The sequence below is a fragment of the Drosophila arizonae genome, chromosome 2, assembly GCF_054131065.1.
Source record: "Drosophila arizonae isolate 15081-1271.41 chromosome 2, UAZ_ARI_1.0, whole genome shotgun sequence".
Taxonomy (NCBI): domain Eukaryota; kingdom Metazoa; phylum Arthropoda; class Insecta; order Diptera; family Drosophilidae; genus Drosophila; species Drosophila arizonae.
The window spans coordinates 30,774,189-30,885,175 of record NC_142922.1 but is presented as its reverse complement, the minus strand read 5'-3'; the positions used below and the strand labels follow the sequence as shown (position 1 = coordinate 30,885,175).

General features: G+C 40.1%; 11 protein-coding genes, 1 long non-coding RNA gene and 2 other non-coding genes across 32 annotated transcripts in view; 5 read left to right on the top strand and 9 right to left on the bottom strand.

Annotated features, from left to right (window-relative positions):
• Nucleotides 1–28,443: 28,443 nt before the first annotated feature.
• On the bottom strand, nt 28,444–28,517 carry TRNAT-AGU (transfer RNA threonine (anticodon AGU)). Its single transcript has one exon. It is a non-coding gene; the product is annotated as a tRNA-Thr (tRNA).
• A 9,562-nt stretch (nt 28,518–38,079) lies between these two features.
• Nucleotides 38,080–40,072, top strand: LOC108621830 (uncharacterized). 2 transcript variants are annotated; one of them, XM_018019416.2, is made up of 5 exons: nt 38,080–38,249; nt 38,308–38,495; nt 38,555–38,968; nt 39,293–39,751; nt 39,815–40,072. In XM_018019416.2, the coding sequence occupies exons 1-5, from the start codon at nt 38,129–38,131 to the stop codon at nt 40,022–40,024; spliced, it is 1,392 nt and encodes a 463-aa protein (XP_017874905.1). In that variant the 5' UTR covers nt 38,080–38,128; the 3' UTR covers nt 40,025–40,072. The 2 variants fall into 2 exon arrangements, with proteins under 2 accessions (XP_017874905.1, XP_089322098.1); XM_089465972.1 differs by having other exon boundaries at nt 39,293–39,774; nt 39,839–39,962.
• TRNAT-AGU (transfer RNA threonine (anticodon AGU)) lies at nt 39,151–39,224 on the top strand. Its single transcript has one exon. It is a non-coding gene; the product is annotated as a tRNA-Thr (tRNA).
• A 397-nt stretch (nt 40,073–40,469) lies between the features above and the next one.
• LOC108608992 (ubiquitin domain-containing protein 1) lies at nt 40,470–43,336 on the top strand. Its single transcript, XM_018000656.2, has 4 exons — nt 40,470–40,785; nt 40,865–41,117; nt 41,819–42,059; nt 42,136–43,336. Exons 1-4 carry the CDS (start codon nt 40,701–40,703, stop codon nt 42,316–42,318), a joined length of 762 nt encoding a protein of 253 aa, XP_017856145.1. The 5' UTR covers nt 40,470–40,700; the 3' UTR covers nt 42,319–43,336.
• A 13-nt stretch (nt 43,337–43,349) lies between these two features.
• Or83a (Odorant receptor 83a) lies at nt 43,350–45,908 on the bottom strand. 2 transcript variants are annotated; one of them, XM_018000046.2, is made up of 4 exons: nt 44,686–45,908; nt 44,416–44,615; nt 43,812–44,361; nt 43,350–43,750 (listed from the first exon to the last, which is right to left on the bottom strand). In XM_018000046.2, exons 1-4 carry the CDS (start codon nt 45,235–45,237, stop codon nt 43,691–43,693), a joined length of 1,362 nt encoding a protein of 453 aa, XP_017855535.1. In that variant the 5' UTR covers nt 45,238–45,908; the 3' UTR covers nt 43,350–43,690. The 2 variants fall into 2 exon arrangements, with proteins under 2 accessions (XP_017855535.1, XP_089322076.1); XM_089465950.1 differs by having other exon boundaries at nt 43,350–44,361.
• Nucleotides 45,909–46,110: 202 nt separating this feature from the next.
• Nucleotides 46,111–50,026, bottom strand: LOC108608991 (alpha-tocopherol transfer protein-like). The gene is made up of 3 exons (XM_018000654.2): nt 49,865–50,026; nt 47,002–47,306; nt 46,111–46,938 (listed from the first exon to the last, which is right to left on the bottom strand). The coding sequence occupies exons 2-3, from the start codon at nt 47,304–47,306 to the stop codon at nt 46,317–46,319; spliced, it is 927 nt and encodes a 308-aa protein (XP_017856143.1). The 5' UTR covers nt 49,865–50,026; the 3' UTR covers nt 46,111–46,316.
• Nucleotides 50,027–55,467: 5,441 nt separating this feature from the next.
• On the bottom strand, nt 55,468–58,655 carry Orco (odorant receptor co-receptor). Of its 2 annotated transcripts, none has more exons than XM_018001004.2 (7): nt 58,499–58,655; nt 57,916–58,275; nt 57,345–57,859; nt 57,062–57,284; nt 56,152–56,356; nt 55,935–56,090; nt 55,468–55,874 (listed from the first exon to the last, which is right to left on the bottom strand). In XM_018001004.2, the coding sequence occupies exons 2-7, from the start codon at nt 58,221–58,223 to the stop codon at nt 55,824–55,826; spliced, it is 1,458 nt and encodes a 485-aa protein (XP_017856493.1). In that variant the 5' UTR covers nt 58,224–58,275; nt 58,499–58,655; the 3' UTR covers nt 55,468–55,823. The 2 variants fall into 2 exon arrangements, with proteins under 2 accessions (XP_017856493.1, XP_089332019.1); XM_089475893.1 differs by lacking the exon at nt 58,499–58,655 and adding an exon at nt 58,346–58,492.
• Nucleotides 58,656–63,032: 4,377 nt separating this feature from the next.
• On the top strand, nt 63,033–84,667 carry LOC108609121 (ras-like protein family member 10B). 12 transcript variants are annotated; one of them, XM_018000820.2, is made up of 8 exons: nt 63,033–63,172; nt 64,153–64,721; nt 75,832–76,419; nt 78,585–78,707; nt 80,894–81,007; nt 81,072–81,185; nt 81,331–81,398; nt 81,508–84,667. In XM_018000820.2, the coding sequence occupies exons 4-8, from the start codon at nt 78,684–78,686 to the stop codon at nt 81,647–81,649; spliced, it is 462 nt and encodes a 153-aa protein (XP_017856309.2). In that variant the 5' UTR covers nt 63,033–63,172; nt 64,153–64,721; nt 75,832–76,419; nt 78,585–78,683; the 3' UTR covers nt 81,650–84,667. The 12 variants fall into 12 exon arrangements, with proteins under 12 accessions (XP_017856309.2, XP_089325211.1, XP_089325198.1 ...); XM_089469085.1 differs by having other exon boundaries at nt 63,060–63,178; XM_089469072.1 differs by having other exon boundaries at nt 63,072–63,227.
• LOC108609120 (casein kinase I) lies at nt 69,200–71,871 on the bottom strand. 3 transcript variants are annotated; one of them, XM_089469046.1, is made up of 4 exons: nt 71,712–71,871; nt 70,240–71,655; nt 69,895–70,154; nt 69,200–69,384 (listed from the first exon to the last, which is right to left on the bottom strand). In XM_089469046.1, the coding sequence occupies exons 1-2, from the start codon at nt 71,718–71,720 to the stop codon at nt 70,498–70,500; spliced, it is 1,167 nt and encodes a 388-aa protein (XP_089325172.1). In that variant the 5' UTR covers nt 71,721–71,871; the 3' UTR covers nt 69,200–69,384; nt 69,895–70,154; nt 70,240–70,497. The 3 variants fall into 3 exon arrangements, with proteins under 3 accessions (XP_089325172.1, XP_089325178.1, XP_089325166.1); XM_089469052.1 differs by having other exon boundaries at nt 69,959–70,154; XM_089469040.1 differs by having other exon boundaries at nt 69,200–70,154.
• On the bottom strand, nt 78,602–80,067 carry LOC149270878 (uncharacterized). The gene is made up of 2 exons (XR_016270104.1): nt 79,555–80,067; nt 78,602–79,414 (listed from the first exon to the last, which is right to left on the bottom strand). It is a non-coding gene; the product is annotated as an uncharacterized LOC149270878 (long non-coding RNA).
• Nucleotides 84,668–85,875: 1,208 nt separating the features above from the next.
• PEK (pancreatic eIF-2alpha kinase) lies at nt 85,876–91,079 on the bottom strand. Of its 3 annotated transcripts, none has more exons than XM_018018010.2 (4): nt 90,551–91,079; nt 88,777–89,518; nt 87,549–88,718; nt 85,876–87,488 (listed from the first exon to the last, which is right to left on the bottom strand). In XM_018018010.2, exons 1-4 carry the CDS (start codon nt 90,781–90,783, stop codon nt 86,103–86,105), a joined length of 3,531 nt encoding a protein of 1,176 aa, XP_017873499.2. In that variant the 5' UTR covers nt 90,784–91,079; the 3' UTR covers nt 85,876–86,102. The 3 variants fall into 3 exon arrangements, with proteins under 3 accessions (XP_017873499.2, XP_017873500.2, XP_089325003.1); XM_018018011.2 differs by lacking the exon at nt 90,551–91,079 and adding an exon at nt 90,277–90,413; XM_089468877.1 differs by lacking the exon at nt 90,551–91,079 and adding an exon at nt 90,165–90,257.
• Nucleotides 91,080–91,215: 136 nt separating this feature from the next.
• On the bottom strand, nt 91,216–93,048 carry LOC108620958 (protein RER1). The gene is made up of 2 exons (XM_018018014.2): nt 92,474–93,048; nt 91,216–92,417 (listed from the first exon to the last, which is right to left on the bottom strand). Exons 1-2 carry the CDS (start codon nt 92,555–92,557, stop codon nt 91,875–91,877), a joined length of 627 nt encoding a protein of 208 aa, XP_017873503.1. The 5' UTR covers nt 92,558–93,048; the 3' UTR covers nt 91,216–91,874.
• Nucleotides 93,049–93,181: 133 nt separating this feature from the next.
• On the bottom strand, nt 93,182–102,661 carry Nup358 (nucleoporin 358). Its single transcript, XM_018018005.2, has 6 exons — nt 102,166–102,661; nt 98,947–101,800; nt 95,442–98,689; nt 94,502–95,363; nt 93,640–94,419; nt 93,182–93,580 (listed from the first exon to the last, which is right to left on the bottom strand). Exons 1-6 carry the CDS (start codon nt 102,235–102,237, stop codon nt 93,267–93,269), a joined length of 8,130 nt encoding a protein of 2,709 aa, XP_017873494.1. The 5' UTR covers nt 102,238–102,661; the 3' UTR covers nt 93,182–93,266.
• A 124-nt stretch (nt 102,662–102,785) lies between these two features.
• The window catches only part of LOC108620955 (uncharacterized), a 10,393-nt gene continuing 2,191 nt past the window's right edge, over nt 102,786–110,987 (top strand). The window contains exons 1-3 of the mRNA XM_018018009.2: nt 102,786–103,725; nt 103,976–106,309; nt 107,879–110,987. The exon at nt 107,879–110,987 is cut by the window's right edge and continues 921 nt beyond it. Of these exons, the coding sequence (XP_017873498.2) occupies nt 103,333–103,725; nt 103,976–106,309; nt 107,879–110,987 (5,836 nt within the window). The 5' untranslated portion in view covers nt 102,786–103,332. The remainder of the gene's footprint in view (nt 103,726–103,975; nt 106,310–107,878) is intronic.

Below are 110,987 nucleotides of genomic sequence, written 5' to 3'. Positions count from 1 at the left end.
ACAAATGTTTACCTTTGTCAGATATGCGCTACACTCACACACACACACACGCACACACGCGCGCCGTTGGGCTGGCTGCTAAGTAGCTGCAATTATTAATTGCCATTTGCGACAACTCACTGCAGCTCAAAATGGCGGCCTTTGTGGCAACGCAAACAAACAAACAACTAACAGCAGCAGGAGTAGCAGCAGCAGCAGCAGCAGTAGCAGCAGCACTATGTCATTTTAGACACAACAACCATACAAAGAATGCAAACAATGGCCGCGAGCAACAACGACAAAAACAACCACAACACAGCCCAGTCAAAGCGATCAATTGCGCGAGATAAGCGAAATGCGGACGTCAACGTGGACACCACCAAAACCAAATCAAAAGCAAAAAGCTACAAAAAAAAAAAAAAAAAAAAAAAAAGCAAAAAAGAACTATAAAGCAGTAATGGAGTTCTTTAGTTTATTGTATGGGACTAGATTATACTCTATAAAAGTTGAACAAGTTCTATATATTTTATTATATATAGCTATCGCATATATTTTCATACTTCCTCTCACACTTTCTCTTTGTGTTTTTCTCTCTTGCCTTTCTTTGAAACACCTGAAACATATTTCATATATTGAATATCTTCAGAAGACTATAGTAGAGCGAATTTGCAACAGCAAAGATGCTTGAAAAGAGAGGACCTCAAAGTAAGAATATCGATTACAGTGCATAAAAGAGACACAGCTAGAAGGTTAATGCGGAATGTCACTCTGTATGTCAGCTAACTATGTGTCATATTATATTGTATGTATATGTGTATATATCATAAATATTGGCTATCCTATAAAGTATTGAGTATGCAGTGCGTTCAGCACTTAAGAATAGAGTCTAAGGCATCAATAACCCACAGCTGCACATAATAAGTTAAAGTATCTATTATATATAACCCATGTCAAAGAATCATATACATTACCTCTATTATAGCTATGTATATTTGTTTAAGAAATCACCAAAATGGAAAACTAATGCAATTATAGAGTATTTCAAATTGCGACCAACAGCGACTAAATGCATCCATTGTTCCTTTTTTATTGTCTCAGTTGTCATATTCAGCGTTAACAGACAAATGTATCTACAATAGCGACGAACATATCCATAATACATACATGGATGTAGTTGAAACTAGTAGCTGCATGTCACGTCGCGACGTGTGTCGTGTGTTTGACGCTGTCATTATACTTAATACGCTTCATACACCAACCAATCGATGCATGCAGCCACGCCCCCAGCACCCAGCCTTAACCTTTTGCTTAGACTGTGAGAGCTAGAACTATTGCAAAACTGCAAAAGATACAGATACAAATACAGTGTAGTATGTTGTATGTCATATAAGCATATGCTCACAGTATTGTAGTGTATACAATATATGAAGTTGACATATGCCTAAAATATAAGTAAGAGTATCATGCTCACAACATAGCAACACTTTGTTGCTTTACTTATATTATAACAGCTATACATAAGCGCCGTAATATGATCGGTCACTTATGTATAGACTGGCCTGCAGCGTGGGATCTGCAACGTAAGCATTGTTACGCTCTTGTCCACGCCGCAGCTTATACGCTAAATGTATATGCCTTCTGCATATGCATACAAACATATATACACACACATACAGCATGTTATATACTCCCATTCTGCCGCTGCTATAAGCGACAGAATTCTTTATGTAAACTTTATGTACTTTAGGCTAAGACTTTATTTGAATAAAATACGGAGAGCATTCGCTGCCTGACACTGCAATTAAACAGTTCTTTTTTGTTCTATAATAAATATTGTTTACATGGCGACCGTGACAAGTGTCACTCAAGTGCCTGTTGTATATTTTTATTTAAAAACTATAAGTGTTATGTGGCTGCATACCTTTGGGCTGTTCTCGGTGGACAATGATGGCCGTAAATTCAACCAGGGCAAGATTTTCAAATAAGTTGCAAACACAATATATCTAATCGATGTAACAACAACAACAGCAGCAACAGCAGCGCAATAGCGCAACAAGAGCAACAGTAACAATAACAACAACAACAGCAGCAGCAGCAACAACAACTACAGCAGCAGCAACAACTACAGCAGCAACTGCTAAAGCAACAACAGAAACTGAATAACAATAACAACAACAACAGCAGCAGCAACAACTACAGCAGCAGCAGCAACAACAACAGCAGCAACAACAACAGCAGCAACTGCTAAAGCAACAACAGAAACTGAATAACAACAACAACAACAACAACAGCAGCAGCAGCAACATCAGCAACAATCATCTATAAATATAGAAGCCTGTGCGAAGACCAGCACCGGCCACGCCCAGCGCGCCAAGCTCGGCCCTCGAACCAAATGACAACAACAACAATGAGCCGCAGCAACAACGGACATAATCAACTATAAATATAAAAAAAAAAAGCCTGTGCGAAGACCAGCACCGGCCACGCCCAGCGCGCCAAGCTGGGCCAATTTAATGCAGAAAAAAGCCTGTGCAAGGACCTGCACCGGCCACGCCCAGCCCTACAACAGGATCATGTGAACCGACAGCGCTACTCAGAGCGCGCAACGTTATAGACTATAATAAATATTGTTTACATTAAGATATAAAATTTAATTTTAGTTATACATTGTAAAATTGTACTACTGAGCGACGATTGCGTTGCTCGGTATAGCGCATGGCCCGTAAAGCCATGCAAAATTTAGACAGGAAGACCACTGCGTTGGTCGAGTAGGAAAAATAATAAAAAAAAAAAAAAAATAAAAAGAAAATAATAATAATTGATAAAAAAAAGGGGAAATGATAGAAATCTGAAACAGAAATTAAAAAAAAAAAAAAAACAATATAGACTTCTATATATATATATATATGTATATATGAATAAATTATATTCTTGAAACGATATAAAAAAAATGAAAAGAAAAACTAGGCGCAGTGGAGTCTTACATAGAATAAAGAAACGTAAGGCCGAACTGCATAGGCTACTGTATGGACCCCAACAACTAAGTTGGGATACATCAGTAAAATTACAGGCGGAGATCGAATTTCTCGACTCCGAAGAAAAAAAATTAAAAAAAAACAAATCTGCCAGTTCAGATAAGGTTAACGGTAGTAAAAATATTGAAAAACTGGCAGATAGAGTAGAGGTTGTGGAACCACAACCAAAGAAACAATTGCCCGTACTAAAAAAGAGGTGTCCAGCAGACTGCGAGGGCCCTCTTTTTAGTCCTTATTGCGTCTATTCATGCACGGAGGTGCGTAAATGACACACAAAATTTTTTGGTTTGCCTAAGAGAAATTTGAAAATAAATTTATTTCATAATATACTTATAAAATTAAATGATTAGAATATAAGAATAAAAAAAAAAAGAAAACCTTTTAAATAAAAAAAAAAAAAAACATAATAATAAACAAAATTTAAAATTTACTTTAAAAGATTGACTTAAGAGAAATTTGAAAATAAATTTATTTTAATTTATTTCATAATATACTTATAAAATTAAATGATTAGAATATAAGAAAAAAAAAGAGAAAACCTTTTAAATAAAAAAAAAAAAAAAAAAAAAAACATAATAATAAACAAAATAGAAAATTTACTTTAAAAGATCAAAATGGGAGGCAAAACCTCAAAGGCTGCTGATAATACAGCAAATGTGGTCAATGTTGTAGAAGTCATGGATACCACACCACATCTAGAAACGCATACACTGCTACTAGCTCTGTTGGTGGCCTTAACGGCTTTAAATCTGTTAATGAAAGCGTATCTATTGTACAAGCGTACACTAAAAAAACGGTATCTAAGTCGTGCAAACGATTTAGATAAAGTTTAAAATCCGAATATTATCTGACATATTGCAGAATTCGCCAACTAAAATAGTTCGTACTTCGAAATGTTCTAAAATGATCGGAAAAATACAAGAAATTTATAACAAAGAACCGAATTTTAGAGTAAACTCGTTGACAATATTACAACGGCATTTCGAATTCATTCCAGTATCTGATTTCGAAAATAAATATATAGATACATTTGGAAGTATCGCAAGCCCGCTATTTGGCCTAACTCAAATAGAAAAAGGCAAAGCACTTAGCACATTACCTTATGTAATGGTTAGAACCATAGTTGAGGAACATCCAATACTTGGTTCGGCTACGATACTACTTGTACGATTGCATCGATAAGATGCAGTCATAAACAGAAAAAAATACGAACTATAATTGATGGAATGGTCAGAAATTGTGACCAACATCAAACAACAACGTGTAGAGTTTGACAAATCGTTTAAGTGCCTCAATAAGAGCGCCTCGATAACAATTCAAACAAAAATAAAACATGTGCAAAATGCATACAGATACAGATACAGATACAGATACAGATACAGATACAGATACAGATACAGATACAGATACAGATACAGATACAGATACAGATACAGATACAGATACAGATACAGATACAGATACAGATACAGATACAGATACAGATACAGATACAGATACAGATACAGATACAGATACAGATTCAGTTTTTTAACTATGTAGGAATCTTATTCTAACCGGAAAAAGGCTAAATGGTCGGCACTGGTCAAAGCGCAGAAAGTGTCAATCTTCGTCAGGCAAGGGAGAGAGAAACAGAGATCGGGTTACAGTAAAGAGATTTTTTGTGGCAGAAATATGATTTATTGGGAGATGCGAATAGCGGATACCAGAAACGGGCAATGGCCAAGGCACTATCGGAAACAGTTAATCAGCAGCGAAATTAATAAATTCGCCGAGTTTAATAGAGTTCAAAAGGAACAGCTAAAACAGCAAGAGGAAAAGCTCAAAATGTATGAATGGCTCGGTCAAGAGTGAACGACTAAATGATACCCTGGCTCCGCTCAACAGCAGAAAATGACAAAAATATAGGGAAACATTCAAAATATTGCATTTGCGATTTACATTCTTTTAAAGAAGACTCCAAAATATATATATCACTAAAATATCACCTTAGTTTCATAATCTGTTTCACTTTTACGCATTTGCGCAAATCATTCGCCCCTTTGCTTCATTGGATGCAGGATATCAGAGTCTACGAAACTGGAAACTGGTCAGTGAGACAGGCAATTCGCAGTCGATGCCCGATGTCGGAATTGTGGCTAAGGCAGCGTGTGCGTTGTGTCTGTCTGCCTTTGGGGTCAACGCCGCAAAGATGTTCCCAGAAAGATCAGCAAATGAAGATCTCAATGGGCTGCTCCTCGTCTAGGCAAGCAGCAGGCGGCGGGCGGCTGGCGGCGGGCGGCTGGCGGCGCACAAATAAATTCAATCTAAATTGTAAGTTTGTTTAGCCTACACGAAAGATGCGAGTAATAACAATAACAACAGCCAAAAAAGCAGCAGAAATCGTAAGTAGTACACAACAGATACCCTGTGCATTGGGTATGTATGAAATTGATTGGCAACTACATTCCATGGGTTCTTGAGGATGTTTCTAATAAGTGTGGAGATTAGATATTACATTCAAATTAAAACTCCCCTTTTTATATAGAGCCACTTTAGATAAACACGAGCTTATATATTTTACTAAAAATCTTTTATTTTAATAGATCCATGATTCTATTTTATCAAGGCTTACAAATACTTAACTTATAAGTATATATATTTTTTACTTTATACTGCCACGCCTCCTTCTGCCTATCACATACATTTTCACAAAAATTGTTAATGGGTTCAGGTTATAAAACTACCTTAATATATTATCAAAAATATATAAAGAATATATTTATATATATTTATCTATCCTGAGTCCATTGAGAGATATAAAGGGCATACATTAATGATAATAACTTATCGTTACATACATGCATAGTAAAGTTTCATGCTACCCTATATCAAAAGACCTACAGGGTAAAAACGTAATAATAATAATAATAATGCACAAAACTTAGAGTTCGAGTTGCAGTTTAAGTCTGGCACTGCGTTGGTCTCCGTAAATCGCCCAAATTAATCGGCTCTTTCACTCTATTGCTATCTCTTTTCCGCACTCTATCCCTCAGCCCCTCTCTTCCAGGTTGGCCCGCTCATGATTGCCAGTGGCCAAGCGCCTCTTTGGCTATTTTGATCAAATTTTGTTTCCTTCTTATTTTTGGGCGCAAATAAGATTGATCTTTTGTAACTTCCAACTCTTTTGTTGAGACTCAAGCCACAGCAACAGCTACAGCGCTGTAGCTCCAACTGCAGCACTGGAGCTCTTCAGGCTGGCTGGCAAAAAGCTTAACAGACGGCAGCGGTAATTTGTTATCGCGATGATTTATGAACCAAACGCTTTTTGGTGGGTGTTTACACAACCAACCATCAGCAACAGCAACAGCAACAACAACAACAACAACAGCAGAATGAAACATTCTAATGCAGTTGTTGGCAACTGGAGGGGGTGGGAGAGGGCTTACGTATTCCCATTGCAAAGTCAGCTTAGATGGCGCTGGGCAACGGCAGCTCGCCCAACTCTTGATGGATTTGTGCGCGGCCGTTTTCAATTCCAGACACCATTCGAAGCTCCAGCTCCAGCTCCAGCTCCAGCTCCAGCCACAACAACAGCCCCGATGCGATGAGAATCGCGGGCAGGAATTAAAACAACCTCCAGACTGCACGGCACGTTTCCGCATTTTGTTGGGCTACTCCTGCCCGACTGCCGCCTGCTGCCTGCCGTCGATGCTCTCCCCACGAGCTACTCCCTCCGAACTGATCAATTGCGCAGCACCGCAGGCCCCAAAAAGTAAATAGTAATGATATTGCAGCCACGTCCAGCGCAGCACAGAACGCGCTCCACATTGGGGCAGCAGTTAGCACAAGCTTTTGACTCTAAACGATTCAATCTGCTAACTGAGCCAGAGCTAGTAGAGCAGCCCGCCTCCCAGATGCCCTGTAAATGCAGCACTTCAAGTCTCCTTAGAGACTGGGCCAGGCAGGAATAAATTAAACTTAGGAACTTGTCTAAATTTTGGAAGAAAGCAGAAGACGAAGAGTTAAAGTTATTATATCAGTTTATAAAATAGGATTAGAAATATAAAATAATCGAAATTAAGAAAAAACACAATTAAAATCAATTAAGAAAAAAGCAAATAAACAAAAAATAAATTAATTAATTTATATAAATAAATAAAATATTAAATTAAATATGTTAAATATATTAAAAAGTACAAATTTAAAAACAAAAGACAAATAAATCATAGTAAATTTTAAATACACATAAATACTTAAAGATAAAAATCCATTTTAAAGCTATATTTTGGTCGATAGGGTATGTGGAATTCGTGGCACATTTATCTATTTGATGTGGTGTTTGCTGGCCTTGTTGCAGTGATGTCTAAATAGGCACAGAGAGAGCAAAACATTTTTATTTATGCGCCTCCAAACTGTGGCAAATTGCAGACTCCTTGAGGGACTGCTCGGTTTGGGGGCGTGGGCGATAATTGAGAATTTATATGCAACGTTTTGGGGCGACGTTTATTGGACAAACGTTGCGCTTCCTGTTCGCATGGGCTGAGACGGGCACAGAGCGCAGAGCGCAGAGCGACGACTTATCTCACGATCTGAGGTATTCGAACCTTGGCATTAGCCTAATTGCCAGCGTTTAAGATGCCAGAGCAGAGAGGAGCAGCACCTGTCGGCCTCTGCGGACCCATTAATCAGCCCAAAATGTTGATATTTCTTTTTCAATAAACTGCGCCTAATGATAAGCGCCCAGAGGCAGGCCCCAGCCACGATCCCAGCCATAATCTCTGCCCCAGAGTCGGCCTCAGTTGCGGCCCCAGCTGCCGAATTGTCAACATAATTGCAATGCGAAACACCAGCAGCAAAAACCGCGCTGCGCGACTAATGGCTCCAAATAACAATGATTAAGAGGCCAAAGGGAGCCACTGAAGATGAACAAGAAGCAGAGCGCGCGAGTGTGAGAGCCCCACGGGCTATCTGCACTGCAACCAAACAAATCCGACTTGCTTTTCGAGCGAAAGCGAAACAAAGCCCAATCGCATTGAAAGGCTATAGCAAAAAGTAAGGCTAAAAGTCCTCAAGTACCAGGCAAATACTCTCAACATATTTTGATTTCATACGAATTGAAACATGAATCGACTTCCTCTCTGAACTGCATACTTTCTGATTCTAGTCTATTGATTGTTTTTTAAATTTTTATTTTTTTATTTTTTTATTTTTCATTTGCAATCTGTCTTAGAAATGAAAACGAAAACACTGGATAAATATGATACATAAATATGGAATAAATATATTTCTGTTCTTAACATCTGAAAGACTTATAAATATAGCTGATTGTAGAGAGAGGAAAAGGACAAGACAGAGAAAGAGAAGTAAACATAATATTAGAGGGAGAGTGGGAAGGGGAAGAGATAGAGATATAAATTCCGATAATTAGACAGAGAGAGAGAGAGAGAGAGAGAGAGAGAGATAATAAATAAAGAGAAAGAGCGATAAGTATTAAGAGATACGGATAAGTAGTGAGTGAAAGCAAGAAATAAAGCTAGAGAGAGAGAGAGAGGAGAGACAAAAATAGAGATATGTTGTGAGTAAGAGAGGAACAGAAAAGTGAGAGGGAGAGAATGTTAGAGGGAGGTAGGGAATAAAAGAGTGGGAGAAATAGAAAGAAAAAGATAGAGAGAGAGAGGGAGAAAGATGAAGAGAAATAAGTAGCTAAATATACTCGATTATAGTATTAAATAGATTAATAGATAACTCAATTGTTATTACGACGGCTTCAATGAACTGTAATAATCGAATTATAATATAAATGTACTAAAGAAACATGAAAATAATGCGATTTGAATAAAAACAGCAATAATTTCGCATTGCAAGCGAACATTTTTTTCTGTGTGGCCCAACACGAGCAGAGATCAAGCTGGCAGCTTGGTAGCTACGTAGCTTGGTGGCTCAGGGGCTCAGCAGCTCGGGGCTCGGGGCTCGGTGGATCGGTGGATCGCAAAGAAGAGTAACAAGACAAAACCTGTTGACATTGATATTGATACGGCTTTGGCTTACGGCTTACGGCTGACGGCTGCGGACAGTGTGGCAGCCACACAGTCGAGTGGCACACGTCTATCATAAATCAGACAGTCGAGCCCGAGCCTCGACTCGATCGGCCGAGTCGTCGAGTTGGCTTACCCAGTTCTCACGTTGCGAGGGTGTAGCTCACAGTTGACCACGTAACCCGATGACTTGTGCATTCTTTCACGGCTAATTTAACCGATTAGCAACCTGTCACTGCCACAGGCAGTTGCCTCTTCTCTCCTCTCTCTAGGCGCGGGCCCTCTCGCAGAGAGCTTCTGTCTCGGCATATTGAAATTGACTCTCGATTTGCGGTTGCAGTTTTCGATATGTTTTGGACTGCGTGGGTGCATGTGTTACTGCATGGTTTCGCAACCGATATATGTGACGCCCACACACGTTGCCCGGCTCCGTTCCCCACTACCCACTCCCCCGCAGTCTCGCACCCTTATGTGCCACCCAAAGCTCTGCAAACCGCTAATGATAGCGAATGGTTCACGCTTAAACCTAAATGCATGTTCAACCACAAACGACTCGCTAGAGGAGTCATTTGGCGACCGAGGAGGTGATGGCTGGGTGCATGTGGCGCATTTGATGGGGTTGCTTTGCAATTGTTAAGGGTTCAACTGGGCTGATCTGAACGTTTGTCACGCCCTTTTGGCGCCATGCAAAACTATCGAAAGCAAACCAAATAAGGGAAACTCAAAATGTTCTGCGAAAATGAACGACAGCCATGATATGCCCTATGTGAAGTTATATTGAATAGGCTGATGTATTTTATATGTTTTAAGAGAATGGCAGATAAATAATATAATAATGGTTAAAGCATATAAGCCAACATATAAAATTGGAATTAAAATATGTTTGCTAAATAATATATTAATAATATGAAGCGATATTCAAAAGTGAATAAACTGAAGTAAATGAAATATAATGCAATCGAAGATTCGTTTGTATTGCAATATATTGAGAACATCTGATGTGCCTAAATACAAATAGAAGACGTGGAATAACTGACGTTAATAAGTTAAAGAGATTAACCGAAGCAGAGATGGTAATGATTATTGTTATTAGGCTCCAAAAAAATGAAACTTCAGAATTTTTTATGTATTGCCTATACTATATAAATATATCTAGCTCCAATTAATAGGGTATATAAAAAACTTAACACACAGAAAAATCTAAATGAATGCATTCAAATCGCATTAATCAACGTCCATGTTTTTCACTAACTGCGAAAAAAGAAAGAAATGCAACGGAACGAATAAAAAGAAAAACGTTGCATTCAAAATTGTGAATGCGCTTATTCTCACTCCAATTATCAATAAAGTTAAGCATACGCCTTGTTGCACTCGCAGCAATAAATAATAAATGGCGAGGGAGAGCAGCAGAAATATATATTGTATACATATATATGTATATATGCATATATATATTAGAGCATACAATTTAAAATGCAAATTTAAACATGACCAACTGCCCAGCCGCCGCACCGCTCTGCAGCTGCCCCTTTGCCAACATTCGTTGCTGTTGAAAGCCAATGAAAAATGCAACTTTTTTCTCGCCTAATTGCCACTCAAGCAGTGAGAGAGGAAGAGAGAGCCGGAGGGAGGGGCGCAAAGACTGAGGAATTGCAAAGATGCTTTTGCATTCATAATGCTGACGATTTAATGGCATGATTATCAAGCGTCCAACTTCCTCTTCAGCTGATATTATATGCACACATACACACATACAATACATATAAAGCATATTTATATGTAGTATGGGCGATCTAGTTGTTCTAGTCGGATCTTATCACAATGCAAATGCATTAAGCATAATTCAGCTAATCATAAGAGGCCATGTCAAATTTAACAAGTTCCGAGCCCAAACTGAACTTTTCCAGAGTTTCTCACCTTATCTCTCTCTCACTCTTATTCTCGCTCTCTCACTACCCCTACCGGTGTATAAGCTTGAGTTCCTCATGCGTGTTGGCTTATGTTAATGCCTTGGATAGCCAGCAAAAAATATGTGAAATGCACCTACATACATATGTATGCATATATACAATATAAACATCAGGCAAATGCAGCACTGGAAATTAATTTTAAAAGGCGCTGCATTAAGCAAAGAAATTAAATAAAATAATATAATCTTAAATGTGTTACAATAAAACAAGTCTAAGGCCTGAATATATATGAAGCTTGAAAGATTTTAACAACGAACCACGAGATACTCAATTTAACAACTGAAAATGCTTATCTCAGGCAAATCAGCTTGAGATAATAAAATAAAATAAATGAAAGATTATTGTCACATATACATATATCAAATAGAAATAATAAATATAATAAAGAAAGCTTCTTCTTATTTAGCGAGATATAAATATATTTAAATTGTATATATAAATTGTATTTATAAATTCACTAATTTAAAGTGTGTTATTAGTTCCATATTTCATTTTTATGTAATTAAGTAATCAATGGAAATAATAAAATAAGGTAGCTTTATATATGAGGGCAGAAACATTAAATTCTATAAATATAAATAAATTGATAATATAATGTTCAATGTGCATTTTTTATAATTTATTATTATATTTTAAATCTAATGACTCTGAGATTTAATATTTATTTAGACTGGTATTTCAGTCATGTTTCTTTGACTTAATTAGTTGAAAATATTTTTTAACTTAAATAACTGGAAAGTAGATGTTTACTATGCTATATGTATGTATAAATCACATTTTATTTCAAATATTATTATTATTATTTATTATTATTATATACATATATTGAAATACATATAAATATATGATATTATACAGAATTCATATTTTATATGCTCAACAAAAAGTTCCACAGCTAATATACCCCAAAGGAGAAGAGGCAAGAGCAACGTAGAGAAAGAGACTTTCTGAGTGTATTTCATAAATCATTTCGAAATTATGACTTTATTTTATGTGCCTCCTTGGCGTGCATTTTTATATACAAATTATTTGATTATTTATGTATCTGTCAAGTGGCTTGCCACAGAAAGAGAAATAGAGAGAGGGAGAGAGTGAGAGAGGAAGAGAGAGAGGTGAGGAGAAGACAAGAAGGTGCGCCAAGTGCGCATCGCTCAGGTTGGTCAGCGAATGCAATTTTTGCACCTTTTATTTTTGTTACAATTATTTTTATTATGCATATTTTTATGACTTTTTAATTGTGCTGTGGTCAGGTGAGGGGGCAGGGGCAGGGGCAGGGGCAACGGAATAGCTCTCATTACAAATGCAAATGTAAAACTCATGTTTGCGCAAAATGAAATTATGCTAAATGTGTTATTAACGCTTTGCTCACCGCAAAACCGAGACGATGAAAAAATATGGACACAAAATAAAGAAAGAGAATGAGAAGGTGAAGAAGAAGGAGAAGGAGAAGGAGAAGAAGAATTGGCTGGGAACATGCCCCGAACTCATTTACATGTGAAAACGTATCCATCAAGATAATCGTTCAGCTCGAATTGTCCTCCGCCTCCTCCTCCTGCCGTCCGCCCTTAGCCTTTCGCCTCCTGCCGCCTGAACATAATAGATCAATAATGTCATTAAAAGAACGAGCTTGCACATCACGCGAATTTCCACTCGACCCAAAAAATAACTAAATAAAACTTTGTTTACCAATAATCGTAAACAAATTATATGAATTAAAATGAAAAATTAATTGCGCCGCCTGCCAGCCCCACCTCAGACGTCGTAAATTGCTCGTGAATGGGGAAGGTTCCGAATAGCTAATTGACATCGAAACTTTAGTTTAGATCAAGGAAAGTTGATTGCAAGAGACACGGTCATCTAGTTTATTTAAGAAATACTTTATGAATTAGAGAGCCCATTCGGTCTGCTGAAGCCCCTTATTGATTTATCTTATCAAAATTCCCATCCGAAATTGGATACATTGGCTCGCATCGCTATTTCAAGAACTTTCTGGTTTTATTATCAGCGCCACTTTTTATAGAACTCTATTCGTCATCGCTTTACTAGAACTAGTATATTTTATTATCCATTTAAACTGAAAGGTTTTCGCTAAAGAGGTTTATAACAGTTTTTGCATTATGCGAAAATATGTATTCAAAATATGGTTAAATATAATATATGATAATAATATAATGTATGAATATTTTGATGAATATGAATATATTGATACTTATATATATTTATATAAAATAATATAACTATAACAATTTCATTCTTATTTACAGCATATCAAAATTTATGATCATATAACATATTCACAACTATATTACAATATAATTCCAAATTTATCAATTTTTTATATTTCAAATCAGGCTTTGACAAATTTTTATAAGCGGTTAAGTTCTTTTAATTATCATATTATTTAAACACTATTTATTTAAAGCAAATTCAAAAATTAAGGCAATATAAAAAAAAAAAATAAAATAAAAAAATAAATAAATAAAAAAATAAAAACATTTCAAAAAACAGATAAACATTCTTCAGGAAAGAGAAGACTAGCCAGTGAATGGAGGTGTTCAGTGAAGCCTGATTTTGGCGCATAATACTTCATTTATGTAAATTTAATAGCTTGCACCTAGCACGTTGCACGTTGCACGTTGCAAGGTGTAAGTTGCAACTTGTCTTTGTCGGAGCAACACGAGCAATTTGCGGCGCATTAAGCAGGCTTAGACAGGGAGAGGGAGACAAACAGTAACAACAACACAGCTAAGTCCATGGAGCGGCTTTATCGGCAATTGGCCATCTTAAGTGCGTCTAAGCTGGCGCACACAAGCTCTAGTTGTTGTTGTTATTGTTTCTTTTAATGCTCAAATTATTAATATGCAAACGCGGCTTTGTTGTTCTTTGTTTGTTAATTTATTGCTTTGGGTTGCTTTGTGCTGCATTGCCTGCATTTTCAGACGAGGTGTTTGCGTCTGTACTTCGAAGGCGTTGAAAATTTCATGGCATTTCACTCAAAATTCCAGTGTGAGTTTTGCACGGAACGTTATGGAAGTGGAACCACGCCATGTTGTTAACAGCGCTCTCTGGTGGTTGTTTCACACGCAAGCCACAGACTCACAAACACACATGCTCATACAAACTGCCAGAGCGCGCACTTACACACACTCACACACAGTGAGCCAACGTCTTGTGGGGCGGAGCTTGCAGTACTGGCATATTTTAGCTCTTTTTGGCGTCTTTTCTTGCTTTGTTTTTGGAGCTGCAATTGAGTTTCTTTTCTTTTTTCATTTTATAGCTTACTCAGAAAAAACAAAAAACATTTGTGTTGGCTATATAATTAAGCGGCAAAGTTCTTCATAATTCAAACACAATTAGTAAATAATTAAGTCTCCACAATTGTCACAATGAGCGTTTAAGCTTTTAGGTTTGCTCGTCACAACATATGCTAATCGCTTTCGTTCCCGCACTTTCTCTCCCTATCTCTCTTACTCAACCTGTCCAACACACAATGTCTTAGTTCAAGCTTTCCCAAAAGTTTTCAACAATTTGTTTAGCTCTAATTGAAATATCTTTAATAGTTGAAAACACGCAACTGTTTAACAGAGTTTTTCCTTTTTGATTCCTATTGGGCGTCGTGGGAACTTTGTAATACCTAAGAAATACCTAGACCAAATATTATATAAGACTCTTCCCCAAATATGTATATGATTGCCATGTAGGCACTCTATTTGGGCCATATCTGAGCGACGTCTTGATGATGTAAGCCCAATTTAATATGACTTGTATTTGCCTTTTTATTTTCTTGTTTTCCACTACTTTTTTTTTCATTTTTTATTGTGTAGATTAATTTGCATTTTGCATTATTGTTAGCGGCAGAAAAAAAAACATATTACTTATACGACATTCGCGTGTGCGGCACAACAAAGTTTTTTTCTTTTTTTTCTCTCTCTCTCTTTTGCCAAAAAGCCGACATCGACTTCGCAGACGTTGTCGCCCCGTACGCCCCTCCCCCTTCTAGGCATAGCCCGATTACATTCCCGACTGCAAAGCAAACTTCAACTGCAGCGTTTCCAGTATGATGGATTAGTTAAATAATTAATTGCAATTAGCCGGCTACCGACATTGCCCACTTTGGCCCAGCCAGACTTATAAGACTCTACTCATTCCTATTCAATACTACCCTACTTTTTAGATAGTAAATCCCTACAGAATGCAACAGACTCACTAATAGTTGATTATAATATAATAAATAATATACATACATACATAATACAAATGGATTGAGTTCTTGACAATAATTAAGAAGACACATATGTACATATATAAGTTAATAAATAGTAAAATCAAAGTATAAGCAACACTATATCTTGATAATACATATCAGAAGATAAAAAGAGAAGACCTGCTGGCAATGGTCCTCCGAAATTATAATGATAATCATTTTAATTACCTTATTTTGATATTCTGAGAATCGCATACAACGGCTGTACTCATATTACAATAATACATATGTTATAGATATAAAAAGTTCTGATCGAAAAATTGAGAATTGCATAGAACGGCTTTTCCAGTGCAGAGTATACAAAGTCTACTCCATTTGCAAACAGTATTTTTTCTTTTGGCATTTACTTTGCGAGTTTCCGAGTTTCTGGTTTGGTGTCTATCGCCGCTTAGTCAAATCGCTAATAAAAATTTGTCTGCGGCGCTTGGCCAGACTCCATTATAATTTCCTAGACAGCGTTTTATGGCGATTTAAAGGCGCGCCACGCCCCTTCTGTCAGTTTAATGGAAACTGGGCATGAACACGTTACAGCCAATCGTTTTAATTAGTTATGTAAATAGTTATTAATTAAACAGCAGCCAGACGCGCCGGCCAGAACTGTTAATGTTAATTAATTAACTAGAGACCAAGAAATATTCAAGTTGAATAAAAGTAAAGATGATGGATTGCTGAATTGCTGGATTGATGGACTGCTCTAGTGCTGGAGATGGATGCAGCGACAGATGATGCGACGTGGGTTGCACAAACGGAAACCGCAACATTTTCAATGTTTCTTAGTTTCTTAGATTCCTTTTCTCGTATTTCTCGGACCCCAATTTCCTCCAGCTAAGAAGCAATAATTACGCTCGAACCGAAAAGAATTATTATAACCATCATAATTTTTTGTTTGACGCTTAATTGGCTGGCCGAGTGGCTGTCCGGCTCTCGGTGGCTCTCGGTGGTTCTCTGTGGCTCTCTGTGGTTTGCCGCCGGTCTAATCCCTTGACCCTCTCATAGGAATTGTCAATGCTGGTTACGCCCCTATTTCGGTGTCTAACGCCCATCTGTGTCGCTCTGTCGCTGTGCCTGTAATTTTCTTGTTGAGAGATTTTCTATGTGAAGGTTGTCCGATGCGGCAATGGTGGAAGCACGTCATAACGCTAAGCTGCACCAACTTTTCATTACAATGGCAAATAATTTGCAGTTATGCGTTTTGAGTGCGACTAACTGACATTGAGCGGGGAGCTCAGCTAGAGATGGGCGATAGTCGTGCCCAGCAAGTGCATATACTGAATTCATATCAAAGACATTATATTTGCAAGGGATTTATTAAATTGAAAAACAAATATTAGGTCTAGTCGGGAAAGAAAATAAATTAAAGATAAACGAGTCTTGCACACATTGCAAGAGTTGAGCCGCCTATTTCTAAATACTGTGAAAAGTAATTTGAATGTATCTATCGGTGAGCAAATTATGCTGATGGTTATTAATTTATAATACATTTGATGATTATGAATTTGTAATACATTTGTATCCCCAATTATTTTGATTAACTTTTAGCTTTAAACTTATTTTATTAAATTATTTTTTGTGGAATACTTTGTTTATTTAAATTTAAAATTGAAAATATTAAATAAATGAAATTGTGAATTTATAATCCACTAATATATAACTTATTAAAATATGAAATATATTAGATTATGAATTTATACATACAAATATTTTCATATGACTGAACTGCCTGAAATTATGAATTGAAATCGTCATAAGAAATGAATTCAATTTAATATACAACAGCATGTCCGAAAAGAAAGAGATGGAAAATCATCGAATATTCAATTAAATATTTCTTGCAAATGAAATTAATTAATTTTTGCATGGCCATCTGAGGTCCTTGCGATTACTTGTGCACTTGTGGCTATTGAGCCCAAGCCCATCCCTAACTGCAGTGCAGACTATAAACTATATATTATATGAGGTAGAAGGAGACGGAGATAGAGAGACACACTGAGCTGCATGCGCTCTGGGATCGGCTCCAATGTGGACAAGCAAGGCCCTGGGCCAGGCCCACGCGACAGCTAGTTTGTCTGTGATTCAAGCAATGCACTTAAGTTTTGAGCAACGCCTGACAGGGCAATTGACGGGCCAGACAGTGAGAGAGGAAGAGAGGGAGAGCGGGAGAGCGGGAGAGTGGGAGAGAGTGAGACAGGTTCTAGAAGTTGTGGGCCGCTCGCTCGCCTGTGCTGTGGATTGGGCGCGCTATTTTGCACACTAAAAGGTGCTAATTGAACTGAAATCGATTGATTATTCATTGCAAGTGCTGCTCAACGGACTCAACGGGCTCAGCCCCAACAACAGCAGCAGCAACAACAACAACAACAGCAACAGCAATGGCAACGGCAACGGCAACTATATTAATTTGTAACTTTTGCCCTGGCCCTGGTGCCATTAAATCGCGACTGTCACTTTAGGCCGACTTGATGACACGCACATGGTACACCCAGGTATGCCGCGTACGCCAATGTCCATCCGTCCGTCTGTATCTCCCTCTCTCCTTCTCTCTCTCTCTCTCTCTCTCTCTCTCTGTTTGCAGTCAACGTATCGATAACAACAACAGTCGGGACAGCCGGTTGACGGGGGGCCTATTGGTCCTGGGCGCATAAATTGTCTGCTGCCATGTGACGTCAGTCAGTGCCAGAGCCAGTGCCAGTGCCAGTCCACGGGTCGCGGCTGGACAGGATTTGTGCAGGAGCCTTGGCGTAAGGATCGCGTGCAAAAATGCGACTTTGGACGTCTCACGGTGGCACGCAGAACTTTTCGTCGCATTCGCATCAGAATGCAAATAAAACATTTCAAATGCACAACGCAAACAGATAGCGCTGCAGAGAGTGGGAGAGTGGAAGAGGGGGGAGGAGATAGCCTGGATGAGTGTAGGCAGCCTGGCACTGATAGGGACTATTTAGCCCATTTAATAAAAGAAGCAATTGCATCTGCTCGAGATGCTAAGTTCCTGTTCTATATTAGAAAACTCTCCCAACTTCGATTGGCAGCTCGGGATGCTGCTGTGATTATGAGCAGCTCTTTTTGTAACGGTAACTTTCCTTGAGTTAAGGCTTCGATTCGGGCATCAATTTGGACTCATTTTTTGGGAAACAATTTGGTTTTACTTTTTACAAAAGGAAAAAGTCGATACAAAACGTTGTCGGCTGGCAAATTATAGCGAGCCGACAAAAAGTCAAACAGAGCTGGGAGGAGATGGGCCGGAGGATGGTGCCGGACGGACAGATATGAGCCTTGTGGCCCCACAGCACCACAGCGCAAAACAAGCAGAAAGAGAGTGCGAGAGAGAGAGGGAGGAGGAGAATAAGAGTTCTCCATTAAATTCGCATTTAGGCTGTCAATCATTTGCGCTAATTTTTGTGGACTGAAGAATTGGCCCGCTGGCTGGGGCTGGAATGATGTTTGCTGGGTTCCTGTCTACTCCTGTCGATGGCTTCCAATGAAGATTAATTTTGTTTTTCGAAAGCAAAGCGCTGAATTTCAGTGGAATTCCTCGCTGTGTGAAAACTAAGCCAACGGCTCAACAAAGCCTCCCGACCAGCGCACAAAACAAGAAGAAACCAAAAATCCTTAAAGAGAGGCGACTCAGCAACAACAGAACTCTAGAGGGGAAGATCGGATGCTCCGGCCGCATTTAACATGAACTCAATTTGCCAGCGAGCTCAACACTTGTTTCAGTTGTTCCTTTCTCGGTTCTGGCTATCCCCTACCTCAACAGCTCATGAGCTCGGGGTCAGCGATGCGTCCATTGTCCAATTTGCCGATTGTAATCTGAGTCGCATGCAAATTTATCTGCCTAATTTGTGAACAAGTACGGGCCTTTAGCTCATTGCGAAGGTCAGCATAGCTGTATAATGGGTGCAGCGAATTAGTATATCAACTGAGCAATTCAAGCTCACTTAATAATTCACAATTTGCATTTGTAACAATTGCGCAGGGCAGCCGGAATTTGGAAGCATCAGAATTCGATTATGAAAGCGGAATTACATTCGATGTAGAGGCTGAGTAGAATATACGGTGTTGAGTAGAAGCTGACGAGAACCTATGATGTTGGGTAGGTATTGAGTGGAGCATTCGGTGTTGAGTGCATACGGTGTTGAGCTGAGTAGAGCATACCGTGCTGAGTAGAAGCTAAATAGAGCATACGGTGTTGAGTAAAAACTGAGTAGAACATACGGTGTCGAGTAAAAGCTGAGTGGAGCATGCAGTGTTGAGTAGAAGCTAAGTAGAACATACGGTGTTGAACAGGAGCTGGGTAGAGCATATGATGTTCGTCGTGTTTATCACAGAAGCAAAAATTCTAAAGAGTAATAATTGAACTAGGTAATAAACTTTCGCAAAACTCTGTTAGAGCAAAAGGAAACGATATTTACAAATTTGTGGAAATAAAAATCAAATCTGTTAATCTGTCAAGAGCTAATTACTTTTTGAAGCGCATCTGAAAGTGTTAAAATTCTGTTAATAATAAATACAAAATAATTGGACTACAGCTGGCCAAAACTGGCTAAGAGCACAAGCAAAATAAGGTCAGACACAAAATTGCTCAGGCAGACACTAAAGATAGAGCTAGAGGAGGAAACAGAGACAGATACATATGCATAGAGAGGGAGAGAGAGCGAGAGACTGCGAGATATCTAAAGAAAGAGAGAAAGGAAACGCAACCAATCAAGAGTGAAGAGCCGCAACAGCAGCAGCCGTCGAAACATCAATCAAATCAATTATTATCGACAATGGGAGAGTTCGTGGAAATTATATAGAGGGGCCTCAGCTGAGGCTGGAGCCAAAGTTGAGGCTGAAACTGAACCGTTTTGGCCGCCATTAATAGCAGCTTTGGCGGCGTATTTGTTATTTGATTGGTAAATTGAGCTGCGCCGGAATGGAGCCGAGAGAGGAAGCCGAGGCAATCGCCGGGGCTCTGGGACCCGGAATGTAAATGACTTCAGTAGGTAGCCCCAAGATGGCGCTGGGTGTCACGAAGAAATACACAAAACCAAACGGAGCCCAAATTACAGGGCACAACAGCAGTAACAGCAGCAACAGCAGCAGCTGCTGTCGCAATTTACAAGCTGTGGCAGTGGCAGGTACAAGGGGGAAGAGATCTCATCTCATATCATCTCATCGAGCCGCAACTGCAGCTACAGCCACTGGCACAAGCCACACCTCAAGCACGATCTTATCCAAGTTCTCTGTGTGTGTCTCTGGAACTATGAAAACTGTCGCGGCAAATCCAAACAAACAGTTCATCAAAAGCTGCGACAATTAAGCAATAAATAAAATGAAATTCAAATGAAAAATGTGAAAAATATTATAAGGAAAAAAAACGTCAGGAATCAAGCATACGACTGACAGATACTCTGTAAAATGGAACTAAAGTTATGGAATATTATATTTATAGCTCACATATGGGAGAGAGCTGTGGTTCCAATTGTAAATATAATATCGAATTAAAAATTTTTTTTAAAGATTATATTTATAATTGAGAACTGAATTTATATATGAATGGAATTATTATCATTATCATCATTAACCCTTGATCTGAAAACCAATGAAAGCAGAAAAGTGGTCTTATTTCATTATCTCATGCGCAGTATTCAGGCATTTTCAGCCTACCTTAATCACTCTAATATGTTCAAAGTAACAACACTCGATGAAGAGCACTAATGTAATTTTTAAATAGAAGCAATATATTTAATATTGGTACTCCTAACTTAATAATTGGTTCTAGTGTTAAATCTCAACTTGACAATTGAGATAGATTCTGATAGTTAGATATTATAAAGGTGTTTCAATAGTTTACAAAATCGATTCATTTAGTCTACGAATTTTATCTACATAATAGGATATAATCGCTTACAATAGGAAACATCCATAAGAGGTTATACCTTCAATAAATGATTATTATTTTGGATAAGCCCAATTATGCCCTTACATATTAAACATTATATACATTTATTACTCTTATATATCACATATAATGCCACTTCCGGTATATTACCATACTTCCCTATAGTCAGCTAATATCGGAAGATACGAAATGTAGTGATAGAAGACCAATATACTCCATTCAGCTTAGCGGACAGTGTATGTTTAGTAAAGCTCTATAAGCGCCAGGCCACATATGCGCCGCTTGCCCAGGGGGGTTGGCTAGGGGGTCAGCGAGGGGGTTTCATTATAAAAGAAAAGAAGCCGCCGCTGATGAGTTTCGTTGCAACTGCGGAAAGATAAATTGACGCGTTGATGTAGGCAAATGCACAGAGATACAAACACTCGCTTTCCCCGTCTGCCGCTCTCAGTCTCTCTCTCTCGCTTTATCTCTTTCACTCCGTGCTGTAGAATTGCCATCTCTTTCTCAATATTATTGTGGCGGCGACATAAATCATTGTGATTGACAGCTGCTGGGAGGAGGTTGAGTCCAAGGCTCTGCGCAAGCTGCTTGCGAGGCGGTAGCTTCCACTACCCGCAACTAAACTCATTTAAATTCCACTTACAATTGTCCAAAACATAAGCGAAGTAAAGTTTCGTGACTGCTCAAAGTTGACTAGCGAATACCCTAACTTAAATTACAGTTCTGATATATTTAAGATGATTAAATAAAGATCATTCACTTAATTAAATAATATAATCAGAAAAATTTAAGCGATCATATAATCAATTAGAAATATTTAATTTAGAAATATTCAATAGATATGCGAGGACAATTAACCATGTTAAAATATAATTAAATAGTATAATAAACATTATAATACTTCTAAATATAAATTATAAAGACATTATTTTTCCTGCTCGCTTATTATTTATATACTTATCTGTATAATTTGAATTATTATTTTTTTTTTTAATAATTAATTATTTTTACAAATTTATTAATAAACAAAAACGTTATGGTAATACATAAATAATAAATACAAATATTACATCTATCTATGAATCTGATGATGAATGAGAACAATTTCCACATACAGCTGAATATATAGATAATAAGTACACATAATTTAAATATAAAGTAAAAAAATTCTAACTGAATAAAGAAAAACTTGTACATATAGTTTCTCTTCTTTTAGAAAGCTTCTATTATTATATATGAAGCTGAAATAATTTGCATTTACAATATTGAAAACATATCGTCTAACAAGTCCAAGCAACTTTTAGGTAGGGTACTGAGAGGAACATTTCACGCGCTAATTACAGGGTGCCAGAGAGCGCAGAGATGGGCAAACAGAGATCAATCATATAACTGGAATATCATATAGTACTCCTCCACTCCATTTGGTCAGTTTCGAGCTAATTGAAACAAATGCGCATCTGTTCGGGCAACGAAATTATTTCATCAACTCAACATAAGTTCCTAACAGAAACAAAAACAAAAAGAAACACAATTATAAGAAAGAGCCGAAAAACGTGAATAAATTGTGAATAATTTTGGTGATGTCTCATCAATATAAATAAAATATTTATTAACAATTTGTTAAGAGTCATAAATCGCGAGCACAGCAGCAGCAGCAGCAGCCGAAGCAGCAGTCGCAGCCGCAGCTTGGCCGCGGTCAGTAAAGTCGATTAGGGTTAAGCTCGGGTCCCGCAACAGGACACACTCGCTATGAGTACCCGCCCGCGACCGCGCCCTCTTCTGCCTGAGGCCCCCTGTGGACCGCCTGTGGCGCGGGCGGCGGCGGGCCGGCCATATTAATTGTGAGCTTGTTCAGCAAGCCCCAGCTCCGGCCTGGGCTCAGTGGCCTGCTTCGGCTGGGCCTGGACGCCGGTGTTGGCTGGTGTCTGGCCAAATTGCTGCTATTTATGTTGGTAACTACCGTATAAACTTGGCAACAATAACAACAACAACAATAACAACAACAGCTGCAACAAGTTGCAGCAGCAACAACAACAACAACAATAACTGCATGCAAAAGAGACAACAGAGCAACAGAACACACGGCAAACGCTGAAATCAATATGTTGGCTAATAAATTGTCCCAGAATATTCATTAAATTAAAAAAGTAACAAAAACGTTTTTCAAGTTCGTTCAAGAAACAGGAGCGGTTCAGCGCCAACACAGTCAGCAAATGGGCCCAGTATTTAAGGTGCCACAAGTGACAAAGTTGAAAGGTGTAAGCAAAACCTGATTCAATCGACGATTGACAATTATGGTGCAAATAGTATAGTATTGCATGAAAACAAAGATCAAATACAAAAATATAATAAAATAAAATAATACGATAATTGCCTAGAAATACCAAGTTTCAAGGATGTCTGCATATAACATTAATACTTTCCCGGTGAGTAAATGGTAAAAGCAATGGAAACTCAATTGAAAATACAAATTTTGTTAAAAATCAATTAAAATAAAAATCAATTAAAATAATCATAGTTACCAAATCTTTAAATTTATAATTTTTATGATATTGATACATATTGTGTAATTGTATATATATGACAAGTCTTAACTTTTACAGAAGATGAAAGATACTTAAGGTTATAAAAATATCTTAAATAGACTAACTGTTATAAGGGTATTTTCTATAAGAGCATAAGAAAACAACAACATGCTCTATACTTAATTTTTATGTATTTATTTATTTTTCTCTTAGTATATATATTTTCCTTTTTTAGTTAACAATGACTTAATGTACTTTTGTGTTAATTAAAATTTGAATTTGCTCAAAATTTGTTTGTTAATTCTAATTTGCAATCGATTGATTATTCAAGATAAGTAAATTAGATCATCTCAGTTCTAGTCTGCATCGAAAGGCAACAACCCATTTCTATTGTCAACTGTGAATTGAATTTCTAAAGTTTGCAATCACACTTGCCCTACGAGCCCAATTTCGAAGTCATCCGCGCTCCGCTCCTGGCAGCTCAGCGCGCGAAAATTTATTTTTAATTACGCAGCCCAAAACATGGCACAAACAGCGGCCACAACATTCTGATGCTGATGCTGATGCCGATGCCGATGCTGATGCTGATCCTGATGCCGATGCTGATATTCTGTTGGCATATGCTTAAAGGCCAGAGCCCAAATACCCGATGCGCAATCCTCGCGCACAGCTCGGCTGGAGATGGGAGATGGGAGATGCGGCAACTGGCGCTTGGGAATACTGGAACACAGGCAACACGGCCCATGGGCGGCTGCGGGCGGAGCGTGCACTGCTTGAACTGACTGTGACTGGGCAAAATTATGACATGAACATGAACGAAGTCCACATAATGATGTTATACAATACGCCATCTTAGCGTAAGCAAGGATAAAAGCCGCGACGACTGGCGTCGACTGGCGCTTCGACTCGGTCTCTGGGGGCACAGCTCAGACATGTGTAGAGAGATCGGGAGTCCATGCTGTTGCTGTTGCTGTTGCTGGGACTGGGACTGGGACTGAGGCAGTTAGTTGTTGCTTTTGTTGCCCGGGAGCTGTTGGCACTGCAACACGCCGCTGCGGGAACTTTGACATGGGGCAAGCGACGCGACATTTCGATGCTGTGAAAATTTGTAGCCAAAATTTATGATTTGCGGCGCAAAAATGTGTCGATGAGTGGGCTGATTTATGAGCAGAGGTTAGAATAGTGGACAGCGCAAAGGTAAATGGCACCTGCCCAGAGATAAATTGTGGAATGCTTAGTGTGGAATGTAACCCACTTTACCATACGAGACTTTCCACTTTAATGCCAATGAAACTGAAAGTTATAGAGAGAGAGACAGGGAGAGAGAGAGAGAGAGAGATGTGTGTGTATTTATGGGCGTGTGTGTGTGTGTGGGTGCTTAACAGTTAAACAGTTATGGAGGCAGACGTAATGCCGTGTTCTTGGCTGCCATTAAACTAAATATAGCAATTACAAGCCAATTGCAATAAAAATGCCATTGAAAATGCATTCACAATGCAGATGCATGGACGTTGTCTAAGGGGGGCCGGGAGGATGGAGCTGAAGGGCGCACGCACCTGCATATGCATAGGTGCACAGCCGGCATGTGGGCGTGCGTGTGTGTGTATGTGTGCGTGCAATCTACATCAACAACAAACATTTTTTTTTTTTTACAGTGAGTGTTGTCAATTTCAGAATCAACCTTAAGAGCGAAAAATGCGGAGACGTAAGAGGCCAATAACAATGCAACCTTCACATAGAAAACGTTGATTAAGAAAATTATGGAGGAACGAGAACAAAAGCTAATGCGATTTTAAAGCATATGAAAATCAGTAAACAAAGCGAATTCAAGCGACTTTTTAAAGCCATAAAAGTAAATTAAGCATTCCAAAGCTAAAGTAACAAAAAAAAAAAAAAATAAAAAAAAAAAATAAAAAAAAAAAAAAAAACTTTTCATAACATAAAGAAATACAAATGATTATATATCTCCTGAAATATGAAAAAAAAAGTAAATAAACAGAATACTAACTTAATATATTATGTATTCACATGCATTTAGCATGTTTTGATTGATCTCACACACATACAAGATGGTCCAGCACAACGCCACACATAGCCACAGTTCGTTTCGATTCACAGTGGCTGTGACGACAACTGCTGTGCCACTGTGCAGCAACAAAGTGGAAATGGAACTGTGCAGTCGGTAACAGCGGCAAACGACGAAATTCCACTCAAGCATTGCACTCAAACACAAAGCAACTCGAGTAGCGGCTGCAACTGGCCACTGGAATATGGGAGGAGACACTCTCACACTTATTCACACACACAAACACGCGCACGTACACACATATACCCATGCACAGACGTAACTGAGGCGGCTGCCGAATGAATCTCAGTCACAGCAGGCAGGCAGGCAGGCAGGCAGCAGAAAAAAGAAACAACAACAACTACTACAAATGCAGAGCGTAGCCCAGAGCAACAAAATACAACGACAAAGCAACCACAAAAATTTATGAAACACAAAAGTGGAGGGAAAAAAATACAAAGTTAAATGTTCAGCAGGCGCAATGGCGACGGCGCTGATTTGCGCTGCGACGTCGAGTGGAGAGAGCGGAGAGTGAGCAGAGTGGAGAGTTATGATGACAGGGCGAAAAACAGACGAAACAAAGCAAAAAAGATGGCGATTGGCTTCGGGCGCAAGGATAATAAATAATTGCCGCTGCTTACGAACACTGGCAACATCATTTTCAGCATCCCCTGCACACACACGCACACTCACGCACACATGCACACAGAGACATAATTGTGTATTGTTCAGATGCGGCTGCACATGTGTCCCATGCACTTGCAGCATGTGTTGGAAGCGCCTCGTTGGCAAAGTTAATCCCCAGCTAAGCAACGGATGAGGCAACGCCCTGCAGACATTTGGCCAAGCAATTGACATTGACATTGATGCGTTGCACTGCGTTGCACACCGTTGCCTCACAGCTGTCCAAGCCGGGCTCTCAGCTCTGGCCTGGCTATAACTCTGTGGCCACTTTAAGGCTTAAGGTAAGGCAAGGTCAAGCGAAAGTGCCGCACAACTGCACTAGAAGAGGAAGCAACTGCAATTGCAATTGCTGCCATTGCTGGGAACAGATACGGATCCCGGGATACAGGAGATAGCCATCCCTGTTTGCGTGCTGCATGTAATTACCCACACTCGATGGCAATCGATTGATCTGCCAGGCAGCATTTGATCGTGACACTTGATCGACATTTGCCGCCGCTGCCGTTTTTTGGAGCGCATTGTAACGTTGATTTGTTGCAGCGAACGAGTTGGCAGTTGCTACTATAGCTACTACTACTACCATTGCTTCCATTGCTACTATTGCTACTGGCCTCGCGCACTAATCAAATAGTAGTTCCAGCAGTCAGTCAGCCCCAGCCGTTCATTAGAATCTCAATCCGCTCAGCTGACAGCTCTACAAATTGTTATTGACAACGCAATTGTTATATCAGAAGCGATTTCATGTTTAAATGAGACTATTTGCTGCGGAGATAGACACATGTACAAATCTGTTTACCATATCCAATGCGAAGCTAGTGTATAATCATATCGCGATATCAGGAGTTTAAGATTGCGAGTCTACCCAATTAATACCTCTATCAGTCGTGCACAACTGACCGCTCACAACTCGTTCACGGAGATATTTCATCAAATTTCAAAACATTTCTAAAACAAATATATATTCTAATGTATTCTGATGTAGAACACTTTCATACATATAGAATAATAATTTTTGCCCATTGATTAAGAATGTCTATATTCCTAATATAAAGATATAATAATGTTTCATTCTTTAGGGCTCTACTGATCGCGTCCAAAGAATATTTAAGTCCACATTTATACAGAAGGTCAGTCGAGGATTGCCTAAAACTAATATAATATATTTACTTAGCAAATGGCTATAAACTGATTTAGTCTTCTCTAAAATATATTTCAATCTGAATAAGCGAATATTTATTTATATTGTATATACAGTAGAATCCCGGTAATTCGAAATAGCAAGGGGATCAGTTCTTTTTCGATTTACACAGAAATTCAAACTGTCGAAAATTATTGAGAGCGATTTTTTTTTCAAGCGGATAGAATTTTTTCGATTTATCGCGATTTTCAATTTAGCCGGGTACGAATTATAGAGACTCGACTGTATATATACAAATCATATGATCAAATATATTATTTGTAATGTCTTCACTATATCTCGGATAGTCCACAGAGACAAGACAAAGTCAATGATGTCTGAACTCTATAGTTAATGAACTGCAATTCATATAAACTATTCAACTTAAATTGAAATAAATTAAAATTATATAGTAACCTATTTATAATTGCAATATTAAAATAAAAAAAATCAATAAATAAATATATAATATTTAAAAATTAATTTATTTTGATTTAATTAATAATATATTCAATTATATATTAACTTTACAATTGTGATATTTTGTAAGTATTATAATTTAAAAATTTATTTATTTACTTATTTAATATTTTATAATACTATGTAGCTATTTATAAATAAATATATATAAAAGAAATCAAAATAAGTAGGAAAATTAAAAGCCAAATTAAATCGAATTATGTAATAATTAAATTATGAGTAGAAAATAAAATTTAAAAATAAAACAAGTATGTTAAAAAAATTGTTACAGGTTAAGAAATTTATTTTTATTTTTATTTTATAAAAATAAGTGAAAATATAAGACAAAAATTCTTTTTCAATATCTCTACTCTCATAGAGACTAGGCCCCGGCGAGATTCGAACTCACGATCTCCTGTTTACTAGACAGGCGCTTTAACCAACTAAGCCACGGCGCCCACGATCGAAAATAGCGCTAGTGACTCTCTATGCAGATCGAATGTGCTCGAATCTATTTTAAGAGAGCCCAATCAATCAATTTGATATAATTAGCAGATAACAGATACGAACGAGCAATGGACAAATGCATGGCCAGATAATGAAATAAGTTTTGCTGTTAGAGCGAGATAGCAAGTGAATAAATAATATGTAAAAATGAATATGAATTCTGAGAATTTCAAGCAAATGAGCAAGAGAATCGTAATTAATGAGTCTGTGCGCTGCTCTCTGTAGAGAGTGTGCTCTAAGACTTATGTGATATGTGTGAGTGTGGTGAGTATCTATGTGTGTGTGTGTGTGTGTGAGTGTCTATGTATGTGTGTGTGCAGTTGAGCAAAGTAATAATTTTGAAATTTGGCTCAGGCTGCAATTTCTCGCCATGTTTTGCATATTATCAGCTAATTTCGCCTTTCAGATAAGCCGCACAACCTCGTTGCCTTTCCATGAGTGTAATTTATGCCTCGCCATTGCTGCCTTCAGTAGCCAGCTACATACCCTGTACCCATTAATTGGTTACAGATGGGGTGTACATGCATTTCAATTGAGAATTTAAATGAGAATAATATGAGATATAAGTATTAAGTCAATTTATTAGTTTCTCCTGTTCAGCTCAGATATGTCCCATTATTAAAAACAAATTCAAAACTATTTGACTAAATATGAAATATTACGCTATGATATATTGTGCACTTGGTTTTCATTCTCTCTTTTCTCTTTTACACTTACCAATGCGCTTATTCTCAATCGAGTTCACTTACGTTATATTGATTTCTCTAGCTTTCTTACTCTCGAATTAACACTCTTTCTTATTATTTACTCTAATTCTCTTCTTTAAACTCTGCTTTAGATTTTCGAGCTTCTTCTTTGCTTATTTTTTCTCCAATCCTCCTTTTTCCATTCCACTTATATAATATAAATTTTGTTGCTTTAGTTCTCTCTTCTTCTTTTTGTATCTATGATTACCTCTTTCTCTTAAACTCTCTCTCCCTTTCTTTCCCTGTATCTCTCTGTAATAGTTAATCCTTTTATAGGGTATTTATGATTCAATCAGTTGCACGTGCAACTCTTTTATTAGTTTGTGTGATTGTTGTTGTTCTTTTGCTACAAATATTTATGCAAATTGCACTTAGTTTTTGCCGTTGCCATATTTTTTTATTGTCGTTGTTTTTATGCACATTTTCAAATATAATTGCGAGTGCTTTTCTGGCATTTCATTTGAAGTTGAAGAGTTTGCGCTTGCGATTTAATCGCATTTAATTGCCACGGATCGCGGACTAAGCCGCGCACCGGCTTATTGCATGAAGCCGAATGTGTGCAGTGTGGCAGTTAACACGGGGCACGGGGGACAGAGGGGCACGGTGCTGGGCGGGCAGAAGGCGCCGAGTATGCTGTTGCAGCTGCAGCAGGTTAATTGCATCCAATGCCAAAGTAGAAGCAAAAGTCCTTCGCGGCACCCCAAAAGATTTTTCCGCATTAAAACAAGGCGAATGCAGCTCGCGACATTGCAAGTGCGGCTTGCACCTGCCCCATTTAGCCGCATGTCCTGCAACGTCTGCGCGAAGCATGCAGTTTTATGACGTGTGGCATGTGGCATGCCGCAGGACCTGCAACAAGACAAGACTAGGACCCAATCGCGCTACGAATGCGATCGATTCGAACGGGCCGCGGGCCGCGGGCCGCAACTTTATCTCGCGGTCGCCAAAATATTAATGACGTTATTTTCGCATTAGGAAGCAGCCATGACACGAGCACTCACGAGCATTTTACCTAATTGCCCATAATTACGGTATTCAATTTTAGCAGAACTCGGCTCTGCCGACTCTACTGGATCCCCCCGGCAAGAAGCTACCCTATGCAGCGGACAGCGGCGATTAACAATGTCCGATATACGTAGAGCTTTGGACTCAACTTGCAATTTAAGGAGAGCGATTATGCTAATTGCAGCAGGCAGCAGGCATCGGGCAGTAGGCCTACGTTGAGGCAAGGCGGCATGCCAGATAGCTGCCAAGATAGGGGTAGTCCATGCATTACGATGTAATGCAAACAGTTTGTCATCTTAAATTATATTCTCGTGCCTGCGTACCTCATAAATGGGACGCCAAAAAGCACGAAAATTCATGGCGGAATGAAATCTTAAGTGGAAGAAGAGGTTCAGATGTATATTCTATAAATGTGTTGTATAGAAATTCCCTATCTTTCGAATAAATTATTAATAGTCATACAGGATTGTCCATATCCGACGGCCCTAAGTTTTCCCCTCTTGTTTAATCAAAGAAATCACATCTTTATTGATGTTCACGATAATCACTTTATTAGCTTCAGCTAAATTTTCGACATCACTTTTTGACTATGATATATCTTAAAAGACCGCTTTGACCCTGTACCGTGTATTGAGCCCGTCTCTATCAAAAGATATAGGGCTGCCAGATGAGTCTGTCGATGTGTATACAACGCTGTATACAACCCTGAAGCATCAAACTCAAGGATATTCATATTTGAGAGGTAATATTTAAAAATTCTAAACTCCTGGTTCTTTAAGCTCATATCCTTAGTATATTCACTGCTGCAATATTCTTCAACGTCATACAAAGTATTTCCTTAAACATTCTTCAATAATGATTACTATCTCAGCTATCGAAGTTGAAGCCCGCCGTAACCTGAGCAGGCAGTTATATCGCCGATAAGCCATGGCTATATTTTGCGGCACGCGTCCATCTCTAAAGGGAGGCGAACGTAGCCAATGCGCGGCTCCTCCAGCGGGCACCATCTCAATTTACTGCAATTAATGCAACAAATTTGTGTATTTTACATTGAAGGCTCTTTTCGGTTGTTGTTTTTGGCAGGCAGCAGCAGCAGCAGTCAATTTGCATAACGAATTGCACAGCACAATATGTAGAGTATAATAAATATTTAAATTTTATAGAGTAACTTTCCCCCTCTCTCACACACACACACACACACACAAGACATAGCCGAAAGCGTTAAATTTACGACAGGTGGGCTGGAAAAATGCTCGACATTTATGGGCAACATGGCGTCGCCAGCGGATTGGTGCAGCTCACAGCAGAAAAAAAAAAAACAAAAAAAAAGTGGTTCAAGCCCAACTCCTGCCCCTCCAGCCGCCATCCCTCATCCCCTCGATCCGCTGCCATTTCGCATGCGCGCGCATTTAAATGCACTTCCGTTTCGTTTCTTTCTTTTTTCGGTTTCTCTATGTGTGTGTGTGTGTGTGTGTGAGCTTACCTTGTTGCAGCTCTTGCCATAAATTCGTAACTTTGTGGAAAATCATAAAAACTGAATTTATGGCTTAATTATATACATATATATGAGCGCATATATATTTATAACTATTTATATATAGTAAGTAAGTATATGGGAGTCTTCTGGCCATGGCTAGAGCAGCAGAAGCAGCCGCATTTCTTGTGCCTCATTTCACGCTGATGATTAACTGTCGCACACTCACACACTCGCACACACACTCACACAGTCACTCACTCATTCACTCTCGACTCGGTCTGAACTTTTCGCCTACATTTATGCTTAAATGCGCTGCAATTGTTCCTAAAATGCAGCTGCGGCACGCGATGATGGAAAACTTGAACGATTTTCATTTATTTTTCTCTTTGCATATACCCTGTAGTCAAAGCAGCAGTAAATAGTGCACAATAATAGACTGATCGTTCAGAATATCTGAAAGATACATTTTTAAAATTTTAAATATATAATATATCCTTGGGCAGAACTCGACAGATAAAATTTAGCTTATATACACGGATCGCCATCATTTATTTGGAATATTTTCTATATCTATTTATATTCCAGCTTTAGCTTAATGTTTTCTTTAGAACTATGTTTTTATTTAAGATAAAACAAAGCTAAACTTTTCATAACTTAAGTACCTAATTTTTCACTTATTAAAAACGTAGAGAAGTAATGCTCACAAAAGGTTGCTAAAAGTTGGTCAAAGGTATAGTGTCAATATAATATATCGTTAGTTACTTAGTCAGCTTTCAAATCTTTTATTGGTATGCCAAGAAATCTCTTCTTTAAAAATTTCGACTATCAAAAGATTTGTATTTATTTTCTCTGAAATTACGAATATAATTGGCAGTAGTAGGAGCGCCTGATAGGTGATACGCTATGAGGAAATCATCTACGTTTCTTCCGATACCTAGAAAAAAAAAATATACTGTTAAACAGTGCTTGTCATAAGCTTAAAGATTCACTTCGAAAACTAGATGTGACTCTGTAGTAGTAGTATATTTGAAGAAGAAAGCCTTATCTACATGAAAGTAACGGTAATGATGCCTTATTTACTGAATATGCTTATAGCATTCAATTCAGTCAAATATTTACAGGATATGTTATTGTCACACTAGTACTAGAGGGCATCTAGCAGTCGATACCACTCAAACTTTTAGAATACTTACCAATTTTGAGCTCGCTCTATCGCCGCTCAAGGCTTCCAACTACGAGCTGCTTTTGCACGTGATTATTATGTGTTGTTTTATGAAAATATTTTTTATTGATTAGTTTTCATAAAAAGTTTTTTCTCCTTTTTCTTTTTCTTTCGAGAATTAGGCTAAGCAGCGGCCAACGCATTTCCCACGTTGCGAAGTCCAAAAAGATGCTATCTGAGGTCCCTCTGTTGTTGCACTGAGGGATCTGTACACACAAACACACACAATCACATCTACACACATGCACACGCATATGCAGATGTATACATGTGTGTGCCTGTAGCTGTTGTCAGGCACCTGGCCAGACAGCTTGTCTATAAAAGCGAGCCTAAGAGCAAAGCCCGGGCTAAAGAATTTCTTGCATAAAGCCAATTAAATTAAGAAATCTGATTCAGTGCCAATGATTTTTTATTTTTATTTATTTTTTTTGTTTTCTTCCTTATGCTGAAGTTTCTCTTCCCATGCCGGACTCAGTTGAAAAAGGGGTATATTAGAGGCATGATGTGATCTCATATATAACTGAAGCTAGCAAACATATTTGACCAAGGGCTAAGAATTTGATTATCCTTAAGTAATATATATAAATGAATAAATGTTAAGAAATACAAATACAAATACAAATACAAATGGAATTCCTTTCAAGACTGGCATATTCATGTGTAGTATTCATTATCTCATCAAAGTCTTCAAAGTCTTCATTAAACTAGGCTCAGAGCAGAGCATTGTACAGTCGCCTGCTATCAACGGCTGTGGGGATTCTTCAAGTTGGGAAAAGAGAAACCAGGAACGTGAATCACAAGGCAAAGGTAAGACACAGCAATTGGTATTTTACAACAAACAGCGCTTGCGTCCAGCTTATTTAACATAAATCGAATGGCTACTGGAATACACGTTCAGCCGTGGCTTATCTACAGCCGAGGACAGTGTCCGGGCTGCTGCTGCTGCTGCTGCAGACTCGTCCCGTCCCCAGCTCAGAATGTTTCTGCTGTCTGCTGTCTGCTGGCAATTTTCATTGAGTAAAGCGAGGCGAAACGACCTTTACAAGAATTGCCAGAGACGAAGCTGCAGCCAGAGACAAATCACGACCCGTAAAACAAGGCAGAGGGCAACTGACAGACAGACTCCAGCAACCAAAGTGGTTAAGAGTGGGGGAGGAGGCGAGGGAGTTGGAAGTGGAGGTGGAGGTGGATGTGGCGGCGTTCGGCGTTCGGCGTTCGGCTGGCTGTCGTCAGTTTCACACCTCAAAAGCCAAAAGCCAAAAGCTGACCCAACTAATAAGCCAGGCTCCAACTGCAGCATAACAGTGAAGAGACCACGACAACAACAACAACAACAACAAGAATAACAACAACAACTTGGCATAATAAATAAAAGCCAAGTAGCTGCCTTAGAGTCAGAGTCTTTGTAACTGGCCATATCCAAGCATATTGAATCGCGTTTATACGTGCGCTAATCGCAATAAAAGCTAAATTGAATTTATTGTTGTTCCAAATTGATAGCAGTAAAATCTGAGCAGGTGTATAGCAAGAAAACAATGTTTATAAGGAGAAGAATTGATCAGGTGTATAGCATAGTATTATAGTGTATATGTAAGCTTGTTCTATTCGATAATGCCCGATTTGGACATACCCTATGGCCCATAATCATTCAAGCTTCAAGGTCTTAGCCGTTCATAAGATGATGAAAAGAATAAACGAACCGACGACAAGTCGAATATTACTAAAAACAATTTAGTTTTCGATATTAATTATTTGGTCTATGAAGTCGTCCTCTCATTCACTTGCTTATTAAGAATATTTCAAGAAAACTATAAACCCAATTTTCAAATGTTTCATGGTATTTTGTAATTTTATACAACTACTCGGGAGGGTGGAGTCCCTTTTTTAAAGCTTTAACATTAAGTTTTATATGAATCGTAGATAAATTCCAATCTCTCCAGCTCTCTGTTTCATGGCTGATTGTTTACCTAACTTAGCGTTTTCTTAACAAAGTCTGATTATTGTCATCAGTGCCGCATAAACGTAGCTTACAGTGGCTAAGCTGGCAAGTTGGCAAGTCGGTTGGAGGCTGGCCTGGTCTGCGATTTTCACAAGTTGATATCGCAAACACAAAATGTTAATGAGCAATTTCGAGATGGTGCGAAGTGATTTCATTATTTAAACTTCTCTTTTTTTTGTTTCTGCTACTTTTGTTGCATTGGCAGTTTTTTTCAGTTTTTGGTTTCGTCTTCTTAACTTCGACTTTTGTTGCTTGGCTGTTGCATTTCTTAAAATACTCTTTAATAAAAAGAGAAATGAGTATATAGACTCCACTGATAAGACTCTGATATAGTGATACTGACAGTCTCTGACGACTCGTACTGCCGACCCTTTGAAGATTATAGTAAATATATCATGTCCTACTTTTTCACTTGCAGTGTAAATAACTCAAATACATTAAAATTGTATTTAAAAGTTTAATTTTAATTGATATTAATATATCCCTTATTTATGGTATAAGATTTTTCACAATAGACTTTCCCTATAGAGCGAGCTATGATTTCTTTGCCTTGATCACTCTGATTAGGCAAAGCTGTATCTTCTAAAAATTACCCAATTAATTATATATAATAATAATAAAAAACTTATTTAAATTCAGTTAATGCTGTTTGAAATTATTTTTGATACTTGAGCGAGTATTATGCAGTCAGTTGCGTCCAGCTGTAGCAATCTTACTTGGTTTTCTTATTATTATTATTACGCCTGGTTCATTGGGTAATGAAAACGAAATAATTTTAATTGGGTCGCTGGCAGCAGCAGCAACAGCAAGCAGCAGCAACAAAGCAACAACTGCAACAACTGCAACAACTGCAACAACTGCAGCAACAGCAGCACTTTTTTCATCGCACCTATAAGAAAGCAGCCAAATTAATTATTTCCTGTTAAATTAGTTTTTGTTTTCTTTTGCAATTTCTGGCATAAATTACGGCTCAAGTCAATGAATATGCAACGCAGAAAGTGTCACCTGTCGCAGTCGCATTCAGAGCGATGGCAGAGTTTTGAGGCTCTTCAGCTCGTGTTTTGAGCTCAGCTCCTCAGCGCACTTCAAAACAATGTTCCGCCGCATAAATGAATAGCAACTAGGCTGATCAATTGGGTCGCATTTGATGATTAAAACATAAATTGCACTGGATGCGAACCCTTTTGCGACTGATATCGCATAAACCATATGCATATGTACATGTTTGTGTGTGTGTGTGTGTTAGTATTTATACATATGTGGTATGTCTATAGGGTAGTTGAAGGGTTGCTTCTCGCGCACTAAAATTACACTTAATTAAACATCAGGACATTAGCGTTTTTTATTTTTTTCATTTAAGACTGAGACATGGCATGTTAGTTATCCCCTTAACTCCTTGGCAAATATTTAACATGAGCTGTAAAATTGGCTATACCCATTCATAATTGCGGTCAACGGGGTATATTGCAAATGAGCCAATGTATGCAACGGAGGGTGGGTTAAATTATAAATATATCGGAAAGAAAGAAATGTTTTTTGAAGGATATCATTTTTGCAATTTCAGAGATATAAATACAATAATTCGTAGCTCATATGTTATATACGAAAAAAATCTCTGAAGCATTATGTAAGGATTCTTAACTTATCTCTATAACATGTTTATGAAAGGAACATTTTACTTTACCTATATATAACTTTAATGTTTTCCTAAAGTTGGGAATCATATATATGAAAACATATTAAGGAATCTACCATATGTATATACATATTCGATCCCTTTGGAATTTGCTGCTTTCTTATTTAGATCATGAGCTAAATGAAATTCTAATTCACCCATATATTATTATATATTTTTATACTCATTCACGAAAGTGAATCAGTATATTGGTTTTGTGCAATGTCCGTCTTGCTGTCCGTCCGTCTGTCCGTCTGTCCGTCTGTCCGTCCGTCCGTCTGTCCGTCTGTCCGTCTGTCCGTATGAACGCAATCTATTTCGGCGCTATTGAAGCTAGAGACTTGAAATTTGGAACACATACTCGTGTATATCTCCGATTTATAAAGTGTTAAAATTTTCCCGATCCGCCCACTAGGGGCGTGGCAAATCGGAAAATGCATTTTCCGATATACCAGAAATCATGTTTGTTGAAGAGCTAGAAAGCTGAAACTTGGTATGTAGGTCCGCGTTGACCACCCAAGATCACGAGCTATGGCGGATATATCTACGCCCATTGGGGGCGTGGCAAATCGGATAAAACTGTATCTCCTAAAGTTGTTAACCTAGAATGCTGAAATTTTGCACGTCAGCTAATGGTATGATTCTATAAAGTCTGAAGATAAATTATAAGTCTACGCCCGTTGGGGGCGTGGCAAATCGGACCTGAAGATATAGTGATTTTTTAAATTCTCCTATATTTTGGACACTATTGATGGCAGAGACCTCAAATTTTGTATATATACTCGGACTGATCACCCAAGACCAAAAAGTTTTGTCGGATATATGTCCGCCCACAGGGGGCGTGGCAAACCGCAAAAGTTTATATCTCCTAAAGTATAATAGCTAGAAGCTTCAAATTTGGATAGTTGAGTTACTGGTAGCCTCCTCTATCGATTCCCCAAAAATAATTTTTACGCCTCTTTAGGGGCGTGGCATATCGAAAAATACCCTGTAATTTCCACATTTTTTTAGGGTAAGCATTCAAACTTTGCAGTTAGGGTAACGTTATCTCTTTCTAAAAACTGACCAAAAATGAGGTGTCTACGCCCAGTTGGGGCGTGGCAAATCGGAAAAAACTGTATATTCTACAGTATTAGAACGAAACTTAACTACTAAATTGTTGATGGGATGTGAATGAGTATTCCGCAGTCGGTAACGCCCGACTGCAACGTTCTTACTTGTTTTTATTATATATTTTTTGTTTTCTTACAAATTTTGGGTAGGCTCAAAATCTTGAATATTGAATACCAACGGATAGACAATCATACGGAGATAGCTATTGTCCTGATCAAAATGTTGATAGTTTTTGCAGTCTGCCACGCCTCCTTCCTGAAGCATATTCAACAAAGGCTCATTACATATATTAGAATATATGTACATAACGTAGGCCTGGCTGAAAATGTTACAAAAACTGCTGCTGTATTTCGTGTCGCTAAATATACCCAGCATCTATGCAAGTTGCACCGTGACGCGCGTAATCATGCGCGTGCCGCGGGAGAATGATATAGGCCTCATCTTCGGTAAGCTAGTGGAAATGAATAATCTTGCATCCAGCCACAAAACTGATTATTTTAACAGATCTGACGATAAGCAATCGAAAGAAGAATAAGTCCGAATTGCTAAATTTGTCTGTGAACTCAAATGGCGACTGCACCTTGAACTTGACCAACGGGCAGACGCTTCAAGCGGGCACGATTTTCGGCGGCGACTTCGGATCCATTGAACCGGGCAACAGCATCACCGTCTCCTTGGTGTGGCCTACTGTGGTCAGTTACATTGCTTTGGCATAGCATACGATTTATTTTTATCACAAACGCCCCTATAGTCGCTCTACAATCGCGTCGGCAGCTGCCCCATCGTCATCACCACCGCCAACCATCAGAATGAGGCATTCAAGACTAATCAAACGTTGTACTTTGATACGCGATTTGAGACCTTGGATCCGGGAAACCACACGCTGCGGCGTCGCAAAGACTTTAGAGACTGCAAGAACTGGGACAAGAACTATCTGCGCAACTGCACCCCCCTCAACTGTGAGGAGCGATATTTCGGCAAGCGCAGCTTCTACAATCGCACCACGGAGTTGTGCGAGCCGGTGCCGCCATGCTTTGGCGAGGGAAAAATATACGATTTCTATGCCAATGAGTGCATGGACATGAACAATTTTATAACGGATGAGGAAATCGAGCAGCTGAAGCAGGGAAAGTTTGATAATAACATTTTGGACCTGCAGCCCTATGTAAGTAAGAAAAAGGCAAGCGCCATCTATGTGAAAAAACACAAAGCAGAGACAAGCGCCATCTGTCGCTAGACATAACAAACAATTAGCTGCAGCCAACTTTGCCCGCAATCGATTGTGCATGTTGCCGTCACTGTTCTACACTTTGTCTTAATACGAACATTTTTTGGTCGTTCATTAACGGCGCCGTGGCTTAGTTGGTTAAAGCGCCTGTCTAGTAAACAGGAGATCGTGAGTTCGAATCTCGCCGGGGCCTATACACAGTTGAATATCCGCAGAGAGTAATGCGGATTATTTTTTTATTTTATTTTTAATTTTTTACAGAATACAATGTGGACTCCAAGTGAACCGAATATAAAACATACTTCGCACCCACGCAGACAAGCAATAAAGGAATGCAATTTTGCTACTAAGCTATCCCTAATTGACTTTAACAATTGTTTCCAACATCTAAAAGATCCAATTGTAACAGAAACCATAGCAACAACGGCTAAACCAGATGTATCCAAAACACTAGAGAAAAAATCCGCTCCCGATTCCATGTTGAGAAGCTTATACTACGATTTTTTCCTGCCACTGAATGACGAACACGATTTGACGAGTGCTAACGATATGGAAAACATTAATGTGAACAACAGTACAGCAGAAGATGATGATAGTGGTACAGACGAAGAAACTAACAACCGAAGCTTGGGTGCTAAGATCACATCGGGAACACTACAAATGTTATCAGAGTATACTTCAACGCAGCTGATAATGCTGGCTATAAAGATGTTGCTCATTGTGAGTTCATGTAAATTTTTTAGGTATATCAAGAGCAGCAACCAATAATTGTAATTATTTCAGATCTTATTGGTCATTGTATTTCAGCTTGTCCTAACCTTCCTTACCTATGTAATAGTCTCTACGACTATATACACAATCTTGGTGATCATAGCTCATCTCAAACCGTATGATGTGACTGCTGATAAGTTAAGCAAGAAACTAACTCCGCGCTTGAAGCAACCGTCACATGAGATTATGACTTCAGCTAGTTTGATGTCACAATGGAAATGAATATTTGATCGTTTTCTTGTTATTAAATAAATTGAGTTTTGTGTTTAACACATTGCTACATATATTAACAAATATGATTATCAATTACTAGTTCGCTCGCGAGTGTTGAACAACGCTACGAATTATAGTGCGGGAACTTAATAATTAAATGCAGTTGAACCACTGACCAGAGAACACAAAATTTGTTCTACATGTCTAGTCTATGTGTTCTCTGGTGTCAATACTAAAGTAACGCATACATATACACATGTATTGTGTATATTTGATTGAGCTTATTAAAAAGCTTTACATGTTTATCCACATAACATTTTCTGGTTGTTTTATAAAACTGCCATTAATGAAATAACTACAACCATTTATACAATTCAACTTTAAAAAACTAATACTATTGTAGTAAAAAAAAAAACAAAAAAATACCATTTAGTATATTTTTTGATAAAATTAGCGTATAAATTCAAAGTGACTGGGAGCGATAAAATATTTTTGAACGAGCTAGTTCGTTCATTCTGTTCGTCTTATCGAACTATGGGAACTTTTCAACGAAACTCTGGTCACATTGCGTAAAAATTGTATGTCGCGTTGTTCGGCTGTTGCTCGTGTAAAAATTATAAAAATACAGAAACGCACAAATCGAAACCACCCAATTTAATGTGAGTATAAACACAAGGCCGCAACAATGGGAGCCTGTGTATGTCGCATGAATCCCGACAATGAGACAATGAGTGTTTCCTCGGCAAGCGCTTCGCGTCCGGTCAGCGCAGGTGAGTAGCCTTTTCACAGCCACATCAATTTGCATCTATTATCGATATGTAATTCTTTGTTATTGTGCGTGCCATATAGGGATTGCATTGGGGGGCGCTGCGCGTAAAAATCGCCCATTGTGCCATGAGACCATAAAATGGCGCTCCGACGTACCTTTAACCGAAGGACAACTGCGCTCAAAGCGTGACGAGTTTTGGGACACGGCTCCTGCATTTGACGGACGAAAGGAGATTTGGGATGCCCTTCGTGCAGCCACAAATGCAGCCGAATGTCTTGATTTTCAGATGGCCCAGGCAATTTTAGATGGCGCTAACGTATCTGTGCCCAATGGGTAAGTTTAACCCGGAGCTATTATCAAGTAAGCCACATCCCCTCCCAAGTACTTAAATGACGCGTCGAATGCACTAAACACTAATGACTTTTGACGCGTCCTATAAAAAATCAATAAATACAATAAAGTAAATTTACTTTTATTACATTGTCTAAATTACAATGTTGGCATATCGGAAAACTGCGCGTGCTGACGAGAGGAAAGCTTTTCAAAACAAATGTGTTCAAGAATCTAAAAGCCTTGTACACTTAAATGTGTTGCCCGAAACAGATGTTTAAAAGTCCAACAGCACTGGCATTGACTGGAATAGTTTCTATTAAGTGCACTGCTTCAATATATGTAATCAGAGTGAATTACTCTTCACTTTCAAGTCACTTTGATTTTTATTGGAAATTGTCGCTTTGCTTGATCTAGCAACTTCCCGTTAATCGACTAAAGTAGATCTGAGAGTCATAAAATTGCATATTATAAACAGAGTTTTATTGTTCTTTGGATATGTGTTTCTCGGGTGATAAACCATGACACAACCAGTGGTACAGAGAATCATTTGCTTCATAAAAATATTTACCTGTGTTATCAATATATAGGTTTAATTTTACTTGCTTGTTCAATTTTATGATTTGATTTTTACTTTACTTTTGGCTTAAGACTTTATTCAGTTATCAAGGTAGTTACTTAGATATTGGATACATCTTTTGCAGCTACCTCACAGAATGCTACGACGAGTTGGGAACACAATACAAGGTACCTATTTACTGCCTGTCATATCCCATTAACATTGTAAAGGAAGAGAATGGACGTGATTCGCCAGCCGAATACTCAGAGCCCGTTGACGGTGGAACCGAAATCATTCTTAAGCTGCGCATATCATCTTCAATGACTGATGTTAAACTGCCGGTATACTCTAAGGACACGGTGGGACAGTGCAAGAAAAAGCTGCAGGTGAGCTACTCTCTCATAGTTGCTTAGTTTTGATGAACACAATTTGCTAATCTTTAAATTGATGTTATGCATGCAGTCTGTTGAGGGAGTTGATGCGTGTTGCCAACGTTGGTTCTACAGCGGTAAGCTGCTGGGCGATAAGGTGCCCATTGATGAGTGCAGCATACACCAAGGCTATGTGGTGCAGGTCATTGTTAATACGGAGCACTACAATCACGACAACAGCACGAGTATTGTTCACATGTCGCTTGCGAGCTAGCAATGCACCAACTCCAAACTAGTCATCTTAGGTATCAACAGCGGCAACCAGCTTTGTGAACAGCATCAACAACCGGCTAACAGCAACAACAAAAGCAACAATGCCAAATACTCAGGCAACAGCACAATGAGCTTTCATTTCATGCACAAAGAACAACAAAAACAACAACAGCAAACGAATTGCATTTATCAGAAGTACTTGCACAATGCTGATAGCCTTGTTTTGTTTTTTTCTTTACTGGCTGCTCGCCTCGTTGCTGTTGTTGTTGCTGAATTGCAATAGCAATATATACAATTCTGAGCAAAAACAAAAATTTATGGAAAAACCTAAAAATATAAAAAATGAATCATATATAAATATATATTTTTTTGATAATAATTATATATGTTAAAAAATTAAGCAGTCGCTGCAAAACATAGTCTGTATATCCAGATGTGTTCTGTAGCACTTCTGAATGATGAAATTCACAATTGAAATTCAAATAAACAAATGTAAATTTTTTATGAAAAACAAAAAAAAAAAAAAAAACATGTAGAACTGCAAAGTCAGAAAAGATGATAAATAGAAACTGTTTATTAACTAATTATAAGCGAATATTTCAAACATTTCTAAGTATTGTAAAAAGAAAGAAAAACCAACAACAAGAATCAAGCAATTGTAGTATTTGGCTGTAATAGACCAACAAAGCAAATCATTTGCTTGAACTGTTGAGATACTACATCAACTTTTGATACTATACATGAAGCATAAATTAAATGTAAGAATGAAAGCCAGGCACAAATTTAAACTGAATAACTTTTGCAACAAAAACAAAAGAAACAAATTAAATTGTTAAATATATTTCTTGCTCATTGTAGTTAACACAAAGTAGTAGGAAATGGTTGGACAAGGAAACGTAAATATCGGATAGAGTAAACCCAAGTACCTTATAAATGTATATGATTTTTGCTTATAGTTTTAAAGCCATAACAAAAATACAATGAAACGGTTATTTATTAAACGAAACCATAATTTTGTATGTATGCTTTTCTATTAAATTATTTATTACAACATTGAGATCAGTCGAGATCAGAACCGCAACGAACAAACACAATAGTTGAACGTTCGATTTTACTATTATTTAACATATACATATGCTTGTGGGGCACACGCAATCGTGAGCCAGCGTGAATTAATCACAAACCCATAACAATAATATTAAATAACTAAATATTAAAAAAATCAATTGGTGTTGTGTTTGAGGTATTGACATGTGTTCGATGTCTCTGCCATTCAAAGCTTAAGTCTATTACTTTTTATGCAAGATTTTTTTTTTTTAAATTTTAACAATTGTAATATACAAAATAAAATATAAAAGAGAATCTTGCGTTCTTTATCCACGCGCATCCATCTTCTGCAGTAGAGTGAGGAAGGAGAAGGCCGTTGTAATCGTCTGGAATGCAAGCAACATGATTCGAGTATCCTTTATAATGATATCTAATTGTGCCACTCACACTCCTAAAGCGGTCTACATTCAGATTGTAGATTTTACCAGCCGTCAGACGAAACGGGCGACGGGAATTGATCAGGAAAATAATATAATCACTTCGCAGCTGGCGCATATGCAGCTGCCAAGGACTTCGCCAGAGAGCTTCGCCGCATCGCTGACTGTTCTGGTAGACCACATCAGCGAAGTAGCAAATAATGAAGAGCTCGTACAGGACAAGGAGCAGGTACTGACCCAATGACACCATCCGCATGATCGAATTCGCCGTTGTGCTCTTCGTGGAAACGAAAGCTACCAGGCACATGAGAAACGTGACTTCGCCGATCTTAAATAGCCAAATGGGATTGTAGAAGCGTTCCATCTTCTCCAGAACACTAATGATATAACGATGGTGTTCTAAGCACCGGGTTAGGGAGTGCCTGAAGGCAGTGGGTAAGTCCATAGCGTTGCTGAGACTTTTCTGGTGCTTTAGCTCTGTCATCGAAGTTTGCATTTCTACGGAATAGCTATACTGATTCACTTCGGCATCCGACACGGATTGTGCCTCCTGGAGCTCGCTGTGAATGGGACCATTTGAGAATACGTCTACAGGGATTTACAGTGCGGATCACCTTAACTCTTGCATAGTGGCACCCATCTTCAAATAACTCGTAGCTAATATATTTTTAAGGCTGCACATCAACAAATCGTATTGTCCAGACATTAGAATGCCCAAGACCATGTGAAAGCCACTGGAAGACGCGAAGGCAGCAGCCACTTGAATCTGCCCAACGGCCTGAAGGAAGAACACCAACTCGTAGACAAGCGGTTGCTGAAGAAATGAGGAGGAACGGGTATTCCAAGACAGATTTCGCAGTGCTTAGCTATTCATTCAGACTTACCTTATAATCGAAAGGATACCAACAGCCCAAAGGGAGACTCCTGTCTCGGTAGGCTATGGGCAGCACCAGCCAGAAAATAGTGCCTATAAAGCAGCAGTACACATAGCTCTTGATCCATAGATTGGACCGTCGCAGTGCTCCCCTAACGGTCACATACGTAAAGCCGTGCGCCGAACGTAATTGATGCTTATCGTTGACAGTGCTGATGATGTCGTTCAACATATTGTACCTGAAGCGTCGGAAGTAGAGCTTCATGGTGATGGTCCACAGATAGATGATCGTCTGTATAAGACAGTTGACAAGGAACTCCAAATCGCCTTCGTCGTAGTAAATGTAGAGAGAGCACATGAACAAAATCTCAATGTGCACACACACGAAATACGTGAATATCTCATAGCTCCAGCTCAACACTGTGGTCAGTAAATGCATGTAACTGTTTTGGTACTCCGTTCTCAAGGTAAACATTGCGGCCATCCTCATTATCGACACGATGAAGGTGAATAGATCGCGCCGTTCGATGGGCTCCTCTTTGGGAATGTCTGTGCTCTTCATGATCTCAATGTTTGCTGTTTAAGATTTCAGCTTTCACGCTCTTAAATAGCCTAGCTATCGAGGTTCCATTTATTTTAACTTAAATTGTTATTTACAAACCGCCCATTAAGCTTAAAAAGTTTTTGATGACAATTGAATATATTTGTAATAAATAATGAATTTTTATTGTATTTAAATACATATCTCCTTAACTATTCAGGTTTACAGAGTTGTGTCGAAAATGAGAGAAGGTTCGATACAGTTAACCGACCATGTAATAATTTGTTCACGCTTCAACTTGATTTGGTTATCACCTTCGTAAAAGTGAATAATATATTAATTGAAAATCGGACTCAGAAAAGCTCCGGCATCTTATCGTTACAAGATAAACAAGGACATTTTTTTTGACAAAGTATAATAAAGCTCTTACTATAAGCAATGAAAAATATTAAATATTCAAAGCTTACTCATATAACAACGTTGACTAATCTATGAACTTTAATATATTGCTTTACGGTCTTAAATCTTATTCCAATAATGAAGTTATAATAATGAAGTTATATTTTCGTTTTAGCACGCGGGTCATATAAAAAATATTTCGATCTATAGTGAGTAATTGATATGAGCATGTGAAGAGAGTGAGTACTAATATACTCGTTTGATAATAAAAGTATTTATAATATAGGTATTTTTCCTAGCTTCATAATTATATTAATTTGCATTAAAACTTTGTCGAAGTTCCGTCAACTTTTAAAGTATAATTTAATGTTAGACTCCCTAGGCAGACAAAGGTTTCACATAGTTAGTAATTTCTATATATTGATTTTGCCGCCCCATAATCACACTATATATATACCCAAGTTAATCGGATACTTTAATTGAAAAGAGTTGAGGTTTGATATTCATTCCTTAATATGCTGCGGTTTCTTTATTGTAATTACTGCACTTTGGGGCGATATGAGTCAACATGCAATACATAGATAGGGAATGAAGCGAAAAGCGAACAATATAAATGTGAATGGGCAATAAAATGGGTGAGTGATTAATATAAGAATATATATAAGATACACATATGAAACATGTTGGGTATAATTGTAGTCTCAATCTATGTTTAGTTGGCGGAACGTGCCCTCCATGCCGAACAGATCATCGGTAGTCTTTGGTGCACCTGGGCGCAGTGATTCGTTGGCCTTCTTGTCCTCCTGCTCCTTGAACCACTCCGTGTTGTCGGCCAGCTTCTTCTTCCACCACTGGTTGAGCTCAACAATGGGTCCCGCCTTGCCGCCGTATTCGTTGGGCAGCAGCTCACGTGGCACCACCTTGTAGAGACTCTCAACATCGTTGTGGAAGGTGATGCGGCTGCGGATCTTCTCCTTGACGAAGGGCTTGACAAAGTTGAAGATGGTGTCCACCAATGGCGAAATGTTGATCACATGCACCTCCTTCACCTTAACGGGATACGCCTCCTGCACGGCGATCAAGAACTTCTTCACCACCGTCGGGGAGAATTTGGCAAAATGAGAGGCGCTTGCGACGGCTGCGTCCAAAATGAAGATGTCGCCAGCAATGCCCACCGACTCCTCCGCCAAGCGGATGTCGCCGATCATCAGGGCCACCTTCATGGCATCCAGAATATGGTGGGGCTGGAAATCGCAGTCGATGCCTCGGATGAATGTAATGCGACGTCCGTTGGGCGTAATGCCTGGCAATGTGGGGCAGTGGCTGAAAGAATGACAGACTCATTAGGCTGGGCTATCGAATGGTTTCCATTGACTATTTCATTACACATAGTCCAGCACAATGTTGAGCTCCTCGCGATTTATGTCGCGGTTGGAGAAGAACTCGGGCACCGCGTTCCGCATCGTGTAGTACATATCGAGCTTCTTCTTCACCTTCTCCAGGCTGAACTTGCAGCCGCGCAAGAAGGTCGTCAGACGCATATCGTCCATGTCTTTCGGCAGATGGGGCTGGGTCTCCAGCCATTCGCGAATCAGCTTAATGTCGCGCTCAATGTCTGCTGGATCCTCGGGCTCGCGCAGCTCCTCGCGAATGCTCACGCGCTGGGCAGGAGTTGGATGTAGTAGCATCATCTAAATGACGAGTGTGAAGAGGGGAGTAAAGAAAATAATTCGAGTTAATTTAGCTGAATGACCTTCAATTCAATTCATACAAAATCATTTTAAGTGCTTTTAGGACCTTTTAATTGCACAAGAGTTAATAGCATTAATGGCGACCCGTCCAACCCATTTGTTACTTGCCCAATCATTATTTTTGACATATTATCTTTTGATCTAAAAATCATTTTCATATTTTAATTGGAATACTTAGAAATCTCAAGTGGAAGTCACACGCGACTGCCTCGATTCATTGGCATGGCCAGACCCCTTATTCGACTCTCTATGCGAGCACATTGTCAAAATGTTTCTGGCTGTAGTTAGAGCCGGGTATAGAGACCGACTCATAGCACTGTCACGCCCACTTGCGTAAGGTATTCAGCTGGGCCCAAATCAACTGCGAAGCGACCTTAAAAACTCAACTGTTCATGGTTCACGTTTATTCGGCAATTTCGGTTGAGTTTTGATGTGCTATCGGCGATTGCAGCAACAACTATATATGAGTCCATAAAAGTGAGTGCAAAATACGAAACAAACAGTATATGTATATGTGAATATGTATAGTGAATAGTATAATGTAGCTCTTATGCAAATTCAAAACGTAGCAACAGCTGGAACTAAGTTCATCAGCAAATGTGCCGGGAAAGCGATTTAAAGATTTTTATTTTGTTGTCTTAATTTTGCTCTTAAATGTTACTTTCGCAATTTCGCTATGAGCTTGGCTGAGCTCCACTTTGACTTCCCAGGCAGTTACGTGGAAACGAAGCTGTTGCTTCTGTTAAAGTCAAGTTGTTGTTCTCCCTGCACCTAGAGCCATTAGGGGCATGGGGTGACTATTATACATATATTTATAGACAGGCAACACTTAAAAATCAGCTAAATACAAAGCGGAATATTATATAGCCAATTTTAATTATTATTTTGTATACCTATGAAACCCGATTTCAGCTATTCTCGATCAGTCTAAATTTATTTTATATTTCTTATTGCTTGGCACTTAAATTTTGCTAAGCCATTCCAAAGCTTGATCTATTAATACGAATTTAGTCTATCCCATTAATTATATTTTCTAAATTTTTGAGGTCGGAACACAAAATATTAATTAGTTCGATCAACTGGTTTTAAGGTAAACTATAAATTTGCAACACACTCGTGCAATCGGCAATTATGGAACGGCGCAGTGAGGCAGCGATTGTATCAAAACATATTGCGATTTGACCAAAAACAAAACAACAAAAAATGTTGAAAAATATTAAACGAATATTGCAAGATTGAAAACCGCTGGCTGAATTCTGCCAGCAGGAGCAGCAGCAACAGCAACAGCAACAATAGCAAACCAACATCAATTACGGTAAATTTGTAAATTTGATGAATGTGGATGTAATTTTTGGATCTGTATGTGCTGCTTGCCCATTATGAGGCAACTAAGCTCACAGTTCTCTATGCACACTCATGTGGCTTTGTTTTTGTGGCTGTTGCTGTTGCTGTTGCTGCTACTGCTGCTGCTAATGGCCATTGCGTTTATTGCAAATGTTGCCTGCAACAACTTCAAATATTGCGAAAATCTTCGCGAAACCAAATGTAAGGCGGTTAAAATAGAAACGGGTTTATTGCCTGGCTTTTGGTCTTTAGCTCTAGCTCTGACACTCTCTATCTCTCTCTCTCCCTCTCTCCCTCTCTCGTCACGCTGGCTCTGCCCAGCTCTTATACTGGGACATATATTCATGTACTCATATGCCATTACTGTTACAGTATAGGGTATATTGTTTTTGCTGCCAGAAATGCAGCAGGAGGCCTAGTCTATCCCATAAGAAGGAGCAACTGAGTCGTCCAGGGCATAGTGTAGTCGCGCAAGCTCGACTAGACCACTCTAGTTATTACTTTAATGTTGTTGATGTTGCTGTTGCAACTTCTTGGTTGCCGTGGGCTTTTTGGACAGATTGATGGCTCGAGTTTTCCGCCTAAAGTTGATGAGGGAACGGACTCCGTATGTGAGCCAACTTTTAAGTGTTGCTGATCTTGATCAAGTTGAGAGTGAAATTGGGCGCAGTCATTGTTGCTTCTGCATTTATATATTTTGTGTTTACTTTGTATTGAAATTATTTTGTAGCTGCGTCACATATTTTTGGCGATTGCAATTGAAATTCCTGCGGCAACAATTGAAGAATTTTGTAGAGTTATTGTTCACAATTTTGCCAGTACCACAATTGACGGTTATTTATGCGCATTCCAGGCTAACTTGCTGTCGTTTATTCAATGTTGAACTTGGTTGAAGAAGACCACTTGTAATTGCTATTGCTCTTCCTTGAGCACACTTTAACTGCACATGATTTGCACAAATTTTGGTTTTTGTCGGGGCACTCATTAAAATTCCATGCTGCATTTCAGCATGACAATATAACATAAAATGCAAGAATTTATAATGGAATGCGGCGGAATTCATACAAAAGATCGGCGAAGAGACCAATTCTTTCTTCTTCCTGAATGACCGGCTCTATGCAATATTTTAATATTGCCTGAGGATTACAGCTCACCTTGATTATGCTGGTTAGTCAGTTAGTGTTAATCCTTATATGGAGGGGGTTTTTCGTTGAAATATCCAATTGGTAGCGCAGGAGCGGAATGGATAGCGGAGCCACACAACTTGACCGAAGCACTGAAGACGATAACTAAATCTGACTGTCTCGAAACAAGTTACAGCGCGTATAAATACTCACGAGCAGCCAGCAAAGCGAACCAACGAAACGCCAGCTGACGAACGACGACGACGAAGGCGACGGCGATGACGACGACAATTGCAATAGCAACAACACGCGTGGAAGAAAACCGAAAGCCGTTAAACAGATCATGCCACGAAAATCGGCCAAAGAGAAAAATCTGCACGAACCAGCAGCAGACTGTCGACAGTCTGCGTAAGTTTTCGCGGCGTTAGCTCAAGAGTGATCGGGGGATCGGAGCAACGCTTGAGGTTCGTGGACAGAAGAGCTGCGGCGCGCCATTTGCGCAAGATAAGTTCAATGAGCGCACGCCGGCCACAGACCCGCCACGCTCCACTGCCGGTCATTCAAGCCGTTCCGACTGCAGCAATACAACCAACGGTCAGACCCAAATTCTGTCAGCTGCTCAGCCAAGTTTCGAACCACGTTGCGACTGTCGCCAGTCAAGTTTGTGCCTTAAGTCTTTTGATTTTAATTGCTCTTGGGGCCATCAAAAATGCGAATTGGGGGTATGATGGTTTCATTAACATGCATGCAACTGGCAGAAGACGTTTGCTGCGACCCCATGAAATTTTTATTCTTTATAACTATGTGACGAATATGCTAAGAGTCCAACTGCCCATCTATTTCTCATTAAGAACTTGGGTTCTAAGGGAACTAAGAGTTTCAATCTCGCACACAAGATTCGGATATAGCACTGATAAGACGGCTTAAATTTAATCTATAATTTATTATTTCCAGTTAAAATTAATAAATTAAGAAAATACAAAACTCATTGTTCTACTCAATTTGATAACAACTCATTTAAATATTTAATTCTACGGCTCTTATATATGCATATATCGTATATTTGGTCTATCATTCAAATAAATAAATAATCTTCAATTATAAATTCATATACCTAATAGATTAATAAATATACTTCTTTTCGAATGCATTGCTTTCATTTGACTTCCATTTTCCCCCCTTACATTTGCCTTAGCTACGATTGTGGTAGAGGTTCCACCAAGTTGAATATTTGTGAATTAATTTTAAGTGGATTGTCGAATCTGACTTCAGAGTATTTATTAGTCCGCAACAAACGACGAAGATCAGAAAACTCTTACTTCTTTTCATTGATTGTCTAGAGGTGTCAAATGCGTTGCTTTGCTTATTACTATTTTATATATATGTATATATATACATATATAATTACAAACATATTTCTTCTTTCTATTGGCAAAAAAGTAAAGTAATAAATATTACTTAGGCCCGCCGCCATATCATGGCGAAATCTAAGCAGCACACAAAATGTGGAGTAAAATCGCAGCCAATTGGCGAATATAATGTAAACGCCTTTGCGTGCACATTGGATTTCCACTCAAATCTGTTTTGCCATAATTATTTCATTTTTGTTTTTCTTTGTTTTTTTTTTTCGACATTTTTTAATTAAGCAATTTAGCAAAGCAAAGCAGTCCGCAGTCTGAAATTTTTGTGCGAACAAAATTAGAGCCGTTGAACTTGTGTCAGTGGCAATAGCATTTCCTCATTTTCATTTAAATGAACAACGTTTTCCATACTGCACTGATTGTCGATAGCCGGGAGCCATTAACACTCACCAATGTGCATTCGTGAGCGATATTCCATACTCCAGTAGTGTGCTTGGGTATTGACTCAATTTCTTGACGTCCAGCATATTGGCATTCATGATCTTGAAAGTACGCGGGTTTGGTTCCAAGGATAACTAACATATCATATGAAATATTTATTAACTTATGAAATATCTGAAATTGATTTCAATAATTATAAAAACTTTTAATGTTACATATTACCAGATTTTCCAAATATTTATATAATCTGTATATGCTACTTGTTAGTCCATTGCATTAGTTTTCTGTAATATGCTTACAAAATGTAAGCGCTTAAACTAGAAATGTAAAATAAGTCCACTGTCCATTGATAAGGTGTTCAGGTATGTATATAGGTAACGCTTGCTGGTTGGCATATTTATGCCATGGCCACTGTCAATTCATCTATATTATCTATATCATACTCTTGATCTTCACTAATAAAATACTTTTATAATAATACTTTTATTACTGCGCCCAATAACGGATTCTAGATATACTGCATTGCGCAATGATATGTAGCTGTCGGTTTTTCTCTCTCTCTCTCTCGGAGTGATAGTTGAAAAAAAAGAAAAGAAAAGCTTAGACACAAACTCATTCGGATACTGTTACAAGAGCTCAATGCAAGTACTATTGCACTACAGGAATCAACCTTCTAGGGATTAGAAAATATAGAACACTATTTCCTATTTATTTTATAATATCACATCATAATAATGTACAGTATAATCCCGATCATTCGAAATGGCAAGAGGATCTGTTTTTTCAGATCGAATTTTGTTCAAAGGGATAGACATGTTTTCGATTTATCGTGATTTTCGATTTATCTGAGGACGAATTATGGAGACTCGACTGTATATTATACATACATTGGGAAATTGAAGACCATATGTTGGATCAAACTTTATTAATATTTTGCTTGAAATAAGAAGTAAATATATCAAAATAAACATACGTGTATATAAAACCGATCGACGATATGAAAAAGGGGCTTACTCAAGCTTTAGCTTCAGTTTCAGCTTTCGCCACATAATTATGTAATTTATGCAGTATGCAAAGTTTAGGGTCAGTCGATGTTGGCAGCAATAAAAGAAACAACAAACAAACACTTTAATGCTGCACATGTAATGTTAACAGTTTATTAATCTACCCAAAGGAATTTGCGCAGAGGCTATAACAAATTCAAGAAACAATGTCAAATCGTGTTGAAAAGGTATATATAAAATGTATATATGTGTGTGTGTATATGTACTCATATATCTCTTAAATAAGAAATTAAAGTCTTGGAAATGTGCCCCTTTTGGACTTTCTTCCTCACCTGTCTACAGTTGAAGCCAAGCAACAACTACTTAGGGGCAACTACAATGATGAAGAGTAGAAAACTAATTAAACAGTAGACTAATAAATTAAGCAGCTGCTACCCACTTTTGTTGTTGCAGTGTGCGCAAGTCAAGAAACTTTCATTGCCAGACGAAAGTCTGTGCCATAAAGAAATTAACAGCAACCACTCCATGTTGGCAGAAGACAAAGAGGAAGAGGAAGACCAGCTAGTCTTTAACGCACATGTGAGCAGGGTAGCCCTACCGCTATAGAGAGAGAGAGAGAGAGGAGGGGAAGAGACACAGTTGAAGACGAGCAGGTCTGGGCAAAGTCTTTAGAAGAGGAAGGTAACTTGTTGTTACAAGCCCATAGACGCGAATAAAAGTACATATTTCGTGTTTCCTTAGCGCGCACACTGGTTTAGTGTCAGGCAAATGAAAGCTGTTAGAAGCTACATAAAATTCCATCTGGCAGCAGCAGCCCCCAACTCCAGGCCGACGGGTCTACAGCCGTACGACCGTAGAGCCGTATTGCCGTATTGCCGTATTGCCGTATTGCCGTGGCCGCAATTCCAGCCGAGTGCGAGTTGAGTTCAGCTCGGTTCAGTTCAGTTGCAGTTGGAGCTGGGGTTGGGCAATTCGAGAAATCATAAACATAAAGCGCGCTTTCAAAATGTGTGATTCAGTGTGTGTGCGTGTGTGTGTGCGCGTGCGTATATGTGTGTTTCTTTTAAATTACATTTTTGCCACTTTTCGTTCAAAAAAACACTCAACACACTTTAATTGCCAACTTCAATTGTTGCAGTAACGGACTTAGCTAACAGTTGATTTTGTTGGCTTTTAATGCGGCTGCCAAAAATTTTAAATGAACAAAATGGAAAAAATGAAGCTAAAACGAGAAATGGCAGACTAGAAATCGGCATTAATAATTTACATTGAATTAAGCGAGTTTTGCTCATCTGTCCGTCAAAATAGTTGGCATGCAGCGAAGCGAGCAGTGCCAATGTCTTTGCAGATGGCGGGCGACTGACTGTGGGCGTGGCACGTAAAATGAGTCAACCTGAAGATAATAAAAGTGCAATTCGAATTAACTGCATTTCTTTCTCTGCTTAGCATTTAATAGTTGTCATTAATATTAATTAATGGGAAATAGGAAATCGGAAGAGGGTATATTATTATTCCGAATTCAGCAAAGAGAAAATCTACTCTATATATATATAGGGTATATCAAAGACAAAACAAGAACGAAATCCAAACTATTCCTGTTCGATTACCTCTCCATCCCGCTGGCTGGCTCTATGAAAGTGTCGATCAGCCAACTACAACTTCTATATGTCAGATTCCCATTAAGTGTTAGCATACCATTAGTTTAAAGAAGTATTTTTTAGCAGCATTACGTAATGAAATAAAGCAGAGGCTCAAAAGTCCAAACCAATGAGAACTGGTAATCTTCTAGTGCTGTGAAGTTAGCGCAGAACGAGGCTTCACAGCTAGAGAGTCGCTTTGACCCAGTCTGGCGCCATCGTAGTAGAAAAAAGAATAGAAGATGGGGCAATGACAGAGAGGAGGTGCAGGAGACAAGAGGTTAAGACTTTAAGCGAAAAGTGAAGAGACCACACGAAATTATGACTCACTGCGCTCTGAGTTTAATTAAATAAAGTAAAATAAATGGAGTCGCCATAGATCACTTCCATCTCCCACATACGTGCATGCATTTGTATGTGAGGGTGCTTGACGAAATGCCATTTCACTTCTTTCCCCTACTCAATTACCTCAAACAGGATTAAATTATCCTTTCTTTGTATTATGAAGTAGAGCGGGGTAGGGTATTCAAATATGATTTCAGAGTTAAATCGACCTAGCCCACGTCTATCTGCACGGCTTTCCTTCTCTCCGTCTATATAAAAGACCCCCTCTCGTATATAGCATTATACACTTTTTTATTTTTTTTAGTTCATCTCTAAGTTGAGGTTCAAGTTCATTTGGTTTTAGAAGCGTAACTTGATAGCACAAGAACTACGATTTCCGATTTATTGTGTCGGTGTAATAAATACAGATATTTTGTATATGTGTAATTTTTTATAATTACCACACTTGCTCCCCATTTGAGCGTTGTGCTGTGGCTAATACACACACGTGGAAAGTTATTCAATAATTAATTTCCCATAGCAAAGCACATAAACGCAGCCAAAGTGAAGTCGCTGCGTAAAGTGCGTAGTTAACAGATCGCGTGTTTATATGTTCGTGTGTTTGGCTGTGTGTATGTATATATGTGAGTGTGTTGCTCGTTTAGTATGTTTATAAACATATGCAGTATAAGAGCTTACAGAGTTCAGTTTATCTCTCAGTCAAACAGTCTATTCTTACCTGTAGCTCCCAGATTTCATTAGATTCGTCTTTCCGTACATGTATATATAATACCGAATAGTGTTGTCCTCCCTGAGCAAATGCGTAGTGTCTTTGTGTTGTAGAGTGCTTAAGAGCCAAATCAGTATTACTTGTTTCAAATCAAATTTATTTCCAAATTTTGAATATATATATAAATACGAAATTGTACTACACATTGCGATTGCGTCTATTGCTTTCATTACAATAATTAATAAAAGTGAAAAATATGGGTAGAAGAGGTGCTTCGCTAGCAGTATAAAACTAAGACTTGCGCTGCTGATATTCGATAGGTAATTGCAATTATCTGTCGAGCCGGTGTTGGTCGGGGTGGCGAGGATGCACCTTAATAAAGGTATGCGTAATTGTAGCCTCGTAGCTTCGCAGCTATCGTTAGATATAAACTTTGACACAATTTGTTGACTCGGACAACAAGCAATAAAATTTCATCAGATGGAGCATAGCTCACTTGAGTTGCACCAGCACCATGAAGTAGGTGACCACCGCACCGAGCACCTGCAATTCACAAAGTATTATACATTTTGAGGCGAAGGACAATGGAAGGGCTGGGCGTACCGAGGCAAACAAATCCAGCGAGACGGTAAAGAACTTTGCACCAGATATGCTCATAGCCTTTTGGCACTGCTGGCAAACGATCTGCACGAAAGTTTTGGCCTCCTCCGAGCCGTCGTACCAATGGCAAGAGTAGGCAGCCTCCATCACAGATGAGCTCTATGTGCGGGCATATATTCTATAAGTCACTACTCTCTCAACTCCATCAATGCTTACTCACCTCTTCAATCAGCCGGTTGCCAAAAATGCAGAAGTGAAACACCTGAGCCAGTGCGTAGCCCAAATAGCCAACTACCGTAAACGCATACACATTGACGCCATTGATCTTGGTTGCCTGGTAAGCGAGCAAGGTGAGCATGATGGTCGAAACAAGCATGTGCAACAGAAGGGCTGCTCCGTACGTATCTCCAATGGCAGCCACCAAACTAGACACGTTAGTGAAGAGAAACGGAGAGCAAGAGGAAGATTAAGAGTAAAAGTAGCAGCAAGAGGAATAATAGGATATGATATGTATGTAAATCTTGCTGCTCTTGAATGGGCGTATAGTCTTAATACCGATCCACTACTTGACAAGATATAAATTATATGATATATATTTTATTATATAACTCGTGAATCTATAACTGATCTATAGAGAAATGTAACGAAGTTCACATCGCGAATTCGGTTGATATATTTTTCATACTTAATATTAGCAGTCTTTTTATTATTATTATTAGATATTATCCTGTAGAAAACGAAAACTTTTTATCAAGTCGTGAATATGCCAGCAAATATTATCGATAATCATAATAATAAATTATAACATTTATGAAGTAACACTGACCGTAATCTTCATTCGTCCGAACTCATAAAAGCTGTTTACTATCAAACTGGATAAGCAATTGGCGAAAAAATATATATAGATATGATCATTTCTTGATAAGTGCCATATCAGAAATTCGTATTTTCTATCATCTATATAATAAATCTAAATCAATCAAAAAGATCTGTTAGATCATGTTTGGAAAAAGGCTACACTTGCAGCACTGGCGCACAATCAAAGCCGATTGTAGCTCTTGCCCAACTATCTTATTGTTGAATTTGTATGTTGCACACAAATCGCAGTTGAGACTCGGCATTGAACTCACCGGACGACGTGCTTGTGACGCTCCACCCAATACTTGATGGCACTGCGCACCATCATTTCCTGCTTTTTGGTGAGTCCATTGGGATTATTGGCCATGCCGTTGCCGTTGCCGTTTCCCCCCGCATTGAAGGACTGCAGCGTGGATGGCGCTCGAAACTGTGCTCCCCAGTCCGCCTTAGAGCTATAGATGCCCGTCATGTCCATGTCGGTGACGGGCTCCTTCTCTGCAATTGAATTTTAACTAAGACTGAATCAAATCTCGACTTACGCCAAGTACCACGCACCCTCGTTGTGTATCAGCTCAGACTTGGAGTTGGCCGAGAGCGATCTAAACAGCGCCGCCGAATTGGGTCTGTAGGTGTCGAGGGAGGCGGACAGCTCCATGAGTGGCTTCATGATGCCCTTCAGGTGCTGCAGTTGCTCGCAGGCGAAAATCAGCCAGGAGCAGAACATGACGTCGCACAAATTCGAGTGCACCATGGAGAAGAGCACGTAGTAGACCTGCAGAACAAAGCTGATCATATAGAACATGCCGTGGCTGGCATCCCACGGATAGAAGGCCTTGATGGGCAGCCTGGGTATCTCGACGGTGATGCTAGAGTTCGTCTCCTTGTCGACTGCGAATTTCACACTGTCCCCAAAGAAGGTGATCGTGGTCCAGGCCGTGGCCGAAGCGAACGTAGTCAGCATGACCAGAAAGAAGAGCTTGCGCATCTTGGCCAAGGCTATGGAATGGTAGCGGGCATCCGATTCCGCGAATAGGGGATGCGTGTTGGCCTGGTTCCAGATGTTCAAGGTCCTAGCAGAAACAAGCTTATATTTACGGTTCGCAATCTCAGCACTAGCTCTGGTCACCTGTAAAAGTTCTTTTGATTCACGGCCAGGTAGACGAACTTCACAATGCAATGCGTAAAGAATAGAGTGGTTATCGTATTGCCGGACAGCTCGTTGACCTCTTCGGCATTCAGCGCCAGATTGACCAGGATGAATCCTATGTGCATGACGATCAACACCAGGTGAACGGATGAGTAAACCCTCTTGAAAAAGATGCTCCCGCCAGTAAAGTTGTGCATGAACAGTCCAGAGTATCGCATCGCCCGGATGTTGGGCATCAAGTCGGCAACCAAGCCCGTGTACTTGCCGGGCTGCATTGATGTAGCCATCGTGTCTCAAGATCGTGTAGCAAAGTTGAAGTTTATCCTTTTATCCTATGTCCTGTGAGTGAGAAATGAGAACGAGCTTAGTTCGTCCCAACTGTTAATATTTATTATGTCATTTAATTTACAAAATTTTTAAAGTTCTTTAATCTTTCTTCAACACTTGTCAATAATTAAGCATCTCAACTTTTAAACAGTTATCAAACTGTTAATTAGCTTGACACCAATAATTGAATTGAAATTATTGTCGATTGATATTATCGCTGCTGTCGCTAACTTGCCTCCTTCGAGTCCTCGATGGTAATGAAAACGAAAATCTCGAGCCACTAAAAGTTTGCTGGTAAATCAAATTTCCCTTCACTCATTCTTCGGTTAAATAAATACATAGCGAGTCCATGTAGATTCCAGACCTAGAGGAACGTGGTCTTTGAAAATAAAATTCACACGCAACGCCTACACCCAGAACTACGACTGCACCTGACCGCTTCATACTCGCTCACGCTCAAATCTATGAAAAATATTATATTTGGCCCAGCTGAATATGCAGAACTGTTGCGTTTTAACCATGTAATCCTTACATTATATATCTCAATATATAGTTAAATAGCTGAAGTCTTAACAGATAGACATATATCATGACTGATAGCTCGCAAAACCAATATACTCATTTCAAATTGTGAGCGCGTATACAATCGGTGTTTCCAGGGGCCAAGTACATAAGGCAAGGACACGTCTACTCGACACTAGTTAAGACAAGCCGACTTTATTGGGCCTCTGTGCTCTGCTCTAGTCTGCTCTACTCTTCTCTGTCCCTGACAGCTTGACCGTCTGTGCATGTTAATGAAAATCTATGGCCTATAGCTAGTCTATACAATTTACAGTCAACCACAATGGACAGACTGTGAGATTCCCACAATTATAAAATAAGGTACAAAGTTTCGCCTCCTGCTGCTCCTGATAAATGTGTAATGTGCAATTGCAAAGTGTGCCATTGGCTTTCTGAGTTGTTTCATAAAATATCTGTTTTATCCCTACTTTAGGCACATCGATTTTTGTCGGTGGCGACTTTACTTAACCAGATAAGAGCTGGCTGGATCCATTACATGTATTAACAACTTTATTAGTACGGAAGTAAAAGGCAAAGGGTAGATTTAATAAAGCTTTAATATGCCTAAAATTAATATACAATTTTAAATTGAGTGAATAACAAATTCTGGAATATAAATATTCGTACATTCGACTACAGTCGTCTGTGCGTACGATGGCCCGCATGAAAAATTAGAAATCAATATCAAATATTCGAATCAAAACAGTTTCGCGTGCTTGTATGTGTTTCTGTGTGTGTGTGTGTGTGCTGGTGTGTGTATTTGCCCCATTCTCCTTAAAATCTAAATTTATTCGCAAATTACTTTCGAGCTACGTGGCCTTCAGGAAATGGGGCCAGAACAAATGTTAAGCACAAGCGAGCAATGACAACAACAACAACAGCAACAACAACATGAGCAAAAGCAATAACAAACTGATTGAAAGTACATGTAAGAAAATATCTCAACATATATGTCAATGTGTGGGTGTGTCGGTGTTTATGGATATGTGTGTATCTGTGTGTGTGTGTAGTGCTCACTGTTGTCAATTTAGCCTTTTTCCAGACAGATCTATCGCTTTTTCAGCTAACATACGCTTATCTTCCTTATCCTTGAGTAAAATATTGCAACATCGTTTTTTCTAGCTCAGTTAGGGCAGTCGGATAAGCCATATAATTAATTTACATGTATTGAGCTGTATTCATCACTTTCTATTTTTATACTTGACTAAATCTATTGTGTCAAATAAATTTCCCTCTTGCTGTCCATTAAAGAATTAAGAGATTTGATACCCGCGATACATAATATTAATTTTAAATCAAATGAAATATTCTAAGAAAAGTTTTTAGCAATGCATAAATATATTTATATTGACTAACGTCACATATATAGGAGAGATGTAAAGGTCGTAGCATACATAAATAAAGACTGCCTAATAAAAATACTTTGGTCATAAAAAAAACAGGTTTTACTTTATTTTCACTTAACAAAACCCCAATTATAGTTATTTAAGCATTAGTATTCCTTGATAAGTTTATATACGTATATATAAGTTTATATACGTTTTTTTTTTTTTTTTTTTTTTTTTTTTTTTGCTACTTTATTGAACTAAATGGCTTCTAAGGTGATAAAAGGTGGTTAAAGGGTTTGATATGAATTCATAGATATTTATTTATTAATTAATTGTATTTGGCCTCGTTTTTTAAATAGAATTTGTTTGTTACTCACTTACATCGGAGTTTGTTACGATCGCAGCTGTAATTCCCAAGTTCCACATTCACCGAAATTTAAACAAAGTACTTTTATCAATCTCTCTTTCTTTCTCTTCCTCTCACTGTCTTGAAGAAGAAGACGGCGAAGAAAAAATGTAGAGTAAAGCTCTTATCTAGCTCTCAGAAAAGGCCTTCACCCGATTCCCACGCCCTTGACTCGACCCACGCACTTTATCGCAAATTCCGGCTCTCTCTGTCCCCAGCAAAACATAAACAAACCCTCCTTATCACACACACTCTCTCTTTCTCACTCTCCCACGCCTTCTCTCTCATTCTTTCTTTCATTTGATTGGATGGTTTGGATTTTTCCTATATATGAGGGAATATACTAAAAGTAAAATATTGCGTCATCGTATTTTGAAGCTCTGCTATCGCAATAAACTATACATAATTATTGTATTTTGTATACTCATTCACGAAAATTAAACGAATAGATTTACCTGGTTTTGTACATTATACCTATGAAAACTATCTATGCGTTATTGAAGCTAAAATTTGGAATATATACAAAAAATTTTCCGATCCGCTCACTAAAGGCACGGCAAATAAGAAAATGCATTTTCCGGTATCTCAGAAACCCTGGAATCAGAATCGGTATCACAGTTTTTAAGCTTCAAACTTAAAATTACAGTTACCTTACTTTATTGGTAATGTATGTCAATTGGGGTTGTGGGAAATTGGATCCTTTAAGCCGCAAAACGAATATTCTACACTCAGTAACTCCCGATATCAACACTCTTTATTGTTTTCATAATTATAAACAAAGTCTTATATTGCTGCAGCTGTATCATTATCATTTACTAGATACATTTTAAGGACAAACATGGTTTCAATTATATGAATCGCTACTACCAAAAAAAAAAAAAAAAAAAAAAAAAATTGAACTGAAGCCAGCACCGAATCCTTCAAGCCTTGAGAGAAAATTAATTTTTTAAATAATAGAAAAGCAAATGTCAAATTTGCAGCTTTTTATTTAAATCCCTTTGCCCACTTTATTCATTCTTTCATATATCCTGTTTTGCTGCTGGCCGAGTCAGTGATGCTGTCAGCGAAGCCAAAGAAATGTTAACATTGTCATCCCAAAATATGAATAGGAAAGCAGAGAAATTACGAAAAAATGGCATAAAAAGCGTACAATTTATTATATTATTTATTTCGTATAAGTGAGAAAGATATCTAAAAATAAAATATCCAAAGAATAAGAGATCATAAATTCTAGCAGGGCGGCGGGGTACGTGCGTCTGCCTGCTTCTGTCTGTCACTTGTGTCTGCCGCTTTGTTGTCGCTGACAGTCAGACAGGAAGTGGGGGGAGGAAGCACCTTCATGGCTCCATGCCGAGACAGTGGCAAAAGTTTAACATTAGATTTATATGCTATTTGTTATTGCTGCTGTTGTTGTTGCGGCTGTTGTTGTTGTTGTTGGCGCTCCTTTGGTGTCGTATTCTCTGCTCTGCATAAATCTTGGCGTTTTTGTGTGCGTGTGTGTGTCTGTGTGTCAGTGTGGGCGTGTAATCAGGTCAATGCTTTTACCAAACCTTTGGGCATATTCTCAAAAAATATATATAAGAAGAAGAAGCGCTCACTACTCTGCTACTCCTTATACAACATGCATATGTACTTTATTTGTGTCTGCGTCTGTGTGGGCGGATAGGTGGTTGGGTAGTTGGCTGTGTGGAGGGCTGCCTTGCCCTGCCTACCGCAAGGTTGTCAGCGCGCTAACTAAACACGATTTGGTCCTGCGGTTGTCTAAATAAGTAGATTATGGCCATTGTAGAAAATAGTTATTATTATTGTTGTTGTTACCAGTTTGGGACTCAAAGAAGTTATTCAGCTGCCCAGTGCGCATGTCGGCTAAAGAGAAACACGAAAGAGAAAGAGTAACTGAAAAAGCCAGAGAAAAGCATAGTAGAAGAGGAGATTCAGTATAAGAGCTGTGCACTGAGGGAGACGGGCGAGATTTGCATGGTGCCAGATGGTTTCAGATTATATAAGTCTAGCGCAATCGCAGTGCCACAATTAGTTTATAACTATATGAGTGAATTCAAATAAATAAATATATCAATTTTTGTATATTTACAAAGACTATATTTATACATAGACTATAGAAAACTCTAGTCTTATTCTTTTACTCTAGCTCAATGTCTACTTTGTTTTTTACCCATTAATTTATAAGGATTAGAGTTGAGTTCAAGGAAATCCAATTGAATAAAATTTTGATAAAAGTCCTTAGCACTTTCAGTCAACCTCCTATAGTGGCAATAGACTTATCTATGCATTTCTTAGCTATCTGGCAACTTCTGTCGTCGCTAATATTCCCCACGTGCACTACGCACGAAGCTATGCAATACGCACAGCATATGCAACAAGGGTCACGCTACGCTCTCGACTGGGAGCTCTCTTTGGCTCTCTCTCAGGCACAGATGCCAGAGCAAGAACAGAGCAGCAGCAGCAATAACAACAACAACTGTTATAAGATCTCTTTATTTGAAATAACTTCGATTCGAAGCCAGTCAAAAATGGTCCACCGACGCGACATGAACCGTCAGCAGCTTCCGCAGCCGCAGCCTTGTTAGCCTCGGAAACCAAGCTCGCAAAACGTGTACGTGTACGTGTGTGTGTGTGTGTGTTGTATCCATGTCCGTGCAAGTATCCATGTATGCGTTGCCAACAAAATCAGACCAAATGTGAAGTGGCAAAGTGTCCCAATATGTTCTTCCCGCTGCCTGGCGCTGCTGAAAGAACGCGACAAAAATAAATAGTCAAGCTTTTCAATAGTTATGCAAGCAAGCAAAATTGATATATGAGTTATATGAGAGTTTTTTAAATTATAAATAAATAGACATATATTCGTATAGCATCGGACTAAAGCAAGAGCATCAAAGCCATGGGAACTAGCATTAAAAGTTAAGCAAGAAAAGTTAGTATAAGTCTTTATATCCGTGTGTTTGTGTGGGTGTGAGTTTCAGTGTCGGTGTGTGTGTGTGTGTGCGAGTCTGGGCGTGTGGGGGGAGTCAATATAGGTGTGTTTGTGCACGGATTTATGCAGCGTTAGTTACATAAGGTATCATCATTATCACAGCAGCAACAGAGACAACATCTTCAGCATCGATATCGCTTATTGGCGCGCATATGCCCCGACGATTTAGCCTCTGACCGAGCATCTAATGAGCCCATGCCAATGCAATTGCCCATGCTCATGGCAATGAAATGATATACGAAAAACAAAAATAGCTTCAGTAGCAAATCTCTTAGCTTGATGCCTATAATCCCAGTTGAGTGAACGGCTTCAAGCTCTCCGCTTCTGAGAAATGCATTTGAAGACTATATAAAATATATTTATTACCAAAATTCATAATTTAACTCACTCCAAGTATAATTGATTGCTCTAGTTAATTGTCGTCCGTATGCTATTTTAAGCAGGGATTTAATATAAAAGTTGAACTGGGAAACTCCTCTTCTCTCTCGATTAACTATGCTAATCAGCACAGAAAAATCTTGAACGAAAATTTAAGAGTGAATCAAAGAGAAATTCAAATTGAAATCAAAATGTATGTTTTGTAAAATTTTTCCATGACACAGCGAAATGGCTGCATAGGGGGACGCACGTGCTCGTTGTAGTCCTTTGTTAATTGCCACGAATTGAATCATGCTATAGACAGCGAAAAAGGTCGCCCCGAAGAGACAGCCACGTGACAGTAACAATAACAATAGCTAAACGAGACCCTTAAGCTTTGACCCTTCAGCCATCAGATGGCAGCAGTTCTATTCCCGCACTCCTCTCCTGTTTGAACAATATTTAAAAAAAGAAGCAATAAATAAGAAGGAATATATTGTGCTGCTGCCAGCAATAGACGAGTGCCAACTGAAGCTGCCACGGCCAAGCAACGCCGACAACAATACGAAACGTTAAATAAAAGACAACAGCAACAGCAACAACAGCAGCAAACACAATAACAATCAAATGCATAATGATGATGGATTATCTGCTGTGTTGCTATCCCTGTGCAAAGCAAAAACAACACTCGCAGCATCAACACCAACGGCAACAGCAACAACAACTAAAACTACACAAGCAACAACAATAATAGCAACTGCAGCATCGCGGAACTAAAAGTGCAAGTCCAAGCTGCACTAAAGTATAAATAAAGGTTACATTCTCTTTCTCTTTCTCTCTCTCTCTTCCTTTATCTACGTCTTATTTTTTGCCCTTATAACTCGCATAAGTCTTTCAATAATATTAATTAAAATTAAGTCTGTGTTTCATACCCCAGAGCATGTGGATAGCGGATAGGTTTCATCTTCTAACTCGGCTTTAAATATACACACTTTTATTAATGAATCAGCATGTTCTTAAAAACCCTTCGTATATCCCATCCCCAAGTATCATCTAATAAATTTAATGAACGGTTGTACTTGTCTCCTTTAGCAATCCAATTTCAATAGGCAATATATATCTAAATATGAAGATTTTATAAATAAATGAATTACAAAGGTAAAAAGTAGCTTAATAAATAATCACTTCCTGCTTTTAAAAAGTGTGGTAAAATTATTTTTGGTAATTTATATTTGGGAGTAATCTTAAGGATATCAGAGCTATAAAATTCCTGAGCCCAGCTCCAACTTGCAAACCAATTTTCTCTTCTATGTAATTGAGGCTCTACAAAAATAACCCCCTAATATTGTTATCTGTGAATATGAATTCGAATTAAATTAATTCCACGACTCACATAATTTCAATCTTGGTCAGTTCACATAAACTAATTTTAAACTCGTTTCTCTTTGAGAGAAAAAAATGTGTTTAGATTTAGTGAATTATACATAGTATATATATATATATATATATATATATATATATATATATATATATATATATCTAAACCTTATACATTATTAAATTTTAAAACAATTTTAGTTGGAAACTATTGATTTGTGGCTGGCATAAAGAGGTGAAGGAATCGCCTTATAGTAACCGAGACCCTACGACTAATTACCAAGGCAATTTAGTTCCCGGCTAAGACACACATTTAATTTGGGACACGTCAATGGCTACGCGGCAGTGAAAGGAAACCCATGAAAAACACAAAGACAACGACAGCGATTACGACAAAGACAAAGCCAATGAGTAAAAGAGACAGATATAGAGAATTTTGCTGACCATCACATTCATGCGAGCTCCAAATACATTATTAATGCAGTATACAAACTCACCACAACTGACAAGAAAAGTTCATTCTGACCTTCGGTTTAACTTTTCGAAATCCTGCATAAGGATTCGTATTGGCATGTCAACGCACAGCAAAAGTCAAAGGATTTTCACTGCCGGCAATCGAAACAATTAATACGGCAATGACAATGCGAATGACAATCCTGTCCCCTGCCAACTGCTAGACGGTAGCTGCTGATGGTAGCTCATTTGACTGCCTGGCTAATTTTAAAAGCAAATTTTGGGCCTATTAAAAAGGGTTGACAGCTCAAAGAGGCTCTTTCATCAGTTATACATGGGCATTAAAAACAAATATAACAGAAATTGATTGTAAAAAGTGAGCAAAGGACAATAGAATCAATTCGCAATTTTAATCAAATAACAATATTGCATAGCTCGCAAATAACAGTTGACACTTTTTCGTTGTCTGCAATTAAGTGTCTTTCACTGACACAATTAAAAAGACTCAGACAGAAACTGATTTTGTCGCGACTGGCTCAGGTCTGGTCACGCTCTGAGCGAGACTGTTATTTCTGTTTTCGTTTCGCTCAAGTCACTCACTGATCTTTTGCTTGAGTTAAGTGAAGCAATCGTATTGGTCTTTACGCGACTGTTATTTGAGACCGTCACACGAATGAGTCATTGCAATGCGTCTGACCGAAACCGATTCTAAAAAAAACAAAGAGTGCCGCTCAGAGCGAGATCGTGTCTGCAGAATTTTTTCGGTTATGATACGAAGCAGAGCATATACAAAAAAACGATCATCTTTTATTTGCGAACTCTGCAATATAGCAAGAGATGGGCTGAATTCCACCCGAGGAACTGAGTAATCATTGCTCCAAGTCTGTGAAGTTAATATATGTAGATATTTCAACATGTTTTTATTTAATATAATTTATAGTCATATATAATTTTCAATTATACTCATTCACGAAAGCTAAATGGGCATAATGGGAGGGAAGTAGCAAATCGGAAAATGAATTATCCGGTATGTTAGTAAAAATGCTATTTTAGGGCCTAAGGGATAGAAATTCGGGTTGACAGTCCAAAATCAATAATCTCACATATATGTAAACGCCCATGTGGGGAGTAGCAGCGTTCTTAATTTCTTCATTTTTCACTTTGTGTGTATATATACTTCTAAGTGCAAATATCTGATACGAGCAATTTTCTGTTTTCATTCTATCAACAAATATAAATATTAGAAATTACTGGAAGCTTGACATCCTTTGAGCTATTTTAATAGCTTCGATATGTACGCAGAATAAAATCAATATTTGATGTTTGCCTCTGCAAAAACGTTCAATTAGTAAGTCAATCCAAACCGTTTTATATCAACTTTCCCTCTGAATAGTTTGACTCCCAAAATGTGTTTATCAACAAGTCTTGTCAACAAGATTGATTATTGGCAATATTTGCCTAATTTGCAAATGAGTCGAGCACGCGCCCCGAAAAACACACAACTAAAGCTAGCTTAATTGGCAGAATGTTAAGTAATTAGCTCGCAAGGCAAAAGGTGAGCTAATTTCATTTTCATTTCAGCAACGTTTACTCAGGGAGCACAAATTCCTGGAGAACAAAACGCATTAATTAAAAATTTAAGCCAAAGCAGAGCTCAATTATAATTTCATTAAACGCTCTGCAGTGGCTTGCAGTTAGCTGCTTTGCCCACCTGGAGATTTAGTCGCCAAAGAGACCGATAGCTCGCCACTAAGCTGCCAAGTCAATTACGTAATATGTGTTCTAGGCGAGCATTGCAGCAATCAGACGCCATTTTCAACACAAATTAAAATGCATTAGCGACACAAAATCACACTCGCATCGCCAATGGCAATGGGATCGAGAATGGGAATGGTATTGGGAGTGGGAGTGGCATTGCGACATGAACATCCCACTAGGGAGAAACTAATCAAATAAATGGCATAACGCCTGCAACTGAATCACTGCTGCACGTTTGGGCCTCTGCCGTTTGGGCCAGTGCTGCCCATTTAGCCTTTTTCCGCAGAGATTCGTCCCTTTCACATCCGGAACCCATTGAAAATGGGAACCAACTGAGCTAAGCGGCTTTATTATTTTTTATGTAACATGCAAAAGGCGGATTGATGGAGCCCATACGGTATACGGATTCATGATTTACATTGGCAATCGTTTCCGTCTGCCAGTCCATCCGATATTAAGTACGTCTTTATGAAATTTTAATGGAAGGTACAACATACAACACACATAAATGAACGTTTAGCAAAAAATCGAAAGCTTTTGTTTTCCTTTGATTGAGATCAATATCAATGTTCAGTTATTTCAGCACCTCTTAAGTGCAGCTGAGTTTCGTATTTTGACTCATATAATTGATGACTAATGATATTTATAAATAATCAAATAAAAATGCTGACTAATGAAAATAATTAATAATAAAATGATTTCATATCTGAAAAAATAAAATTTAGAGATGAAGGTAACAGGCAGAAATAGGCGTGGCAGGTCTAATAAAATATGTATATTGACCCTCTCGACCAACCGAGTAGATTTCACCAGTATGTGTAAACGCATCGATGTAGAAATATTTATTTTTGTTTTTATTTAGCTTAGAATTAGACTAAGATGCCGGAAGTATCCGAAATTGAACGAAACTAATTAACTTTAAGGTCAGTTGCAAATACAGTCGTCTCGATAATTTATACCCCTTGCTGTACTGACCGCTATAAACGGAGTCATTGTAATCGAATTCTACTGTATATGTATATCATGCACACAGAACTTCCTAACACGTATGAATTTTCTTTATCCTGTGAATCCTATTTTCTTTGAAGTATTATTGCAATCCCAATTGCGATTGAACTGTGTTCAAATTATAATAATTATGTATTGGTCTGCATGGTAAAGATTGTGAAGGTGCGTATTGGAAGGATATGGGGAATTTTCTGTGAGTCACTCAGATTGGTCGGACTTTAGGGTATATTCTAGTCGAGAAAGCCCAGCTGAAGATTTCCAACTTGTTTTATTAAATTTCTTTCGATGCTTAGCTCTGATGTGTTTGTGTTCGATAGGCTGCTGGCAGCTGGTATACACACCTCCGGTTCAACATTCCACATGAGTCCACAGCATTCGCATCCTCCAGCCGCAAACTGTATTAGCAAATGGCGAATTAGCATAAAGTAGGAGCTCTATGCTCGCTTGCCACACATTAATCATACGCCACATGTGCTACTTATTGACTCTCGCTTAGAGGGAATACATCTTAGCTCTGGCTGTTGCTATCCACTTCGAGTTGATAGTTTCTGCCCAGAAAAGTAGGCAATGAAAACAGGAAAGCTGCTCAGAAAGAAATTTATATGAAGATGAAGAGAGGCAGAGTCGAGCTGGAATGGATCTCATCAAATTCCCATTGAGCCCCAAAAGTCAGCCACTCGGGCCAAATCGGCTGGATAATGCTAATAATATTAATAAACCATTTATTCAGCTGTACATAATTATTTGAATGATGGAAAATGATCTGATGGTCGTCTGTGCACGTTGTCCCTGCTTCCTCCCATTGACTTGCAAATCGTAACAGTTGATGAAGGCCTCAGTATATGGATCATTTGGAATCGGTTTATTGGCTGGCGATGGCTCTGCGCAATATGGATTGAGTATTGTCATTTGCTCGGCTTATAAATAAAATAAAAATTTGTAGTCTTCGTGGCGTAAGCTTTATCGATAGCCAAAATTAAATGGAAACCGAATATTATTATGCTTCATCGCGCTGTGCTGTGTGGGTGTGGGTGTGTGAGTGTGCAACGGGTGCCATTAGGCAAGCATCAGAACGCGGTAATTTTACGGATTTGATATGTGGCATTTGAGGGATTTGGTTTCGGGTAAGTCCCAAGCTCCCTGCTCAGCCAGGCGCAAACACAAAGACATAGATGCGACGCGTGGGCGCTAGGGCAAAGGGGCGTGGGTGGCAGTACGTGTTGCCAGGAAGTTATTTTTAGATTTACTCTCATTCAGCCACCCACGCGAGAAGAGCTTAGCAGCATCGCTTTGGGCCAGAAAATAGTTAAGTTGCCATTTGTGTAAAAGTGTTTGTCTGTGGGTGTGTCTGTGTGTGTCTGTCTTTGTCTGTCTGTGTATTGTATGCTTACATATGTAGATCTGTGTGGAGAGAGTGTGCCCCATTCCGCATTAGTATAGCGCGAATAAGCATACTTTGCTTTGCCTTGCCTTGGCTTGTGTAGTCCTTCTTGTCTTGCCTTCACTGACCTCCTTTCTCCAGACACTCATGTCAACGTCCACAGCTGGGCTCGTGCCTCCTCTAATTAACCCTTTTATTAACATGCTCTGCCAATTACAGTTGTTTCCCATTTGCCAAGCAAGCCCACACGTTGGCCTAGCCCATTTGACCCTGTCAAGCAAAAGTAGTTTGATTAACCTCTTTAATAACCTAAGGAAATGTATGGAATATATACTATATATACATATATACGTACAACGAACTTGTATTAAACCCGCATCTGGCGAACCTCTCTATACGCAACTACAACAAAACAGCGTCCAGAGATTGCCTCTAGGGGGCTGTGTCAATGCTGGCAAGGCGAATGATTTGATAATGGAATATGGTGGACGTGCCCTCGCACACTTACACCTAGGTATTCTGTGTTGCATAACATGTAAAAATGATCAAATGTATGCCAATATATAGTTAAGATATAACGGAAAACGAATCGTTCCCCAAAGTGGTCTGATTATTATTTGTTTGGTCGTTTTTTTCGATAGTAGCTTTTTTTGATTGGCAACTGTTCCGCCTCATCCTCGTCGTCGTCATCCTCGTCGTCGTCCTCGTCTTCGTCCTCATCGTCTTCCTCATCACCCTCCTCCTCCACCTCCTCCTGTTGCTGCTCCTGCTGCTGTTGATCTTGTTCTCGACCCTTGCCATGTTCAATCTGTGCCAACATGCGCTTATTGCGGCCCATCTCCACATTGATGTTGACCCAGTCGTAGAGATAGTCATAGATCAGAAAGTGGTTCCGGAATAAGACCTTAAACAGCTGCCGCAAATACACGTAGTCCGGCTGCTCGGTAAAGTGCAAGCTGCGACAGTACTTCATGTACATGTAAAACTCGGTGGGCACACCGGCGCAGAGTATATTCAGTGGCAGCGTGGACTTGCTCTCGGCGATTTTCTCGTACTTCTGGACTCGCGTCGCCGCATTGATGCCCTGCCAGGGCAGGCGACCGCGCATGAAGTAGAGCAACAGATAGCCAACGGACTCCAAGTCGTCGCGCCGGCCCTGCTCCGCATAGTGGGCGTGCACGGAGGCGTACCGAGCAGTGCCAATGAGCTCGTGGCGCTCATAGTAGTTGATGTGGGTGCGGGTGCTTGGGCGATAATATCTCTTGGCCAGGCCAAAATCAATCATGAACACGCGAGTGCGCTGACTGCCCAGGCCCATGAGAAAGTTCTCCGGCTTGATGTCGCGATGCAGCAGACAATTCATGTGCAGATACTCCACGCGGGCCAGAATCTGATCCGCCAGCATTAGTGTAGTCTTCAGACTGAAGTTTCGCGCACAGAAGTTGAGCAGATCCTCCAAGGTGGGGCCCAGTAGATCTAGCACTAGCACATTGTAGATGCCCTCGGTGCCGAAGTAGCGAATGTGCGGGAAACCAACACCGCCCCTAAGTATGTTGTATATCTTGGCCTCGCGCGGCAGCTGTGGATACTTAACCGAGCTGCTCTCCAGCTTGACAGCCACTTCTTCGCCGCAGTGGAGGCCCGAGGCACGATATAGCTCCCCGAAGGACCCGCTGCCTATTGGACTCAATAACCGATACTTGCCCCCGACAATAATGTCCCGTAGAGCACTACGCTTCGAGGATCCCGACTTGGGTGGTTTTGCTTGCGGCTATAACACCTGACTCTGACAATCGGTCAACATTGATTTGCATTCGAATATCATACCTGCGTCATCCTCTCGTGCCCGGCTAGCTGCTCGTTGGATGTTAGAGGAATGTAGTTAGAGTGTCTCTAGACATGTCTAGCATGACTAGTGTGAGAATAGTTTATGTCAATACTACAAACAAATCATATTTGCTGTCATATAACCATAAAGTCAAGGACAACTGTGATACTACAACCAAACTATCCAATTATCATTTATTAATACTTAGCCATGATCCAAAACCAGTTGAATCTATTCCATTTTAGTGCTCTAGCTTTAGAGTATTGAGAGATGTAGTTGTAAATAAACGTAACTGTAAAAGTGTTAAAGGTATTCAAAACATTCTGGAATATAAGGATATCTTGTATAACCCACGACCCCGAAGATACTAAAATTATTTTGCTTTCTAGTAAAGATAATATACTAATACTAATAATAATATAAATTCTCATCAATACATAATAAGTTCTGTCATTTTGTCTTGAAAATGGGAAATCAAGGTAATGAAAATAATGGTTTTGTGAAAAAGTATGTAACGGGCAGAAGGAGGCGTGGCAGACCCCAAAAAGTATATATATTCTTGATCAGCATGACGAGCTGAGTCGATATAGTCGTCCGTCCGTCCGTCCGTCCGTATGAGTCCGTCTATCTCAGAAGTTATAAGAGCTAGAGAGCTGAAATTTGGAGTCTTCAAATTTGTGTTGTATATAAAGTTAATCGATACAAAGATTTTGTAATTTACAGATTTTGAATACCACGCCCTCTTCTCCACCAATTTGTAAAAAACGCATTTCAAGTACTAAAGACTTGTGCTTTGGAATGTACACACATATTCACCATATGATTACACTCTAAAAGTTTCATTAAGATCGTATGTCTACAAAAGACAAATAAATTTTCATAATATTGTCCACACTGCAGCGCCGCCCAAGCGCAGTCGCTGCTTACTGCGCAGTTAGCAGAGCGCAGGCTTATGCGTGCGTGTGGATGCATGTGTATGCATGTGTGCATAAAAGAAGTGCAGAATGATTAGAATATCAGCTTAGAGGGTTCAGGGTATCTCCTAGTCGAGCAGTCTCGACTAGAGTCTTCTTACTTGTTTTTACCTTGTTAAGCATTATACCTACATATGTATAATTTTCATAATTAATAAATTCTAATATATTCCAAACTTAATCTTATGGAAATATTGGTATTTTATAAATTGATAACCATCACCATAAACTGGTAATCCCATCATCATACCATAATAAAGGACGACAAACATAACAAAATAATCTTTTATCTAAGTATCTATCTCTAATACTTTAAATGATATAGATTTTTTTCCACGCTGTCAATGGCATTAAATCTATCGAGTATATAAGTTTCGTCTTTGATTATCACTGAAAGTAGATGTTTAAAATCTAAGATCTCTAGCAACAGAATATCCCGATTAGCCACGTTCCTGGTGCGACGAGGGAGGGACGAGGGAGTCTACAAATAAATTTATTCAAAATTTAAAGTAGTAACGACAGCATGACGGACATCACACAAAACCAATATACCCATTTCGCTTCGCGAATGAGTATATCAAATTCCCAATCGCATTGTTCCGTTATTATATTAAGCCTCATTTAGCCCTTAACAAAATTCTGGGCAGAAAGTCACGCCACATAAAGCTGCTCTCGTGTAATACAATAAATTAAAAGTAAACTACTGACTTTGACAATTTTAATACGCAATTTACGGCTCTGATTCGTGGAGAGCAATTAGGATGGCATGCCTAGCCTGGCCATGCTGCGCGTATGAGTTCCGGATGTAATCTGCGGGCTGATTTATGGATCACAGTAGAAATTGAAAAAAGAAACACACCAACGACATGAACAGCAGCTCCGACTGCGACACTCACATGGCAAACATGGCTGAGTCGCCTCATAAGCCATTTAGCTAGATGGCACTTATTTATAGCTTCCAGCGCAATAATTATATGAGCCAACTGCATTTATAATGAAAATAGAAAAACTATAGATACTATAGAGAGAGAATTCAATACTTTGCTCTTCCCTCGTCATGTCTGCTGTGAAACGCTCTCTGTGGAAATTCTTAAAGACGTGCCCAAAACCAGGGGCCGCACATTTGGTCTTCCTAATTTTGATGCAAGCCATCTTTAAAATACATATTCAATTTGTGGAACACCATCCGGTCACGTACCACATCAGCATAATTTCGACGCGTTTCGGCAATTTCGACACTTTCAGTAGGTTTGCCTTCGCGCCTGCTCCAACTCGGAGTCCTCCCCAATGGCACACTTGTTGTGGCTCCCGACAATGGCTTAGACATATTAAAATTCTAAAGCATCAACTTAAATTCAATATCGCTAAACGTAGGTAAAAGGTATTTGGCATGCTCAATGTGATTTCACTCCTGTGACTATGCGAAGGTAAAAGTAAATGTTGGCGGTTGCTTAAGTCAGGCGAGCTGGTTTAAGTCGGCCTATTTCACTGTGTAACTCGTTGTGTTAGGCTGCCTAGGCATTATAAGTTTAGATATTAAATAATATTATTAAATATTGAAATACAGGGTATAAACATAGGGAATTGTTAAAATATAAATTCGCAGAGGCAGAAGGAGTAGTTAGTAGGAAGTGCTAATTTCTGGATGAATATCGCTAGTCTTCGCTTGTTAAGTCGAGTGGTATATATATATGTTATCCATATTATATTCAACCCTAAATTTACCCATCTATCAATCCGTTTGCCTATAAGAAAACGTAAGATTTGGGGCCTTGAAACACAGATCAATCATCTTTTTCGAACGACTTTCACATGAAAAACCGATAGCCCAGGATATCTTCTAGTCTAGCACACCCAACTCTTACTAGCATTGTAAACGTACGCAAGTAAGCTCAAGCAAGTCCCAAATTCAAGTTACACCAGAAGCAGTATGAATCGAGCGGGTGCACATATCAGCTCGTGCACCACACAGTCTGAGAAACGAGTCAGCTGGCCTGAATTTAAATGATTGAATTTTGCATAAACTAATTTCATAACGCTTGCTTGTCCAGGACTCCTGCTGAAGATGGGTGGCCGTTGCTCGGCTGGTAAACAAAAAAACAAACAGTTGGGACTTCTTATTTGTTGACATTAGCTCAAGCATCGTTGAGTTTGTGATATGGGCGTGGGCTTAAGTCCTTGAACAAAAAATAATAATTTCACTCCATGAATGTACAAACAGCCTCGCAAAGCAGCTGGATAATAATTTCCAAGTGACTCTCATGAGATGTTTTGTTTTTATGCTTACAACTTCAACAACTTCAACGTTTATCCAAATTTTCCTACTTAGAATAAAATGCTTTAAAAGCATACGAACGACTTTAAAGCAATGGCGAATTATAATGATTATTCGAATAGCCCTCCCGCTGACTTAAAACGCGATAAAAAGTCTAGTTCATGCCTGCAAAAAAAACTCAAACTATCTAAAAAGTTTTGCACAAATTGTTAGTGACTTCGTTGTGTCAGTGAGAATACAGAAATAGCTAAGCTCTTTCTCTTTCTCTTTCTCTATCCCTCTCTCTCTATATATCTCTCTCTCTATAAAAAATTGATTGTTCTCTACTGTTCTTAAAATTGTTGCTGCTTAAATACAGTCTATGACGATTTGTGGATATCGAGAAACAAATTTAATAATTTTTTCTGGCAAATATGTATTAGAATTAAAACTACTATTTCACTGAGAATACAATGGATGTCTAATTGTTGCAAATAAAATAATTAGAAACATTCAACTGAAGTCAACAACAAGGCGAAACAACAGGTACAGAGAAAGTAAAAAAACCTCGTAAGAGGGCGGGCACTTGGGCAATTAAGCATGATATCATGACTGGCAGAGCTGCCTGTTTATCTGTTAATTAAAACGGAGAACGGAATGGCACACAGGAATGAGCCTGAATCCGCCTGAACTTGAATAGTCATTTAAAGGATAAGTACCTTTGCGACCTAAATATCGATTGGTTAAGGTGTGAAATTTGTTGTTGACTTCATGTATGAAACGAATGTTAACGTCATCTGGCAGTAGCCATTACGCCCGATAAATTCAATTAATTTTAATAAATATTAACAGAGACTATAATATTTCAATTTCATTTACATTTGATTTCAGAATGTATTTGGAATCACGAAGAGGTCATACATATTGAAGCTATGCCTTTTTGTCCAGCAGCCCACAGTTGGACTAAATCGATAATTAATTAAAATATATTTAATTAACCAATATATTAGGAGTAAAGCAATCAAACTGGCGTCGTTCAAGCGGAATAACGACAATATTCGCAATTACAATAGCAATATAATGTGGAGTAGTACAATATCACCAACAAATTCTAAGAAGCTATTGATCGGTAGTACAAGAAGCGTTGATTATGTCGGTGATAGTGCGAGAACAACAACAGCAACAGCAACAGCAAAAGCAACAACAGCAGCAGCAGCAGCAGGATTCAATAATAAAGCAACAGGAGCAGCCATTAAAGGAGCAACAGCTAAATCGCAGCAAAGGACAACAGCCGCAACAACAACAACCCCAGCAAAAACAACAAAAATCTCAATTGAAATGGAGATACATATACAAAACAAGTGCATTTCGGCATAGCGTATCACTCTGGAGGGTGGTGCAGAGCCCCCATGGCTGCAGGGCCCCCTTAAAGCAGCATTTTTGGGGGCTTCTGGCGTCGGCAAAACAAGCATATTACAGGTAAACTGATAATACTAATATGAATATATCGATAAATATACATATATATACAATACAAAATATATATGTGTATATATATACATGTATACAAAGGTTGTTTTATATTATAAAGCGAACCAAATTTTATCTACAGTCCCAAGCTTAATTAGAAAACACCCTAGTATCCAATATATTTTGCATTTTATGTAACCTTTTCCAGGCTTGAATTACGCGTTGTGTTCGCTTCCATTAAAACTATGTTGTTTATGAAGGGGACTAAACATTTAATTAAACCCTCCTCATCTATGTAGCTCGCAACCAGCTTCGCCATCACTCTCCCCATCTATTCATCTCTCTCTCTCTCTCTCTCTCTCTCTCTCTCTCTCTCTCTCTCTCTCTCTCTCTCTCTATGTTTCTCTCCTGTAATGGCATTTAAATGCATTTGAATGGGGAGGAACCGCTAATTCGATTTCCGCTTCGCCGATGCGTCACATCGCTGCATTTCAGGTTTTCGTGGCTTAAAAGTTCTAATTAGACAAGGGAGAAGCATTGTTGGCTACCGGCAGAGCCCGTGATTTATTGTTACCATAGCGCAAAAAGACCCGTTTACCTGTTCACCATAAGTTCGCATTGCATATATATATTTAGTACATATATACATACACATATACAAATATATGTACTTGCCAATTTGGTATTTATACGCTTCAGAAACTGCTGCATAAAGTTGAAATTATGTTCAATTTATTACTGGCATGCCTGGCACAGAAAAGGAAAAGCTGCTACTCGAAAAGTTATAGTGAAAATTAAATATCAAATTTAATACCACAAGTTTTTCAAATAAAAACGCGCCAGTCTGTTAGCATATTGGAAACCCTATATTTTCTACAGTTTGCAGCCAAAAGCACAAAATTTTATACCTAGCTCACTGTAGACCCTCTCTTAAGTTTATTAATTATATACATATTATGCATATGTATATAAGTACCTTTTACGATTTGTAATTCGGATTAAAATCAATCTATCTAGTCCCAGTTTTTAGCTAAAAATTCTCAGCTATCCAGTTAACTATTTACCGAAATATTTGGACCTAAGGCAAAGTCTTTTCTTTTTTCCTTATGCAAACATAGCTGGGTGTCGTTTTTATATTTTATATCTATATACTTTGTATATAGTCAAGAAGTTGAACGAGTATGTCTGAGCATTGACTTATAATATACATTAAATTTTTTTCAAGTTGGGTATATATAATAAATGCATCTTGATCAGACTCATACTAGTCATTTAGATAAATTTGTTAGGGTCTACACCCTAACCCCAGCGAGGGGTTCAAGGCTGCGGGACAAGGTCACTTGAGCTACCTCAACTTTGCTCTTTGCTGCACATTTTTGCCGTACTTCGATTCAAATAGCTAAAACGAGCGAGCTCTGTTTAAATATTAATGTAGCTGTTAGCCTTAAATGCCTTGGCCAGCCGTTATACGAGTGCTTGCCTTTGTGGACGTATTATCTGGAAATGTCTTGATGCTGCCAGCTGCTGCTTAGCTGCTTGACGTTCTGCTATTAACTGCGGTCAGTGTCACTCGTCACGCTTTAAAATGCCATTAAAATGCGTGAGCTTAAGCAGGGAATGTTTTATTAAATGCAAAGGAATCTTTTATCAGCTGTTTCAGCTGTGTGGACTGATTGAAATGAAAGGAGTAAAGCAAATGCAAGCATGCCTCCACATGCGCTGATTCCTTTGCTCCTGGCCAAGCCGAATGGCAATTTAAGTGTGCTATATTATGCGCATTTTATACTCTATTAGCGCACTAACATTAATACATTCACAGCAGAGGGGAGTAGGTGGAGGTGCGTCGAGTGCAGAGCTCAGAGCGCTGAGCAGAGCAGAGCTCGACTCGGCTCGTCGCTTTTATGTTCCACCGCATATCCTTGATTTTATTTTTATTGACCTGGTAATTGAATCAAACTTTACGTTTATGACCATGGGGCTACTTCGCGCCGCGCAATAACATTCACCCAATGCTTCCAGCATGAAACTTGATGCATTTAGGTAATTTACTCTTTCATTTCCTTTCAATGCCCAATATGGTTTAAACACGGCACATGAGATCTCATGATTTCAACTAATCCCCACTAATCGGAGTGTCTATTTATTGTCTATCAATTTTTGTGCTTCCTTCACAGCAATTTTTTTACCATGACTTCCCCAAGACTCATCAAACGACAACTCAACGCAAAATTTACAAAAACTGTTTGGTCTGCGACACCTGCATACGCGAGCTGATGGTACTGGACGTTCCTCCCCAGGTGAGTGAAACTGAGAGCTGTCTGCAAACATACACAGCACATGTAAGAGGCACACTGAAGCATCTCCGACCCCACACACACACGCACACATAACCATGTAGAACAAATAGCTGAGCCGTCTGTCTGTGCCCTCAATGGCACCTCCATATTGCCATTACTCAATACACAAAACCTATATATCCTTGTCACTATGTCAATGAGTATCAAAGCACTAAAAGACCTCACGAACTTTCCACCGCTTCCATTGAAATTGTTTCACCTGTGAAGAGACTCTGAGAGGCTCCTGTTCAGGTGCAGTGCGGCACAGTGGGCCTGTACAGTGGTCTTTCTGTTAATAAATGAATACTTAAATAAAGGGAATGATTATGATGATGGGTATAGTTCTGATTGTAATGTATATTATTTTTGTAATTATTATTATTAGCAACAAAAGATATAAATATTATAAATGTATGACCTCAAACAAACCACACTAAGGTGAATTTATAAAAATACAAATAATGAACTGGCAAAAGCGCAACAAAGTCCGCTTTGTCAGCCAGTTGCTATACAATTGGCCATTCTCTATTGTCCGAATCAGAACAACAACAACACTTATAGGAAAGATTCTCTCCAGCCCGTGGAGGTGGCCAAGTTTCAATGGCTTTCAATTTATTCTTGTCAAATTTGGCGTGAATTCGGCTTGACACTCTTCAGCTCGGTATTGCCTGAGGGATATATGGACATATTAAAGGAGCATTTTAATAAAATCATATTTGTAAAAGACGTCAGAGGGTATGGCTCATAGTTCACACAGCTAGCATTCAAGTTGCATTCATATAATATACTCTTGTTATAGTTTACACACCTGTAAGGGTATTCCATAGTCGTAGCACAAAACCTTGTCCTGTGCTTTTGTTGATTGTTTGTTTTTAGATACTTTTTGTTTGCCGCTCTTTATGCCCATTGTGTTGAGGAAATAGTTTCCTGTTAGGCATCCCAGATGGAGGCTTGGAAGTCACGTGAGCAACCTTCTGCCGCTTATTGTGGGGACATTTTTCATTGTCAACGATGGCCAGTATTACTCAAAGTCCACTCTAATGCATTCCAATTGTGTTAACAGCATGTTGTAGCCCAAAAAACATTTTTTATGCTTTTTATACATTGCCACGTCACACTCAGCTTCTGGCTATTTACCGAACACTACAAATTCAGCCAGCTGTGCAGAAGAGCTTGAAGTTTATAGTTTGCGCAAATATTTTAATTAGATAAATTAACAGGCTGAAAGTAAATGAAACAAAAGTCTTGGAAATTATGAATGTGAGTCTCGCTGTTGAAGCACTTTGAAAACAATTAACGAAGTAGAAAGGGAGTGCAATAAAAAATGAAATAGTAAGGGGTTTAGACAGCAAAATGTAAGGACATCGGCAATAGGGATTCGACAGCTGGCAAGCTGTCTCGTTTCGTGCCAATACAATGCTTAATTAGCAAAAATCAAGAAAAACAATTGAGAGAAGTTGAGTGGGAAATGCGCAAAGCAAATGAAACGAAATTTAATCAAAAGCGTAAATCTAAGAAACTTTCCTCCCACGAAGACAACGTCGACTGGCTGTCTGCCAGCAGACACAAGTGGACAAATGGGGGTAACGGGGGGAGCGACTGCTTGAAATGTAAGAAGGAGAAGGAGGAGGGGGAGGTTGGGGTTGAGGTTGAGGACGAGGGAATGTAATGGCGACAAGGCGCGTGGTCTTAGCCTAAGCCTTTGGCCAATATTTCTATTTGGCCCAGCTCTCACTCGAAAATGCTGCTCAGTAAATTGATTTTTAATCTGGTTTCCCTAATAATAAATAATATTTCGAAAGGCCCATGCCAGAACAGAAATAGAAAATCAAATTTATAAAGTTTTTGCTAACTGTAATGAAAATGGAAGAATATCTAGGTGCAAATCAATGAAAGCCCATATACATTCCACTGCTATAACCCATTCGTATCCTTCTTTATTATATTCTCCAGTTGTATAATGCTCTACATATTAAATTGCTATCTTCTCTTTGTTTATTGCACACACACACACTCACGCATATACTCGAAATGTGCACATGTATATGTGTGTATGTGAATGCAAACACGTTTCATGTGCGTCTACATACTGCGACGACACTGATTAAAAACAAACACTTAACAAATCGGCATGGGAACCTTGCCAGAAGCGATTTCCAGCTGACAACTTTGCTGAATGGAATAATGGACATCCGCTGGGGCTGCGAACGGTGCACGCCTATGTTTTAGTCTATGACATGGGTAATCTGGAAACGTTTCAGGTATAGAGCCCAAATACCAGATGTCTTAATATTTAGCCTCAACTTAACTGGAACTATTTTGCAGTACTGCCGCTCCATAAGAGATCAAATCTTGGATAGTTTCAGTCATCGTGATTTTAGCATAATTGTGGTGGGCAATAAATATGACAATGTCTCAGAGGCGCAGGCTAACTCGCAGGTATTTATAAAATTTAGAAATAAATAGTATATATAGAAATTAATATTACTATTATTTTTATTTTATATATACTAAATATTTTTTTATAGATACTAAAATAATTATCTGTAATAGTAAAAAATTTCTGTATTATCCCTTTTCTTAGGAGCTTAAAGACATTTCTACGCTGGTGCGCAAGCATTGGCGTTGTGGATACGTAGAGTGCTCGGCACAGTGAGTATCTCTGCTTTTAGCATAACTCTTGCAAATGCAAATGCAAATGCAAATCCAAATATTGACCATTGCGAAATATGTAAATTATATTTTACCCGATCCCCAACAGATACAACTACAAAATCGGCGACGTTTTTCGAGAGCTAATGGGCTGTAGCAGCGGAGGCGTCAATGGCGCAGCTGTCGGCGTTCTTGTTGGCACTGAATTCTCACAATCAACTAGGAATAAAGGACGCTGTACAATACTGTAGCAAATGCTGCACAAGTTTTTTAGACAAACACCTTACTCGAACGCATGATACCCAAAAGATTTTCCTTTCTGTACCCTGAACCCTTTAAAAAATTGCCAAAAAAGATTTTAGTTTTTTCTAGAAATGGATGCAACAGGCGAAAAGCGACGTGAGCGATGATATATGGTATATATAATCTTGATCAGGATTGAGAAATTTAAAATATATATTCTTTTTATATAGTACAGTTGTTGAATATCGATAGACACACATATATATATTTTTACGTTTTCAAAGATGATAAAAGTTAGAAGCACAAAATTCGAAATGAATACACAGACTGAAGAATCTAAATATATATAGTATTGTAGATATATAGATTCTTCCCTTCATAGCCCTCGAGATTTAAACGACTTTGTTCACGTATATACTCGCACACCATTGACTGCTATATATATTCCCTTAATGCCCGAATATCAGAAATGATAAGCCGAAGATATTCAAAAACTCTCATGGCCGTGCTCATGTGTGAGTGTGTGTATATCTGTGCCTGGGCTTACGAGTGTAACAGTAGCTTAGTGAAATGGTCAGGGTATCCCCTAGTCGGTCAGTCCCGACTGCAGCACACTTGCTTGCTTTCGGCTGAGCTGGGCCGTAGGGGTCATTCAATTCTCTTAAGCACAGTAACAGCGAAAGTCCCTTTCAGATGCTTGCTGGTGCATATTTTATCATACACTTATATACTCTCATATATATATGTATATGTATATATATATCTATATATATGATATACATATTACATTTAGTTCTCGACACACTTTTCCCCTCTCCGCCGTGCCCACGCTCCATTATCATTGCTGGCCATTGTCTCTGTTAGCCTTTGTTTGCCATAATTTGAACATTATGCTCGCTACTTTATTTAAGCCAAGCGTGAGCTAAGCTGCATTCATTGCATCGTTGTTTATTGCGGCTTTCAGCTGCAACGTTTGCAATTTTGGTGCATTCGCATTGGCAAGTGTAAATTTTTATTGAATAACCGCAACATATACAAGAATAGAAAATTACACGCGTTACAGTCATTAGAAGAAAAAGAAAAACACAAGAGAAAACCAAATTATATGAAAAGCTGCCAATAAATACATAGCTTGAGTTAAAAATTATATATATTCATTTTTGTACGTAATAGGTAAATAATCCCACCATAATTTACAATACATTTTATGAGTATAGAAATACAAATATTGTTAATGAAAACAACAGCGATAAACCCAAAATCCATCAGTATAAATGGTATACTTATACGGTAGCTATCTATAAGCAAAATAGTATATATATATACATGTACGTATATATAAATTCATTAACGTTGTGATCATTTCAAGAATTAGTTATTAGGCACAGGACGACGATAGATATGTTAAAGTCAAGTAAAAACCCTCTTAAATAGTAAATAATTAAATATATGACAAATACTTAAATGATTTTAAGAATTGCTCATGTTTTAGAAATTGTTTTAATGCAGCAATTAATCTGGCATAAAAGCAAAAAAGAAAGAAAAGAAAAAGAAACAAGTCCGTAAGATTGTTAAGCTTGCTATTCATTTACTTAACTTGTTTTCTTTTAAAAAATTTAGAGAAAGGCATTTCGTATTTTTAGAAAATATTGTAAGAGAAGAAAATATAATAACAATAATTGTTGCCTTAAAGCAATTTCTTTGTTATTTAAATACCTTACCCGAAGTGACGCAGAGCAGAGAATTAACATAGTTGAGTATGAAATTAATAAATCTAATAATTTAAGCATCAAGCCTTAAAACCAATGCAACCCAAAAGTTATTTCTTAATAACCGATAAATACTATTATTAAGGTTGCAATTTTATAATGCGCACAAGAAACAATTGTTTTATATTACGAATGTTAAGATCCAATTCAGATATTTAAAAGCTATTATTTAAAAGGGAATATATATACATATATGTATATAGTAAATATATATGTATAGTTTGTCGTAGTCAGAGAATATTGACTAGCTAACTAGGTAGGTAACTCTTAAGTTTCCACAATAAAATTGCTGACATTTACTATTTTCACAAAACAAATCTACTATGTCTCTATACCGAACTCTTTCTTTACCTCAACAAAACTCGAAAGATAAGCAATCAAGTCTGACTTTGTACATAGAGATTTCAAGAATTTTCGTAAATTGCAATATAGTTATTATATAAAGCAAACACAAACTATACCACACAACGCAACACTACACTCCACTACACTACACTACACTATACTACACTATACTAGACGACACGATACGTACTTACATTTGATCAATATTTACAGCAATATATAATGACATATATGTATGTACATTAAAAAACAAACAAAATCTAGTCAGTCTACACTTATTATTATATAAATATATATATACATAAATGCCGACGGCAATTGAGCACACTGCCTATCTGGTATATAACATAGTAGAATCCAATCAAGTTGAGTACTCAATTGACCAGAGCTGGCAAACCAATATAGAAAATGTGAATTCACATTTCGAATGGAATGAATTTAGTAAAGGGTAAAATTAATAGGCAATAATACGATTAAATTATAGAAAGAAGATATAGTTGAAAATAAAAGTGGCATACGACTACCATTAATCGAAAAACAAACAGAAAACAGATAAACAATAACAATTTGAATGCATTAACAACTACAATGATATAGTAAAAATGTACAGCCAAATCAGGTTGACTTGTTGAAATGTGTTCATTGCATAGATCTGAAAATTGAAACACAAATCGAACAACACATACGACGCTGAAGTTCTTATATAGATGTCTCATAGGAAGCCTGAACATCCACGCATTTGTATGAAATATACGTATTGTACTTACAAATATAATAAACTATGTATAATACATGTATTTGGTTCGAGTTTTCTCTCATGATTTCGAACGATTACGAATTCGTCAAAATGGCTGTTAATTTTTTTGAATATATAATATGCTAAAACCGAGTCACATTTAATAACAACAAAAACACAAAAACAAAACTAAAACTAAAACTAAATTAACTAAATTAATATAACGATTATAACTAATATACACAAAAGCAAACACACACTTGCGGTTGAGTTATATATTTAAGCAACGCGTTGCCTGTAGTTATAATATATTATATTTAAAATGGAAATTTAAATTACAAACATTTACGAATCAAATGCAATATGCTTCAGCCGCTTATTGTTTGTTTAGTGCGTTCAAAAATGAAGATAAAAATTATAACTATAATAATAATAATTAAGAGCTAGAAACTAAAGTTAAGGCAGTTATTTATATACGAGTACACCTGTATTTACAACAACAACAACACAAAGATGGCAGAAAAGAAATCCTTTTTAATACAAGATGTATACACCCACACAAAGGTAAAGACAAAGACAAAGCAAAGACAAAAAGACAAAAACAAAGACGAAAAGAAACACACGCCGCAACTAACTAACTATTAAGCAATGAAAAATGAAGCCTCAACATAATAATCATTATAGTACTAGTACTTATATATGTGCTTATATTATGCCATGTGTATGTATTGTTTTTGCAATCTGCGTGCGTTAAGACGCAACTATATATAACGACTAATCCGTTAGCAATGTAGAGAACGTTTTTGGAAAACTGCAAACCCAAATAAAAAGAATGAAACAATAGAACAAAATGCAGTTTTATCATTTTATGAACTTTTAATAATGCTATGTGAATGGTATATTTATGTATACTTATTTATATTCAGTTCACAAACATTTTAATATTTCCATAAATTGGAAGTCTTTTGACATAACATATATTATCCAATTGTTTAAAATCCTCATCTTCATATAAAAAACTTGAATATAAAAGAGGCAAATATATGATTTAAGTACTTGTTCGTATTTGAATACATACTCATTTGTCTGTCTTTTCATCTGATGCCACAAAAAATATATTTTTATGTTGTTATATTTTTCTTTTATTTCTTTCACTTATCGTTAAAACAAAAAACGCGTTCGTCAGAATTTAATTGAAAACAATTGATTTTGTAAATAATTCTAAAATCCGTTGATATAACTAACTAATAAATTAGCTTCAGGATAAGTATACAAACGATTAGGAGTTTACCTAAATTCTAGTGACGTTAGTTAGTTCTAGTTACGTTTGTTTCAAAAACCTTATGTATTTTTACCTTCACTTTTGAAAGTAAAACAAACTGCATAGCTCACTATATGAACTTTAATAATAACTATAATTTACAATAGGCATGAATAAAATGAATAACTTAAAATTAGTTGAATGCTCGATTCGCATTTCAGCCGCCAACGTGCCTTGAGTAATAATTGAATATTAAAAAAAAAATAGATAACTTATAATCAAATGTTGATGACTTAATTTAACTTAAAGCTATGGGTTCATACACCAACGTCCCTCGGCTGTTGTCTTTATCACTGATGCTGTTCGCTGTTGGTGCTAAAAGTGCGGCTGCGACTCAGCCGACGCGTGGCTGCCTCCATCGCTGCCTGTTCGCTGTGGCCATCTACCATGCGTTCGGGCAGCTGTAGAATTTCGTGCAACTGCTGTTTCAGCTGATTTGTTTGCGGCCGTTCCGCTGGCTGCGAAGAGAGCATCTTTTGAAGCAACTCATACTGCTCCGGATGTTGTTTGACAAAGTCCTCAGGATAGTGGCCATCCCTCAAGGCACGAAGAGTCTTAATGCGTTCCATTTCAGTGGAAAAATAAACATGCAGCTCAAAAAATATTAAGCCCAGCGAATATATATCCACCTTGTAGTCATAATTCTGACCACGTAATTGCTCTGGTGACATGTACAGATGTGTGCCCACCAACTGCGTGTGGCGGGCGCAAGACGGTAAACCAGATTGATCACCGCAATCATTTAAGATATTTGGAATATCCGCCATGTCGGTAACGAGTCCAAAGTCGCCAATCTTGATCTGTCCATCCTTGGAAAAAAATATGTTACTAGGCTTCAGATCGCGATGTATTAGGCCCTTTAGGTGGACATATTCTACCGCATCCACAATCTGGTGGAAGATGTGAGCGATATGCGCGGCACGCGCCTCGGTGCGATTGTCCCGCAGCCAGTCGCGCAGACTCTCCTTGCGGCATAGCTGCATTTGTATATAAAGGTAAACCTTATTCGGCTTAGCTGTGTTCCCGTTCTGCGTAGTAGAGTTTGACAATACTATCTGGTTGCTGTGTGACTGTGTTTGCATCTGTTGGTTGTGATTGTGATTATTATGATTGTGAGGTAGCGCCAACGTCGATGGTTTGCGCCTGGGCGATACTTCAGCGTCATCATCTGTGCCGCTGCTGTTGCCCTTCGAACGAACCGATTCGATTTGAAATGAATTAGATAGCTGATGCTGCGTGTAATTGATGTTCTTCAAATCAAAGGATGCAGAGTGCACATCAATGGACACAGCGGTCGGTTGGGTACGCTGCTGGATCTCGTTACTGGGTGGCATCGGCTGCTTCTCGCTCATGTCTATTTCGTCTGCATGGAGAGCCGCTGACTGTGATTCGCTGCGAAATTCAATAAGCGAATCATCATCATCATCTTCGTTGTATTTTGCAATGCGGCTGAACGATTTGTCGCCATGCCCATAATCATTGCTACAGGCAGTGCTGTTCACAGTATCCGAGACCCAAGAAGCTAGATCATGATGCTTTTTATGTGGATGATTTGGAAAAGTTGGCATGCTACTGCCATCCGGAGTTTCAATTTGTATGGAAGTTGACATTTCGTGTGCCAACAGCTTACGGTCCTCCTCTTCCTGCCAGCCTACAGGTGGTGTTTCTACCCAGGACTGCAATAAAAAATATATTATTTTTCTACCATTTGAAATATAAGTTAAATAGAAACATACATGAAAGTATCGCACGATATTTTGGTGCTCGCAGCTGGCCAAGGTCCGCGCCTCACGCAGAACACGTTGACGCGAGGACTCCTTATTCGGCAATGTTATACGTTTGATCGCATAATGATTTTCATCCAACTTGTTCTTTGCCTCAAAGACCACGCCGAATCCGCCTCGACCCAGGCATTGCATCAGGTCGAAGTCTGATTGAAAACGCGATACAAAGTGCTCACCGGAATTTGTGGTCGACTCTGAAATGGACCTCTGCAAGCGCCTAACACTTGAAGCGTTATTATGTTGATTTCCACGCTGCTGGTGATGGTTCCCTGCCAAGGACTGCACTGGCCCCAAGAGCGCCTGGGTAGATGCCTCCGTCGCTTCAATGGCCGTCTGAACAGGCACATGCCTCTCGATGACAAAGTACTCACGTTCAACTCGTTGATTGCGGTGGCCCATAAACATGTTGAGCAGCACCGCTGAGGTGAACGCAATGACCACAATCTCCTTCCACCAGAACCACAGCGAGAGAATGATAACCTTGACAGGTGCATCAATATCGTCCAAGCTGAAGCCCAGATCATCATTGATACTCTGATTTCCGCCAGCTGCATTTGATTTGCTACCTTCTTCTTCTTCGTTAGTGCTCGGTGGCTTCTCTATAGCAGGCAAGTCAGTGGGTGTATCATTAGCGCCACATTCCAGCTTACCACTTTGCTTGCTCAGCTGTGAGTCGGTGTAGAAATAGAAACCATTGCCATTTACAAACTCCGAGGCATTCAAGACTGACTGCGCTGCCACAGCCAAGTTCTGGTCGTCATATCGAACTAATTCATTTCTCCCATAGTCCTCGGATATGATTACTTGATCGCGCTCGTTCTGGAAAAGCACTAATGAGTTTTTGCTGGCTGCAATCGGCCGCCAGGGTATTCGCGGCAGAGAACTTGTATCGCCCGAAAGCTGTTGATACTGCTGCGACTGAAACATAATTTCTTCTCGCAAACGAATGGACTCCTGTATATATAACTGCTTTTCGTACATGCCCAAATAGATTGAGGGCGCATGGATGGGCTTGCCCTCTACGTGCTGTTCAGCCTGCCAATGAGCCGAACCAAAAAGATCGATGGACTCCAATTCGTCGGCTTCATTTGTGTGCCATACACTCACAATGGGATTGTTGAACTGTGAAGTAAAATAAAGCGAGTTATTTATTATCTTTAATTTGGTTCTACACACTCACCTGGTGCTTCCAGAGCATTAGCTGGGGATCACTCTTGCTAAATGCACACACAATGCCCTCTGGCACTACAACTCTTATATCCACATCCAAGACAGCCAGTTCAATGTCGCTACGCGGCTCCTCATGACAATCATCGGCTCGAATCAGATTAAGCTCGTGCTGTCCAACGCTAAAATTCCAGCGCTCAATGCCTGTACGGGACTCAACGGCCCGTACTGTTTGAGTCTGGCGACGGATCACGATAACGTCGTCCAGAAGGGAATTGTGTGGAACAATGTAACCCTCTTCATCTCTCAATTCCTCATCAGCATGCTCTTCATTATGATCATTCTTATCTTGTGCGCTAATTGTATCGTTAATGACACGCTCCTCATTCGTGGCATTCACACAGCCATTTATGGAACACTCGTAAAGGAGCTGTCCAGTTCTCACGGAAACGCCATAGTTACGTGTCTCCTTGCCGCCGGAGATAACAAGATCATCACTGAACTTAGCGCTGGAGCTAAGTAAGTTCTCTGCAGTAATGGGTATGGGATCAATGGAATCGCCATCGAATTTGTAAATACCTCCACTCAGGGATGGTATCATGCGTACAAACTGTCCATTATTAGTTAGCTCTAGGCGATGAATGCTTGATGAGATGAGTGGACCGGGTCCCGTTTCAATGCTCCATCGCTGTTTGCCTGATTTTGCAATATCCAAAGCGCTGAGGCGACCATCTAACGTAGTGATATACAATAATCTGCAGAGAAAAATGAAATTAATTTTCAATATAGAACTCCAGAATTGACATTTTTTAGCAATTAATCAATATATACCCTATAATTTACAGCTCGATACATTTTTTTAAGCTCCTACATCAGTAAGTTCACGCAAATCAATACCATATACTTTACAGTTGTCCTCAGTTCTATAAAACAAAAAATAAAAGCTCTTACATCGAGGGTGACACTAGGCTGTATATACCCTTTACTCTACAACGGTTCGATAAAACAAAATAAAGCCCTTATAGAGGCCCACACTGTTATCTAACCCACCAATGCTCGAAATACACATCACAGTTACATTAGCTGTGGTGGTGGCATGAGAGGTGTTGTTAGTGGACTTGTGAAACGTAAACAGAATTATGCGCAAAAAAATCAGTCAACAAGTGTTCGCCGCTAAGAAAAATGCTACACGCACATGCATGAACACACACACACACCCACCTACCTATACACACACCTGCTAAAGATGGCACAGAAGCCGACTTGGCGTCTGACCGGACGGCAAAACAAAAGCGAAAAGAATGGTGAAATTCGAAATCGCTTTGCATAAAACGTTTTGAAATTCTAAGCTTTGAGAGAAATTATAATCGCACGTTCCACAGCTAAATTTATTCTAATTACCAGGCAAATAGTTGTTGGTTTTTCTGTGTTTTGTTTGTTTTTTGTTATTAATATTAATGTATACAACTTTACAGTCAATTAGTTAGTGTTAAACACTTGACACATGACTCACCGTCGGTTTGATAAGCTCGAACAAACATCAAATTTATTTGACATGATTTTTACTGATGCCAGGATATTGTGAATTCACATTCGAGCTCTACACTGCTTAATTTCAACTATTATTCAATCGCATTACATTTGCAGTGCATAGTTCTTAACTGCGGTATCTTCATACTTGCACTGTTTATTTGCGAACTTTCGAGAACAACTCCACATACATACATACATGTGTATGTATGTATGTCTCTTAGAAACAAAATGCTTGTGTAGGTTCTTCGTCTTACCTTCGTCCAATGCTTCGTTCCTGCTGCTCCACACAGTGCGGTATTCCAGGTGGAGTTGGCTTTGCCGCTTGCAGATCCGATTCGCTTGACTCTTCGGGCAATGGTGATGATGCTGACAAACCTTCAACTGAAGGCATTACTAAAGCAGATGTAACTAATGATGTGATCATGGTGTAAAGGATGAGGCGACGGCGTCGAATTATGAGGCCATTTAGAACATTTTTTATTGCCATTATACGTGGGTGCCGTATATTTGTAATTAGAACACCTGAGTGTTGAGTTAGCTGTTAATTGGATTTTTTGACGACGTCGGCGACAGATTCGTCGACGGCGCTGAAGAGTTTACTTTGGTTACAATAGCAGCAGGAGCGCCCATCAAAGCGAAGGCACATTGCTGCATTACTCGGACGACGTAGAACAAAAACAATTACAAATTGTTATAAACTATTTTCTTAGACTATCACAACACACTGCGTGGTGCAGTTTCGCAACAGCGATGTCCGTATTAGGGCTGGGTAAAAGTGTGACCAGTTTCGAGCAGTCGCAATGTATATACCAGGGCTGCCAACGCAAGAAAAGTAAAGTGGCAGCTCCAACCATTACACTCTTCGCGCACTAGCCAGTGTTTCGCGCCAAAATCAAATTCCAATTTATCCGATGTACTCTTAGTTTCATTTGTTTTTATTTTATTCATATGATGCACCCAGTTCAAACCTTCTTTAGTTCGTTATATTCTAACATTTTGTATAGTTAACGCTAACAATATATGTAAAAACAAAAATACATATCTAGCCAAGGTGTGTAATCAAAAAATTTAGGATTCCGTAAATCTACTTTTTGGATTTGAAAAAGGTAAAGGTAATTTTAAGTTATAATCGTTAGCTAGAATATTGAACTGTTGTTTGTGGAACAGAAGTTGCATAGAAATAAATATAAGATAATAAAGAAATTATATAAACAATAAACAATTTTTTGCACAAAACGCCGCACGACAACGTAATAAATCAAAAACTAAATAAATGAATGCCTCATAAACAAAATAGCATGCTAGCTTGAATACAATGATGGAACCCGAAATTATTGCAGATGTGTGGTTTACATGAATTTGTTTGAGTTTTTACTTAGTTTCCGATATAACTTCCTAATATTCCTCAATTGCTATGATTTGCGGTGGTTTAGCAGTAACCGCGGACGTCCCTGCAGCCGTTGAACTTGCTGCCGCCGCTGAGGCTGAGCTGTTTACGGTTGATGTTGCTACTGCTGATGCCGTTGCTGTTGTTGCACCTGTTGTCGTTTGTGTGTCCGGCGTCTGTGCGGCTAATTGTCACTTTGAGCTAGCTCCTCCAATACTGGGGCCACCGCCCGCAACCTGGCTGACGCGCTGATATCGTGGCTTATTCCGGGTGAATGGTAAGTACTTGTACTTGATCATATGCTTGATTTGCCGCTTCATCGTTATGCAGAAAAGTGTAATAAAATACATGACTAATATTGGCCAGAAGACAGGCACATTGAAAAAGTCAAAGAACGTGCAAAATAGGCCAATTGCAGTGCTTTTTGTCACCGACAGCCAGAACTTGAATTCGGGCAGTCGTCGTATGAATGGTCGAAACTCCTCATTGCTATGCCTGGGTAAATTCGGTCCCTCGTCGTCATCTTCTTGCGCATATGGATCAAATTCCGGATCGATTTTTGGCGTCAAAAATGCAATGAACAGATTCAAGTGATAGATTCCAAGGGCGTAACACACAATATACCAGCCCTGATAGATGAATATTCGCAGTACAAATAGGAGCAACACAAATCCAGCAAACACCCATCGCATACGTGTGTGCGGCGTAGAGCGATCAAGGGATGATTGGTAGATCTGTAATCAGCGATGAGTCAATAAATGCATTCTATAATCAATATACACTCACTCACCTGTGATAAACGCAGAAAGAACTTTTTAACGCCACCCCCGCCACTGGTCGACGTTGACGTACTCGCACTGTCTTCATTCATCATTGTGACCGTAGTTTGGTGTAGCGCCTGCTACCCCTCCGCAAACAGCTACCCGTTTTTTTCTCACTCGCAATGGTAGAAATTTTGTCTTCTCGATAGTTTGGCGTCAAACTTTCGATGCAGCTGGCGACGCAATAGCGACGTCAAAAACAAAACAAAAAAAAAAAAAAAGAAAACAACTACAATCACCTCTTCAAGTGTAAATTATTTCATTGCCCTGCTGCGACGTCTCCTCCTGATCGACCTCCTTCCTCTTTCTAATACAAAATGCTTGTTTTCGTGTCGACTCAGATGTCAATGTGTATTTCAAGTATCAATGCCTGCTGCTGACTATTTCTATATAAATTTAGCACGTTTGGTGTTTACAAAATAATGCATTAATTAGATTACTAATCGTGTCGGCATCACTAATTTATTGTTCTTTTTTCACACAGTTCACCACGTCATTATGTCAAATGTAGTGCACTCTCTCACATTATCTGTCAAGCGTACTAGTGTTGTAAAACTCGCATATAGCAGTGTTGCTCGGTGAAATAGTAACCAGTGCTGTAAACCTCAAAATAAAGTAATAACGAGGCTGCCAGATCGCTCGCAAACGATAATCAAATTCAAATCAAAAACTCGAAATATGAATTCATTTCATTTTTATTACTTTTCGATCTTATATAACAATGAAATATTAGTATTTAGCTTAGGACACATAAATATTAATTCAAGTTTCCGATTGAGACTCTGACGCATGCGACGCTTTGGCGTCAGCTATGCACATCTGCACAGTCTCTAAGAACTTTTGCGCAATCTCTTCTTTCTTAAAACGACAGGCAAGACGCTCCATTTCACCCTCACTCGATTCGGCATAGTTAAAGCTCGCCCAAATGAAGCTCTTCTTTTGTCCGTTCATGTAATCCATGTTGAATGACTCACCTATCGGCATGTTGAGTACCAGCTTGAAAATTTGCTCACGACGCATTAAAATACGACAAGTTTTCAAAGTTTTATGCTTTAAAATCTTTATCTCGCCCACTCCTATCGAAATGTTAATTAAACATTAATCAATAATTTTAAAATGTATTTGCAAAACTTACCGCGCTCCTTCCACTCCTTGGTATCCGAAATGTAGCGATATAATGTGGCGCGCTCACCAAACAGTTTGTCCTCATCCTCTTCTCCAGTGGTTACCACAATTTCATTGGGTAGGGCTATGATGGGCTCGTAATGCGGATCGTAGTTATCGTCGTCATTATTGTTTTCAACACTGTTGTCTTGTGTGTCTGTTGGAGTTGATGTGCTGCACGGCGCTTTGAAGTTTTTAAAAGCATCTTGGTGTGTCAATCCAAAGAAGCCACCGGACTCCGATTTTTTAAAACCAATCGGATTACTGGACCCCTTCGCTGCTAAACTTGCAAAATCGTCGCTTCCAGCTAATCCAGCGAAACAATTGATATTTCCTTGATCAGCTATCGTGGAGGCAACGACTGCCTTTGTCCCAATAGATCCTGCCGCAATATTCTCTTTGTTATCCTTTATCTGATTCTGGTTGTTTATCATGTCGGCAAATGACATGGTTTTATCTTTTGCTAGATTGCCAAACGAGGGTGTCACACTCGATCCGGCGATGCTGCCAAACGTTACACCAGATGAAGCGTTACTGCTGGTGTTTGTTAAGTTGTTTTCGCCAAACGGGCTGAAAGTTAGCTTGGGCGTTTCGCTTTGATTGGCTGCCTGTGGCTGACCGCCAAATATCGAAGTTGTCTGATTATTAATCTTGTTATCCGAGCCACTAAAACCTCCAAAGATGGAATGCGACTGCTGCGCCTTGCCTGTACTGCCTCCAAACCACGATGTACTCTGCGCAAATGGTTTATCTAAGGACAAAATGTATTGAGATCAAAAGCGAAACATATGAAAATGCACTTTGCTTCAGTGAAACCTGAAACCAATTCTTACCCGAATTGCCGAAAACGAAGCCACCTCCTACATCGGCCGACTGCTTCGTATTCAGTTTGGATGACGCTGCTGAGGCTGTTGTGGAGTTAGCGGAGACAGCATTGCTAAAACCACCGAAACTACTCGATTTATCTGAGGTGTTGTTGGCCGATAAAGAACTGGCCTTAAGTAAGCCTCGACTGGCCAACGAAACACCTTCTTGCACCTGAGGCTTGTCCTGTGCCTGGGGTGTGGGTAATTGCAATTCTGGCAAAGTCAGTGGCAGCGCTCTTATTTCCCCTTTAACCTTTGGCGGCTGCCCATAGTCAAACTTTTCTGGCTCGCAACCACGACAGCCGGCGCACGTCGACTCTGCAGTTAGAAACTCGCAGCTAAGCGACAGTTTTTTTGCTAGTAACTTGATTTCATCGGAAACGACCGATTGTTTATCATTGGGTTTACTGGGAGTAGCACTTAATTGCGCTTCTTGTTGGGTTTCGTCCTCTGTAATGGGCTGGGCTGTGCCGTTTAACGCACTCTTCACTGCACTATGGAATGCCTGAGCAATTTCCGCGTTCTTGAAGCGCAAAGCGAATCGTTCCAGCACAGACTCGCCCTCACTGAAGTCGTGCACAGCAAACATCCAGGATTTTTCATCTTTGGGCTTGTAGATCACGCTTGAGTTGAGCACATGGTTCAGACAGATCTTGAGGACTTGCTCTCGACGCATGACAACACGCAGATTATTGGTCTCCTTATGACGAAGGATTTTCACATTTCCCAAGCCTCGTTCTTTCCACTCGCCATCTTCAGACAGGCGATAAAGCTTGGCACGTTGAACATAGAGCAGATGCTCATCCTCCTCTCCGGTCTTCACATCAACCTAGAAGATTCGATTTTTATTATAGAAATATTTCAATCAATTATATTTTGCATTTATAAGCAATGTTATATTACTTACCTTATCCGGTAGCGGAATTACGGGTGCAAAATATGTATTGTTCTCCTCCTCTTCCACATTGCTCTCATCATCGTTGCTTACATCAGCGCCTCCCTGATTTCGTGTGGGACTCTTTGGCGGCTGCTGCTGCTGCTGTTGCTGCTGCGGTTGCTGTTGCTTCTGCTCCTGCTGCTGACTCTTTGGCATTGAGAAGCTAAATTTGTTGGAAGCCAAAGAACTGCTGTTTGAACCTGTCGTTGGCATAAAACTAAAACTGGCCGATTGAAAGATGCTGCCCTCGGTGGTCTTATTCGGCAAAGCGCTAGATTCTGTGGTTGATGACTTGCTGGTTGACACTGGCGCACCAAAACCAAAAGTAAACTTGGTTGAAGGAGGTGGAAAGCTCGCAAAGCCGCTTCCTTCAAGTTTGTTGCCTTTCTTTGGCACGCTGTCATCCTTCGGCGCCTCACAAGCCACACAGTATAATTGAGCTGCATCGTTTGAAGTATAGCAATCTTTACAGCTCCAGCTGCCCGTCTTTGGCTTGAAGGCATCGCCAAAACCAAGAGTTTTGGGTGTTTCTGTCACAGGGGCCGGGGCCTTAACACTCGATACGCCATTACCAGAATTAGTAACGGCTGTTGAATTTGCAGTAGTTGCGGCTGTTGTTGTTGTTGCGGTAGTCACAACTGGATCCGCTGGGGGCTGCACTTTATCCACCGCCGGTTTCACACCAAAGCTAAAGGTTGGTGTCACTGGGCTCTGGCCAAAGCCAAAAGAGAATTTGCCGGCGCTGCTGCTTAGGTTGAGAGCCCCACTCTGTCCCAATCCCGATGTCTTTGGTGGCACAGTGTCATCCTTGGGACCTTCGCAGGCCACACAATAAAGTTGTGCAGCATCGTTAACGGTATAGCAGCCCTGACAGTTCCAGCTGCCGGCTTTCGGTTTGAAAGCATCCCCAAAGCCCTGAACTTTGGTTTCCGAGTCCTTATTTGAATTCTTCTCAACCTGTTTGGTTTGATTGGGCTCCTCCTTTGACATAGCCGCCTGCGCCTTCAGTATCGTGTCGTAAAACTCCTTACATACGTCAGCAGTCTTGAATCTCACACATAACATCTCTGTGGTTGGCTCTTGTTCCGCATAATCCTGTCCCGCCCAGGTCAGGGCATTCTGTGAGTTCTTTGCATATTGGAATTTTGTGTCTGGTAGGATCCGCTGATTGCAACACAATTTGAGCACCTGTTCGCGCCGCATAAGCAAACGCACAACAGTCGGATCTGATTTCATTTGTAAGATCTTAATGTTGCCCAATCCACGCTCCTTCCACTCGTTGGTCGCCTTATCAAAGCGCAGCAACTTGGCGCGATGCTCGAATAGCACCAATTCATCCTCCTCGCCAGTGACGACCTCGACAAGCTCAGGCAAAGGAATCACAGGCGCAAATTGTGCTGTCGGAACATATTCCTCCTCAGCCTCCGCATCCGATGTGTTCGATCGATTTAAATTATTTTGCTGGGATTCCGTTATGGTTTGCTGCTGATTTTGCTGGGGCTGTGCTGTGGTTTTTTGCTGACTTTGTTGACTTTGCTGAGTTGCTTCCGATTTGCCAAAGAGGTTGCTGCCAAAGTTAAAGGCGGTGGTAAAAGGTGTGTTGTTGTGACTTGTGGTGCTCGTGTCACCCACAGCCGAAACGCTGCCAAAGGACAGATTGACAGCTGATGGCTTAGTGCCCAGACTACCAAAGTTGAAATTGGCAAATGGCGACGTCGTAGCTGTAGTAGTGTTTGTTGAGCTGGGCACGTTGCCAAACAGTGTCTTGGGGACTACGGAATCGGTTTTGGGCTGAGTGCCACCCACCTTATTTGAGTCGGTTTGCTTGGGCACCGCATTCGTTGCGGGAGTGCTGGTCACAAAGCTGTTAACAGCGCTACTCTTGGCCAGACTCAATGCGGGCGGTAAGACTTCCGTGTTGACTGCCTCCTTTGCCGCCTTTTCGAAAGCCAACTTAAACTCTTTGGCTGTCTCGGCCAGCTTAAAGCGCACCAAAAACTTTTCCAGCCTCAACTTTTCGTCAGCAAAATCGTTGGCTGCCCACAGGAATGACTTCTCCTCCTTATCCTGCTCGGGTGTCGTAATGGTCATACCCGACGTAATTTTGTGATTCGCGCAAATCTTATGCGTTTGGTCACGACGCATCAGAATGCGGGTGCATCCGGTTGTTTGGTTCTTTAAAATCTTGATGATACCAATACCGCGCTCCTTCCACTCTTTGTCAATGTGCCGGAACAGTTTGGCTCGATGACTGAACTCAACTATTTCATTCTCCTCGCCAGTTCGCACTTCTATCTCATCTGGTAGCGGTATGATACCTTGGAAATCTGGTCGCGGATCATAGTCAAGCTCAGCGGATGCATCTCCTCCACCGAAACTATTGTTTGCTTCATTACCGACGCTGTCGTTGTTTGCCGCCGCATCCGCTGCCATTTCTCTCTGCTTCTCAGCCGCCGCCTGCGCGACCTGCGTCTTAAATGAAAATGTGGACGGAGATAGTCCACTGAAAATGTTGCTCGAAGTCTTATTGCCGAGATTGAAAGTAAAATCACTTCCCGCAAGTACTGGCGGCTCTGTGGTCTGTACTAGACTTGGCTTAATATGCTGCGGCGGTATGGTGACGCTAAGCGTGGGCTGAGCAGTGGCGACTGCTGTCTTGGGAAGCGGATCTGAGCTGGTGATGACCACATTGGCTGGTGGCTCCTTTTCCACGGGCTGGTTATTAAGGGCGCGATTGAAAACAGCAGCAGGAGCTGGTATTGGAGCAGCGGATGTCGTAACCGATGTAACGGATGTGGACGCAGCAGTTGCGGACAGATTTACTGGAGCTGGAGCTGCGGGCACAGATGCAGATATAGAAGTAATTACTCCAGCAGTAGATAGGGAAATTGGTGTTGTCGCTGCCATGGGCTTCTGCTGCGCCAGAGGAGGCTGCACTGATGGCTGCAATTGCTGAGTCGCTTGTCCAACATTCTGTGGAACTTGAACGGAAGCTGGCCCAAACGGTGTAGGTCCACTGTTGAAAAAGTTTGCTGTGGAAACTATGGGCACATTCGGCGCCGCTGGCGGTTGGCTGAACTGTGACTGCGGAGCCTGCGGAATCACTAAACTGGATGGCGGCGGCGGCATTCCATAGTTCAAGCCCTCAATAAACGGTGCTCCTGTCGGATTTTGATACATGTTTGGCGGCACTCCGAAATTGGTTGGTGGGCGTGGACCTGCATAAGAAGTAGATGTGAATGTATTCATTATTTAATTAAAACTGAAATAAGTAATCTGTTAACTGCCAAAGACAAATTTCGACTGTGTTCCTAGGCCATGTAAACTACTGTAATGAATTTTTTTAAAAGACCAATCTAGATGCTAGCTCGAAGTTTTATGTAACGCTAGATTTGATGACAAGTGCATGTAAATAACTATATATATAAATTCATTACCATTAATCTTACGGCTTTTAATAATTTTGAAAGCTTACCATAGAAAGGCGGCGGCAGGTTTGTTGGCGCCGGAGGAGTTCTCATGAACTGAGCCTGGCTAGCAAAGTAGTTGTACATCTGATTCTGATTGAACATGGGACTGTTGTATGCTGCATTCGAATGGGGAGCATTTCCAGCTGGCGGAAAGAATCGATCTTGGGCATTATGAGCTGGTGGCACAGTGTTCAGGAAATTCGTCTGGATCGCATCATCCAAGTTCAGGTATTCATCCAGACCCAGGGCAGCCGCAGCTGCCGCCGCGTCAACCTCGCGGGTTTGCGATTCATTTCCACTTATCTTGCACTTTTTGAGCAGCTCTTCAAGACTATCAAACTTGTCCGCTAAGGTTTTGACTTCCTGTCGCATGGCCTCCATTCCGTCACCCACATCAACCTTTAGCGTATCCAATTGCTTGCTGAGCTCTTTCATTGTATGCTCCAGCTGTAGAGTGGCAAGGTTCTGCGACTCCGCTTGGCGCCTCGAACGATTGAGGGAACGATTAAGTGCATTTGCAGCGCCGGTATAAAAATCATCCTCTGCATCCTCATATGCACTGGAGTTGTTATGATGTTCAGGTGAACAGTATGGCTCATCAGACATGGAAACCTTCAGTTCACGCTGCACCACAGAGTTCAACGGATGATCGACAGCACTGCCCAGCAAAGCCTTCGTTTCTCTCAGGCATTCTATGCGTCGCTCCTGAAAGTTTTGCCGAGCCACTCGAGAGGCGTGGCTGGACTCTGCCAGTTGACGATAGGACTCTGCTTGCAGATAAGTGGCCATTGGCAACCTCAGGCCACGTATGTCCTTCACAAACTCTTGCAAGTTTCCCATCTTTATTGACCGCCTGTTCAAATAGGAGAGTGCATCTTCAGCCAATGTCTCGATTTGCGTCCACACGTCGCTTGCATTTGCATTTAAATACTTAAAGTATCTGTAAAACGGTTCCAACTTATGCTCTTGATGGCGTATCATCATGCTTATTGCCAGCTTGTAGAAGGCCTCGATTCGCTGCTCCAAACAGGGAGCATCCTCACGACTGGCTAGCAGCTTGCCCAGCTGCAGTAGCATTATTATCTCAATGTGCGGCTCGTTCTGGCAGCGTATCACTTCTAGACCAAATTGGAGCTGATCTCGACTCTCAACGCGATCAGTCATATTGACGTTGTCATGGATGCGCTGCATTACATTCCACCAGGTGTTCTGTTCCGTCGTTATTAGCTCGTTGCGTCCAACAATATTAGCAAATGGAAACATGAACGGACGATCGGCCGCAATGCGATTGCCGACATGGGAGCTGTTGTAGGTCTCACGCTGCACCTCCAACCTGCGCTGTGCCTGAAGCACCACAGCATACAGGAATACGTCGACATCTACTTGGCAAAGAGTGTCCACGCTACAGTTGCTCAAATCCTTTTTACAGTCTCGCCTGAACGCTTTGTAGAAGTGGACGCGCGGCGCCTCAGCTAAATTCTCCGCACTGAGCGCTAAGTAAACATGATGTTCGAGGGTTGGTGGAGCTAGCTTAAGCGCCAGCTGCTCGAACTCCTCGATCTCGGCTACGGAAGGCCACTCGTACAGTGGTTGCTGCAGGCGCTGATCCTGCACCAAATGCGACGACTTTTCCTTCAGCTTTGTTTCGGGGTGCGTGTATAACTGTTGATAGAGCTGTGAGCGCCACTGGCTGTCCACGCAACGCTGCCGCGCCGTCTCTAATAGCTCAGTGCTGCTAGGCCAAAGGCCTTGCACTTGATTGACTGCATCATTTGGAGGTGTTTGCACACAGCCGTGCAGCGTACGTCCCAGCTGAGCACACCGAAAGGCGGCTTGATGCTGCCAGAGCTCCAGTAGCTTCTGTTGCACACTGCTACAGTGACGTTGCCAGTAAGAGGATTTCTCCTTAATTGAGTTCTGCTGATATCCAAGCAAGAGAAGCGGCAGAGCCGCACGCACCGTGCTGAACCATTTGTTTTTGTTGCTCAACATTTCGCGCTTGAAGAGCACCGTTGCAGCGTGTAAAAGAAACTGTCCAGAGTAGTGTTCCAGGCAACGCTGGTGCAGTTCATGGCCGTTATTTATCGATAGCTGATCGGCAAGGAGACTAAACTTGTATACATATTGATCAAGTTTGAAGAGCAGAGCGAGGCTTTCCCCCAGACTGTTGTTGGTATCGGACTGGAGGTTGAGCTGAAGGAGACGATCGATAGTGATTAGCAATAGCTGCCAGAACGGCCAGTCCTTCGATGTATCTTTGGACTCGCTCTTTAGCAGCACCATCCAAATAGCATCGTACCACTCGATCGATTGAGACTGAGCCGGCATTTCCATTTCCGTTTTGTATGCATACTTGAACGCTTCATCGATGCGTTTCTTCTCCAAGAATGTTTGTATCAAACGCAACTGCAACAAACTGTTATTCGGATGCGACATCAGCTCTTTTTTAATAACCAGCTCCATCGAATTATTCTGCTCGGCTGAATCCGCTGTGCTGGCCGTAGCGCGCATGCGTAGAGCAAGTAGCAGCTCGCTTTCCTGCAGATCCTCAACCTTGCTGGCCAACTCTAGCCAAAAGGAAGCCCGGTCCGGGCTGCAAAGATTACTTTGTTCAATAAGTAGTTTGCAACTCTCCTTTATCACGTCCGGCTGTTTCGGATTTAACTGAATTGATCGTTGGTAATGATCCAAAGCCTTCTGATAGTCCGGCTGCTTTTGCTGTTTGTAGCATCGGGCGATTAGCTTATGAGCGCCAGCATCATCGTTGATCTTCAAAAACGCATTCAAGTGTTCAATAGCCTTTGAGTATTCTTGTATCTTGCTGTACAAGCGGCCAACCGCCCAACCCTTCATGTCGCGCTGTTATGATGGGAGTAAAGCAAAGTGAACATAACCTCAATTAGCATTATAGTATGAACTGTATGTTTAGTTGTAATTTTGTTAGTCTTAATTTAGTATTAGTATTTGTTCTCATTTATTTTGTATTTATATTTAAATTAATAATACACAAAATTTTCTTTGTTATACTCGTACGTTCTCGCAAAGCGGCATCTTGACATCACATTAAGAGACGCCGACAGCCAAATGCTCATACATACATACATATGTATATACGTATGCATTGGTACATATGCATGTATGCGCATTAATGGCGGGCGCCTATTTCGCAAGCGTTGCTAAAAAAAACTATTCCAAGAATATTGATATTAATGCATACAACTAACCTCTGAGCCAGGCGGCACCTTCGAAAACATCTTGTGGACATGCTCATCTACCTCTTTCCGAGTTGTAAACATTTTGTCAATTCCAATTACGTTAGTAGCTTGTATTATTCACTTTCTTGTGTGCAAAAATGTGCCTCGTCCTCGCTCGTCGTATACTCAGCGACAGACTAAAGCAATTTTCTTATATTTTAAGAAAAGGATACTATATTTTTATGAGCTTGTTGTTATACTTGTTATACTTGTTATTGCGTGTTTTTATAACAAAAGTAACTTTTTATTTTTTAATGCGATCAGAACAGCAATTAACTACTTTTTAGCGCGCACGCAGCGCCGAGTTGTGCAAATATGCTTATAAGATCAATCGGTATATCGATATAAGTCCAAACTTATCGAAATACGCCGAAATTGTTGATTATACAAACATTTTATTCAATTTAGTTACACTTTGCATTATTGCATACAAACTTTAACCAATTTTATCTAGGTACATACAATACAATATTTTGATACATAACTCCTAAATTACAGTAAGGTATGACCAAAGAAATTAAAACTTTAATCCTGTACAATTAGAAACTATCGATTAGGTTGCATATTGACGATAGTGGTCAATGACCATATTTCGATAGCTTTTGACTGGCTTGCTTTGTTTGTTTGTGTGCGTATATATATGTGTGTGAATAAATTGTGCACGATAATTTGTAAATATAAGTGTAAAAACATTTCAAAGCCACAACAAAGCAATTTTCAACTAATATATAAGTACATTTGTTCAGGACACTACAAAACACGATAATATGCAAGTGTTACTGACCTCCGGAGACAAGCAATTGATATAACAGTTTGCGAAGCATTGTAAGCTTGTGCCGAATTTAAGGGCAGCGCTCTCCACAGTTTTAGACGCTGCAGAGAGTGTCGATATAAATTGCTTATTTACAATAAATCGATAGGTGTGCGTAAGCGCAGCCAACTTAACAGAAAAATGTAGCTGCGAAGAAGTAGAAAAATCGTATATGAACAAGGAGGAAAAGTTGAAAATAAACAGAAATACATACCGATTGCACGAAAAGCAAGTTGTTCAAAACTTCAAATCACGTAGAGAAGAGTTGTTAATAGACCGAGAGCCCGTTTGCATCGACATCCAGACGCGTACGGACTTGCATCAGAATGCCTGATTCCGGTGACTGCAGCGATGCAGAGATGAATCAGCCGTCGTGCAGCAGGAAGGCTGCACAGAGTAACGATCGTGAAAAGAGAAAAAGTCGTGTAATTATGCGAATAGAATTTAAGGACTCCGATGACACGGACTCGGATGATTCGTGCTCCGATTCAAGCAATGACAATGATGCCCCCGCTTCTGCCTCTGTGAGTGTGGGTGTTGACCTTGGTACGCGGCTACCAGGCGCGTCATCTTCCCCACCCTGCCGGAGTACCCGCAGTCAACATGTGAATCGCGATGCTAACGTAACTGGAGCTTCACACACATCTGGTCGTCAGCTCCGAAGACGTGCAGACACAAAACGTCTTCCCTCAGACAGCGATCCAGACAGCAATAGTGAGGTAAAACATTTTTCAAATGTAAAGCATATAATAAATTCAAATGGCCAGCTGTATATTTAATTTTAAAATGTGGTATATGCCATGTCTGTGGATATTGTCGGAACCGAGTGAATAGGGATTATATTACTTCTGAGAAATTTCAATATCTGTTTATTAGATATGCTACTAATTATTAAGTTACTAACTATTAAGTTAATAGTTTCAAACTCTCACATGCTTATTAACATTTATAAATTTACATTTGCCTCAGGTTGACGAACGTCTTGCCAGAAAGCGCGATCGTGGAAAGAAACGAAAGAAATTGATCATTTCCGATGATGATAGTGAGGATACAAATAGTATTGAAAATAATAACATCAGGACGGCTGCTCAACGGGAACTCGATGGCAACAGCTCCGACAGCAGCAGCAATGAGCTGTTGGAGAAGTGCCCAATCTGTCTGCTGACGTTCCGTCAGCAAGAGATCGGCAGACCCGTAACATGCGAACACTTGTTTTGTGCAACCTGCATCGAAGCATGGGCAAGCAATGTGCAGACCTGCCCCATAGACCGTCTGGCGTTCGATAGGATCGTTGTTCTAGATCATTGCGTGCGCCGTAACATAGTGCGCGAAGTTCGCGTGGATCTGAGCAAGTCCAAGAAAGAGCTGGTTTTGGACGATGAAGATGATGCTGCTGGCTCTGTGGTTAATGATGACGATGTGACGAATTGCGAAATATGCAACAGTCCCGACCGTGAAGATATAATGCTTCTATGCGACAGCTGCAACCAAGGCTATCACATGGACTGTTTGGATCCCCCTCTCTTTGCAATACCTGCAGGCTCCTGGTACTGTGACAACTGCATTGATTCAAATGACGAGGATGAAGATGAGGAGCTGGAGCTTGCTGAGGACCTGCATACACTGTACGAAGACATTCGTGGAATGGGACTGCCAGAAACACGTTTGCGTGTGCGACAAGTCCAGCAGCCCCGTATTCTGCGCACTCGCCAAAATGAGCGCATACGGGCAGCAGTCTTGCGCCATACGCAGCCAAACTCCTCGAGACAGAGGCAGTCGAGAGGAGCAGCTCAGGTGGAAACCACGACAATGACGGAGACAACAACTCGACGCAGTCGGAATGTCACCACAACGAGAACCACACGCACCACAACAACAAGACGCAATGGAACGTCGCGACGACGGCGCAGCCGACGAACCCATCGCACCTACGTAGTGGAGTATGATCTCAACAACTTCGATGAGAAGTTCGCAGTGAAGACGAAGAAGAAGGTCATACGGCGGCGACGCAGGCGGAAAGTAAGCCGCAAAGCCAATTCCCGAAATGTGGGCAGAAACGCCGAGGAGTCCTCGCGAATGTCGGCTAGCAAACGGTTAGCCGAACAACTAGGAGTCAAAATAGATGGAGTTCGTGGCTCCCATATAAGCGGAGGCAGTGCCTCGAGCTTCACGCTCTTTGGCAATCGTAACGACTTGGAGTACTTTTCCGATACGGATGAAGTGCCCGACGATTTGGGAGGAGATATCAATACTGAGCATTCCGCATCAACTGCGGTTCAGACATCAGTTCGAAATTCGAATATTGGCGCAACGAGGAATCGGAAAGCCCTTCTCCTAGGCAAAGCGCGCATGGCAGCTCCGAGTCGTGGATCGGCCACCAGCGACATCTTATCCAGTATAATGGAACTGCAGGATCGTTGGCACAGTGCATCTCGAAATTTGAGCGAAGTCCACATTAACGCGGATGGGAGTCTGAAACTGCCGGAGAGATCGACGAGTAAACCAACTGATGTAACTCAGCCCAAGGAACATATCACTCAAGTCCCACTTTATCAGCGGGGTGGCGCCGGGCCGAATTTGGGCCGAGGTGGCGCAGGGAACTACAGCAATCGCTATAGCGGAGTCAGCTCCCGCGGAAGCGGCGGAGGCGGTACTGGAGGCAGTGCAGTCGCTACCAATCAGTACCAGCAACAGCAGTCAACGGGTGGCGTGTCGAATAACGGGGATAATCCGGGTGCAGAATCCAGTTATGGCAATCAGAGTTTCAATAGCAACAACAACCCCAACAACGGCCTCAACAATTCGACGCCCAACACGAACTTTACGCCGTTCAATATTCGGTTTAATGCGACCAATCAACAACAGCGCAATCAGAACCTGCAGCAATCCCGCCAACCGTCATTCTCCAGCGGCATGCGCATGCCCTTGACGCCAGCTGGCGCTCCATCCACGAGCTTTGCCCCCATGGTGCCCCAGCCACAGCCTCAGCAGCAGCAACAGCAGCAGAGCCAACTCTTCAGTGGCCTGCCAGCGCCCATTAATGCACCAGTTCTTGGTGCGCGCCTATCAATGCCGCCGGTGTTGACCGTGCCTCCGCCGCCAGCACCGCCGCCCAGCTTGTCTTGGAATAGCTCGTTGTTTAAAATAAATCCGGATTATGCAAAGGAAAGCAATGCTAAAAAGGACGACGATGAGGACGACGACGACAACTGTCCGAACTTCTCAATTTACTCACAAGAATCGCAGGCAGTCGCCACAGATTTGTTTGCGCAGCCACAGAAGGCCGCCAGGAACTTGGATCAGGTATGAATTGGATTCGATTTTAAAATGTTTGAGAAATGGCCAAAATCGATGTGTCCAATTAGCAAAGCCTAACATAGAGCAATTAGATTGAAATTCTATATAGATTAGAAATAGTATTTTGATAGTATAGCAAATATATATGTATATATTTCTTTTATTCTACGCTTAACTCTTTGAAAGTGGGAAATCATTTACTTGGGACTGTCACGTCGAAAGGAGGCGTCGCAGTCCCAAGTAAATTTATTCTTGATCAGAACGACGATCAAAGCTGATATATCCACATCCATCTGTCCATCCATTTGAAAGCATTGATGTCGTAACTACAAAACTTAGAAACTTGAAACCAGTTCACTTTCACTTTCATTTTGTCTATATTATTATCGGTAGTAATTGATAATTCGACGTTGATTCTGATGAGCGTTTATAGAACGTTATATCTAGAGATCTCGCTTTTTCTATGTAGATTCGTGAATTGAGATTCTATAATTTTGTAATAGACTACTAGAAACTTGCGCTACAAATTAAATTAAAGAAAGTCCATCTGCAAGGCAACTTATTCAACAGTTACTGCAACCCAATCACAGTCGATGCATACGCATGTATGTGTACTCATGTTGTCTCTATGTTTGCATAAGAGAAGTCTAGACTAAATTGGATTATCACCTCCTCGTAGGCTTTCTGGTTGAGAGTCTTGACTAGAGCACTCTTAGTTGTTATATTTTATTTCTTTCGCTCATTGCATTTTAAAGCATTTTCGAGACTGCTCGACTACGAGATCCCCACACAACACAAGAAATACACACACACACACACACACACACACACACACACACACACACACACACACACACACACACACAGACAGACAGACAGACATACTGCAGTTTCGGCTTACTATGGGAACTTAATTGATAACTTGATAACTCGGATCGTAATTATAACATTAAAGTGCGTGTATGTGCCAAAGCACAACTCTCCAGTACTTGAAATACGCCTTTTACAAAGGAGTTGGTGAGGGGGGATTTACATATAAAATTTGGCGACTCTAGCTTTAAAGATATTGGAGATATCATTAAAAAGCTTATTTTGGTAATGTTTTTATCGATTTTTGGAGATAAACTCGATATCCGCGCTATATATACGGACTTTCGAAAAAAAAAAATCAAGTCTCAAGTTCAAACATACTGACAGACGGACGGACAGGGCCAAATCCAAAGAAAACACTATGTTTTAGATAACACGGATTTACATAACGCGCAATTCTTCTGGAACGTAACTATCGCGTTTTACGAGGGATACCTGTATATGTATATTGGATAATTGCACAAATAATATGTATACATATATTTTCATACCATTGTGCCATTCTAATTTTTTGTATACTCATTTTCTTCCATTAATCAAATGGCTCCGGAGCATTATAGTATTGATAGCTAATGCAAATAGTTGTTGCAGCATAAATTTGAATCTGTCTATTTAGCTCCTATTGAAGCCGTAATTATCCATTGCATGCTAACCGTCATATGTTATTTTCTCTCTTTCAATTTTATAATTATTTTACTTACTCAGGACGATGACAACATGAATGAAGATTTAGTACAATTAGATGATGACGAAGACATACCGTTGCCGCCAGAGCCCCAAGCCAGCGACACAGCCGTCAGCGGCAATGCAGATCACAATGACGCGAGTGACCTGTATGAGCCGGAAAACCCGACAGAAGAACCAGAAGAGGACGAGAAGGAGAACGCAAAGATGTCAACTAAGAGCGATGACTGCACCGCTGAAGCATGCAATGACAATGTGGAAGGCAGCAATATGGACTCCGAATTAAGTGCAGTAGGCACCTCAGCTGACAAGGAACCGGACAATGATGAAGAAACGAAGACCCACAGTACGCCAAGTCCGCTTATCAAGGATGGCCGCACGGTAGACCGGGGCAAAGGTGTGCTGGAGCTCTACGATGACAGCGACTGGGAGGAGCTGGATATTGATAAGCCGAAAGAGTTTGAGAAGGCGCTTAAGGAAGAGGGGGTTGAGGCTGATACACTGACTGCTAGAAAGAAGAAGAAAACCGAGGTTGACGCATCACCGATGTCTTCGAGCAGCGAGTCAGACCAAGATCGATCCTATACGCCCTGCTTGGATGAAAAGCATATTGAAGAGGATGTCGCTGTCACAAACCAAAGCGAAAAGTCGGAAATACCAGGCGAAGTCAAGAAGGGCAATACCAAAGCGTCTGAAGCTGTCAAAGTCAGTGAGGAGCGTGTGGCCGGCATGGGCACAGAACTTATTTCCGAAGACGAAGAATTGGCCAATGAGAACGAGCCGAAACGGCGCAGTCGGAGTCGCAGTCGTCATCACAATGATAGCGATCACAAGGCTAGCAAATCCAAGCGCAGCAGTAAGCGCAGCAAGGAAACTTCTGAGACATTCAAAAAAGTTGGCAAACGCCGGAGGGACCGCAATTACCGTGGGGACAAACACCATCAGGATCGCACCCATTCCCGTCGCTCCCACTCGAATACATCACGCTCTGTCAGTCGCAGCGGCAGCAATCGCAGTCGCGATCACAGTCGCAGTCGCAGCCGTAGTCGTAGCCGTAGTCGTAGCCGTAGTCGTAGCCGCAGTCGCAGCCTTACGAGATCACCGCGCAGCCGTAGACGCAATACTCGGTCTAAGTCGTATTCACGATCAAGATCCCACTCGCATAGTCCCAATGGTGGACGGCATCGCTCTGGCTTTAGGAGTCGCGAAAATCTTCGCGGATTTGGTCGTGGTCGTGGCGGAGCACGCTTCAGTTTTCGAAATCAGCAATTCCAGCATAGACCCTACCAGCAGTCGCACCATCAAAGCCAATACCAACAGCAGTACCACCACCACCATCATCAGACGCAGACGCAGAGCCAATATCCACTGCAGCCGGTTTCTCAGCGGCCTAAGCGACGCGAGCTGCCGCGCTACGATGTACGCAACGTTGTCAGCGCCTCCCGCCACCACCAGAAGGATCGCTATGGTCGGGACGCCACCCGATCTGCCAGGAGTCGATCCAATAGCTGCAATCGCCGACAGCACTCGCGTAGCTATTCACGAAGTAGCTCACGAACACGCACGCGCACAGTATCGCCGAAGCGGTTTCGCAGTTTTAGTATTTCGCCGTCGCCACCCTTGGGCATGGCGCGGCATCAGCATGAGCAGGACATCCGTCGCAGATCAGTGTCACCGAGCAGAAGGCGCTTCGAGCGGTCGCCGTCTAATTCGCAGCCGCTGCAAGCAACGCACCGCAACAGTCCGCTGCAGCGGAGCAACAGCACAATGTCGTTGCGCTCCCGCTCTAATACGCCGGCGCGGATGAACGGCAACCGTAATGTGCAAGGCGGAGCGAAGAATTCACCGGGCTATTCGCCGCGCTACACGCCACGGCTCAGTCGCAGCCTATCAAAGAGTCCAAGGAAGAAGAAGAAAAAGAAGAGTGATAAGAAAAAGAAGGGCAAGAAACGACCCGCCAGCAGCAGTCCAGTGGGTCGACAGCGTCGCATATCGCGGCAACGCGATCCGTTCGACGATGCCGACGATTTCCTTGCGCCCCAGTTGGGCAAAAAGTCCAAAAAATCGTCAACGGGACTGTCGGCAATGCACTGGTCCCCATCTCCTACACCCAGCCTGTCTGCCGAGCATCTGAACTTTATGCACGATAGTGGGGCTGGATTAGGTGGTGAGAAACCTGCTTCGTGGACGCCTCCGCTGGCGTCTCCACAAGCGAGTGGAACGCACTATGCTGGCAATCCCCACCTCAGCATGACGCCAGTAATGGGGAAGAAAGTGAAGACCAAGCGGGACAAGACCAAGAAGAAGAAGAAACCGCTGGAAAAGCAGCGCAAGGAGAAGAAGCGCAAGCGCCATACCATGACACCTGAACCACTGCCCTCCAAGGAGGTGTTCGCCTCGGGCAACAATATTCTGGTCAGCGTTAGCTTCAACAAGGAAGCCAGCAGTACTCTGGCAGGCTCAGCACAGCAGCAAACTGTAGTCACATTGCCGCCCACTAGGGAAGAGTTCCTCGGAAGCCGACGCATGTCCACAGACAGGATAACCAACAGCAGTAGTGGCATAACGAGCAAGAAGGCCAAGCGCAAGCGGAAGAAACTGGATGCCAAACCTGTGGCTATCATCGACCTGGAGCGCTCACCGTTCCAAGTTCACCAGGAGCCTGCCGATGTCATTGTGCTCACCGACAGCGAGGATGCAAATGATAGCCAAGCTCTGCGCCGCGACCGGCGTCGTAGTAGCGTTGCCTCCGCAACCGATCACAGCATGATGCGAGAGAATGGACAGCGTGAAAAGACGCCGTCGACATGCTTGGAGACCATTTTGGAAGCCTCATACGATAATCTGCCGCAGACGACTGGCCCGAAGACACCACCTGAGCCGCATCTAGTGAAGTTCAATTTACCCGCCAAAAAGCAACACAAAGTGCGTAACAACCCGCTGCATGACGATGCCGACGATATACACTCCGCGGACGAGCTGGACACAGTCTGCTCGATGCGTGGGCCTATTGACGACGAGCCGCAACAGCCACACGCCAACGAGGGCATGATTTCAGCGCAAAAGATTGGTCCGAATACGCCACCTGAGTCGGGGCCGTGCTCTCCCGATGCCTATGATCCGTTCGAGC

Bases quoted from the DNA above. Each gene is read 5' to 3' on its own strand.
- Orco (XM_018001004.2), bottom strand. From the start codon at position 58,223: ATGGCTACATCAATGCAGCCCGGCAAGTACACGGGCTTGGTTGCCGAC. The intron at 57,285-57,344 runs GTGCGTGGTACT...ATTCAATTGCAG, and splicing joins TGAGCTGATACACAACGAGG to AGAAGGAGCCCGTCACCGAC. The intron at 56,091-56,151 runs GTGAGTAAGCAT...GCCCGCACATAG, and splicing joins GCAACCGGCTGATTGAAGAG to AGCTCATCTGTGATGGAGGC.
- LOC108608991 (XM_018000654.2), bottom strand. From the start codon at position 47,306: ATGATGCTACTACATCCAACTCCTGCCCAGCGCGTGAGCATTCGCGAG. The intron at 46,939-47,001 runs GTAATGAAATAG...TCATTCTTTCAG, and splicing joins AACATTGTGCTGGACTATGT to CCACTGCCCCACATTGCCAG.
- LOC108621830 (XM_018019416.2), top strand. From the start codon at position 38,129: ATGTTACAAAAACTGCTGCTGTATTTCGTGTCGCTAAATATACCCAGC. The intron at 38,250-38,307 runs GTAAGCTAGTGG...TTATTTTAACAG, and splicing joins TGATATAGGCCTCATCTTCG to ATCTGACGATAAGCAATCGA. The intron at 38,496-38,554 runs GTCAGTTACATT...ACGCCCCTATAG, and splicing joins CCTTGGTGTGGCCTACTGTG to TCGCTCTACAATCGCGTCGG.
- LOC108608992 (XM_018000656.2), top strand. From the start codon at position 40,701: ATGGGAGCCTGTGTATGTCGCATGAATCCCGACAATGAGACAATGAGT. The intron at 40,786-40,864 runs GTGAGTAGCCTT...CGTGCCATATAG, and splicing joins TTCGCGTCCGGTCAGCGCAG to GGATTGCATTGGGGGGCGCT. The intron at 42,060-42,135 runs GTGAGCTACTCT...TTATGCATGCAG, and splicing joins AGTGCAAGAAAAAGCTGCAG to TCTGTTGAGGGAGTTGATGC.
- Or83a (XM_089465950.1), bottom strand. From the start codon at position 45,237: ATGAAGAGCACAGACATTCCCAAAGAGGAGCCCATCGAACGGCGCGAT. The intron at 44,616-44,685 runs GTAAGTCTGAAT...TCATTTCTTCAG, and splicing joins GGTATCCTTTCGATTATAAG to CAACCGCTTGTCTACGAGTT. The intron at 44,362-44,415 runs GTGATCCGCACT...TCCCATTCACAG, and splicing joins GCCACTATGCAAGAGTTAAG to CGAGCTCCAGGAGGCACAAT.
- LOC108620958 (XM_018018014.2), bottom strand. From the start codon at position 92,557: ATGATGAATGAAGACAGTGCGAGTACGTCAACGTCGACCAGTGGCGGG. The intron at 92,418-92,473 runs GTGAGTGAGTGT...CGCTGATTACAG, and splicing joins TCTTTCTGCGTTTATCACAG to ATCTACCAATCATCCCTTGA.
- LOC108609121 (XM_018000820.2), top strand. From the start codon at position 78,684: ATGGTACTGGACGTTCCTCCCCAG. The intron at 78,708-80,893 runs GTGAGTGAAACT...GAACCTTGCCAG, and splicing joins TACTGGACGTTCCTCCCCAG to AAGCGATTTCCAGCTGACAA. The intron at 81,399-81,507 runs GTGAGTATCTCT...GATCCCCAACAG, and splicing joins TACGTAGAGTGCTCGGCACA to ATACAACTACAAAATCGGCG.
- PEK (XM_018018010.2), bottom strand. From the start codon at position 90,783: ATGGCAATAAAAAATGTTCTAAATGGCCTCATAATTCGACGCCGTCGC. The intron at 89,519-90,550 runs GTAAGACGAAGA...TTTTCTCTGCAG, and splicing joins GAACGAAGCATTGGACGAAG to ATTATTGTATATCACTACGT. The intron at 87,489-87,548 runs GTATGTTTCTAT...TTTTTATTGCAG, and splicing joins ATATCGTGCGATACTTTCAT to TCCTGGGTAGAAACACCACC.
- Nup358 (XM_018018005.2), bottom strand. From the start codon at position 102,237: ATGTTTACAACTCGGAAAGAGGTAGATGAGCATGTCCACAAGATGTTT. The intron at 95,364-95,441 runs GTAAGTAATATA...CGAATCTTCTAG, and splicing joins TAATTCCGCTACCGGATAAG to GTTGATGTGAAGACCGGAGA. The intron at 93,581-93,639 runs GTAAGTTTTGCA...ACATTTCGATAG, and splicing joins CAAGGAGTGGAAGGAGCGCG to GAGTGGGCGAGATAAAGATT.